Below are 112,921 nucleotides of genomic sequence, written 5' to 3' on the forward strand. Positions count from 1 at the left end.
TATTATGGAAACAGCATTTTAGACAGAGCTTGTAACACATTTGTCATACTGCAGACACAAAGTTATAAATACTAACATAACATTCAGTGGGAAAGGACCAGGACAACTCTAGAAGCACAGTTACTGAAAATTTTCAATGTTATGCAAGACATCTCCTAGCACAAGGAGAAATTATTTGACCACGCTTCTTTTACAAAGAGATGTGCTAGGAGGTGTTCCCAGAGAACAGAAACGTTCGCTGCTGGAGGGGGCAACGGCTCCTGAAACAGCAGCAGAGGAGCAGCGGTCAAAAGGTTTTTCAAAAGAAGTAAGTTTGCAATGAAAGATTCAATTTCATTCAAATGGGAATCTTTTGGAAAGGTGCTGGATTTCTTAGAGAGACTCCAGGTTTTTTTCCTTGGAATTAATTCATAAAAATTTCCACCTGAAAATTAATTTTCCGCATGAGACCTCAATGCAAAACTGGACTGTATCAGAGTCTGAATTAGCATATAAAAGAAGTAACCAGAAAGGTGTGACCTTTCAGTGGAAACCGATTAGTTTTTCACTTTTCTGGCTTTTTTTTTTTCAATTTATTCTGCACACTCTGTACTTTTTCTGTCTGTGCCCTTTGCTTCTTCTGTGGCTTTAGGGAACTCACCAACAACCTTTGGTTCCTGCACATGTTCTCTAGTGTAACGCTATCAGGATGAAGTGCTTGTGAAAAAGAAAAGTCAGTCAGAGCACTTTCATCCTTCAATGAACTTACCTTCAAAAAAATGTGCAATTTAAAAGATTTGTAGATATAAAATAAGATCAACACAATGTTACATATGTGCTTACCTGGAAGCACTGCATGCCATTCAACACAGCAGCTTCCTCACAGGAGAGTAAAGGCACTTGCTTTTCGACATTTTCACTAAACGAAGCGCTGTACTTTGTCAAAAGTCTTCAGATCTTCACAAACATCTTCAGGCATACATATTAGGGCACAGAGATAGTCTCCCATTATAAAAGTGAAAGTCAGGCTGCATCAGAGCAGCAAAGGGAGCGAGCATCGAGTTCAGAAGATCCTCTGGAGAACACTTAGCGTGAATGCATTAATTGTAAGAAATATTGATCGAAGTCACTCAGCCAACCTCAGCTGCTGAACTGAGGGAGCCAGTCTCTCACCAGTGGGCCAGAACACAGGTGGCATTAGTTAGAGCCTCTCATTCACAGCCCCAGGTGAACTGTTTTCTGTGATTGGAGCATTTCCTAGAGCAGCTGCTTGTTGCTTAAAACTTTAACGATGACTATCTGTCCCCAGTTTTCAGGAGTAGGAAAGGAGATAAAATGACTCTAGGAAAGTCACAGAGGTACACAGGGTGAGATGAATCTGCTTCACACCCTATCGGGTGGTTTCCGTCAGCAAGAATTAGTCACACATTTTTACCCTTCTGCTATGAGTGCCTTGCAGTCTTCTGTCTTTGCATGAACTACTACGTGGTGATCTGTCTCAAGGATGTTTTAAGCACTGCAGAGTACAACTACCCCACGGGGGCTATCTCTCGGGTTAGGCAGATGGTGCCAATAGCACTTTGCACCTCACACCATGCTTGTTCCAATATTTCTGAATACCTCCACGAGCCTACTAGCACAACTCCATTCAATACAGGACTGCACATGACTGCAGTCTGTATTTTCACGAGGCTCATCGCCTGTGACAGCTGTAGACACATGATCAGGGCTGCAGAACACAGCCAATATTTACCCATCTCTCACATTAAAATCTTGAATTGGTTTAAAGACCACAGCCAAAGTGCCAAAAAGACACCAGGGGTACAGAGAAGAGAATGGGTTCTCTTTTTCTCCATTTACCCCAGCTTAAGTAAACTGCCTCAGCTTCCACTTTCACACTGAAGAGCTTAAAATTAACAGCAGAGATGAAATATGTTTTCCAGGGGCATCCCAGTGCCCCAGCCTAAGAGTACTGGTGTGAATGCTGTAAGTACCAACATCACAACGGAATCAAGAACTTCCCTTCCACCCCACCACCCCAGCTGTTCCTTCCCCACTTCTCTCTGCTCTTCAGCCTCCATATATTTTTCAATAAGTTAATTTAGACAGTTTCACCTTAAACTTTCAATCCTCTCTTCTCCTGTAGAGGCTCCAGAGCCAGGATGCAAGTCTGAAGCAGTGCACTTTTTTGAGGACACTTTCATATTGACATGGGCAGATGACAAGAAAAGCCAGGGCAGAAAACAAGTGGCAATGGGATGGTTATAATTCCCAACACTAATTTCCCCTCCTTTTCCTGTGCTATTATGCCCTGCTACACAGATATCGTTATTAAAAAAACAAACAAACAAAAAACCAAAACCCCACAAACTTCTGGACAATTTTTTTTTTTTAAATGTTTATGATCACTTCAGCACAGATTAAAATATGGCAGGGAAAACTTTAATTTTTTGTATATGGATTACCTAATTAAAGTTTAATTAGCATTGTTTATTCAATTATGGATTCTAATACCTACTACTCCTATTTAGAAAAGTCACAATAAATAAAAAAAAATAACAAACGTAGAACAGCATATATCAGAGGCTGTGCTGTATATGCTCTGCCTAATAAGTTGTTGCAGCATGCTAGGAAGATTTCTGCTGAGGAAGTAATAGGTACATCCGTAGCAGACAAATTCACTCTTTAAACTCCATTTGTTTTACAGTTTTTCTTTGTTTTATATAATCATTGGTTACACTGTTATTTTTCCTTAATGTCTGAACCTTCATTTTCTTTTAAGGTATAAGAATTGCTAGTTACTGTAGTTACAGTCGAATTTTTATTTTTATAACTAGAACCGATTTTAATGCTATATTCCCAAAACAATTTCTCCGCTCCAGACGGTCCTCATTCACCTGCAATATCCTCCTGTGCATCCTTCCATTGCAAAGTAAACTCCTTGCTAGCCAGGGTCCCCCATGCACCAATGCTTTTCACACACCCATAAAATTTTACTGTTCCTTGGTACTGCTGTTCCCTCCCAGGGCGCTGTATCGCAGCCCATCAGCTTTACAGCAAAAGAAGAAAGTGAAAAAGATGCCGTCAGAGCTATTTAAGCATATTCATCATATTATTCAGTGTTGCACAGAGCTGATAAATGTAAGTGTATAATCTTCCACTCTATGATACTTAAGATGAAAAGGAGGCCAGTGGTTGTGGTTTGCAGTTTTTCGTTGGTGGGGGTTTTTTTAATATATTATTACAAAGCAGATTGTGGGTCTTCAGAGGTTAATTTACAAAGATACCAATACATTTGTTTTGGATAGTAAGTTTCATTTGGCAAACTTGCTTCCCAGAGCAAGATGGACTTTGATAAACCAAAGCAGCTCCAGTGGAAAGTCCCAAGATGACTACAGGATTGCAGCACACGGCATGCAAGAAGATGTCAAGGGAAGTGTTCAGTCTTGAGAAGCCAAACAGGAGAATCTTACTGCTGTCCTCAACTATCTAATATGACAGTACAAGAGAAAACAGAGACAGCATTCCTGAAGATGCACAGAGAAAGAACAAGAGGCAAGAGACACAAGCTCCACGTGGGAAATTCTAATTACATATTAGAAAAAAATTTGCAATCATAGTAGTCAAACATTAGAATAGGGGCCAGAGAGGTGAGATCTCCATCCTTGAACAAGGCCCTCAGCCACTCCTGCCTTGAGCACAGGAGCTGGGCTAAGTAACCTCTCCAGAGGTCCCTCCCAACCTGTTTTCTGTAATGGAATACAAAACCTTCCTGTAAAGACCCGCTGGAAATAAGGTATTTTTAATTATAATAACCCAAATATATACACAATAATGTGTCTTTTACATATACCAAGAAAAAAAAACATACTGCATTTCAAAATTCATTTACTGCAATAACAGAGGCAAATACTCAGTAGTAAGGTTAAGTCACTAATATTAAGAAAAGCCACAATTTGCATGTAAGTTGAAGCCAGAGGAAAGCTACAGAAGCTCAGTATTCAGAGGCATAAATTCAAAGGATTTCATACTACCCAACTCATCTCAACTTCATTACATGAAAATGGAGTCTGGATCGTAGGTCTGGACCTAGTTTCTTCTCTAGTACTCATAAGCTTCAGATTCCTCTATTTACATTGACTGTTTTGAGATACTAAACTGCAAGGTCAAGGTTAAGTATTTCAGTTCTCAGCTGCAGCCTAGTTTCACTAAAGTAACCTTAATTACCAGACCAACATGTTATTATAAATTGTTCTTCATTTCAGGAGATGTGAACACTGAACTAGCTGTAACAAACTTCTAACATTTTCAAAGTCAAAGGTTCATTTTTACTTAAAAAAAACCACAATAAAACTCTTAACAGAGGCTTAAAAACGTCTTTATAAAATAATCTCCATCACACTTACAATAGTAAGAAAACGATTCTGATTGCTAGTTTTTAGTATATATGAACTCTTTTGTGTAATCTGTATTAAAGATGGTTATAACTACAGTTCACATTTTATTTTTAAAAGGTGGACCAACAAACATGTCAAGAAAAGCAGATTATTGCTGTTTCTCAACAAGTCCTTTTTAATAAGGACATGCTGCCTTGATGGGCAAAGCATGTTTGACAGCGAGCTGAGACAGGATAGCTGAAGGAGAGAAGTAATGATTTGCATGCCAAAAAAACCCTTCTTCGACGATCACTTTATACTTGGCAACTGTACAATTAAACTGATTTAAGATCAAAACTGTGTCATTCCATCCATCTCTTGAATGACAGTGCTGATCATCTCAAAATTTAAGTTTGCTTGAAGTGACACAAGAAGGTAGAATCTGAGCAAGTTCTGGACCAGCAGAAAAAAAGTCTGACGCTTATCCTGTCATCTGTAACTATGAAAATACTAGGTGTTCTTCAAAGCGTTTTTCACCAGGTCTGTCGGAGCAACAGGTATGGCTGTGCAGAGAAAACAGAACATGTACATATGGGAAATATGAAATATATCAAGTTTCCTATTCCTGTAGTAGTACTAATAAAATTAAATATGCCAACATTCAATTTCAAGAGGACTCAAAAAGATCTAAAAATCCATACACATTTTTTTATCATTTTTTTAATACAATAAGCTCCTGAAATATACTTCTTGTGGACACAAATTGGCAATTACAATTACAAGCAGAAAGAGCCCACAACTGCTCATAGGATGTCATTCACTATACATTTTAATTAGCTACTAGATTCTTTAACTTATGGTAATAAATTATCCTACTCTAAATAGAGACAGAAATAAAGATGCAACAGTTTATACATCCAAGCTTTAATATGCTGGTGCATTCTCCTCCCTCACTACAGCCCCCTAAAAAGAGCTGTAAAAATAAAAATAATGTATAGACAGTCTATAGCGACTTGAACAAATCTTCTAGCCAACACAGTGAAATATACTCCTGTGAATCTAATAAAAAGATCAAGATGCTAGTGGTGGCTATGCTTTACTAAAGAAGGACAAAATTCTCATTTGCAAGAGTCATTTAAAAACATCTTAGTGTTTTCAGTTTCCTTTCAACCAAGTTACCAAAATAGATAGAGGAAATGAAATTTCCAATTTATGTGTTAAAGTTGTCCCAAGCACTTCTTTACATTGTTTACATGAAACCCTGTATTACTGTTTCACAAAGAACAGCTTTAAGATGATCTAGAAGAGCTAAATCAAGTCAGTCATACCAAATAAAAGTAGAACTCAAGAGGTTTTAATACCATTTGTACTATTTTATCAGTGAGTAGAAGCAAACAGATATTGGTAGCTAGTCACCAATTTTAAGTGCAATGAATTCCCCTCATATGTAATTTTAGCTAAGATAGTTAACGCTGCTGACTTGACTTAGTTAAGAGTAAGTTACCAGCAGATGTCAAGAAAAACCTCCGAAGACAGAACACTACACAGCTATGCTATGCATTAGATGCTGTGCATCAATGACCCTCCTTGCTGTCAGAATTTATCCTCCATATGATGAAGCACAGTGGCCACCTTAGCCCTCTTCTACTTTTAAGAACATTGTTTGACCAACTCCTTCCATCTCTCCGAAAGAAAACAATCAGCTAATTCAGACCAGAGATAAAACCAAACATCCAGCTCCTCCCTTAGCTTGCCTCTGCTAAATTTTATCTGCTCCAAAATTACCAGTGTCTCCAAGAAGTTAAAGGGACCTGTACTGGCCAACAGCACCATAAACATCAACATTCCTGAGGAAAGGCAAGCAGGCTAGTAGATCTGTCTCTTTCCCCCTGCTGACAGCAGACACCATGAAATTAAACTGGACAGCAAGAGGTAGCTCTGCGCATCAAAGCAGGGAAGCGGTCAGGTCTCAGCGTTCAAATCAATTAACATGAAAAATATGAAGAGAGAGCCCAGAGCTACCTTTGGCATTTACTCTTTCCCTTGAGCAGCCCACAAAGAGAGAGGCTGTTTCTTCAGATAATCTACTTCTAGATAGGTAAATGGATGTTGCTGTCATAGGCACTGCTGGATAATCCATTACTTTCACACTGCCACCCTTCACATTTGAAGGTCTTAAAAGAAAAAAAACAAAAAGAAAAAACATGCCAACCCTATCTGACTACTGTCTAACACTGGGGGAGAATTTGCCTTTTCCCTACTGCAAGACTTATGCGATATTATTTTAGACAGCATATGTAGACATATTTCTTCTCATGTAAAAAAGATCCTGGTCTTCTAGTGTGCAGCCTTCCCAAGATACTACATGTCATTAACTGCATCCCAGTGGGCCCTAACTGACCTCCCATTTAAGCCTCCAGGATTTGAATCCCCATCTCAAGCACTATTCAGTCAAGCAAGTGGTGAGAGAACTTCTGAGCAATTCCCGATGGTATTACAATCACACAGATTTCCTTAACTATGCTTTGTTGCATGACATCCTGCTAAACGGTCCTCCAACTGTGTAGTTCTCAATGAAAAATACAATTATACCAGTGTATGCCAAAGCTAAGCAACAAACCCACTAGCTTTGTGGTGATAAATTACCACATCCCACCCCCAACCCCCCACAATGAGACTGAAAGTTATTTCTGTAGCAATAAGCTTCATGTGATTTCAGCCTAAGCAGTCATAAAGAAATGAAAGCAGAGAAAAAATTCTGCAACTGTGACTTGAGACTCCACATAAGCCATTGTGATAACTAATACACCACTGTCAGAGCTGTGCAGCCAAACAGTGCCTTTTTCCTATTATTTGGCCATGCTTTAAAAAAATGCATTTGATCAGCTATGACATTTCATTTTAAAAAAAGATGCTATCAACTGACCATCAGAAGCATTCTGTTACAAAAGACTACTAAAACTGTATGGCACCAGGTAAAGATATCTAGAATATTCTCTGAAATGTCAAGTATTTCTCTTCATACTGGGTATTTATGTACCTTGACATTATCAGTTTTTCTGAAAAAATTGAGAAATACATTCAGAAACTATCTTGTCATATGATTCCAAAAAGGTAAGGTGCATATTTCTTCCTCCTTGCCTCTCAAAAGAGAACATAGTCTATTCTACAACACCCAGTGATGCAAACTGATAAAATACAGATCCTCAGTTAGGAAACACACATCTTAAAATAAAAACACCTGCAAGTGTATTTCAGATCTAAGATACTTAATTATATTGTGTATTTAATTTCTTTTCAAAGTGAACCAACTTCTATGCTATATCATTTCACTTGTACTTAAATTCTTAAGCTATACAAAGATAATAAAATACTGGCATATAGAGAGGTCTCATTCAGTAATTTATCAATATTAATGTTTAACACCTTCTTAGGAGACAAGCAACTTCTTCCCTGGCATACATGTGCACAATTGGTCAACCAATACAACAATATGGACATTGCAACAGTGGAACACTGCTGCTCTTCTTTGATCTACTGCACTGTAAATGAAGTTTCATCATATCCAATATCACCAAGTTTTCCTATACTTGAACATTCACTGAACAACTGAACTGGGGGAGAAACATGATAAAGAGAGATCATATTTTTTGACATATTTGTACTGGCAATTATTATCCCATACCAGAAACTCTAACATCAGATATCTTTGGGGAGCGAAGGGGGGAAGAACTTCAAGACTTTCCCTGCATTTAAGTCTGGAAATTGGTTTTGCAATCAAAATGACACTTTGCAGCTGCCCGCTTCATAATTTAAACTTCAGAGGAAAAGAGAACGTAAAGACATCTAAGTTGCAGCTGAATTTCATATGAGTACATAAGTTATATTAAAACAAACTTACAAATTCATGTTTCCACACATCAGTGCTGTGGCTGCTCAGGATTGATATTCATAGTCCTGTATATTTCTTTGAGAAACAACAAGGCAGTGTCTTCAGATCCCCTATGAAGAATGTAAATGCATTATTTTAGTACGGTCCATGTTCTAATTCTTGTAAACCACACTTCATCCCATTCTAGCTCTTTAAAAAGTTTGCACAACTATTGCCCTAGCACTTACCTTTCGGGAACATGATGCTACCTCTACCAACTTCCTTCAAGCTACAGTTCTTCAACAGTTTTGCCTTATTTCTGCTATCAGCCCTAGCCTACGCATTTACCTTTTTCTACTGCGTTTTCCCCCATTCTGTCCCCTCTAACTTACTATGCTGCAACTCAAAATGCCCTTCTCTATCCACTTCTTTGATGTTACTCATTTGGCTTAAATATCCTCAAATAATCTATCACTTTTTGTCTGCAATGGGCTCCTGAATATACTCCACCAAGAATACATTCTAGTTGTCAAGGCTTTCTTCCTTTACTTGCTCCACTGCATGTATTAGCCCAATGTCAAAACTCTGCCTTGCCAGTTCTATCAGCAATATTCTAATTCTTCTCTCCTAACTGGCTGGCACTTTCTTGTAAATAGACTATGTGAAATACCCATAGTCTTCCTCTCTTCCTTACTGCTAAAAAGTAAGGAAGTTCTCAAATAATTTAAAGATTAATATAATTCAAGTGCCATGTTTCCAAGTTGCTATTTTCCCTCCTCTTTTAAAAATCAAAGCTTCAGGCTATCTGTATTTAAATTTAACAGGGACAGACTTAAATCTTCTTACTCATCTATAAAATGTTATTTAAACACACATAAAAAATACCAATATAAAAGAGTAAGAATTGCTGTAAAAAAAATAACAAAGTTAAACAGGCATATTTTAACAAAGTTCCAAAGCTGCAGGAGTTGTTAGATAAGGGTAGCTTCCTGTGCTTTTTAAAAGAAATGACACAGGGAGACAGTAAAGAAGATTTAGACAGTCCAACTGTTATTTACGGAACACCAGTACAGAGCTAAATGTGCAAGCTAAGGGACTACAGATATTTTCCACAACTGAGTACAGAGATAGTAACCACATTTCTTGATGGTCTCTGTTATTAAATGAGCAAGCAAACAAGAAAGCAGAAGGATCAACACAGAAGCTCTGTTCTCTCTAACGCACAGAGCATTTCATTTAAGGCTTTCCCCACCACCCCCCTCAAAAAAAAAAAAAAAAAAAAACAAATAACCAAAAAAAACCCCACCACCACCACCACACTCTCATATTTGGGTCAGTAATCATCGTGCTTAACTTCCTTACTTGAATAACAAAAAAACCTATGGGTAGCAAGTTTTTAAAAACCTGGCAATGATCAGCTGCCGCCTTGTAGAAAAGAACTCCCCGTTCCTTCAACTCTACTCACGAAACAGCACTGCCACCACTGGGTCACCAACTGCTTGGGAGCCCTGCCAGAGCTCAATGCTCAACAGTGCTGGCACATATCAGCACTGCAGCCTTGATAATCCCTTCTCTGGCAGGTACTGATCTTTGACAATGTCAGTGGTACTGACTTTAATAAGATCCTTCAGGTAATGCTTTCAATTCTGTATTTTAACCCCTGGAAAAATGCCTGCTTCTAAAAATTATTAGCTATTGAAAATCAAAACCTTCAAAAATAGTGTTGAGCACTGCTTGTCCGGCACCTGCTAAACTCAAACCAAGAGGCGAGTCACTCCTCCCTCACCAATAGCATTTTGCACAGCTCAGCAACTGACATCCAAGCTTGTCTATTACATATAAAGGTGTGTTGTCATGTCGCCAAACACAGTTTACGCATCCCTTGCTCTACTATTCCACACCTTGTGTATATTCATGCGTGCTTAATTTTATGACAATAATAAAATGTATACAATAACACACCAAAAAAAGAGAACAACTCGTAAGGGCAAATGCAACAGGTCAGTGGTTACTGCTATTCCTTGTGAGAGACTGAAAGAGTTAATGTCTCAAACATTGTGGTGGGGCAAGTTCTGCATAACAACAAACACTGCATAACAACTAGCCCCAGGGGAACCGAAGCCGATCAGCACAGGTCAGCAGAGGACATCAGCAACAGAACTGGGAAGGCCTGTGGGAGCTCTGTGTTCAGATGTGCTGAGCAGGGCAGCTCACCATGCACGGCCAAAGATCAAACGATGGTCATGCCTGCAGGGAAGAAGTTACTCCCAAGCAACCCACACAAACCCCACAAGACACCTAATTAGCCCAATGAGTTCCAGTGTCCACCCAAAGGAGGGGCAAGGAGATAATAAAAGGACACAAACTGAAGCCCCAGGCACATGTACCCACCAGAACTGGACTCCTTGGCTGACTAGAGCAACGCTGGACCCAGGAACGGTGAAATTTTTCTCTTTTCTTTTCCTCTTCCTCTCTCCGTCTCGCTTTCTCTTTCTCTCTCCTTTTTCATACTCCCTACTCCTCATCCCTTTGGACACAAAACCGTTGACCAAGTCTGGGACTAGGAATGGATCCAGCCACCCCTGGGCTCCTCTCTGAGGAGTCTAGAAAGCAAGGGGGTCTGCTCTGAACCTCCTGACCCAACAGGAGGGATCTCCTTCTTCCCTGAATTGATGTATATGGTTACCCCAGGTTACATGGTTTACTGAGGTAATTTCATGCCAGTTCCTGTTGTGAGAGACCCCACCACCTACTGTTACACCTCCCAGTTCAGGCTGCTTCTGCCATGAATAAAACGTTCAACTGATCATTTGGTGTCGTTTCACCTTAATTTAGCCCAAGGGAATTCCAAACTCACCACTACCCCTGCCTGGTCTGTCCAGCCCCGGTCATGACATTCCTATAAATGGAGTTATATCTTTCTCCATTTGATACACGTAAGCACTTACAAAAATTGAAACCAAATCCAGATAAGGCAATGGAGTACTGCAGCTCTGACTACACGATGACATCAGACTCTGCTTCTTGTTCTATAAATTGTTCTGTATACAAGCAACCACTGTACACAAGTGGTAAATCATAACCATCCAAATTTTCCTGTAAATTCCACTATACCTTTTTTCTTCCTTTTTTTTTTTGTTAATACCCAGCAATTTCATTCCAACATGAAGAGGTAATAAAAGTTTTACTACATATTGTAGTCTAGTACAATTCCTTCATGAATAGTTTTATTTGAAAAACTACAGCTGTCAAAATGCTCATAGAGCTTTCCTTGTTTTGAAAATGATTGTAGCGAAAGGTGTGCATTTTGAATGTCAAAGTTCATAAGAACAGTATGCAATGTCTTTATTGTAAATAGGATAATAGATTTGTTTACTTTGTGCTAACGCAGAGTTTTATTTTGAAATGAGATTAGCTAAGGGTGACATCTAGGTGCAACACCTTGAGACTGACATTCCTGGAGAGTCATATATACTGTTTACTTAATACTCAAACTGTCTCAATTATATAACACTTGAGCATCCAGAGTATAACAAATTTATCTTTACAGTATGCCTGTGTGGGAAGGCAGTATCTTTCCAAACAAGAGGCCATTTCAGAATTAAGTGATGAGGACCTCATATCCAACTTGGCAGTCATCTTTTCCAAACATTTCAAAGATTACAAAGACCCAGAAAACTCAGGTCTCTTAAGTCACATGCATACACATCGACCACTGGAACCACTCCTATTCTGGTAGCTTTATAATTGGTCAGTCCTTTTGCAACGTTTTAACTTCTCAAATCAGCAGTAGCCTGAAAAATAGATCTGTGTATATAAACCCAGTTATTTTTGTCAAACTGTACTTGAAGTGGAACACTAGGGCATGATTTTTGACAGACATCACCTGAGTTTTCATTATAAAATGCTCAAGACAGGAAACATGGCTCTAGCCATTGTCATAGGTAAATAACAGACAATAGGAGTAAGATAAATGGTAGGCAAGTCATTACCAACATTTAAAGATACACGGTTATATCAGAAAAGCAGCATCTATAGAATCATAAATATTTCCTCTTACCAGTAGCACAAATGACTCTGTAAAGCAAAAAGGTATTCGTTGAAGCTTTCTATTGGTTTTTCTTGTAGAACATAATCAATACGACGTCCTCCGTTTAGCATTCCAACCTTCACTAAAAAATCTTCATCTTTTGGAGGTTCTGGACTTTCAGTGATCTTTTCAGCTAAAATTAAAGAGTTTAAGATTTAAACTATTTTCAAGCACAGCCTGCTTGACTATAATCAAGAAATATCACCTATTTTCCCTGCTATAATTTCCAAGTGCTTGCGATAAGACAATAATAACAGCCTCAACTGACTAGCACGCCACTGCAGAATTCGGAAAGGTTACTGGAACTATAGGCTTATTTCTTTCATAACAGTTTAAACAGAGTTTGTTTGAAGAACAGCTCACAAAGTAGCAGCTAAGCAATTTGAAAAACAAACCCCACTGTTTATACATAGACAGATCCAGTCACTCCACAAGCAAATAACATGAAATAATATATTTTTACATCCCCCTTGCATAGAGTCAATCACTATCCTCAATTTAAACCAGGAGGAATGTTTCGTCTTTGTAAGGATAGACATAGCCAGCATTACTAAATACTGACGGATAATTCACAACCGGGAAGCCTGCCCTTGGTATCACTGGGGTAGTATTTATATCCAATAAGTTTATTTTCCTCAACAGCATTTTATTCAGTTAAGAGTACATACTTAAATGCTTCTTAGCTCATCCCAAAAACTCAGCAGAACACTGATGAAGAGAATAAATCTCACAAATATTTATTTGTATTAATTTGCCCTGACAGGAAAGAAAACACAACGGATTTAAAAACCTGCCCTTCCAACAGAAAGTTGAAAGGTTATACAAACTCAAGCCTAAAATATCCTTCAGTAAAAGCTCTTACCTTTTCCTTTCCTAAAAGGCAAAAAAATTCAGCAGTAGATCTTACATTTAACATTAATACTCCTGTATTGGGCTTGTGTGGCAAGGTTTTGGTAGTGGGGGGGCTACAGGGGTGGCTGCTGTGGGAAGCTGCTGGAAGCTTCCCCTATGTCCATATGTCCGACAGAGCCAATGCCAGCCGGCTCCGAGACGGACCCGCCGCTGGCCAAGGCCGAGCCCATCAGTGATGGAGGTAGTGCCTCTGAGAGAACAGATTTAGGAAGGGGGTGGCAGGGGGGAACAACTGCACAGCAGCAACTGCAGCCAGAGAGAGGAGTGAGAACATGTGAGAGAAACAGCCCTGCAGACACCAAGGTCAGTGCAGAAGGAGGGGGAGGAGATGCTCCAGGCGCCGGAGCAGAGATTCCCCTGCAGCCCGTGGGGAAGACCACGGTGAGGCAGGCTGTCCGCCTGCAGCTCATGGAGGTCCACGGGGGAGCAGATCTCCACCTGCAGCCCGGGGAGGACCCCACGCCGGAGCAGGGGGTTGCCCAAAGGAGGCTGTGACCCCGTGGGAAGCCTGTGCTGGAGCAGGCTCCTGGCAGGACCTGCGGCCCCGTGGAGAGAGGAGCCCACGCTGGAGCAGGTTTGCTGGCAGGACTTGTGACCCTGCGGGGGACCCACACTGGAGCAGGCTGTGCCTGAAGGACTGCGGAAGGGACCCACGCTGGAGCAGTTTATGAAGAACTGCAGCCCATGGGAAGGACCCATGTTGGAGAAGTTCATGGACGACTGTCTCCCATGGGAGGGATCCCACGCTGGAGCAGGGGAGGAGTGTGAGGAGTCCTCCCCATGAGGAGGGAGTGGCAGAGACAATGTGTGATGAACTAACTGCAACCCCCATTCCCCATCCCCCTGCATCGCTGGACAGAAGGAGGTAGAGAATTCGGGAGTAAAGTTAAGCACAGGAAGAAGGGAGGGGTGCGGTGAAGGCGTTTTAAGATTTGGTTTTTATTTTCTCATTATCCTACTCTGATTTGATTGGTAATAAAATTAAAATAATTTTCCCCAAGTTGAGTCTGTTTTGCCCATGACGGTAATTGCCAAGTGATCTCTTCCTGTCCTTATCTCAACCCATGGGCCTTTCATTATATTTTCTCTCCCCTGTCCAGCTGAGGGGGGGAATGACAGAGTGGCTTTGGTGGGCACCTGGCATCTAGCACAGAGGCCTCTTTAATAGGGTCAAGAAAATCAATAGCAAGCAATCACTAGGATACTCAAGTTTCTACTAACTTGAGATCAATAAGTTATAAGAAAAACAATAATGTGTCCACATACCTTCTACCACTTGCTTTTCTTCTTCCTCTTTAATCTGGTTAGCTACTTTCTCCAGTTCTGCTTGTAGCTGAGTTGAAGATGTGTGAGCACGTGCAAATTCATTAAGGGTCTGCCATGCACTCTTCAAAGAGCTAATAAAACCCTGTTTCAGATCAGATCCCATACGAGAGAGAGAGTCTTTCAACTCTAAGAAAAAGTAAAAGTAAAAAAGAAAAAGAAAAAAAATCACCACAGTAGAAGGAATTAAAATTATAAACTAAAACCAGAATGATGAAACCCTGTTCAACAAACATCCCAACTGTTAGGAGAAACAGGCTTGCTACGTCACGCATGTGTGTTTCTTGCTTCTCTATTCCATTCAAAAAGATTAGGTGAAATGCAATTAATACACAATTGGTTTCTCTGAATGGGTCAATGAGTTAAAACCTACTAGCACAGGAAACACTCAACATCCTCCAAATCCAGAAGGGTCCACAAAAATAGCTACACCAGCCAATCCGTCAACACCAACACCGTCCACAACCACTCCTAACATCCTACACTAAAGGAAAAGTAGAGAGACTAGTTTCAAACTCCAGCACAGCAGAAGAGACCAGAAGAGCTGCCAATGTCTCTTGCAGTAGTAGTGAATTTGGAGAAGCACTCCTGGACAACTCTAGCCTGTAATTCTGCTATAGTTTAGTAACTGTGTCACCAGTAACCAAGCTGCCATTCAATACTGGTGGGAAACTGAATGAAGGAGAGCTCTTCACAATAACTGGTTAGAATCACAGCGGTCTGTTAGGTCAGGGCTCACAACTGTTCCATGGAACATTCACCTACATCAAAGAAAAAACAGTGACGAGCAACAGACCATATTTTTCTCCTTTACTATATACACTTTTTGAGAGTTGTAACCTAAACATTCCTTAACAAGTACCTTGTCTAGTCTAGAAAAGCAGACCCCTTCTCTAATGTACCCTTCTAAAGTATAGATGCTGCAGAATTTCTCCATCCAAGTGCCTGTAGACAGGCTTTCAGGAGGGCTCTCTGAACTTGTACAACAGTAATATTGTCAACATTACAGCAAAACCGACTTTCCTTATTAGGTATACAAAATTTAAGTATAGCACCTCGATTTGATGTGTACTTGTGAGCAACAAAATCCAGTCCCTGCCCATCAATGGCTATGGAACCACCTTTTTACACAATGTTTCCAATACTGAACAAACACTGGTTAAACAGTTCATGGTGGTCATTAGGGACAAGGTACAAAAAAAACCCCAGTAAATTTAGTTTCTGTTTCACATCGTCTTAGAAATTAAGGTGAACAAGCAATGTACAGCGATTTTAAAATGGAACTTTGGTAATCAGAAGCTCAAATCTGGAGGAATTACTATTATTACATCTGAATGCAATTGTGAATGCCCAACTTATGGGGCTGGGAGGAATCCCCTCTGATGTTTAGGAAAAACATGGAGTCAGACATCCAGGAACATTCATTAGTCTCTTGAAATTTTACAATATTCTAATGCATCAAATGAGTAAATTAGGCATGAGAACCATATATGAAGTAAGTTTTCTTTTTACCCAGGTGAAGCCTTTTTCTGCCTTTATGATGTGGAATGAGAACTGGTTTTAAATCCACGTCTTCAGTGATCATTGGTTCTAACCTGTAAGCTACTGGATCAAGCTGTTAAGAAACAACACGTTGACATTTAGTTATCATAGAAATTATTCTCATTATCATATTTCAGTAAAAAAAAAAATACCTATTTACGATTAATAGAGAACCACTTTTGAATTCTGTTCTATTTCACTTTATAGAAACTCAGTTCATGACCATTTACTAATTAAGTCTTGTTCCCCTACAGACAGAGATCCTAAAGAGGAAACACAACACTGAAAGAGCAGCAAAATTTTCTTGCACTCTGATGATCTCTACCAACACGTCACTGTTTAATTGTTAAGCAAGATGGGACAGAAGAGGACAAATGTACTGCATGTGCTGCAAAACCTCTAAGGACTTCTAAATTTCCCAGAATCTAAACTGGAAACTCAGAGAAGTCCTGTAAACGGCTCAAATACAAACACTTTATAAAAATCTACAAGAGTGGCTTGAAATTAATGGAAAAAAAAAAAATCCTTTAAGCTCTGAAAATGAACAGAACAAATATTATTAAGCCAACCCATACCTAGAATGCTAGGTATGGAATCTATAGCCAGCTCTACTTCACTTTTGCAGTAAAGACCACAAATATTTGGAATATGTATTTCAGTTGGGTCATTTTTTAAAAAAGGGTGTTTTGCGAAATGTACGTAGGGGAACGAGAGGTGTAATGCTTAGAGGTTCAAACCTAGTATTCTGCATTGTTGTCATCTGCATCAACTAAAATCAAATCTCAAAAGTACTGCTTACTCACTGGATGATAGATATTGAAGAATCCCTTGCAGGTAGGAAGCCTGTAGTTTTCATCAATCTTCTCCACACCTCTCACAGTAAGGAACACACCAATAGGAGAACCGAGAGCAAAGAAAATATCTGGTTCAAAGTCCAATGCACTGTAAACCACAGAAACCTAACAGACAGAAATCAGATATAAAACCTCTTAGAACTGCCAGCTAGTTAATATAATGCTTAGCTAGGAATGAAAAACAAGTTCTGTATTAAATCAACCACACGCTCACAATACTTCCAGGAAGCTTCAGCTACATTGCCCTCTTCCATACTAATACCATAGTACTAGTACATATTAATAGTATAATATTTAAATGATTTTTAAAGAAAAAATTCAGAAGTATAAAAAAAAAATTTTAAAATATATTTAAAACAGGAAGTCTTCAAGGTTTGGTTTTTAAGTTAAGTTTGAGGTAAAACTTAAATATATCAGTATAAATGGATCAATTTAGGCTACCATGTTAACTGTAAAGCCACGGAACCATTCAATATCATGTCATTCACACAGTTCTGCTTCTGGAACAGAACCATGTTTACAGCTCACTTATTGCTGAAAGAAAAAATGAATTGTAGTAGCATCCTTGTTATAATAAGTTTTGCTTTTCCGTAATCTAACCCACTCTACCCTTTGGCAGTAGGGAGGGCTGGGAAAGTTCTATGTAAACATAACTTTTGTACAACAATCAAGGGGAGTAGCACAAAGTCACCAACATTAAAAGAAACAAAACCAAGCAAAAGGACAGCATTCTTCCAAATGAATCATTTAAATCTAGGTAGTCTCACCTGGCCAGTTCCAACTTCAAAATACTCATAGTCAATGTTCACAGATGAAACAGATGCACCAACAGGAAGCTTCCTCTTTGGGGGTAGCTGACCAGACTCTGAAGGGGAGACAGAAGCCTCTTTTGCTTTCTGGGCATCTTCTTGAGTTTGCAGTGTGGCAGCCAGCACTGCTTTCTTTTCTGCTACTGTTTTCTTTTGTTCCTTTTGAGAAAAGTTTCAAAATCAAGAAAAAGGTTTATTTCACAGTTGTCAAAATTCCTTTCATAAATCCATGATGTTAACAAGTGTTTTAAAGAATAGAAGTTACTCCACAGTAAGGAAGTTAGTTACATTTGCTTAACAACATTTTATTTCATTCCTGAAAAATGTATTTACCTGCTTGGCTGCTCTGTCTTTTACAAAATTAGCTATTTTCTTTCTTGGTCCAAGAGGTATCCCCATTTCCTTCAGGTCATCAATTGTACACATGAGCTTAAAAAACACACACACACACACACATCAAAGATATAAAGTATCTTTTCTAGTAACATATATAATTTCTTATTGGCAATGACTTATGAAATAGGTAAGACATTTTATAAAGCTACAGAAATTACAAAAAATTGAAGACATGATACAAAGCACCTTAACATAATTGGGGGGGATACACCACACCAAGAAAAATAGTCACATAACATTTAGTCTTCATGTCATGCATTAATTACCTTACCTTTGCAACTGCTTTCATGCCTCATGGTACACTAAACTCATAAAGAAAAAAAAGAGAAAAAAAAAAACAAACACACCCCCCCCCCCCCCCCCCCAAACATACCCTGGGCAATCCCCATAAATCAAGTGAACATTATTATACCAGAGACTCCATGTCAATTCGCTCTTTTTCAAATGTGCTTGCATAGTCTGATAAACTAAGCATTTCCAGAGTCTTCTGCAAAGTAGGAACATCATCATCTACTTCAGGCTCACAAAGGTCATCACCAGAAGTAGTAATTGAGGAGCCCAAGGAACTGGTATCTTCAGTCATCTTAACAAAACAGCACAGAAATGGAATCACATCATCTAACAGTGAAAAACCAATACGCAGCAAGTAGAAACAAGTTTAACTATTTTCTCATAAAAACATTATCACTTAAGCTTTGTAAATTTATACCCATTCTTAGTAAAGCAGGATAAAGATTTTACACTAATAATAGACCAGCGAAATACATACTTAAAAATTACTAAGAAAGGCAAAAGCTTTCCAACACTCAGAAATATTTCCTTTTACTTGTCAAACAACTGGTAACTGTTTCAAGCCTGAACACAGGTAGATTCTTTCCCTCTTATGCATCTCCCCCATCATTCAGATATTGTTAAGAGTCAAGTTACATGTCCACAAGGGTCAAAGCTAATGTTCATGATCAAATCCCATTACTGGCCTATTTGGAACTTGAGAGAGATGCGAATAGTTTGTCCTGAGAATGGACAATATTTACAAAACTGCATATTTCCAATAACATGTTAAAATGTACTATCAGAACCCACAACCATGTTTCAGCTAATAAATTTTGAAAACTTAAGAAAAAGTTGCTGAAAATATCATATCTATTTTCCTGGAAAGACTAGCATGCAAATTACCTGTTTATCATGAACAGCCACGTCCTTTACAGTCCCATTAACACCAGCGAATGGTCCAGTATTTACTGATGAAGCCAAGTCCTTCTGGTTAGACAGTATGTCAAACAGAATTAAGGAACCTGGAAACAGGAATTAAAGTTGCCTTGGGAAAAATGTCAGATTTTCCTATCCCTAAATCCCAAGCATGATTTATATGCAATAGTAATAGCAATGTACAGACTGATCAAAAAAGATGGGTGAATTAAAACTAAAATACCCACATATTAAATTGAACACGATCTTTCTCAGCAAAAAGCAAACCTTTCCCCCCAGCCTCCCCCCCCAGTTCATGCTTTACGTAGTTGCCATGATTAAACTATCTTTCCTTAACCATCTTAGACTGCTTGCCAAACTGGAGAAAAAGTTCCAGCCCAAACCAGTATGCCATATGTCGTTATAACACTTATTCTATGTTCCAAAAAATTATCTTACTTTTACTAAGTGGGGGTTCTGAGACACAGAATTTACCCACCTAACAAGACACCAGATAACCTGTCAACTTTTAAACACAAATTAGACACTAAGTCTTCATGAAGGAAACTAAAGTGGGGGCAGGGTGGGGCAGGGAAATGTACGCATCCATGAAGTACTAATCTTCTCTCAAAGCTTTATAAACTTAGTTATTGAGAGGTGTTTGACTTTTAGTCAGCCATATTCTGAAAGACAACCATGCCCTATCAGCTAATTTTAGCCTCACGCTTAATGAAGGTTCCATTTTCCTTAGTGTAGGAATGCTGGTTTTATCCCAAATCAGTTCCTTGGATAAGTACCTAAACTGTGCCCAGCCACAGAGACTCCTCCTTTGAAGTCTGGGTTGCGACTCATGAAAAGTGCATACAAACGATTCATTTCCATCCCTACTTTATCCACGATCGTCTGACAGTAGGTGGGGCTGTTGTAAAACAGTATGTCAAGGAGTGTTTCATTGGTGAAGTGGCGCAGGCGTCCAATGCTCGGCAAAGTGATTTTTTTTATGTTCCTAGTAACACAAAATCATTAGAAGCATGAATGCCTTTGAAGAAACGCAGATAAGAACTTTGATAAGTTTTGAAACGACAGGTAGTAGAACTGCAATGTAAACACTACAGATATGGTTTCTACAAACATTAAAAAAAAAAAAATACAGCCTTCTGACCTCATTGCATATTCATACGTTAGTGCTATCTGCTGATTGTACATATTTGAGAAAGACACAGCTCCCCTTTTTCTCTCCAGGCTGAAGAGATGTCTGAAATAATCTCTTCTTTGTTCCAACACTGCTCTCATATAGTAACAGGGAAGTTTTGTGAGCAGATTGGTCAAAGTGGAAGAGAAAAAGAACTCGCATATAAAAATTGAAGGTGAAATTCAAGTAACAGGCAACATAATACTCTTTTTGAAGAAGAAACTTCGCATCACCATCTGCCTGCCTGGAGTTAAGACAGCTGCAATGGAATTGCTAGAGAACTGAGACTGCCTTAGTTAGTGTTGCCTGGTTTGATTAACAGAATAAGGATCCTTCCTCGTGATAATGCAGTGTTCAAGTGTGAATAAAAGACTAAGACTCTAGGAAAGCAATATGACTTGACTGAGCTAGAACAGTCGGGAGAACACCAGCCTGCGCTCTAAACGGTACAGGTTGCTACCCTCGCAATTTCTATTTCCCTATCTCTGAGCGAGAGAAAACAGCTTGAAATGTCAAGCAATAGCAAAGGGATAGGCACCAAGAAGTAATTTTAAAATAGATTTTAAAATGATGTAACACTCCTACCCAAACATAGACGCTTTGTTTAAAAAAAAATAAAAAATAAAAAAAATCTTAGCTCAACTGCCTAATGATAATTCAGGTACTACTTTAGAACTGGACAGAGGGCTCAATGCCTTCCTCAGAAGGAGGACACTGACATCTAGGGTGAGACTCAATCAGACTGCAGGAAGGTACAGGTGAGAAAACTCCCCACTCTAAATTGTACACAGCTGTTGCTGGGCAATACATCATGCTCACCACCTCATACTTACGATCACTATCTCTACACACTCACTCATTGTCATGTATCAACGCATTAGCCACTTTCATGAAAATGCAGTACTGAAAAACTGTGTGTGTATGCGTATCCTGTCACTCAATGTCATGAAAATAAACAAGAAAAAAATACTCCACATGCCTTTCCAGCTTTCCTTATACTCCTCATCAAAATGTTAATTAACAAAAACCACGATTCTCTTTTGTAACAGTCACATATTTGTTCATCTAGCTTAAAGAGCATATTAACTTCTCTTTTTATCCACTTTACAAAAACTCTAAGATGCAGCTTGTACGAAGTTCTCAACATTATACTCACCTGTCTACACCTGTTGCATCTCCGTGCAGAGAACTATGCCAGTGAACTGGGAGAAATTCCACCCTGCTCACTTTATGTTCCTCTAAAGATTTCCTAAAGTGAGTCTGCAACAACTTCAGAGAAACAGTCCTAAAATCATCAACTGTAGAGAAGAAGAGTAATGAAAATCTGACAGTAGCAGTACTCATGTAGCACACAATTACAAATATTCTTTTTTTGCCCTCCAACTTCAGACACAGTCAATTATAAATGAAGGAAACTGTGAAGTGGAAAAATCTTCTCAAGTATTACTCCTCTAACTATAAGAAAATGTATTTTTTTTTTTTAAAAAGTAGATTTTCTAGCAAGGTTCTATTCATCTCGCAATGAATGCATTTTTACTCCATGACCAGACATGGCCACCCTAATTTCCTCAGTTGTACTAGAGTGTATTAAAAAAAAAAAAAACAAAATATACAACCAAAAAAACACCCACACAAACACCACCACAAACACAAGCCACACAAAGCAAACATATACATCCACACCACAAAAAAAAACCCCACATCCCACACACCCCGAAACCCAAATCATTCTGCAAGTCTAATATTGAGGTCTAATATTAAGACCAGTTAAAGCCATAAGTCTGACAAAACACGGATTCTGCTTTTGGAAAATAACCAGGAGAAAATTCTACCAGAAATTGAACTTCTTAACATTAGAGACTTTTTTTTTTAAAAGGCATGTTTATCTGAATGAGAGATATAGAGACCCACAATTAAACAGTTAAGAATACAACTGCTCATTAAACAAGCAAAAACTTACCACACTCAACAATGCTTCTAAATCTCAAGTCGCATACAGGACCTATGCCATGAACCATAAATACTAGATGGTCAATTTGGGACATTTCTCCTGTAGAAAAAGAAAATAAAAAAAATCAGAGTACCAATATGTACTGCAGTGGTGATATTTAGAGTCAAGCAACTTTAAGATGCACTTGCTTTATAAAGCCTATTACATAACACAGTTCAGGACATAACATAGCCTACAGCACTCCTTTGATTAAAAAAAAACCCAAACCAGATAACCTCTTTCAAGCAGCTTAAATTAAGGAGTAACTTTAATCTTTAGATTCTAGGCACGAACAGTGCATTGCCACTTCAGCCACTATTGTCCAACTTTTGCACAGAACCGAACCAACTGCTCAAGCTGCAGACCCACATACAGTAATCACATACCATCAGGAATTTCATCATGGTCATCATCAATTCCACGTTTTACTACCCTGGGTCTTGCCTGACCATCTTGAGTGGTGCCCCATTCATCTGGAGTGGCAGAAGGTTGGAACTGAACTATGACCTGAAAAAAATACATTGTCCAATTACAAACACAAAACCTTATGATTCATATTGTTAGTCTGAAAGCATCACATGGTTTAACACACTTTTTGTTTGATTGCTTTACCTTGCATCTGAGACTTGACTGTTTTCTTCAGTTAGCACATATGCAAAAAAAAGCCTTAGAAAACCCTAGGGCTATTCCCTGTAGCAGTGACAGCTTCACTAGAACTAGATTCTAAACTAACACAGGTAATTCTCATTAGTGTGAAAAGCAACCAGATGGCTTAAACAAAAGTAACCACTAGTTGAAGAAGCTGGCCTGCTCAGTGATTCTCAACAATTTTAACTCCTTAGACAAGCATTATTCAAGCTCCTCTTTCCTAGACCCCAGTATCCACTCTTCCTTAGCAGATAACTGTTTATGTGAGGAAACTGAACACTACCCCTATTTACAATTACTCTATCATGGGGGGGAGGGGGGGGGGGGGGGGGGGGAAGAAGAAAAAAGAAAGGAAAAAGTGCAGTGCTTTTCAGGGAAGGACAACAACATTGAAAGTAGCCCAGAAACCCTAGAAAGTGAGGAATTCAGTAGTACAGCTGTTTATAAGACTTACACTGACTCAGTACAGTCTGAACTCATAGTTACGACACCAAGTGGTTTAAGCACTCCTTCTCCGGGTTTTTACTGGACAGAACTCCTTAACCAGCATTAATAAGTGCTTAAAGTAGGAGCAACCGTGATCCTTTCTGGCCCTTAGATTATTTTACTTATTTATTAATTACTGCATGTGTGATAAGTGAACAGTCAACAGCATTGGTCAATAAGGCTAAAGTCCATGTTTTAATCACATGAAACTGTTAGCAGAGTATTTGGAAGAACTTTTATAGCTTTTTTTGCTATACATTCTCATAGCCTAAAAACAGTTGCAGTGGAAGAGTTCTCATGGCTTAGATACACAAACTAATTACCTTATAGTTAGATTAATGCTCTTCTCCACATGAAAGCTCTTAGTTTAAATTGCTTTCCATTCAGTACAGACTGTCTGAGGTTAAACTAATTCAAATTGCCTCCCGTTTGCAGCCAGTTATGCTTAGTTGAAATATTTACTATGCAAACCCTTATTCTTCTTATGTTTCAGAAAGCATTGTCTTTTAATCATGTGACAGCATATTGAAGGAAGGAGCAGTTCAGTGTTCTATAAACTTTATCATCTTTAATACACGTGTATCCAAAACAATCAAGCAAGACTAAGACTGCGTTCAATTTATGCTTCCATCCGTCTGCTCATTCACCCCTAATGAATTCTGTGAGAACCAATTGCCAAAGTCTATTACCTTGGGATTATGCATAACAATTGTCTCCCCATTTGGGAATTCAAGCCGCCGATGCCATTGATTTGTCGTTACAGCCCTTTTATATTCTGCCTGAAACAGTAAACAAGTTACACAAAATCAGTATGCCTTCTCAGACGAACTATTTTTTGGCCTTGTGCATCATCTGTAATGTTAAAGTTATAATTTACATAACTTTATTTATACAAAAGCGTCACGTGAAGCACTACACAAGTTGATTTTAGGTCACAACGGTGCAGGACCTATGCATGAGCAACATGGCCTTCTAGCCACTCCCCTTTCCAGGATTTGCTTACTTACATTCTAGAAAGCGCATTCTGGAAATCATTTTCATGAAACACAAAGTAGTATTTCTAAGGTCATAAATATAAAGAACTATCAAGTTCTTCGTGAAGTTTATATAAAGGTAATACTAACCTCTAGCTTATCACTAAAATCCTCAGTGTAAGGAATAAACCGGCTATCCTTGTCTCCCTTATAAAACCACATGCATCGTCTCACTTCAGAAGGCTCTTCTTCCCAGTAAACAGCTTTCCTCATTCTGTCATACAGGTACACATCATAGCGTCCCCCGTCAGTGCTCAGAACCACACTCTCAGGATCAGGCTGGACTATGACACAAAGTCACACTTGGTTACAATACTAACACATACAATCTTTTTTCTCTCTCGCCCCAGCCCCAATCACTTCTGTGATGAATTAAGGCCACTAAGACAGATAGCTGTACCTTGGAAGAGAAGCTTCGTAATATCAGGCAACCATTGTGTTGCTCCTAAAACACTTCTATATGCTCTGTACACCACAAAAAAAAAAAAGCTTTGAGCAACTCCCAAATATGAATACTTATTCCAGAGCTGACAGAGTTTAACAAAAAGGCAAACCAAGACATGGGTAACTAAGAATTCTATGTGAAAATGCAATATCCACTAGGGATGTACATCTTAACACTGACAGCATGAAGCAACAGATAACGTAAGTGAATAAATCAAGTAGCACAAAATACATCTTTGAGATGTGTATTAACATTACTTATTACTGTCATATCACTCTCTCACACCTGAGTGGCATTACTCTAATATCTTCCTTCTAGTCCTTCTGTTCACCTCTGAGTAAGATATGACTTACCGGAATTATAGACTTCCTCTAGTTTTGCAGAATCCAGAATGCTGAATGGCATCCATATTTGCTTGTCCTCCACCTCCTTACAGTAGAACCAGTGTGGCTGAACAGGCTCATATTGGTTCTGCAGCAAAACAGGAGGTGCCTGGACCAGTGGACCTGCAGGCCTGGGAGCTCGGAGCTGTGACTGAGACTGTGGAAACTGAAAATACATATGGGCTCATCACCTCAATCTCACATAGTTTTTACAGAACTGATCTATAATTTACTATACAGAGAACATTCTGAGCCTTTATTTCTAACATTTTTTCCTCCCCAAGAACATTATCTTTCATTATAAAAATGTTATAGTCAAGTTGTCCGCTTTATCATGTTTTTGAAAACTTACACCTTTTCAAATTGAGAAAGGATGTGAATTTCATTCCCACAAATAGTGTTAAAAACTGTTATGGTCTAGCACCTTGATTACCTAAAACCAGTAAGACTTAAAACATTCTCTTAAATTTTCAAAACTCAGGCTGAGCTTATTTCTTACAGCCACCAAATCTGACATGAAAATTAAAATGCACTCTTCTCATTATTCATTTATACATAATCACATTTTTGCATAAAGATTTGTCAATTTTAACAAGTGGCTGCTTCAGTAATAGCTCTCTTCCTGCAAAGTGATCAGGACAGGCAGATTTCAAACTCAAATGCAGCCTCAGTGATGCAAGAAAAGTAACTGATTTTGAAAGGGACTATAGCCTACATAAAGCTGATTTCATACAAATTGTACAAAGCTCCCAGTTAGCACAACTAAAAGCAAGTGATGTCAGCAGTAGCAACTGCTTTGGTTGATACACTTAAAAGAAAAAAAAACCTAATAAATTGTACAATATATAAAATCAAGCAAACAGAAGTTTTGAAATTCTTCAATCTAAAACTCCAGATTGTTTAGGTTGTACCGCCTTTGCTATGTTTTTTGTCACTATATAATCTTTCTATTCTTTATTCACAATAGCAGCAATATAGGAATAGCTCAGGCAAAATAAAAACAATTTTTGTTGTTTTTAAGGAAAACTAGTCAGGTTATTACTAACCCATTCATGTTATTTTAATAAGGCTTTTGTGAAGGTAAAAGAAGAATGGAGATTAATGCTTTATATCTCATAAAATCCTCAACCGATGTGTTTCAAAGGGTTTGCTCACAATTTACGTGACTTAGATCATAATTTCAAAAAGTGCTGGCTTCACCAGCAAAACCAGCTTGAAAAGAGTTTTTTAGCCCGTATCTTGCAAATGGCTGAATGACCTGATTTACAGCAGAGGCACAAACAATGTAGCAACACAGCTGAAATGGCAGCAAACTCAGACAGAAAAGAGCAACAGAACTTAACAACCTGGCTTTGTTTCTCACACCAGGGACTCAGGTAGCTACAGCCTCAGGGTACACTCACTTCAAAGATCAGGAAGTTTTCCTAAAGCAACAGTTGCAGTCTAGTTCTAGTGAAAAGATTTTGCTATCAGAAATAGTTCAAAACTTTTTCTGGAGTTTTTCTGGGGGAGGAAAGAAAAATCTTCAGAAGATAAAACATGCAGTTCAAAGAGGACAGTGACTTAAATTGTTTTGTTCTGGTACCAGGACATCAGGAATGAATTATATACCTGTGTCAATGACCCTGGAGGTGTCTGATACATCTGGACAGGTGGTACAGAGGATGGTGGGTGAGCAGGTGCGTGAGTCTGTTGAAGCTGCGGCGGAGTAAGGTACGGGTTGGCTCTGCTGCTCAGGGTGGTGTGCCGATAAGGGTTATATCCCTGCTGAGATGTTCCCTGGGGAAGAGTAGGCGCATTTGCAGGCGGGGGACAGCTCTGCTGAGGAGTCTGATAAGCTGTGATTCCCACCTGTGAAGCAGGTGGTGCACTGTAAGAGGACTGTGACTTAGGAATATGCGGTGAAAAGGCATTTTGCCCATCCTGTGACCCAGGCACAAGTGGAAGTGAAGTTGGAGGCCTGGAGAAGGCTGGTGCTCCAACAGGTGGTGCAACAGTTGTTAAGGGTGGCTGCCCAATACTTCCAAATGGATCACTGCTACTAGGTACTTGAGAGAAATAGTTGAAAGTCTGTGGAGGATTGGGGCTGGCAGAAGTCTGACCCAAGAAGCTGTCCTCTTCACCAACATCTGCAGAATCATCTGCAAAAACAAAAAGATCACTAGAGATATTGCGAGAGGTTCAAACCAGTTAGTTACCAAAACTCTGTTGGCCCCCATAAAGCCAAAAAGATTACAAAGCTTACACATCCTTGACGACTAAACACATCATAAAATGAAACAAAAGATACCATGTCTTCAAGAACATTTAAATGGACCATAAAAGTTACTTGGTGTACACAGAGAAAGCAACAAAAATTAAAAATCTGAAATAAGAGACCAAAGTATGACTGAAGTCAGGACCTTCCCAAGACAACTAGGCAAAGATCCCTGCTTCCAGGGCACTAAAATCCCTTCCAATTTCCCTTATGCCTACCAAATGCAAGAGCAGCCTTGGTTCATTTCCTTTCACCATGAAAACAGTTACTAAGCATAGGACTTTACGGTCTGATTTTTAGACTTCCAAAATCAAATTCAAAAGTAGAGCTTAAGGACGTTCTCAAATAGGCCAAACCGATTGGTTAACCAATGCATTCTTGCCTGCTCCTTCAGCAGAGCCCCCGCAAGGTTTCTCATTTCACTTGCAAGGTGGCCATAAGTCATTGCTCCAAGTCATTTGATGAGCAGGACTTAGTCCAGTTCTCTCTAAAAATCCTACTCTAGACTGGCACAAGAGCTAAATCTCTGGTGCAGAAAAGTAAGTCCCCATTCTGCATAATTGCAGGATAGGGCTTAAAAAGGTGCAAGACAATGACTGCCCTTTCGCAGTGAGAAAATACATAAACCAGGTTCTGGTCAATCACAGTTTTCTGCTTTGCAGCAACCTACTAACAAGTGGAAAAAAAGGTGGCTTGATGTTATCACAGGTCTCACAGTAAGCTCAGTTAAACCTGTGATGGTCTGAGCATTACTGCCTGCCTCCTGAAGGAACAGCACCTTGCAAGCAGCCAATGCAATTTGCCGAAGTCATAAGAGTGTTGTCATCTGCTCTGGCAATCAAATAATCCCCAGGCTATGGGGAAGAAACCACAGAGCTATCATTGCTTCTCTGCTACTCAGTCCCTAGCCAAAGAGAGAGACCAAGCATCTCTGCAGCTACAAGCAGCCAATAATAAATGTCTTTATCCACAGCCAACATAACTGTAATATAGAGTATCAAGGGAGCACAGGGGAATCCACAGAGAAGCCTCCCTAGGAAGCTGCTGTTCTAATTAATTAATCATAAAAGAAGCAGCTGCCTCGACTAAACCGGACTATTTTAACCGTCTTTTATTAGTAATCTTTTCAGATCATGTCAGTTTGAGGCATCACCTGCATTTATCAATTTCTCTTACTTTCACCTATAGCATTTTATCCCACTTTGAGGAACAAAACACAAAATCTACATGTGTGAACCACCATGTGGAGAATACTAAAACCATTTATAAGCAATGACCACTATGAAGTCAGGCCTATGGATTATCTCCAAACTACAAGCAGACTAGCCATTTATATTAAATAAGAGGTCTCAACTTCTAAACAATAAAATTCTTCTTCCTTTCACATTTCATAACCATTGTGGAATAGAGAGGACCACACTGTACACCACACTGTTAATTCTCAGCTTTCCAAGTAACTGGTAGCAGAGGCAATTCACCTCACCGCGTCAGATCACGATAAATATGTAGCAATGGGCTGAAGAGTTTTCAAGGCCTTTACCAAATGCCCGTTCACAAAACAGCTACTCTTCTCCAATTTCAACTAGGTTTCAGAGATTTAGTCTAACTGTACCTTTCCTTGCAAAATGAGGTTGAAAAAGTTCTGCCAAAACAAAAATTATACTTATATGTGTGTGTATATATATACACACACAGAGTTTTCCAACACAATACATTACTTTCTACTTTGCCTTTTTCTAATTCTGCAAAAACTATGTTGGAACATAAACCCAGACTGGCAGAAAAACAAGCACTTCATACAAATTTAAAAATTTCCTGTGAGTGTACAGCTTTGACATACAAGGGCAGTATTCTTCCCATATACAAAACAGTCTTTCTTCAACCGTGACTATGTGACAACCTCCTGTATATCCCTCCATATATAACGTGGAACCTTGCCATTCACAGATTGTCACCTGACAACCACAAGTGACATTAGTCCACTTCCTTATTAGGAACACTCCTCTCTGTCTATAGTAAGTATATTGGTTACTTCACCCACACCTGAGCCAGAGAATGTATCTTCTATCATCAAACTGCAAAGCACAAAACACTTATTACTTACTCTTGGAAATACAAGAATTTTATGACTGCACACAGCTTCCTAATGTTGGCTGTCAGATGTCAAACAATTCCTGAGATCAATTCTTATTACAGTTTACACAATTTAAAATACAAACTCAAGAGCTTGTTCTTTCCTGCTTCAAACTATGATTCAAGATGCAAACTGCTCTACACAGCCAGATCCCTGTGACACCTGGCTGGACAAACAGTGAGCGCAATGGACCACTGAAATAGAACATTTAACAGGACGTGGGCCTCATCGGATGGACACAGATTGTGGCACAACCTCCAGCACTGAAATTCACTCCAGCTGCAAAACTATGAATCTTCATCCCATCAAATTTTAAGTCAGATGGAGAGCATATGATTCACTGCATTAATGAAATCCCATCAGATTTTCTCCTTGGCTAGCTTCAAAATCTTCAGGAAATTGCCACATAACAGTCGTCTGTGCAGAACTACTGGCCAGACTAGCACTTAAAAACTACTTTTTTTAAGAAATGAAAAACAATGTATATTTGCAAGAAAGAAAAACTATAAAGATTGCACTATGGAAGTAGTAAATATATCGGCTACCTAGATACCTCAAGTAAGTACGAATAATATTCTAATGCTTCTAACCCTCCCACCCAAAAAAATGTAGTTGATATAAAAAAATGTTTCAAAGCCATACTCGGCAAACATTTTCTTAAATCTACAGAGATGTACTCCACTGATTTCCAGGTATATTAACACTTATTTTAGCTAAGATACAACAGCATCGAAATCAAGTCTTGGATTTTGGACTCAACATGTGCTGATGCAGTAAAATTTAAAATAATCCGATTTCTAGTTGTATTTCTAATACTTAGAGCTTTAATCTCAGACTGAACACGCTTCCAGAAAAATCCGTTCCTTTATCTGAAACTATTTGAGCGCCAGATTTTAAGTTGCAGATGCATGTGTTTGGAACACCACTAAGGCTTTAGAAGGAAAGGGTGTTAAAACTACAGCTAAGTTAACAAGGCCATTTAAGGTGCCTGCTTAACATGCTATTTTCACACAGGGAAAAGAGAAGATAACATGGCAGAGGAGCTTAAAGAGAGCGAAAATACTAAGTGCATCCCTGAATGGAAGTACTGACAGCTGGGAATTGCTGAAACAAATATACTAATCAATGAACTGAAAACATGATAATCCTCCTCTCTCCTTAGACACAGAACTAAAGCCCAAACACTTAAGCACAGGCAGGAAAGCGTAACGCACACATCTCGAGCAGCTTGTCTTTCCTGAAGCACCAACGCCCGGCAGCTAGCAGTGACAGCCAGCTCAGAGCGCCCTACGGACCGATTAGGGTCCAACCGACGCGTAGCGGGCCCAGGCCCGCGGCGCCCCTTGGCAGGCCCCGGCTCGGTTCCTCGGGTCTCCCGCCGAGCCCACAGCCCGTTATCCAGCGGCGCGGAGGGCAGAGTCCCGCCGGGCTCCCGCGCAACCCCGCCGCGCCCTCCCGCTTCCCTCACAGCGGCCCCTCAGCACTACCCCCCCCCCCCGGCCGGCCTCCCTACCGGCTGCCAGGAGAGCGGGGCCCGGCGGTATAGCCGGAGCCTGGCTGACCGGGATGAAGGGCACGGTGAAGTTGAACTCGGTAGCGGAGGAAGAGAAGAGCAAGTTGGTGCCGCCACCGCCGGTAGCCCCAGGCTTCGCCGCCGCCATGGCTGCACCCCGGCCACGTCCCTTCCCCCGCGGCGGCCCGGCCCTTTCCGCCCTCACCGCTTTGCCCGCTTCTAAGATGGCGGCGGTGACGCGCCCTGACGGCTTCTCCGCGTACGGGTGAGGAGGAGAAGGCGGGCTCGGCCCTGGCGGTGCCGCCATTGCCGCAGGAAGAGGAAGAGGAAGAGGAAGAGGAGGAGGAGGGCGGAAGCGGGGAGCCCCCCGTGCGAGGCTTGCGAGCGGGACTTGGCGGCTGCAGGGTGCCCTCGTCCCCCGCCGCGGCGAGGCTCGCCCCCGCCATGCCGTGCGTGGCCGACTGGCTCAACAACCCCTTCAGCATCGTGCAGGGCATCTTCGGTGAGCGCGGGCCGGGCGGGGCCGGGATCCTCTCAGCAGCCACCCGGCCGCCGGGAGGGCGGCGGGACGGGGGCTTCCCCTCACGGGGTGGCGGCGGGGCGAGGCCGGGAAGGCCCGGGGGAAGCGGGAAGAGCAGCGAGGGCGGGCGGCCGCTTGCTCCTTCCCCGGCGGGAGCGGGCGGGAGACGCGTTGCCGAGGCCTCCGAGGGGGTGCGCGGCCCTCGCCGGCGCCTGGGGGTCCTGTCCCGGAGCTGTGCCCGGGCAGCGAGGTCTACCTCGGTTTGGCAGGCCGGTTGGGGGAAAAAAAAGTGAAAACAATACGTATTGGGGGTTTCAGGAAGAAGGCGTGCTGGCTGCGTGTGTTACCGATCAGTGGTAGTATTACCAGGGCTGTCAGCTGAAGCTGCTTCTGTGCTAGGCTCGATTTGAACTGAAAGCGTGCTGAAATAAAAATTTCCGCGGTGAACATAAAGCAGAAAGCGGTACCTCGCCTCCTCCACTTTCTAGCTGGGTGTATTGCAGCGTTTCAGAGCTTTTCCTCACTTCTAAGGGTGGCTGTGTTCATCTTGGTTTGCCTGGAAGCGTATAAGGGGGGAAGTCAGTGCAATTATAAGGGCATAAAGTAGTCTAAAATGCAGTCATTTGCCCAGAATAGAAGTAAATGTTGAAATTGCTTACTGCGTTAGGAGAATGCTGAATAGAAGCCTGTTACGTGAGGCTAATACGCCTGTAAATGTGTTTTGTTTTGTAGCCCAAAATGTTCCAAACTCTGATTGGGAAAAGAAGGTAACCGAATACTTCAAGGAGAAATTAAAAGAAAATAATGCTACTAACTGGGTGAGATTGTTTTATTCTTTTAGAGTTATGCTTTTCTTAAGTTTCATTCTTTTATTTATTGCAGTGACATGCTTTTGAGAAGTTCTTCCTTTTCGTGTTAAGTACACCTCCAAATTTTAGGCCTAGACTTTATGATACATTATTTACATCTCAGTTGCTTTAATCTGTGTGTAAAGCAAAAATGTAATATCCTGACCGAAACCAGAGAAGCCAATCCACTCGTCTTCAGTGTACTGTTTTGCCCTGGGCCGCAACTGCTGAATGCTGCCTATTTGTAGTACAATCCAGTAGATGGCAGGAGTTGACAAATACTGTCATTTTTTAAAGTGCTAATGCCTGCCCTGTCTACTCTGAGTCTGCAGCAAATGTTTGTACACCACAAGTTTCTGAACTGCTTCTCTCATGATCTTTAATGCGATGCTGCAAACTTTGTGTGGGTTGAATAAATAGCTGCTTGGGCTTCCAGGTTTTAGTAAAAAATACTTTCTGCTAAAACTGTGCCTTACTGGGCTGGATCAGGCCTGGTTTTTGCGGTTTAGCAAGGAAGCTATGCTTTAGACGTAAACATGAAGCATGCACACTTGAGTTCAAAAGCTGATATATTTCTAAAAGGCTGTGGCGAAAATGGCATCGTGGAACACTGCTAAGTGAATTAGAAACTTTCAAATCTGTTCTACTTATTGCTAAAAAACAAGTGAAAATTATTGGGTTTCTTTTTTTCTTCCTCTGTCAGTGAGAGTATTCTGTAATTAATATTTCAATGACAGTTTAAATCGAGGTGTAAATGGCAAAATTGTGTTAAATTTACAACATTAGAAGGAATTGAAAGCACATTTTCTTACTCAAGAGAAACATGAGGGAATATATGTTTGTTTGTTAAAATGCCATTTCCTATAGGGCCACGTCTGGTTTTTGTTGCATTTTAATATTGGATGTGTGTTTTTTTCCAACAAAGAGGTTATCTGCAAAACCAGAAAACTCTATTCTTATTGCAAGTCTCATTATTTCAAGTTATACCACATGCCTGGGCGTTGATTTTTTCCTTCTGTTTTTCCATTGTCATGTAAACATATGTGAAAAAGACTCTCCCAATGTGGACTTGCAAATTAACATACAGCTTTTCCATGGCCTTTTGTTATAAGAAATTGTGCATGCAATTGCTGTAGTACCACTGGTACATAATACATGGTAAAAGTGCTGTTAAATAGGAATAAGATAAGTAATAAATTCTATTTAATACCTCAGCTGCAATAATTCCCAGTTTAAGAATTACTTTCAAATGATGTACAGGTTTTCATACGGTTTCAATGACTGAAATGCATTTCTTTTATAGTCAAGTATCGGGATTAAGAAATGAACAGGACTGGTGGCTTAGGAACTGGAAGAATTTGGGAACTGTTACGTGTCTGATAATCGTAACTATTATCTGTAACAGCTATTGCAGAAACTTCTGGTGTTGAGGTATACACACTTTGTTACTGCTTGGATTAGGGCAGGAGATGTACTCAGAAAATATTAAGTATGTTACCTGATGAGGCACTGAATTGTCAGAGGCAATTAATCATATCAACAGCAACAATATGGGGTTTGAGGCAAGTAACTGAACAGTAGGACATACTGGATGATCAGAGAATAAGTTGGTGACAGCTTTTGTGGTGGTGTTGGCTTACTTCAGAGCATTTCCTAATATATACCAGTTGTTTAGAATAAGGTCTTTTTTTATAGGTTCCATCACTGAATGATGTTCCCGTACATTACCTAAAACCCAACAGTTTAGTGAAATTTCGCTGCATGGTTCAAGATATGTTTGATCCTGAGTTCTACATGGGAGTATATGAAACAGTTGACCCAAACACAAATGCACGTGTAAGTGAAATACTGATTTATTATTTTAGTAAATGTTTATAATTTTGTCCATTCTAGTCCTCATATTTCTCTAGTTTCTGAGTTAAACCATGGAGTCTGGGCACTATTTAATAGTAACTGTATGGCTCAAATGGCATCAGTAATACATCACTTCTTACATTTCTGTTGAGGAGTAAAAATCACTAAAATAATGAAAGCTTCGGCAGTATGCCTTTGAGGGACTTTCGGCTGCAGTGATTTTGGTACGAGTAATTCATATTCAGGATGCTGTCAGAAACAGAATGATTGCATTGCCTTTTCCTTCTTGACAGGTTTTGCATTTTGGTAAATACAGAGATGTGGCAGAATGTGGGGTAAGTTATACAAGTTATATGAATTTTGAGATGAAACATTAGACAGAAAGATGCAGCTTTTAAGCACAGTATAGCTTATTTGGTACTCGCCAATGGATTCCTGGAGACTAATTTTGCATTTTAAGAGCAATCTCAGGTTTGGAAAGCAGAGTATTCTTAACTGCTCACCGGCATTCTAAGTAAGCAGGCTTCAAGCTGTTTCTGTTGTATTTAAAATTTATTTTGCTTGGGGGGCGGGGGGAGCAGAGAACTGCTCTTGATCTTGAAAAATCCTGCTATGGAAAACAATTTACTTTTGGTAGTGCAGTGCAATTAGAATCAAAGCATTATAGATACAGACTAAGTATAGACACTTATAGATACAGTAAGTGAATCCTTACTGGATTCACTGTTTCATGAGTATTAAGTCTTGTATTAAGTATCAAATTAAGTATGTAGTCTTGCATGTTTGTTGTAACTTCTGGCTGAGTAACTGAATCTGTGGGATTAATTTCAAAAATGAAAACAAACTCTAATCAGATTTTTAAAACAAAAACAAAATTTCTTTTGGTATTCTAGCCTCAGCAGGAAATTGATTTGAACTCCTCACAAACAGTCACCTCGGAGAGACAGACTTTCTACTGTGTTCCAGTGCCTGGCGAATCAGCATGGGTGAAAGAAATATCTTTTTTGACTGAGCTAGTGCTCTGTTATAAAAACAGTGATCACCAACTAATTCATTAGATTTAAGGAGACAAGTTTATTTAAAGATTCTTTTCTTTTGAGTGAATCAGGAGAGGTGGTAGGTATAGAAAAAGTAATAGGGAAAAATTGGTGGTGTGCTATATGCACAAAGAGGATGCAAATGAATTTAGGAGCATTGCTTTTTGATTTAGTAGGGATTTGGACTAGATTTTCTTGTTTGCTTGGGAGGGTCTTGAAAATTTCTGTTAATTTCTATTTGCAAATGCTTAGAAAAAGAGAAATTTCAATTGACCCATGGACATTCCATTGGCATTTTCTGATTAAACCAGGACACTGTTATGTAGTGAGTGTCTCCTACAAGAACCTGTAAAAACACCTGTAGCTGAGCATGTTAAGACAATAATTCCTGGAAAATTGAAGTATTGTGGTTTTAATAGTTTGACCACAGTATGTCATTTTCTCAGTTAGTACAGGAAACATTTTGGGGAGAAACAAATTATCTTTAGTTTCTCCTAGTAAATGGAAGTTGAATTATCTGAGTGGAATGGATACAGGATGCTTATTAGGAATTTTATATTCTTTTCTCCTCCAAGGGATTGGGGGAGAGGTCTAGAAAACCTAAGATATGTTGCATTTTGTAAAAAGATAAGAATTTTATGGTAAATCTATAATTATTTGATATTTCATATTTTGAGTTCAGAATTTAAGAAAACTGCTACTTGTCATTGGCACAGAATGCCAGTGCAATTTTTAAATTAAGCTAACACAATTTTTGCAATAAAATGATTGATAGGAGTTAGTCTTTGAATGAAACTTGCAGCAATGTAAATTTAAAGTGAGACGGACTATTATGAAAATAGCGAACACGATTTCAGTCTTTGCCCGTCATGCTAAGAAAAGGAAAAGTGTATTAGCTTTTTCAAAATTCATTTACAAGTGTAGTATTGCTAGTATCTTACAAGTATGTGAACATTTTCTGTGTGTTTAAAGTAATAATAGTAATTATATCAGCAAGTCTTTAAATACTGTTACAATGTCTGTTCTTTAGGGTTGAGATATGGGAGAGAAAAAATTCTTGAGATTGAGTTGTACCTGACCATAAGCATGTTCTCTGGGCAGAAAAAAAACCACCTTTTTTAGAGATTGATAGTGGAATAGCACTCAGTGTTTTTTAGTTTCTATTTTCAACAAAGCCAATGACTGCTGTATACTACTTAAGCAGGTAATTTATGTATCTAAAGAGATGACGTCTAGATAACAATTTGAATCATTATTTTAATGTTTTGCTCAAAATAGGATAATAGCATTTTGTTTTTAAAAAAACAAACAACTTGCTTTGCTTGAATTTTCTCAGCTGAGTCTGTGGTTGTCCTTAATCTGCAATTTTACGCATATATTAGTGCAAGCCAAGCTCGAGTTAGTCCTTCAACATCCTATACACCAAGTCGCCACAAGAGGAGCTATGAGGAAGATGAAGATATGGATCTACATCCATCTAAACAGAAAGAGCAACATATGGGTAATAGTCGTTATTGATGAATAGTTATTATATCTTTCTGGAATTTGCAAAAATTTCATTTTTAAAAACTGAAATATTTGCAATTGTTTGAATCGGTCATGTTGTTGCAGCCTTCATAACTAATCCAGTGGCTTTGTTGAAGTCATCAGTGGTTTAAATTGAAGTAGTGTGGGAGAGCCTACACATGACTTGTTGGTATTACTTTCTAGAGTTAATTCCTAAAATTATTATTTTGTACAGCAGCACTTCTGTATTGTCTTTTTATGTAACAGCACACAAACAATTTATAGCTGCAGGCTGAAATTTAGGAGTTCTTGTTTAAATTCCCACTCTATTGCAGATTTCACGGTAATCTGGAGAAAATCATGTAATCATGTCTGTCTCATACTCTGTGTGTGGATCTTACTGTCTAATTTGAAGCCAAACTACCTGTCAATTAGGTGTCACTTTGCTCAAACAGTAGTATACATCTAAAATACATCTTCCAGCCTTACCTTTTTTCTAATATAATTTACTAATCCAACTTCATAAAGGAACCAGATTAGTACCAGACACTTGTAGCATCCTGAAGAAAGCTATTAAACCTTTTAAGAGGATGGTATTTCAAACACTAGCAGTGTTCAGATGGCGTACAGTTCTTACTTATGTTGTAATCGCTCCGTTAACTACTTGTTTTGATGCTCATCTGTGGAGATGCCACTTAAACTGGCATGGGGGTTTTCTTGGAGATTTTGGCAAGTTTTCTTTTGAACAAGAGAAAGTGGTTAGCTTAAAATTGTCGGTCCTGTTAAAGAAAAAAAAACTGTAGAAGCTATTGCTTGCTTTTGTTCGGTGTTCTATGTCTATCGCGTTCATTAGCTGAATTCAGGTTTTTCCTTTTTTATTCTTATCAGTTTGCAAGATAGTTTAGACTGTTTTGTCCTCATACTCAGACCAATCAATTGTAGAAAAGATTTTTATAGCTGCTTTACTGCTGAAAATCTACAGAGATTTTTAATGTAAACTGTTTGTTGATGCGTACTCACACCTTTAAGAACTATCTAGTTTCTTAAAATGAGATGCGGAAAAATATTACCTCTGCATTCCTGTGGAATTTAGAAAAAAATTTTAAGCATTACATTTTGAAAATCAGATTTCTGGCCATGTTTGGGTTTCTAAGACACACAGATCTTTACCGTTACTCTCACTCACACTTAACTTGATAATATAAAATAGGCATTTGTGAGATTTTTCTATTCTGTTTAAGAGTATCTTCTGTCAAATACATTGCATTATTAAGTATTTTTGTTTTGTTAAATTAGTTTAATTCTGTGTTGCTCACTGAAGAAAGTTGTTCACTTTTGCATTTCTGTTTAAAGAGCCTATGAATCCTGTATTTTTCAGGTAGTGGAGGTGATATCCATGGATGTGTGGAGCCAAAGAGATTAGAAACAGAAGCTTCTGCAGGTCATCATCTCATTTCTCCCAACTGCTCCCCTCCACTTGACTTAAATTTTCCATTGCCAGGAGAGAAGGGACCAGCATGTCTTGTAAAGGTAACAAAAGTGGAGAGATGATGAGCATGGCTGTGGTCTCAGTGAGGCAGTCAGAATCTGAAGTTAGAATGTAAGTAGTTAGTCTTGCATGGTTTATAGGCACAGCAATTGTCTCTCAGGCCCAGAATTTTGTTTCTACAGATAATTACATTGTTTCTCTTCATGAGTGCTGTATTTGAATTGCTGAAATCCTTCAATAGCATTTATTAGAGCTTGCACCTTCTCACTACACTTAAAAAAACTCCATTACTAGGTGCTTGAGCGTGTAGCTGGTATTGGCTCCTGGTATTTTGCTTTTAGGGTTTGTCCTCTAAAGGAAAAAAGTTGTGATGGAACAAGCCAACGTTTTTGTATTGTATTTGAAATAGTCTTTGATTCACTGGTATGCTATATTGACTATGAAACTTCCAACACAAAATTTCTATGCTGTTACTGTGTTGAATGCTCTCTTATTCAGCAAATCTTGAAATCAGATTAGAGTACAATTCTTTACATTTCTGTATCAAAAGAATGCCAATAGGAAAAAGCATGCAATCATAGAAACTGATTTCTCCAATCTAAGCTTACTGACACTGAGGACTAGGAGAGACCTCTTCACACAAACTGTTCTCAGTCTACAGTTGAGTCTCCTGAGATTTTTTTCCTTTTGTCTGTGTGCAGTCCTGGATCTGGCCCATCTGCCTCCGTATTTTATTATTTTCTCTTTGTGGCAGGTCTATGAGAGCTGGGATAGCTTCAAAGTCAATGACGTTCTGGAGGTATATGGGATTTTGTCTGTGGATCCGGTGCTGAGCATAGTAAACAATGAAGAGAGGTAAGGCTCCCTCGATGTGTGGTCCTGCAATGAAGGAAATTTTTATTTCAATGAGCAAAATATTTTGGCTGTCCCCTTAATACAGACAGGGAAATATGTAAATACATAACAATTAAGCTTAAGAGGTGAATTTTGTTGCTTAAAAAAAGCTTGATATGGAAAGCGTTAGATCTACCATCCTGTAAACTGAAGTCTGTTGTACTCTGGTACGTCCATACCCTTGGATACACAATGCATCTGGGTTCAGGTCGTTGAACAGTCGATAAAGCAGAAAGTGCTTCTATAGCTAAATGTTTTGTACTCTTTCATGCCTATTAAACTTTCAATGAATGAGTCAATAGTGCACAAAGCTTTCAAATAAGCTTTAAAATTATAAAATGTCCTTTTGAAATAATTTCTAAGTCCATGAAAGTTGTTACCATAAACAGTTCTGAAGAATATAAAAAAAAAACTTTGCATGTCTGCGTGGAGAGTGAAGGTGACCAAAATGAGTGAAAATAGGGTTGATTTTTTTCATTAAAGTGTATCATCACATTATACCACTGATAGAAACTTCCCATTTCACTTGCTGTTCTGCAGTTAGTTGCTTGACAAAATACAAACTGATTTAGAAGGACACAAGAAGTCAATTTTTAAAATAAAACTGTTGACCAATCTAACATATGTACTACTGATGTCTTGAACCATTGCGCTTTACATTATTTGTTGGCGATTTTGTTTATCTTTCTGATAAATACAATATCAAGAGTGCAGTGCGAATCCTTTATAGTGCCAGCTTCTCAGAAGTTAACTCAGCCTGGTCAGCTGCTTTTGGTTATCATCTGTCTGACAGCTAATCCCAGAGTGACAGCTCAGTTGGTCAGTCATAGGTTGTTGGGTTTTTTCCTGCACGTCATTCTATCGCAAATAGATAAAATGGTGGCATTTAGCAATGTTTTGAATGCAAACAAAAGAAATTTCTTTTAATGGAAAGAGTGGATAGTCTGTTGGTGGACTGCTTTCAGCTTTTAAAACTGGTACAAGTTGATTAAATTTGTACTAAACTTTATTATCATTTGATATAGTCACTTAAGGGATTTTAGTTTCTATTTCATTACACAACAAATTAAAACCACCTGGAAGGAATTTTGTAAGGCATCATCAGGGAGAGCAAAGCTTGTGTATCTGAACTCTTAAATTTAGAGGTAATACCTTCAAGTTTGAGCTGAGGTACCTTAGGATTTATTTGCTAATAATTTTTTTTACTCAGCCAGTGATATAGCTGTTATGTGACTGTTTAGACAATCTTGTTGTTAGGCTCAGGAACCTGGTGGAATATGAAAATCCCACATGTGCATACACAGACAAATGTAATAAATCATTACCTTATTTTCTTAAAAGTTACTGTTTAGACTTCATTCAGTACATGCTGGACAGAACAGTGTGTAACATTTTATTTGAAGCTACATCTTATTAAATGGTGCAGCAAATAATAAATGTGGTTTTGTGGTTTTGGGGTGTTTGGGTTTTGGTTTGGGGGGGTGTGGGGCTCTTTTTCTTTTTTTTTTTCTTTCTTTTTCTTTTTTTTTTTCTTTTTTTTTTTTTTCTTTTTTTTTTTTTTTTTTTTTTTTTTTTCCAGAAAAGTAAGATAGAATGTATTATTTTCAGAAAATAATAAAAATTTTTTGGTCAAGCATGCTTTGGCATTTTGATATCATTATATAATTGTGATTCAGTATTTATGGTGTTTATAAAAATCACAAGAAGGTAGTTTGAATATGGGAGGAGTTACCATGAGCTGGAAGCGGATGTTGTTTGTTCTGATGTGCTCTTTTCTTGGCCTGGTTTCATCTGCTCTTAGTCAGATGGAGAGAAATTTGTGTGGAATGTTTCTAAGTCCAGTTGTGCTGTGCACTTTCCTAGGGACAGCTCAGCCCTTGATCCTATGGAGTGTATGGACACGGCAGAAGAACAGAGAGTACACAGTCCTCCAGCCTCATTAGTCCCCAGAATCCATGTGATTTTGGCACAGAAATTACACAACACATTAACCCATTACTGCCTGCCTGCCTTAATGAAGAGGAGAGTAAAACCTGTGAGTATCTGAACTTGGCACCTCTCTGTGTAAGCTGTAAATGTGCGGTTTCCTAGTATATCTGAACAAATAGTTCTTTGCTCAGAGGCAAATGCATCGATGGCAGGGCTTGAATTTAAATCTTGTTAAGTGGAGGAACCATTCAACACTACAGAACTGGACAAGATACAAGTGTTTGTGTTTATGTGATGCTTAACATCTTTATTTTTCCCAAATAAATGTGATTTATATGAAACTTGATTTTGCATTCTACGTGCCCAAGGATTTTACCAAGTTTTTCAGCCAAAAGATTTTATTTGTTTTCAAATGGAGTAGCGAATTGCTGGAAAATTAGATTTCCATTTTAGTATAACAGTGAAAATAAGAAACATACCGACAACATAACGAATCATAATACTGTGAAGAAAATAAGGCAATTCTGGTTTTAAGCAACTATGCTATTCCTTGTGGCCTATTTGACTGTTATTTTTTTTGTCATTGAATTATTGCATGCAAACCTCTAATTGGTATTTATCACCTTCTTCCTTGTGTGCCTTCTGTTGGTTGTCCTGAGCTGTGCTATGTGTAAAGGGTTTTTTTCTGCCTTTAATATAGTATGGATAGGCTATCAGTTTTAGAAATTTAGCTCCAAACTTTACAGCTTTCTGCAAATGCATTACACAATATCTAATTAAAAAAAAGAAAGCATTTCCAAGGAAATGTTTAGTGACTCAGGTTATCCAAAGCCAGTAATTGCTCAGCTGGAAAACCAATGAATGTTTATTTTTCCTAGACTGCTGTGGAGTAACCATTTTTCTTCATCAAACTGTAATGGAAAGTAAAATTTATATAGGGGGAAGAGGGTGAGGAACAGCACATTTTCTGACATTTGTTGTCTTCTGCTCTTTTATCAGTTGTTTCTAATTTCATGTCTGAGCTGTCACCAGTGAGAGCAGAGTTGCTTGGGTTCCTCACCCACGCGCTCTTGGGAGACAGTTTGGCTGCTGAATACCTTATATTGCATCTCATCTCTACAGTGTAAGTATTTAGATGTTTGCTGAGAATTTATATATTTACCTTTTAAAAGAAATCTCCTTTTCTGGAGTTCTGCACCACTCTGCAAATAAATGGCAGAAATAGCTTAAGTACTTATTCCAGTAGTACTTTGTCCAGCTAGAGTTGTCCTGTCATAATAGACACAGTAAACAGATTTCATTGTGAAATAACAGTAAGTTTTGTTAAAAGGCCGGTTTTGTGGCAGTGTATCCTCAGTGTTCTTTGAGAGCTGGACAAAATCTCCAGGATACACTTTTAAACAGAGGTATGAAAACATGTTTTTAGCTTCTTTTATTGAATAGGACATGCAGTTGACTTCTTAAAGATGGCATTTACGAACTGCAGTAATTATTCTTTAGGTATTAAAAGATACTGAAAGGTACATTCTGGGAATTTGTTTAATTAAATGTAGACATATGTTTAATGGTAAGTTCAAGTGACTCCCATTTAGCACGTGATAGAAATATACACCTGAGCTGATGCTGTAGCTGAATGTGCATCCATTGTGATCTGTCATTGTGGCTGATTAAAGTGGATTTGCTTAATGTTCTCTTACGTTGGTTTAAACTGTCACTGAATGAAAGAGCAGCATCCTTTGACTCATTAAAATTTCAGGTGTGAAACTTCAGACTATGTTTTGATTAGATTAAGTATAGTTGTCAGGCTCAAATTTAATTTTACTCTTTAAAATGAAAATTGATTCCATTTTCTTAAAAAAAAAAAAAAGTAATCATTTCTTGGTAAATAAACTACTTGTTTTATGGTTTTCAAAAATTCCATTCTGCTACAAAGTGAGTAGTACAGCACATGTTGTTAAACAGAAGTGTTTACAGAGCTGTAATTGGATTCAGCATGTTACCTTTCTCATACCTGCAACTGATGTGTAAAAAGCCATAAGAGATTTCTCAGCCTCAGCGAGAGAGGTGGTATCAAGATAGATCCAACCATAATGCCATGGCAGCATAATTATGAGCTGAAAAGATTTATGGTGGGTTTATGTTTACAGTCTGCCCTGAACCCTTGTCTTCATATAAATATAAGTACTTCAATATCAGTATGCGTTGGTTTTTTTTTTTATTCTGTGCACACTTCGTTCTTTCTAGTGGGACTGTGAATGCTCTAACACTTAGACTAGAATGTGTTTTCTCTCTTAGCTGATATCACAAAAAAGTTGAAATTTGTCAAGAATGGGGAGAAGATATACAGTAAGAAGAGGGAGAGGAAAGCTGAGGGCAGGTAAAGGAAATGAACAAGCATGATAAGCAGGGAAATTGAGATTGGGCAACAAGAAAGGAAAAGGATGAAGTGTGTTTACTGAGTAACAATAGAGCACAAGGAGAACGGAACGCCTGGAAGGCACATTGCAGGATCTCAAGCACTATAAATGTACTGCTTTTGTGCAATCCTGCAAAGCCTTCCAAAGCAACCTTCAGCCTAACTTAGCTCCTTGGACACTGGAGAAGGAAAAAAAGGTGGCTATTATTTCTGTATGTATTAGTATTAAAATCCTGCTAGCTATCACAGATACTGCACAACACTCAAACTGATTGATACCTGTATTCACCATGTTAATCAGACGCTTGCCTAACCTGTGTTATTTTTGGTTTAGTTATGCAAGACGAGATGTGCTTCCTCTGGGAAAATTCACAGTCAACTTGAGCGGATGTCCAAGAAATAGCATCTTCACAGAGCACATATACCGCATTATCCAGCAGCTTGTTCCAGCAGTAAGAATAATGGCATTATAGTGCTTTAATGTTTCTGATGGTAGATGTTGGACTAATTGTTCCAACCACATAAAGAATATTTTAGTTCAAGGCAGGCTTCTTAAACAGAGGCTCCTGCTATCCATGTAGAGGGCAGATAAAAATGGAGATATGGCTTGCCTGTGAGTTGAAGTCTTTATTTACCTAGTCATCTAGGATGAATATGGAATAAAATCATATCCTCATAGGTATTAAACTGACAGACGGATGCTGCATACTTTTTGTCTTTCTGGATTGATACATTTAAACATTTAGGTCATTTAATTATCATGTCGTTGCTGTTTATCCCCAAGTTTGTGGATACTGTTCTGCAGAACATTCATAGTCATTCAGTTTGGGGTCATAATAGTTGTATTGCTGCAATAAATCATTTATTGTTGTTTTGCTCATCCTAGATGTGCAGAACAGGTGTTATGGGTTCTTAACGGCGTTACTTTCCTTTGGGAAATTTTTTTTTTTTTTTTTAAAGTATTTAGCATTTGGACATTTGGGTTAAAGTGTATTCTATATTGTGGTAACAAGTTTTGTTTTACTTACTATGGAGGTTCACGGTTATAGCTCTTGCTAAAGGAAGCAGTAGTTACTAGGGAAGCTGGAGGCGAGGAAATACGCTGATGAGTTTCTTTTCTTGTTGCAGTCCTATCGCCTACAAATGACCATTGAAAACATGAACCATTCACGATTTATCCCACATAAAGACTACGCAGCTAATCGCTTAGTCAGTGGAGTATTGCAGCTTGCCAGCAACACTTCCCTTGTAGTAGATGAGACTCAGCTTGAACAAGGACAGCTTGACACAACAGGTAGACGTTTTTGGTTTTTTGGTTTGTTCTTTTTTTTTTAAATCTCATCAGGAAGGTTAAAAGTTGATATATATTTTAAGACAGTGATGCTAATTGTGTCCCAGTGATAATTTTCTATTACAAAACTGTTTGTGGTTTCCATATCCTATTTCATTGCTTGAACTAGCTTCCTGCTAGTCTGCAGCTTTCTCTGATGTCTTCAGGCTTGATCTCTTGGGGTTTTTTTCCCCTATTTTACTTTCTGGAAGTTCTGGTATTTTGCTCAGAAATGCTTGTGTTGAGTCAAAATCTCTATCCCAGACCACATATGACCAATGATGAAACAAGGTGGTTCCTTGTTTAGTATAGCTTTGTTGCGTTGTAGAGAACTCTGGACAGTGTCTGTGTCACTCAGTGGAGAAGGCCACTAATTTGAATAATTCTTTAGACCACAATACCTCTGATTCATTGGAATGGCCTTTCAGTTTCCTGTGATAATGAATGAAGAAGTGGGGGAAGCATATGCTGCTGCCTTATGCTTTATACTTTTCCTGTATATATGGAAACCATCCCTGAAAACCCAACTGAAAACTGGAGATAAAAAAAGGCTATTACTGTAGGGAACATAGAATGATGATTCTGTCTTGTAAGCTGATGTAGCGCTGTGTAGTATGCTTTCCACAGCTTTAGACAATTAATTTAATTATAACCTACATAAAACAGGTGAGTTGCAGTACCTATTAAAAGTTCAGTAACTGGAGAATGCATAGTACGGATATCTGTGGTGATTTCAAGGAAAGAATAGGAAATCACTGGAAGTGACTTTATTTTAAAATAAAAGTGCTATCTTGAGAAACCTGGTAGACTGTGTGATGCTATAAGCCTATTGGCTCTCCCTAATGAGTATCAGTATTCTGTCCCATTCAAGCATTTAGTCTGGCAGAGCTAGTGAGGTTCAGATTTCAGGTTGATTCTATTTAGAAACATAATCTGTTTGGGTTTTTTTTTTTTTTTAATTACTGCTGTGAAAAGTTGTTCATTGAAATTATTCTCTTGAGTCTTCCGTATTTTTTTTCTTGCTCTGCTTTAGAAAAGTTACAAAAGTTCACTAAAGAAAACAGTAAAACTAGTAGAAATCTTTGCCTTGTCTGTTTCAAAAAAAAAAAAAGTCCAAACATGAAAATCCAATTTACAGAAAAATCTTGCTGTGCTAGTTTATAGGTTTTCTAAAATGTTTGTCCTTAATGTCTAAAAAAACTTCAACGTTTAATGAAAAGTAATATTTTAAGTATTAAAAGTTGCAGATAAAAAAGGATTGTTAATTTTATTTCGTTTCTGTTGGTGCGAAGTTGTTCTCTACTGAATTTAGAGTAAAAAAGTAAGAATTTTTAATTTCTCGTAACAATGTTGGGAACAAACTTATTCTTCTCTAGGATTAAATTATCTTCAGATCTAGTAGTTGGTTTGGAATTCTTGGAAGTTACAGCTTAGAGATTTCAAACGGGTAAATGTCCCAGAAGTAAACCATAGTATTAAATTTGCCTTTATTTACTAACTTCGCCTTTATTTAAAGTGTAGTAAATTAATACTAATTCATTAAAGGCAAAAAAATAACAGTAGATGTGTCATTTGATGCAGTAACACTGCTGAAGAGAAATTCAAATTGTTGGGTACATGTTGGTATTTCAAAGGGAGAATTCCAAGATTTAACCAGTTAATTCGTCAGTCTTAACTTTCTAGATTTTAAATAACTTAGTTCCAGGTAAGGCAAGTGACTTCTATAAAAATTTGGCAAAATAATACTGTTATTCAGCAGTTTTCGTCTTGCTAGCCTAGCTAATGTGTTCTCTATCCAGCAAGACTTCCCCCCCCCACCCCCTCCTTAAACGGTTAAGGAGGGAAATTACACTTTCTGCCAGATAATTGGCAGTGTTTTGTTATCTTTTGAGGAGAGATTTATTTCCTCTGTAAATAGTTATTCGGCTTTGTAGGACCAATGAAAACGTTAGTTATTAACACGTACACTAGGCCAGATAAAATTTAGGCTTGAAATCCTTCGAGAATTCTTAATTTTGGTCTTAAGAAATGCTTGTGTCTATCTGGAAGACATTGCAGACACAAGAAGCAACAGGATGCTTGCAATAATTTTTCTATCAGGTGCTCATGAAAAACAAATTGGAAAAAAAAAAATTAGGTCTGACATTTGTTTAGGTCCAGTTGTCAGAGAATTTGTTCTTGCTTTTCTAGGTGTACATAATGTGACAGCACTGGGTAATCTGATAACTTGGCAGAAGGTGGATTATGACTTCAATTACCACCAGATGGAATTCCCATGCAATATTAATGTTCTTATCACTTCAGAGGGCCGATCACTCCTACCGGTATGGCAAGGTCTTCCTGAATTTGGGGAGTAACTAGAGTTGGTAGCTACTTACTTACTTAGAGCATGCCATTCCAGAGACGAGTGGAGACAGGAAGACTGTCTTGTGACCAGGGGTGGGTATGATACTAGCATTAGTTACTGCCTTCTCACTCGTGGCTGCAGCCAAGCCAAAAACCTGTTCATAGGAAAACCAAGAGCTTGACCTTCCCTCCTCCTTGGCTGAATAGATTGCAATGGCAAGGCAGTGACTGAAGTTATTAACGGAGACCCTAGTAATGGGCAAAGCCTGCAGATAGATACGCCGCTGCTCTCAAAGCCTTTTTCTAGTACAGTAGGTTCTGGGGGGGTGGGCATGGGAAAAAAGAGCAACAGATCTGGCATTAACCTGAGAAACTGAGTAGCCTAAGCTTACAAATATGTGATCTCTTGCATTCCAGCTTCCCATGAACTGAGCGTTTGCTCTCTTGCTTCCAAGTGAAACTGGCTCCTGCTTGAATAAGGACTTCATGCTGGTTTTCAAAAAGGGAACTGTTAAATATTTAAAGAATGAATTGTCTTTCTTACTTAGTTCTGGGGAATAGTGACTTCTGTTGCTTTAGAGATGAAATTAGTCTTGGAATAGAAAAAAACAGAATGTGGAAAGAGATGATATGTAATTTTATTTTTCAGTCAGATTGCCAAGTCCACTTACAACCACAGATAATTCCACCAAACATGGAAGAGTATATGAACAGCCTCCTAACAGCAGTGCTCCCTTCTGTGTTGAACAAATTCCGAATTTATCTAAGTTTATTGAGGCTGCTGGACTATAGTATATCTGATGAAGTGACCAAGGTATGGAAGACTTCACTAATGTGTTTTCAACTGTATGTTCAGATAGAAAGCACCTTAACAGAAAGCTGCTGTACTTTCCCATTGCTCTGTCAGTGATTCTCCTTGAAGTTTTCTAAAAACCAAACAAAAGCATTTTCTTGTCCTGAAAGTGCCTTCAAGGATTTGTACTCAAGTATTTCAGTATATACTTTGCATGTACCCTGCTTTCTAAAACTCATTTTGAAAACTAATTTTTTCAAAGATGAGGAGAAGTAGCCTATTTTTACTCAAGCTTGCTTCCTGACAGCAATGATTTGAAAGGTTTCTCCTGTAATCTAAGGGTAGTTATGGTGCTTAGCTCCTTAAAAGCTTATCTCATAGCGAAGATTCTTTTTTACCGCTTAATTACATGCCATATTGTGTACAGGCAGTAGAAGAAGACTTTGTAGAAATGCGCAAGAATGACCCTGAGAGCATAACAGCTGATGATCTGCACAGAACTCTGCTTGTAGCAAGGTGGGTAGCACCATTTGTCACACCTGAAGCCTTCCTGGCACTCCGGTAACAAAATAAGTCAATGCTCGTAGCCTGCAGTCTGGCTGTAGTCGCATGAGGCTGGCTAGCAATCACAAGATGGAGTCTCCTCTTCCCTTGTTCCTTTTGTCACAGATTCTTAGTTGGGCAAAGTATTTCCTCCTTCCTTTCTTCCCATGCTTTCTAGTTCATAGGATACTGCAAAAAAACTGCTTTTGTACTGTATTAGCTTATCATCAAACCTGAACGAGCTCTTGTTCAATTGCTTTTTCTGTTCATCCAGGTTCCTGTCTCTCAGCGCGGGGCAGACAACGCTGTCAAGAGAGAGGTGGCTGAGAGCAAAACAGCTGGAGGCATTACGTAAAGCCAGACTTCAGCAGCAAAAATGTGTTAATGGGAATGAACTTTAATATTTTGTGGATGTCGCTATGAAAATTTGTCTAATCCTAGATGGAACCCATACTAAGATTGGAATATTGTTTATACCAGTTTTTGTAGATAATTTATACCAAAAAGTTATGGATATTTACCCTTGCAGTCTGAACACACTTAACTCTGTTCAGCCAGTTAAACATATTTTATGAAATTTTTTTGGAGCCTGTTTTGTAATTGAAAATTGGTAACAATGAGCAAATTGTTTGATATTAAACTTTAATACTGAAGTTGTGTAAACTTATTTCCTTTAATAATATGAAAATGTAACCCAGAGCCCTTCATACACAGCAGTGGTAGGCTCTATTCTGGAATAAGTTTGTGCTGTCGTTCTTGAATGGCTGAACTCTGAGGACTAGAGCTTTCAGCTAGGCTGCAGCTGCAAGCAGCATTGACTTCAGTATCTAGAACTGTGTACTGTTGTTCCCATGAGCTAAGGCGTGTTGTACTCATAGCAGCAGCACAACAGTGATTACAGTGTGGTATAAAGAAGTGATTTGATCTTGGCCATGACAGGGTTCCAGTATGAAACACATCCTTATTGTACTTAGTCATGGTCTTCTCTAACTTCTCAAATGTCTCTGAGCTTTAATCTGGCACAACTTTTTGGGGGAGAAAAAAAAAAAAAAAGCAGCATTAACTGGAGAATTGGTGATACTCACGTACTTATCCAAAACATCTTACCTTCTACATTATCAGTACTGCAGTGTGTTGAAATTGTTTGAATAATATCAATTAAGCATTAAGAATGGTCTCTATATATCTTATTCATACTGTACAGTTTGAGCTTGTTTTCAGGGGACATACTGCCCCTAGTATGACTCACAGAACTTGTTTAAACCACCCTTGTTAAGCAGAGTGTAAAACATTAAACCAGTTGGAGTAATCCAGAAAGACTATATAGAAGTAGGGCTGTCCTTGTGGAACCAGCATGCAAGAGTCAGTGATGGAGCCAATTCTAGATTTTGCTTCAATTAATCCTTTCCTGACCCCCAAAAAAGGCTTCTGCCAAATTTACGTTAAGCTGATAACCACCTTTACTTAGTGCTTTCCCATAATTGAGAGTGTGTGAACAGGAACCCCCTTTTTTACTGGATTTTTCCTGTTCTAAGCATGTCAGTCATTGTTTTTTGCTGCAACAGCAGATCTGAAACTGCCCTTTTCATCTCTGCACACTAATAATAATTTGAATGTTTTTATGATAAACAGTTTTCCTGTATCTTAAACTTGAGCCAAGTGTGACACCCTTTCAAATCACTTATAGTTTATTTCTATTTTTGAACACTAAAGTGAATATTCATGGTTTCGTCTGACTTGTGCTACATTAATAGGAAGTGAAGCAACTGAACAAATAGAGGAAGGAAATGAAGTCTCTCTTCAAAAGGCAGCCTGGCTGGAAAGGATAGTTGGTTTGCAAGATTGTCTTTCAGTGCTGCTTAGAGGATGGCTTTATGCATATTGCTGTGGATTATTTGAGACTATCTGTCTCCACTATTTCATAGATATTGGAGAACTAGCCCCAGGTGGCCCTGCTTGAGCAGGGGGGGGTGGACTAGATGACCTGCAGCAGTCCCTTCCGACTTCAACCATTCTGTGACTCTTAAACCAAAGAAAGTCAAGACACCCCACCCATCTTTGAAACTTAAAACCCCACAGCCCTGGAGTACCCTGTCCCTTAACATCACATGCCAAAAACAGTCTTTTGATTCCACTTTTTTTATTAAAATATCTCATGTATATTGCTCACATTAAAATACAGTAGTAGTTTAATTTTAAATATAGCCACAAGTATAGACACTCAAAAAACCCAAACCCACATCACTTTAATAAAACAAATAAATAAATGAAAATTTGTTTATCAAAGTTTCAGACCATCAGGGTAGATGACAATCATTTATTTCAGACACACTGGAAGTCCTAAGACACCGTACTACCCTACCCATATGACACTATTTTCTTGGAACACCACGTGCAGCCTACCTACAGTACACGGACTAGAACACAGAGGCACTGGGTCTATAATGGTGGTTATAGTTACAAACCACAGCATAGTAAGATCCTGCTTTACAGTAGCTTTTGGATATGTCCTACACTAGAATGGCATGGCAAGGCATTTCTGGGAAGAGTAATTTAGATAGATTTAATCTTTTGACACACATAGCTAAGCGGGGTATGTTATCCAATGCTTAGCCTTATCCTGCGAGTATGCAAAGCTCGAGTTGGTAATGAATTTGGTTTTGATTAGATACTGACAACAATGCTCTAATGCAACACTGATTTTATGAAACAGTACACTCACCTTCTGTTTTAGAAGTTATTTGCATCTGGACAGTTAGAATATAGTTTAAAAAAAGTCATAGCACAGAGGGACACAATGCCTGAAGGTCAGGTATCTGGCTTGTCTTGCTTTACACAGAGACAAAAAAAAATTAGAGCAAATTGCCAGTGTGTGGAATTCAGAAAAAAGGAAGTAGCTTTAACATGGGCAAGACAATTAGAGGACATTCGCTCCATTTCCCCTCACCTCAAAACAAGTGAGAAAAAAAAAATAATCTACAAACTAAATTTGCACTGCAGGATCGTGGGTATTTCAGATTGGATCTATATGCTTTATCTTTACTGAAAGTGTCCCAGGGTGTGTGGAAAGAAAAGGACAGCAAAAAGAAATCTTACTTTCTGGTTAACATAATGAAATTCAACAAAACCGCATCAATTCCCATTGTAGAGGCACGATTCATAGAAAGCTGCATCTAAAACTTCAATGGAAACAAGTAAAAACACCAGTCCAAAAATAAATAAAATGTAATTTACTGGTAAGTTATTTTGCTGGTGCAGTGCAAGGTAAGTAATGTCATAGAAGTACAGTATCACCTTTTTAGTATAAATACTTTCTACATAAGTCAGAAGAGCTACAAAATTAGTCTCCAAAAATAACTGTGCAACACATTTAAGATAGACAGCATGCTTATTAAATCCCAGTGTCTAAGCTACCTGTTTAAATACAGTTTACCATTCTTTTGTCTCAGCTGCCTGAGGGAATTCTGAAGCTTGGTCAGAACCAAATTCATTTGCATCTCTTACTTCCTGTAAACAAGTTATCTATATTATTGATCCCAGTATTCAGTAGCAGTTCATGCCACAATGAGTCCTGACATCATTTTTTTAGTATTGTATTAAAAGCCACAACTAGAAGAACACTTCCTCAATTAGCAACTAGATTTGAATTATTCGTGTCTGGCATTGTGTAAACATTTCTTTCAGTTCTTTTTGTTTGATTTCATTTATAGCTTCTGGTTCTGCAGGGCTCTTCTGGACCTTTGCCACAGCAAAATTAATCCCTTGAGTCAATCCTGCTTGTGTGATGTTAGCAACCTGGACCATGGAACTGCGAATTTTAGCAAAAGGAGATACAGCTCTGCTGCTGCTACTGTCAGCTGGAGAAGGAGTCATGTGGAGTCCAGTCTCAAGGTTACCAGATACAGATCCTGGGCTTTTATGAGATTTAGTGAAGTCAGTCCCACCAACAGCTAAGAGCTGAGGATTTGGCTCAGAAGACTGTACATCCAACTTCGATGGCCTGGAAGGAATGTCTCTGATGGCTTCACCCTTGGTTTCTGCCACCTTAGATGTATTATTGCTGGTTTGGTTTATTATGTGATGGGGCTCTTGAGAACCAGCCTCAGCCTCCAAAACCTCTGACATCTTATTCTGAGCATCATGCACAAACCTCTGGCAATACACATCAATAGGTTTAGCAAATTCCAACTCCACGCTGTCAGCCGAAGGCATGGGTACATCTTCACAGTCAGACCGGCTAGCCTGAGAGACATGGATCTCGGACGGAACATGAATGCTAATGTTCATGTCAGTGCTGCTTATAGACTGGGACCGACTGCCCAGCCGTGGAGCTGAGGCAATGATACCACAGCTAGGCAGCACGTAGTCTGTCTGCCCTATGTTCTCTAGAGAGTCAGTTAGCTGGGTGTCCTCATCGGATTTAGAATTGGTCAGGAAGTCATCGGAGTGGAATGAATCATTATCTGATACTTCTGTATCAGATTCAGTATGGACTTTAGTATCTACCACTGGATTCTCTAAAGTTTCAAGGCTACTATCTGATTTCCAGAGATTCACTTTCAAATTTGGTTTTAAAAAATTGACTTTCACTTCAGGTTTGGTAAAGCTGCCTAACTTCCGAAGATTGCTAATGTTTACATTGGACTTGGTTTGTTTCACTTTTTGATTGAGAGATGAGAACTTGCTCAGTAAGTAATTCTTGCCTTGGGCCAGGGACCCTCTGTTCTGAGACCGAATGCCAATGATGTCTTCATGAGGTTTACTGCTCTTTCTGGAAGAAAAAAGAAAAAATCTCTAGTGTACAATCAATGCAGTCTCATTTATAAACAGCAAGCAGTTACCAGCTTCCGGTCTACTTCCATAACAGAGATGGACATTTTTGTTACTAAGTTATCCTTTCCTTATGTAATTGTACCCATATAAGCTAACCAAATTCAAAACAACAAAAACAAAGGAAGGTTGATACAGAATGGTAGCCAAACAAGGGGAAAAGTAAGCTTCTGCAGGCATTTTTAGTTTTAGCTGAAACTGGCTTTGAATTCTCTATATTTGGTAACCCTGCCTTTGTGTATGCTGTACTCTAGCCAGATTTAGCAAATATTCAGTCTTCATAATCTGTAAAGAGCAAGATTTTCTTGCTACGCTTTCTACTCAGCTGGGAAAAGAAGCTGAAATAGTAGCCCAATAGTCAAATGCAGAAGAAAGTTTTTAAAATACATGCCCTAATAGTTTTCGTTTGACAGTTTAAAATTGTGCTACACATGTTTTCTAGTAGTTCATACAGTCTGAGTTGGAAGGATCCAAAATAATGCAATAGATCACACTTGAACTGGTAAAGCATGCTAAACTTCAGCTAGCCATCCTCTCTTATTTCTACTCCATTGTCTTTTGTAAATGATTTCCTCACTGTTAACACCTCACCAATATTTGTAGATAAAGGTTACTTCTGTTTAATTATAGACAATTGACTTACTAGAATTTTTTAGATAGTTTTCTCTAGTAAGTACTTTTAATTCTCAACTATGCTTTCACATGCCTTCTCTTAATGGGCTTGCAAAACAACAATTTCTGTGCCATTCTGACTAACACATAGGAGTTCAGAAGTTTAACTTCAGCCATTTCTTCACACAAGACCTGTAACGTTATCTGGATTTGTTAAACACCCAACTGCAGTGGAATCCAAACCAGATTTACACTCCACAGGTTGCCCTCCTACTACAGAAGCAGGCATTAAGTTCAGATAGGAAAAATTAAATTTGACAAACTAATCACGAACCATCTGATCTGCAGTACATTATTTACATTTGGTAGTGTAAATTGCCTATAAGCACACATGTATAAAATAGTATTCTTGCTTATACTTTTAGGTAAGCACCTGCAGACAGTTATTACTGGAAGCAGCATACAAACAAATTAACTCCTATCACAGTAGCTAGATACAGACATTTCTTCTAGGCATTGTGTGCATGACTGTTACCATGTACTCTTAGCCACTGAGAAGAGAGCAAAAATAGGACACAGAAGGTTCACATCGTTTAAGTACTCACCTCTCTAGCTTTTTCTCAATAATGGGCACATCTAATCCCATTGCTTGCTTTGTGATTCTCAGCATTTCTGCAATGCACTGAAGCGTGTCTGAAATCCAAGTAGCAGCCTGTCAGACCCTTAAAAAAAACCCCTTAGAATCCCATATTCCAAAATCTACAGAGAAATCAGTCTAATTTTAACATAATTAAGTTTGTTTAGTTTTGTTGGTTGTTTTTTTCTTTCATGCTACAGAATAGTTGCACCCTAACAAGTTGCAATTCTGATTTAAAGCTTACAAAGTAAACGTCACAAACAGACTCTCCTTAAGCCCTAAATAGTGGGTGTAAGTGAATGACTGCCACAATTCATCATTTGTGGAAGGAAGAGAAGCAATTATATTTATTTTAATCCTTGCTGACAAAACTCAGTGCTCCAGGTAAGAAGTGATATTTTTCCCTTATTAGTGTTCATTTAATTTAGTTAAACAACAAGCAAGAACATTTCTAGGCATTGATTTCACTAAATAAATCAATTTCTTCTGCTCTTTAGGAGCTAATTTCAGGTTTGTTTTATCCTGTTTTGGAGCGGTAAAGATCTGGACATGGAAATGTCTCAATTCTAGGGAGACACGTTGCTTTAAAGCCATATCCGAAACTTATTCTTCTTGCATTAAAACTGTAACATCCTAGTGTTCATGCAGGAAGCCACATACAGGGTTCTTTTGTTGGTTCCCCACCCCACACACCTAGATTATATTAAAATTTATCCTCCTTCAGAAGTTATTCTAAAAGCAATGGAAAAAGTGTTTCCTAGAGACACACTGGTATACTGAAGACACTTTTACGTATAAAACTTTTACATATGAAACAAACCTTTTCCATCTTCTTCTGGGTTGCGTACCACAGCTCTAAGAGTGTGAAAATATCCACTCATTTCCTTGTATTTGTAATGCAGCCTCATGCAAGAGAACTTGGGTTTGCCAAAGAGAGTAGGCTCCGGCCCTGAGAAATAAGCCAGGAGGTTAGAAAACTTCTTCAAAGAAACACTGAAAGAGATATTGCAGAGACTGTACCTAAACATATGTAAGGGTTGACAATCTTTTTCAGCATAAAAAGCTTCACGTTTTCTTTAAAGTAGGATAGACATTTTAAATGACAAGTTTTTCACAATAACTAAACAATCGATTATTTACAAAAAGCAATTAGACTCCCTATATATGTCTAGTATAACCCAGCCTAATTGTTTATTACAGATCACCCTTTCAAATAGAAGAAAAAAAATTCTACAGCTATTACATCCTGTGTTTCAGGGTATGCTCCTGCAAGGATTAAAGGGAAAGCTAATATATTTTTACCAAGTGGAAGCAATGTAAGTTTCAAGATTTAGACCAAGTACTTCAACTCCTCAATGCACTGCATCATATCTGTATCATTAAACAGGGTGGGGGTTTTTGTTTTTATAAAGTATTTGGTCAAGATGTTTCAACTATATTCTGTACATCAGGATGTATTACAGATCTCCACAATACACAAGTGAGAGAGACCTTTCCACTGAACTCTTAGAAATTGCACAGACATAGTGAAAGTTACAGTAAGGAGATAATGAAATCACTGTGTTGTGTAATGGATGATTAAACTCTATCGGGGGGGGGGGGGGGATGGTACACACTGGGGACCACAAAATTTCCCTCCCTTCTCTCCAACCAGAAGACTTCTCATCTGTAAAGTCAGAGATATCACATCTTTAATACTTTCAGCAGAAAATGCTGGATTTAGCCTGCAGATGTTACATTTTTTAGTCAATAAAATCAGCATAACAAGGTGATTTCATAATAGCATGTTTCTTATCAGACCTTGAGAAGAGTTTTAAAAAGCTATGAAACAGATCTAAAGTACAATTCAGAACCAGCTGATGGTATTTGGATCAAAGAAAGTGCATCAAATGCACAAACCTGTGATTTATGATAGAAGTTGATCAAATTGTTACTGCCATTGGATAAATAAATGACATTTGTTTTGATGAATCCATGGGTTTAAGACTTTTAAAGAGAGAAAATTTTAGAACCCTACCAGTGATCAAAGTTTCCATTTCAAGCAGTAGCAAAAAACAGGACTGTGAGAGAACAGACTCAACTCACATCCATTCATCAGCCAGAGAGTACGTTTCTACCTATGGTGGGCTACGCAGGATATATGCAATACATTGAGGCTTGCCATTTCAATGTGTTTGTAGGATGCTTTGATAAGTGCTCAAGCTATCGTTAAGAGCATTCAAGATCCATGGTGACTACATTCTTACCTATTTCTATTTTTTCCAGAGCTTCAAGACTTAACCTTTGGTACTGATTGACCTTGTCGATTTCATCATCATAACTAGAAAAAAAGAATCAGAATTTAATGCTTCCTACTGATCTAAAACAAAGCTTCTAGAAATAAACTACACATAGTAAGAGAAAGTGGTAACTTACTAGGCCACGTAGTAGGCAGAATTAGAAAGTAACAGCAGAACATCCACATCCTTATGAGTGGCATCAATGAGACTAAGGAAGAGGAAGAAGAAGAATGAATACAGGGGAGAAGGTTTTATTTGCACAGCTGTAACCCATCCCCAGTGTATTTTAGGAACACTCTTCTACAGCTGAAGGCACATTACAACAGGAAGTTTCAGTTATGGTATGTTATGTGATGCTGCTACCTCTTCACAGCCACTGAAAAAACAGGTTAGGCGAGACACTTCACAAGCCAAAACACAATGTGTCATTAGACTTACCATACAATAAGTGGATCCATGTAAGCAACATTGTCTCTCTCAAACCTGGAGTTACCTGATAGCTCAAATAGGGCAGCAGCAGGTCCAAAAAATAAATAGAAAACCCACAAGCTATTCAAAATGCTAAGAAATGGAAAAATATCTCAGACTCAGTTAAGGTGATGAGTTGGTGCTTTAAATAGCTATCATAACATCCTGCTTTGCTATTTTTAGATGCTGAAGTTTAAACTGCAGAAGATCTAACCACTATTTTTCTTTTACAAGTTAGTGAACTCTGAACTTGATAAGGAGTCTTATCAGTAAAGTTGGAATTTATGCTCACTACTTTCATGAAGAGAAATCTAGGCTTTCCTACTATTGGCTCATTATACAAGAATTTAATCTGATCAGATATGGCTTTGAAGTCAAATTACACTTTCCCTATAAAGCAATAAGGAACAACAGTTCCTCAAACAGCCCCTTCTAGAACTAAGGGTGGTTAGAAGTTCTCTTCATGGCACCTAGCACATTTTGGCAATATTAACTGAATGCATGCAATTCCAGGTGATGTCTCAAAGGTAACTCCAGCATGCACCATTTTTATGGAACTTTGGGAAAAGCACATGTTTAGAGGACCTTTTCTTTTACAATTACAAGTGTTCAATCCCTTCAGGGACTCTTGTCATTCTACAAAACTGCCCACTTGTATTCTGTTAACACATTAACTATCAAAATCATTTAACATCAGTAGTAATTAACAGAGGTGTCATAGTAGCAGCTGATCAATTATGACTTTATTCAGCAAACCTTGGGTCACAGTCAATAAGTGCCCATCCTCCATGGAATTTTTCATCATCTGGTAAGAGCAGTTTCATGTAGCTCTGCAACAGCTGGCTGATCAATTCCTGATGGCTCCTCAGGTTCTCCTTGTGCAGAGCTTCGTGCTCTTTCTCTTTTGTAAATATGGAGTAAAGATCCTCTGTTACAGGGATACCCTGCATCAAATCTAAATAAAAATCCACAAAACACCAAACAAGAAACCAACAGTTAAAAGTGATATACAGCAATAGTCTGTTGATTACTTTGTAAATTCCTTCCAAAAGTTTTGTATTTGAATATACTCTTGAAAAACTTTCTGGATAGAACATTGCCTGAAACTGAAAACTCAGTAGGTATAACACTATTTTCTCTCAGTGAAAAGCAAGAGTTAACTCACCATTTTAAGAAACACTTGCTACACAAATTTAACTTTGTCTAAAAAAAGAGATCTTACAAGACAGTTAATGCTGAAATGAAGTTAGAAGCAAATTCTACAATTAGTTACACTGCATGTAATCCTTCTGAATTGAGTGTTGTTTAGTTTCCAAATGGAGAATGACTGTTGCACATGGTGTCCACTACATATACATGAACATTATATGCACTCAAGGTCCTTTTAGGCCTCAGGAAAAAAAAAAAAATCCATCAGAAGGATAAAGCCAAGATGATTTTAATATACTTTTCTAAATACCATAGTTCAGCTTAGTTGAACCTGTATTCTTACCTATGACTGCTTGCCTATAAGCATCCCTGAAACGGTTCAAGTAGTATCTGTTTGCAGAATTAACTCCATCCTTCATTACCCCTGCCAACTTTCTTTCACCAGTCCTTGTGAAGTCACCCTGTTACAAAGAACATGTGAATCACGCACATATGCAACTTTGACATAGCAATCTCAGCTCAAAAGCTTTGGCATTCTGAAATTTAGAACTGAATAGATGACAACTCAGAAATTATGTTCAAGTAACTATTTCATATAGAAGTTGAAAATATTGATTTTCAAAAAGCATCTACTTCTCATGGCATTGTTTAACTCTGCAGGGAATCTTATGCTTTTGACAGACATGACTGTATATGAAGTCCTAATGGAAAGCAGTAATCTGGACATACATGCCAGCTAACAAAGCAGAAATTTCAAGACATCAGTCACTGGGAGGCTTGAATACCTCAAAAAACCACCACCTTATTTTTTGGCCTTTAATGTAAAAGGAATGCTACTGGAACAATGGGGAAGACTGGAGCTTACTGAAAAATGGTTTTCATCTTCTCTGCTTCTGCTACCAAAACAAGACAAGCATAACATACTGAAAGAAAATAGTATATATCCTCACAAGCTCAGAAACAAAAGAAAGTTTCTAGGCCACAAAAGGCTTAGAATTTGAATAAAAAGCAGTTTTGGTAGTTACACTTCATTAGAGGACTCTATTTTCAGAGACTCTCTGAGCATTGGCACAGAGCAGTTGTAAAAGCCACACCAACTACTATGAAGAACACTTAATTTGAAAGTGAAACACACTTGAAGTATCAAACAAAATAAATTTAATCCATGAACCTCAATTGTGAGTACAGAAATCTTGAAGCAGAATGGCTGAAAATTTAGATCTATAAATTGAGTTCTGTGCTTCAGATTTAAAGTTAAATATTCGCAATCAAGACAAGTGTGTCAGGCTCGGTCTTATAATTTTTTTAAAAATATTAATGTAATAGACTAATCAAAGTTCAGTAGAGAGACTTAGAAAGAGATTTAAGTGTTAAGCATTTCCACTGTAAAGGTTTTTCCAATGCCAAATACCAGGAATACAAAAAATTGTTCCGCCAGTGACTATACACACAGAAAATAGCTCAAATTCTATGACTTTTCAAAGCAGCAGGAGTGAACAGTAAGGAGTTTCATGCCTGATTTCTGATCTTGGTAGACAGACTGCATTACAACTAATTAATATCACCCTGCTACCTACATATCCTGATCTTCAGTCCTTCAGAGTATTTTTTTTGAAGTACTGTAACTGTACTATAGCCATGTTTAAATTGAATTAAAAGTAATGCTTAATATAGATCTTAAACTCTTAGGTCAGCTATGCTTTGTATCTAGACATGAAACTAACAGAATTAAGTTAAAATACAGCCAGCACTGCCACAGGACACCTGGACACTCAAGTCTTCTCCAATTCACACTAAGTGTGATACAAAATATTCTTCTATTGAAAGGCCTCATACCTCTTCAAGACAAAAACATGCAGAATATTAGGCTAACTTTGTTACATATACAAGAGTTCTCCATTGGACATAAAACATACTAATCATCACAACAGGTAACTCTCTTCACCCTTTACCTTTAAGGCTGCTGTGCCAGCATACTGCCGGCTTATGGCATCTCCGTTGTTTGCCCATATTATCTGGTAGATTCTATTGCATTTTACTGGCAAAGGCTGTTCTGGTGGCATCACACCTAGTTTTTTGAGCTGAAATTTGACATACACATTAATATAAGGTTCAAAATTTAAAAAAAATTTTAAAAAATCATTCTCAATAACAGAGCTTGATAAAGAAAATGGGAACACTTGCCAAGCATTTAATTGTTGCATTTTATATGATCTGAAAAAGGAACCAATTCTGCTAATTTGTCAGATTAAATTAATTGTTAGCAATTAATCACTAATTCATTGTAAAACACCATATACAGGACACAGCAGTAATATATTAGTTATGGATGTAGGAGTCAATCTTCAAAAAAATTAGCTGAAGGAAGACAAGTTACTCTAGATTACTCAAGATATGGGAAATAGTTCTCTATAGAAAATAGAAACATCAGAAGAACAGACATCACAGAACTTTAACATGGATAAACAAGTTAATGTCTTCTATTGCAAAGGCATTCGTGACCTCAAAGGTCTGAAAATAAATGGAATCTCTTTCCAGTTACAAGAAAAAGCACACCAGATTCTTAATCTTCTGCTTCTAGACACTAAAGCAAGCGTATTGACTCCATCTTCAACTTTAATCCTCCCCCAAAATAAAACCTTAAAACGACTTCATATTTTGTGTTTATTTTTAATGCTTGTGCATTTTGGACAGTTACTGTTTAACACTGATACTGAATATAAGATATCTTACTCTTCAGAACAACCAGTACTTAAGTTTTCCCAAGATAAGTCTGAGGTACAATACAAACTTTAGTCTTTACACACACTAAATTGGTAAAGCCAGACATAACATAACTGCAGTGTAGTCACTGAATGTTAGGCCAACTGCAGGAATAACTTGGACTAAGTCATAGGCAAACCTCAATTTAAAACCAATAAAAAAATGCTCAAGCACTCTTTGCAAGTTAGATGAAAATGGATACAAGCCTGTTCATTGACTTTGAAAGCCCTATCAAGTTTCCAGCCAAGAGAAACAAGTCCTATGGTTCTAAGGAAGTACAAAGGTAAGGCACCTGTAACTCTCAGTCTTCCACTTTATGTCAGTCACCTTCCAATGCTTAGGGCATTTCTCAGTTACGAATTGATTCCAAAGTACTTCAGCTATAATACAATAATGATGTAGCACATCACAAGCTAATACTATAGCAATGATTACTGAAGTCCTTCACAACAAATCTATGTATGTAACTCTTGATTTTGAAAGGCTGCCTTTGGACCCAGATTTAACATATACAGAAATCCTATTCTAAAATAACACCTGTGGGATTGCTGGTGCCAACCCTCATCCCTAGTACTTTTTTCTATGTTGGGAGTTCATAAAAGCAGATGACAGACAGGAACTGCCAGATACAACGATTAGAGCCATTCATTTTTCACCCTAATGAAGGGCCCACTTCATCCTTACCCTTCACTCTAAGCATAGTCAGGTTTGTTCATTTTTGGCTGGGCGGTAACTGAGGCTTCAAAGTTTCAGTTACAGTACTATTAAGCCTTCACAAGGGAAGACAATCATCACTGAGCTTCTATATCAAAAAGCAAATGGGGTGCAGGGCAAAGAGGAGGAAGACTAAAGGAAAGACTCTCAGCCTGCTTAGAAATGCCTTCTCTATGCAGGGAGAACTATTCCAGAGCACAGTAGTCAGCCATCTGGGGTATTTACATCATGAATTAGTTATTCCTCTACATACAGAAGAGACAACTAATCTCCCTACCTGCTGCACCACCATATTTCACTTCAAAGTGGCTAAAATAGCATCCAACTTCTAGTTAGATTTTAGTCCTTTAACATCTCATATGGGGAAGGGATTTATTGGGGGGGGGGGGGGGGCGCAGGGAAGGGTTGTTTTTAAAATTTGTATTACTGCATAACTTAAAATGGCCAAATCAAAACAAGAGAATCCTCTCTACGATGTGGACACAGTCACTTTTTCCCTGACAGAGGACACTAGGCATCCCTCTTTTAGAATTATTTCAAGTTATTTTAGTTGTACATATTACTTTCAGCTTCATAACTCTCCAAGTAGTTTGCAAAGATCCTTTTCAGTAGAGATTAGTTTAGTATTTTTCAAACACACAGGTTTCCCTGTGAATAACAAGTTCTGAGGTACTCAGCACTTGAAAAAGTACATTAGTTATACATGCCTGCTGTTCCATGACCACCCTTGCAATAGCAGCCTGCACAACATTGGTACGATCCAGACAGTCCATGCAGTTAACTCGAAAAATTCCTTCCTGTTTACAAATCACACCAGCTTGGTCAACCCTTTCAACAGAAAAATAGAGCAAAAGCATACTGAGACACTTAAAATCCAGTGTAGTTTATCAGCTTCTACAAACAGTAGAAAACTTTACAGGTGGAGTACTATTTATAGTTACACTCATCACCCAGCCACACCCCACTCAGAATTAATTACTCTTGTTCCCACCTATTCACCTCTTTAGGTTAGATATCCAACATACATCCTATTGGGGCCATAAACTTGATAGGTAATCAGATGTTGAATTTAATTCATACATATATAATACAAGCTTTCAAGAGAAAAGGCATTTAATTTCAAAAAACATAGAAGCCAACAACGACAGCAACACCTCACTCACAAAATGCATTGAACAATATACAATAATTGAAGACTGCAGCCATACTCATTACCAAAATGCATGAACCTTAATCAGTAAAAACTAAAGCTCAAACATGCCTACTGTTTTCAATTGTAAGGTTGGCATTCTACGGTTTGCGTGTCAAATACAAAGTGTTTCACGTTAAATACAAGAAACCCTAAAAGTGTTAAATACAGTAAGCCTCAGGCAGAAAAACAGCGTCTGAGAATTTTTGCTGTTATGCATGTAGAACACCAATACTTCAGAACAAAAAACTGACACACAAGCTGCGTACCACGAGAGGAATATAAAATATACCAGTTATGACAAAATCAAGGCCTCTGAATATGCACTGCTTTATTTTTTTTCTACAAATACTTCATACTAGTCTAAAACTGTTAAGTACCTACCAGCACCACTTCATGTCAAGAATAATATCATGAATGGCATCAGTCAGTGTTTGAACATTTTCAAACTTCATTCCTCGGCTAAAATACAGAATTTCACAGAAGTTAGTTTGAACTAGAGTAGTGACATTTCTTTACTTAATTATTTTATATTATTTGTAATGTTAACAAAAACAGCATTTTTGGTTAAGTGGGAGAGACAAACATTCTCTCTTGCAATAAACTTAAAATAGTTCCGAACATTGTCTGCTATTTAAAAGTACAGTTCAATATCTAAATCCAAGCCAAGAGCTTCAGATCTTTAAATTCTCAAGAATTTGCATTCTTGAATGCTGCTTCCATAAGGAAGAACAAGTGAGCAGCTATTCAGGCATGTTCAATATCCCGTCCTCGTTTTAGGCAGTCTCAACAAAAGTAACCACTATAGATTTGAAATTGGGATGGCCTTCCCTGCTTTACCAGTGATTCTACAGAAAAAACAGCTACAGACACATCATCCCCTCCTCCTCCTCCCACCCCGCCAGGTTGTTTTCAGCATTGTTCCCTGTTCACTCACAGTGCAAAAATAAACAGTCCTGGTCACTACAGCAGTTCTCAGGAGAAAAGCAAACAAACAAAAATGAAAGCTCATTTAAAAGAGTAAGTATCAGATCAATTCAGGATATCAACAGTCCTACAGAAAAGAAGTCTCAAATGCAATTACTATTTTGAGGGTGTTTTCCCTTTTCCCTTCCCCTCTCAGACAATATCTACTAATGACATACTTATTCAGTCAGTAATGCTTTCCCAGGCCAGATGTAATCCCTAGATTAAGTTAGGAAATGAAGATTAAAACAGTTTTTAGACCCCATATTCATACACAAATACAGTCTGCTTGAGGGAAACATGAGAAATGCATGCCTGTGACAGATCACATGCTTGGGCATGTGAACACTGCACTAGACCAAGCTAACATCAGAGTGGAGTCATGAAAACACAAACTATTTATACCGGATTAAAATAAAATCCAGTGTACTTTATAATGGAAAAACAGCATTAGGGTCCTGAAAGAACCCATCGTGTGTTTATAGAAACAACCAAGAGAAACAAGAATAGCTTGTAGTAAAAGATTAAGAGCAGAATGTTACATAGTTTGAAAAGCAGGTCAGCCACAGCTTTACATTCATAGCATGTTTAAGGAAACTCTCTTGCTTAAAATGCTAACAACTTCTAAGCTTTGCCTAATAAATAACTGCATGTTTAACTGGTCAGGGACACAAGATCAACAAACAGCAGTGTTTGGTTACTCAAATTTGAACTTTTATAGTGCTTCAGTTTACAAAATGTATTATAGAATCATAAAATCATAGAATCATTTAGGTTGGAAAGGACCTTTAAGATCATCAAGTCCAACCATCAACCATGCCCAATAAACCATGTCCTGAAGTGCCTTGTCTACATGCATTTTGAATACCTCCAGGGATGGTGACTCCACCACTTCCCTGGGCAGCCTGTTCCAATGCCTGACAACCCTTTCAGTAAAGAAATTTTCCCTAATATCCAATCTAAACCTCCCCTGCTGCAACTTGAGGCCATTTCCTCTCGTCCTGTTCTTCCTATTTAAAAGGAAAGTGTTTCATGCAGAAGTAGAAATAATAATGGCTTTTCTCCTCCCTTCTAGTCTCCTTTCATGCTAATAAAAAAAGATGCAAAGTGCCATTTTTAAAATGTTTCTTACCAGTGCTCATGGAAGTCAAATGAAACATAAGTCAGATTTGCGTTGTTGTATAGAAGAACTTGTTTAAGGTAAGCATCTCCAATAATCTTCTCTCTGCCTGTCTGATCCACCAAATTAATAATAACCTGTTCAAAAGTGTAATTATTTAACACTTGTCATCTGCCACACAACTTGCTTAGTTGCTTAGCATGGAATAATAAATAGTCCAAGAGTTAAAAAATTTGTAGGCAATCTTGAAGTTACAGTCTTTGCTACATTGTACCCAAGATCAAATAAGCACCAACAGTTACCTGCCTACCTGAATTTTTGTACAGAGAAGCTATGAATTCACAGGACAGGTACACAAAAGTGGGGCTTACACATTTCTGTAAGTTATTGCTGTTTTTTAGAGGTGACTTACAAGGATACTTGAAAAGCTTAGTAAAATTCTATCTATGTACCACCCTTCCAATTGTCTACGAGCTTCTAAAAAAAAAAATCACAATCCATATCACCAAGAAAAATCTAAAAACATTAACTTCCATCCCCTGCATTTTCAGAAGATGACTATTTTATCATGTAGCACTCACCTGCTTTTTGTAATTTTTCAGCTGTTCTTCAAAATGTGCACGAAAACAGGACACCGTTTCATTTTCACCTACAAGGCAGAGCAGTGTTAGACAGAAACAGCCTGTTCAGCAACAAGTCCTGTCTGAAGTATTAAATCACACCCAAATCTATACTCTAAGAAACCAAGATAGCTTTGCTTAAAGTACTTAAACGCACAACATAACACATTCTACAGAATTACTTGTAGAGGTCTTCCATCAACTTGCTCAACTTCAACATTGTTGTTCTACTACTATAGTATATAGGAAACACCATTCTTAAATTTTGCTTTATTTTGCTTTTTGTGCAGAGCAGATTGGACAAAAATTTAACTTCTAATAATCCTGTTTAATCCTTCCACATATGCACCATACACCCACATAAACATCTCTTCCAAAAAGAAGAGTGCTTATATTTGTTTTGCATCTTTTGAAAAAGCAAACTGAAGTACAAAAAAGGTTTGCAAATTGCAAAGGGGCACATGCAGGACAGGGGATAATACTGAAAGTGTTACCCAGTTGTCCTAGAGGACAATACTACTTGCAACTAAAAACCAAAAATGCTATCCAGTTGATTCAAGTCATTACTGATTCCTTGAAGTCTCAATTCCTACCCGTAAGTCTATCAGATTAAATGCAATTCCTCAATTTTTTTTTTTTAAATAATCCTACTAAAAAATAAAAAAAGAAGAAAATAAGATGTGAAAAAAAAAAAGAACTGCTCAGCTTTATAAACAGATGTCACAGCACAAGCTTATCGGGGGGGGGGGGGGATTAGGAGATGTTTTATTTTTATTTTCCTCACTTTCTGAATTTATTTAAATTTTCATTTCCATGATGTGGCAACAAGTCATCCCTCTCCAGTAATCTCCAGGTTATTTGGTATAAAATCACAAGAAACCCAAATCTGTTGATGCATCTTCCTTAAGTTTGCAATGATCATAACTGCTTGTCAACTTAAAATTATGTGCTTTGCCCAAGTTCCTAAGCAAGCTCAAAGGCCCATTTTACTAGGTCTTACTCAAGACACAGAAAAGCAGTCCCTTAACTTTCCAACATCACAGCCCCCTCTGAAAGGGCAGGGTTTTTTTATTTTCAGCCCTAAAAATTGTCTTCAATAGCAGAAGACCAGACCTGCTAATACTAGAGGAGAATGTGAATCCAACACACAAGTTGGACTCATAGAAGTACATAGCTATGATCTAGGATGCCAGTCAACCCAATCCAGTGGCAGTCTGATTATACAAGATCACAAGCATACTAGCTTCCTTCCAAGAAGAGTTTCTCTTTTACAATGCTAAACCTTGAGAAGATAAAGTTGACCTGAAGAAAGTTCAGGCTATGAATACGTAGTTCATACAAGCATCCGGATTTGCCAGAGTCTCATAAATAGTCTTACATGTTTTGGGTTTTGCATTATCTTTCATTGGAAAAGGAAGCAATTTAGATCTGACAAAGCCCGCTAGATAGGACTTAATTTCAGGGAAGACAAAAGCACACTATAAAACTGTTTTCCCACACTGAAATAGCAGTTCTTATTGCAGACGGAACCCCAGTGTAAGTTAAATTTGTGGACAAAGGTATTTGTAAGACATCAATGTCTAAGCAGGTTCTCAAAAGAGAAAACCAAATTGTCTCCCTTCCCAACTCAGAAAACACTGCAACAAATAAGACTAGACATAAAACGGGTACTTCATTAAATACTGAAATTCAAGGCCTGTTGGAATTTACAATGGACAAGAAGTTAGAGCTCTGCGTAGTTGCAATTAGAGTAGAAGTTAAGTGGAGTCAAGTCACTACTGTTATTCCTGGCTTCTAGAAAGTGCCACTGAAAGACTAGTAGCAAAGCAACAATCCAATGAACCTATTTCTAAGGGAACTCTCATCTTTAGGTATTCCACTCAAATACTTACTCTTGTCCAGTCGGGGCCGTGGGTTATATCTATATCCAACTTGGCTCCAGAAAACAGGCACAGAGCCTCTTGTTTGTATAAATGAAAGAGTATGATTATGAACATGAATCAGTTGCTCTGTCTCAACATAATTCGCCACATTTCCATTTTTATCAACACCTCTTCTCTTATACCGCATTCCTAGGAGGAACGAGAATGATCAATTCAGTTTTAAGTATTAGTCTTAAACATTAATAAACTTCTGTTACTGTTTTTGACACAGTAACACAGAAGAGTTCTAGCCAAAATCCATGATCAATGGTAAAGGTCACTCCTATACTACTCTAAGCCCTGAAAGTTATGTTGACTATATGGATAAAGTTTATTTACTGATACACAACGAGCAGCGGAAAGTAAGTTGACAGGGCAAGGCAGTCTACTGGCACTGTAAGTCACAGATCTTTCTAGTCCACCCTAAAGGATACATTACTTCCTGTTCTGTCAAGTTTAGCAGAAAGTTTTACTTTAGTGTTCAGTATTTTCCATGAACCTAAAGGCCAATTTTACTGACAGATGCTCCTCTTCTCACAATGAGATCCCACAAGCAGCCCGAGAAGATTCGCACGTTCCACAAAACAGAAGACTTCCCCTGCCTTGTTTTAACCCGTATAATTAATTCTGCATTTTAAGAATGGATACTGCTCTTCTGACTACAGTTTCTTTGATTAGCCATCTCTGACTGATCATTAAACAGAACAGATAAGTATTTGCATATGGAGGTTTGCCTAGCTTTTACTCAAAGGAGAATATATGACTATTTCAGAATGGATGCAGGTGGTAGCAAGGGATGGGGAAGGAATAAGTAAAAAGGGTTGGAAAAAGATTCAAGACCACGGTTTATAGCATGGAAATTCAGTTCCACAGAATTGGAACAACTCTATTCCAAGTCCTGAAGTAGCACTGGACCAAACTTTTGAACTGAACCTCAACAGCACTAGCTAAGGACTGTGGGAGAGAAGGGAAGAGGTTAGAAATAGGGAAGTGAAAGGAATGTAAAATACCTATCATAGGGACCTTTATACAGTCACAAAATATCAGACCAGTATAACAGCCTTTAATCAGACAGGGGCTTTTAGACTAAAGCATCAGACATCCGATACTTACATCCTGCCACCAGTAGTGGCTCTTACACCAAAACCCAAACTAAATCTTTGCACAGGAAACTTCAGCTCCCTTACTTTTGATATCTCAACTTTTGCAGACACTAGGCTTTTACTCTCTTAAGCTTAGGAGCAGCTGTCTTCCTTTATCTCACAATACCTCTCCTTAAGGTCTTGGGCATGTTGGTAATTCAGTGTGGTGGTGGTTTTGTTTTTTGTTTTTTTTTTAAATCACAAACAATCTGCCTGAAAGAATGAGTGTATTTAGCATAGAAGTATATTAGGCTTTCAAATCAGTGTTTCCTCTGGGGTTTGTTGGGGGGTTAGGTTTTGGGGTTTTTTTTAACTACAATATTTCAGAAATGCACTCTTTGAACTCTTGGCTAAAATTACATATTACAGAATGAATTAAACACAATCCTATAATTATTCTTCAAAACATTGCATCAATTTACTGAAACAATCTTCTTGTGTCACAGGAGAAAGTTCAACACAGTTTATGCTCTGGACTAGCAATCAGAAGAGCATAGTATCATTAATAGTAAGAGGGAATCAATAAGAAATTTGCCCTCTGCAATTCAATTTCCATATCTGCAAAACAATTTAGTATAAATAAGGCATACTGCAAACCAGATACTACCCTGAACCCTCAAGTATTTATTCTGAGTTGGTCTGACAAATAATTTTCTTGGGAACTGAATTAAATGCATTGAAGTGAGCTGCAGTACAAACGTCAGTCCCATATCAGGGTAGGCTTACCAGTTTGGGGGGTTTTTTTGTTTGTTTTAGTTTGACATGTTAAAATCCTATGTAGGAAAGGAGTTAGACATGGTGGAGAATATCTTAAAAAAATCTCATAGACTGAAAAGGCTTAGAGTTGAACAGGACCTACTAAAGTATAAAGTGATTCAATCTTTCCTTCTGTGCTCCTAAGGACAGGGAATATTTTTTGTTTACCTCGCTACTATTAGAATAAGTCAAATAAGGTGCAAGACCAAAGCATGATTCTTATTTCACACCTTGGTCCTGCATAAACGTCTCCTGGGACACAGGCATGCAGACACACCTGCCTTTTCAAGTCTCTATTCATCTGCTGTCAAAGCCCTCAAAGGAAGACTTTCAAAAATTTAACTGCAACTCAGGCCTACCAAAACATATCAGGACAGAGCTGTACACAAGGTCCTAATCAAGGTGTTCTTTGCAAAGACAGAACTTTATCTCAGAACTGCAACCTCCAAAGATGCATTCAGTGCTCAAGAGGAGACTAGAGAAGCTCACTTAGTAACCGCCCTAAGTAACAGCTGTGTAACGCTGTATGCACTACAGCCTTTTGTTTTCCTCCTATAAGTGGGAAAGGCTGTAGCACATACTTTGACAAAAGCTGACCATCTGCTGAGCAGCACAGCACTCTTTCAAGTTTTATCTTCTGCGTCCCCTTCCAGTGTTCAGGAACAATCCCAATACCTTGAACTCTGTTTGCCTACCAGCTCTGTGCCGACTCCGGCGTGAAATAAGTGCCACCAGAAATGTCGGATGAATGTCATCTACACAAGTTGATTCCTGAGGAGGAGTTTCAGGACTGCTCTTATCATCATCAGAAGATTCACTATAGTTTACTACAAGTTCTTCAATTTGCACAAATCCTTGTATGATGGGTATAATCCAGAAGTCCACTTCAGCATTCTGAAGGTTACAAAAAACATTTACATTCCTGTTGGTTCTACATTACCTAAAATGATATCTGCCATCTCATGTTTATAAACAGTTGCTTCACATGCTTTTCACGTTCTAAGAAGTCTTTGCCATATCCTTGTCTTATTTTTGTAAGAGGTACCATCATTTTTCCTACATTACTCATAGGACTTTTAAATCAAGAGGAAGAAAGAAAGCTACTTAAGATTTTTTTTTCTGTGGAGATTAAGCAAGCTGCATCAAGGCAAGGCAAAAAGCCCTCCTCTACTCCCAGCTATCTAGGGACAGAAGGAAACCCTACAATATCTAAAAGCTTCTTTTCCAGTTTCCCCAAAGGGACTTTTCAATACAATATTACATCTGATGTTTAAGCACATTAAAAGCTTATAGCAGTAACTTCCCATGTCAAAAACAAGGATAGCGAGTTCAGATGCAGCAGGAAATAAGGCAGTTTTACAGCCTCTATATGGACATATAGTATATTACATTTATGTAGGTAGATAAAAATTTAAAAGTGTAATGTAGTTAGCCTGTTTTCAGCAAAACATATTAGCATAAGCTTTATATGGGCCAACTTAGTACCCAAGCCAACTGGTTCAGTGCTCTGCACATTAGTGCTTTGTCACCCTAAAACATCAATTTCTTAAACAGAATTGAGATCCAAATTCCCTGCTAATTCAAGGTTATCCATTTATATCTTATAACGTGAAAAATACAACTAGTTAAACTCCTATGTTATACGCAACTTCTCACAGAGCATCTAGGTTTACCCTGCTCTGACTCCATAACCAATAGAGTATGTAAAATTATTAATGAAAGAGATGCAGGGCATAAGGTAAGATGTCCACTGTCATCTTTAAAAGAACCTAAGTCTTGGTCTAAACTGGCATATAGTAGTTAGTAACTCAGTCCTTTATCTACAATGTTCATTTAAAACGAAGTGAGATGATATATTGAAGAAAGAGCAGTGGTTCTATGTTTCTTTGTGTGCTCATTAGCCAGGAAAATGCTTTATCTACTCTGAACAGCTGTTCCGAATAACTTGTTCTACACTACTGTTACATTGATCAGCTACTCTGTTGAAGGAGAAAAACAGTATTCTCTACTTAGGAGGACAAAAATCTTGCCTCAAGAAAACTTTGGAATTCAGAGTTTTTTTCTGGCTCCTCCTTCTTATCAAGTTCAGCTCTGTCCAAGGATAATCCATTTCACAGATGAATACATCTTAAGTTTACCTTTGAAATCAGCACAAACATATCACATTGAGTTATTCTGCATTGCCTTATTGTAATAAAATTTCAAATTTGGTTGATGTTCATTCATTAGCAATGATCACAGGCTAACTAGAAGGCTGCCGGAAGGCTGGCTGGGGGAAGAAGGTAATGCCAGCTGCTCAGCTTCAGAAGGCACAGCCCTGATACCGACCCATCTGCCAAGCAGGTTTTTAAGTAAACTTCTACAAGGCCTTAAGTAAACATTCCAACTAAAACTAAAGAACAGTTCTCATAATACATGTTATTGTTAGAAGCAAGACTCACATCAATGCTGATGAGATCTTCAATCATATGCTTGTTCCAAAAGAATCTGTCATCAACCTGTTTATAACAAAAAGGGCAGTTTTGCATTATTTTACTTAAGGTTTGGCAATATATTTGGTAAAGACACCAGTGTTATTCACTACAACTGTACATACAAGTCTAGTGTTCATTGCTTTTGACTATAACAGCTCAGTTCAAGACATGACACTGGAGACTGTTTCATTTCCTTGCACTGAAGCTGGTTACAGGGCAAGATCTTCGGTTGCTGTAGGTTATACCCGCAGAGAATGTGACCAGTTAAGTTTGGACCACATACATTATTGAACAGCACATGTCCCAAAAGAAAAAACAAACAAACAAAACAACTTACTTTTCGCCACAGTGGTAAATTAGTTTTCTCACATGCACTCTGCCTCTGCACAGAATTTGTTAGGTCATAGGTCAGGCTGTAGTAAAAGGAGTCTGAATCCATGAACATTTTGAACAACTCCTCCAATAATCTCTTCTCCAGCTTCTCTTTCTCTTTACTTTCTTTAATCTGAACAGAAAGTAATAGCTTGCTTATGTCTTTCTTTTTGATCGAAAAAGACTCCAGCCATATTTGCTAAATGCCATTTCTAACCTTGCAGACAAACATTTTCCCACTGAGGAGCAGGATCTTAAAATTTCTAGCAGAGATAAACACATGGGACAGCATCTTCAGAAATATCATGCTATTACTTTTAGCAGTAAGAGCATTCAAAGCAGTCAGACTCTGAAACTTTTGGAGGTTACATTCAAGTAGTACTTTTCAATCTCAAGAGTTTCCATGAAATATTGCATCTACCTGTTCTAATTTTAATAAATATTATTTGGACTTTCTAATCCAAGCCATTATTGTGTTAAAAGCATTTTCATAAGATTATAGGATGTTCCCTGAGGAACTGTGCACCAAATTTTGCCTCCAATTGCATATTATAAGAGACATGCTTATGCAGAGCAATTTGTAGAAGTGTAGAATCCCACTAGAAGCTAATCCTGGTAAGAAGGCACACTATTAGTAATTCTGCCAAAATTATATAATTACAAAATGAAAAAAAAATCATAGAAGAGCCACAGTTAAATAATTGAAAATTAGATTGAACTTCAAGACAGTACTTGCACATTCTGCAGTTTTTCACTAGTTCTCTTTTTAGGTCTTAGTACTCCATTTGATAATCCACCACAACCTTTGAATTATCAACTAAACATTTTGGAAAAACAAGAAAACAGTAGAAAGCTTTACCTTCTTTTTATTTGGAGCAGACACATTTGATTTAATTTGAGTAAGAGTCTTCAACAGAAATTTTGTGTCATCTGGTGACTGTGTAATCTTCTCTGGCTTGTTTATTCCAAAATGGTGCTTTTTACAAAGCTAAATAATGATATTGAATTAAAGCAAATACTTAAATACTCTTTAAAAAGTTCAAGGAAATTTTAATTAAAGTCTACAAAAGCAAGACTGAAATGTCCACAAACCTAGGGGAGACACTCTGGAATAAATACAGGGGGAACATGCAGGTTTCCATCTATAGCAAAATTTGCCCTCTTTTATATAAAAGGCATTTCTGCTGTGATTGTGAGAATGTCTGCCTCAATTTGACATGACATGAGTATCCAGACCCACCTCAACTTCACACCCAAATTAGAGTGTAAATTAGTATTACTCACTTACATTGTTTTTCCTTTACCCATTCTCTTTTGGAAAAAAATTCTGCAACAATTAAAGAAGGGGTTTCCCTTGCAGCCAAGTTATAGAATTAAGATTCCAAACCAGGATGGAAGCAAGAGCATCCATTAAAAAAATACTCTCTCCCGATTCAGAGGGCAAAGATATGACAGCTTCTTCCCCAAAAAACACACACACGAAGCCCTATATTAGAGATATTTGGGGATAACCTCAGGAGTAAGAGTTGAAGTACTTGGGAGAAGGCACTGCAAATCTGAGTTCTTGTACAGCTTTCTAGGCACAGAGACACCTAGCTGATGCAGTATGTTTTTGCCTACATAATTAAGAACAGGAAGGTATTGCATCTAGGTTTGAAGTCACATTCTTGTATCCCAGACCCTGGGAGGTTCTAATGGCCAGACTCCAAAACAGTGCTTCTGCAGCTGTTCATGCTCCTAGAGTTCCACCAAAGCTTTGGAGATTCCATGTTACTCTTTCCCTCTTCAGGGAAGGATTCTCATGCTGTCATACAGGTACCATAGATACTATCACAAGTCATCCTGTACCCCTATCATTATCCCTCTCTGCCACACACACTCAAAAGAGAAGCCTGAAGCCAGACTTGTTCTCCCAACAGTCTACTAAACACAGTGAACATCATCTTAGAGTACTAGGATTTACTGGAAGTCTTACCATCCTAGTCATTACGAAGTAATCAGGAGAGCTTCTTTTTTAAGCAAAAAAACAAGGTTTCTATTCTAGTCTACAGCTTTGTCCCTTTAGACGATTCCAATGGATTCAGTTCTGTTCTCAAATGATCTGTTGCTCAATTACACTAATAAAATTCTGTTCCTGTGTGATATTTTCAAGGGTCTTTATGAAATTTGGCTTTAATATTATTGTAATTTCCATCCCCAGCAGAACTTGTGATATCTACTTAAAAAAATAAAAACTTTAAATCAAAAAACAGTATTTAAAAAGCACAAAATGTTCAATACATCCACATACACCAGGAAAAAGAGATAAGAGGCATATGTTTAACTATTATATTTCACATTTAAATTTCACTGAAGCACAAGCAGGAAAGTCAATTCACTGAAGATAGTCATACCTCTAATTCCAGATCCTGAGGTTCTGTTTCAGAAAGTGGAATCACTGCAATCTTTGTTATTTTGCAAACCTCATGGTCTCCTGGAAGTTTGCCAATCAATGCTTTCTGACGAATTAAAAGTAGCCACCATGGTAAATCTGGAAAAAGAGTAGTAGATGCTTTGGTTTGTCTGTCAGACATTTACTTTGATTAGTCTGCCAGAAGCTTCTCCGCAGTGTAAAACCCCTGCCAGGAACCATTTGACTAGAAGACTCCAGTGAATGATGATTTGCTATTGCTATGTTTTGTTATTATGCATTGCAAGTAAGAAAAAAAAAAAAACACCTCTAAAAAAACAATACTTATTCAGTCTCTAATATAACAAGGAGATCAACTATTTCATAGACTTACCCATTAGAGGTAAAGTTAGCACTGCATCTATAGCAATTAGGCAATCTCTAGGATGATGCCCATTCCCACCAATGTCACTAATGGCAGTACAATTTGAAAAGAATAGCTGGAGCTCAACAGACAGCAAGCTAAGATTTTCCCTTTGTACCTTCTGTTGTGTATAAAACAGCAAACAAGACAGACATGGGTAACATCTGATTACAAGATTTAGAAGTTAAGAAATCTGGTGAACAAACATGGACTGCATCATAAAGCAACTCATGTACATTTAAAGCTTCCCAACATCATTCCTGAAGTATGTGCGTCTTAGTGGTGTAGAAATTAATGAGCCAAAGATTAAGTTATTGGTAACAGGTGCATTCCATACACACATTCAGTCTACAAAATTTGCAATTATAGCTTCACCACTTTAAAGAGACAGGGAAACAGAACAAACATTCCCACTGACTACTGAATAGTGCCTGGACATTAGCGTCCTAAATTTTAATCCCTTGCTCAGATCACTAGCATGCTAGTAGTATGCTGGGCTTTTATGAGTCAAAAGTGAAAGTTCTGTTGAGAGATAGAAAAGGCACAGAAAGTCCTAGAGACACACATGTACACTCACAATTTCTCCCAACTGAGAAGCAACCAAGTTTAGCTGAATAGGTCATATACAGACATTGAAAGCCTGCTGTGGTAGACTTAAACACACTTCCACACTTGTGACAGTAGAGTGTGTCATATTTTATGCCTTTGAATACAATATACAGCCTTTGAAAAATCTATTTACAGGCTTTATAGCAAATACAAAGTCTGTTTTCCTTGCTCAGTAAATTCTAAACAGTATTTTATCCTCCAAGTGCTTAAGAAAAACCCAGGATAACAAGTTTAAAGTCACAGGACACCGAGAATTGTTCTCTTTCTCCGATTTTCCAATACACACTCAGCATAGAATTAAAGGTCTATCAAAATTCCCAATAACTGCAATTAAAAAAAAACCTTGAACACTTCAACCCAAATCTGACAATGTGTACAAGCAGCAGTTTCTTCTATCTAAAGAAACAGAATAATCATTGTAAATAGACTACTGTGCATTATGACACTCCACTCCTTATTTTACTTTTATATTACTATCTTTAGAAAAGAGATGTGCTTATGTTGGGTATTAAGAAGCCTTTAAAAGTTACAGATCCTCATAATTACAAATACACTGTGAGAACCAGAGGCTGCACCCCAAAAAGGGAGGAGGGGAAAGGGAATAAAGACATGCACCACTTATTTAATATATGTGATGTTCTAAAGCAAGTCCTGCACTAATTCCTGAACACAACATCAGAAACATAATCTCTATAGGATCACAGAGACAAGTCAGGTCGGAAGGGATCTCAGGATGTCACCCTGCTCAAGCAGGGTCAGCTCTGAGGTTGCATCAGGTTACTCAAAGCTGTGACATAAGCATCATCTCCTAAAAACTGGTCAAAGGATAACAAATAAGGGCAAGAGTGACAGCAAATGCCAGCAAGACAGTTATCCTCACTGACAGCAGGCACTGGAACAGCTTTTCTGTATAGGTACAGGCAACACGACTTGGAGAACACCTGCCTTTGCCTCCAACATTCCACCCAGCAACAATGGGGGTAAGGTGGAAATAAGAAAAGGGAAGCTGAGGAAAACAGGACAGATTCTATGCAACAGTGAGAAGACCAATAAGTAGGTAAGAAAATCCTTTTTAAAAGGCGAAATTGAAATGCTGCCCAAAACACCAGCAACAGATGAAGATGTCTACTGCTTCATCTAAAAAGGTCTACCATTTTCTATATTGCTTTCCAGTAGGCAAGAACAATACAGTCTCTGGAAGCCCAGGGCAATCCAAGCTTAACAGAAGGGTAGTACAATAGGACATCCAGGCAGATATTCCTGGTGGGCAGTGCTATAATCGCATCTATTCCCACCTACAGAAGGTTAGCCACACAACTTACTGACTGGTATGAGGAGATCACCAGTGTATGTCAACAAAACAGATACTCTTTTAAGAATGGATACCATCTAGAGCTCCAGTGAAATAATCAATATGATTCCATTAGAAAAAAGTATAATGTAAAAGCACTTCCAAGCAGATAGACCTTAGTGAAAACTGGGGAAAAAAAAATCTCTAGCTACTCTTCAGTTTACCTCATATTAACAAACCCTGGCAGCAGTAAACAAGAGCTTAATACAGCCAAGTGAGTTCTGTATCCCTTTATCATTTTTTAAAATGCACTCAAAGTCATCTTGGTGTACATTTCGAAACTCTATTTGTATTATAGCCAGAGCCACAGAACATTGAAAGAAAACAGGAATTCCCCAGCAGATCAAAAGAAAACAGTAAGGAAGTAATTATGCAGATAAAGTATGCCCTACAGTAAAAGCTTCATCAACAGCCAGAGAAGCAGCATATTATAATTGCCAGCAATATCTAAATAACTGAATCCCTAAATAGAGTATGTGCTTCTGCAGTTAAAAAAAGTAGCTCCACAGAATAGCTTTAAAAAAAAAATTAGTTATTGTCTACTCAATGTGGGAGGTACAGTGTGTACAAGAGAAGAACACTACAGCTATATGTCATTCCAGAAGACTGCATGTTTTAAATCATCTCTTAAGATCGAATGTTCACTTTTAGTGTTTTATGAACTATGGCGGAGCAGATGGCAACAACTAATTTAAAGTACTATATCTAAAGTAAGATACTACCTCCCATTCCTCACTAAAACAGGAATTTAGCTCTTTTGCTTCAACAGTGTCAGCACACCACTGCTGTTTATTTTCTCTAACACTTCCCAAACAATGTAGTATTTAGTTTCCACAAATGCTTTTGCAGTAACTTTTCTTAAACTGTGCATAACTTTACTATAAACACTGCTTTTTGCAAGTATTTTGATTTTAGCCAAGAAATTCCATGTTACCATTTCCTTATTTTTTTGTTACTTGAATAACTTAAAATTAGTTGCATGCAAAAAGAATGTTTTAGGTTGTTGATTGGATGAAGTTACAAATGGCAGCAGTTACATCTCATTGAAGATATTGCAGATGCTGAACCACTAATTGTTTCTATCAAGATTCAGAGGCATGCTAACAAAAAAAAAGCTTTCCTGTCCTGGGGATAGGAAAGGAGGAACTCCACTTCCCTTCTGTTTACCAAGTCTATGGAACTTTGCCAGCAGCATTTAATTTGGGTCTTAATTAACCAGCACTGGAAGAGGACACCAAATTGAAATGAGTACAGACATTAAACTGCATAGGAGTGTGCTTTGACCAAGAAACAGAAAAATGTGTGGTGGCAATTAAGTTAAGCAGGAGTTGCTGGAAGTGGCTAAGAAATCCAGGTTTGGTTATAGTTAGATACACAGTATTAACTGTGAGCATATTCTAGCACTACAATGTTTGATCAACTTGCTAAGTAGTCTTTGATCAAAAGTGATTCAATTTCAGGCTACCATTACCATTTTAGTGGATTAAAGTATCTACTTTTTATTTCAACAAAAAATAACACAACCTCTTCCTAGTTCTGTATTGGGATTTTGATGAAATTGAGTGGCTACACTTATATTTTGTATGTATGCACACTAACTGGACCACCAAAAAAAATTAATATTCTATAAAGGAGACACTGTTCATGCAAGAGACATGCTTGCCTCTATACAGGAAGATCATGCAGAGACAATTTTAATTGTGCATCTGTACCAAAAAAACGTGCAACATTGTTTCAAACTTATCTCCACAACATATTCTAAAATCATTTTCCTTCTATTCCCATTTTTACTCCACATTTTCTTATAAGTCATCTTGGAACAGGCCAGAAAAAGGTAAGAGACCATATCCTTGCATTCTGATATTCAGCTAAGGTTTTGTTGTTCGGGCTTCTGCCCCACCCCCCATTCCCCCAAAAGCATCTTAATGTTTAAGAAAACTCAGTATTGGGGAAGAACCAAGTGATACTTTAAGTAGACTTTCATCTCCAATGTGAGAGTACAGTTATGTCCAGATGTACAACTGGCCCTCTCATAGCAAAAATTCTTTAAAGAATTAAAAAATAAATCATGCAATATTGGCTAACTGGTTTCTATGAGACTGCTTCCCTGCCACAGAAGCTTTCCTACAAATTCTCCTGTACTAGGCCAGCAGTAGAACCAGCAAGATTAAGAATAAATTAAATCCCATCCCTAGTTACAACAATTTGGGAAGGGTATTTCAATGCTAAATTAAGGACAGCCCAAGACTGCCTACAGGGACATTTCAAGGTCATTTTAGGACTACACCAGTATTCTCATATTAAGCAAATCTTTCAAGAACTTATAAGCATCTATGCTCAAGACGTTAAAGTGCCTATAGACTTAGTTACAGCTTTAGAGTGCACTGGTAGCAACTTCAATACTTAAAAAGGTATTTAAAGTTTCCAGTATTAGCCAATATGTGCTAAGCATTTTTAAAACACACCAGTACTTCTCTCCAACAATAGCTAATAACAAGGTTCTGAGCTGGACAAGCCCATACAGGACTCTAGCTAGCCAGAGGAGCTTCAAATTAAGTTTTCTGATCTTTATAATCTGGGGGCAGGGGAGAAGAAATCAGAGCAACAAGTCTTCCTGTTCCAGATTAGCTCTGGGAGAAAAGCATTTCACCCAGCTTCTGCAGCACAGTACTCTTACTAAGTTTGGAGACAATGGTCCAGCAATGTTAAATATTTATACAACTTCTGCTGATAAAGTTTCCAGGTGACAAAGATTGATACAAGAATAAGTAATGAAGACAGGTTACTGTTACAGACTGCTAGATGATTCAGCTAGAAGATTACACAAAACTACACTTGAATATGATCAAGTGAGAGTTCATTGACAGTAATAGGTTTCCAGAGACCTACATAAGACATCTCAGTCAGCCCTCTCATTTGGGCTGCAGCCTGATGGAGGACACTCATCAGCAACTGTCAACAGATTCAAGGGAGCAGTAGCTCCCAGCAGAAAAGTAAGGATAAATAGCTGGAGATTGTATCCTTCTTCAGACACTTAAAGGTAGAAAACAAATGTCTGTTTACAGGACAGTTGCATCACTAAATATCAGAGTATCAACAGCAAGAAGGATAGTCTATGAATGGTTTGTGATGGTATCATCCGAACAAGGCAGAGAGGAAATAAAATACTTCCACTGGCCTAAGCAGCAACTGACCAGAGTGCCTGGATGAGAATCATTGATTGAGTAGCTCTATAGGGCACATGGAAAGACTCTTATAGGCTCTATAGGACACATGGAAACGTTTATTACCTGATAATCTTAATTTACTTGACAACAGCAAGCTGGCACCTGTTGAGTTGTCACATGCTGGGGAAAGTTTCAACTCAGCTTTCATAAGCAGAGGAAGTACTTCACAATAAGCACACATGCAAGGATATTCGGTTGCCATAACATTCTAGACCTTCCAGAAAATATTTGACAAGGTCTACCCCTTCAAAGGCTTTTATACTAGACTCCCTAGAGAGAGGGGGGAAGGCCTTTGTGTACCTAAGTGCTTGGTTTAAATAACAAAAAAAAAACCCACACAACACACACAAAAAACATGTTAAAAACAATCAATCATTGAGCATTTTCCCACAGCAGAAAGAGGTCATTACTGGAGTTTAGCCATCATTCAACATGAACAGCACATGCTGAACAGCACAGACAACCTGGATGAGAAGAGAAAGTGAGATGGCAGAGTCTGAACCACTTCACATCATCAGATCTGAAAAAGGATGGCTGAACAGATCTGTAGAATGAGCACAGACAAAAATATCAGGTGAAATTCAAAGAAGATGAAGCGATGCAACTGGAAAGAGGACATGACCATAAACTTCATGGAGAGACAGGCTCTGAACTATTAGTCTCAGAAGCAAGACCTAGAGGTTACAGTAGCTATGGAGCCAAGCATTTCCTAGAACTACATCTGTCATATGCTCATGCAGTGGTGTACCACTCCCCATTTTCCTTCTTCCCCTACTGCTAGTATGCCACTGCCATCTTGACTAATCTGTTTCTATTCAATGGACCACAAACATCTGATCCATTTCAGCACTTAATTCATCCTGCTATCCTGGAGCACGCTTGAAACTTTACCTGTATTGATCATATTGCCAGGCACTACTTTAAATGCAGAGTCTAAGCATTCACAAAAAGAACAGCACACAGTAAGTGAAGCAGAGCTTATGGCTAGCTTTCCTACCTGCCAGTAAAAAGATATCCAGAGCTCTACTGGCAGAAGAATCTTTCTAGACAAAGCTGGTATATATCAAAATAAATATTTATTATGGCTGTCTTACACTTAACTACAAATAAGTTTAAGTGTTCCTTTTACTTTCAAGTAGTCATCTACCCAGGTAGTAATTATTCTCCAGGTTTTCATATAGCATTGAGAATTCAAGACTTATATTTTTGTGAAAGCTGCCATCATTAGCTTTTGCACTGTATCATAGGAAAACAACAAAAAAGTTTGAAAGGATTATTCAAAAAGGTGCAACAATTTTACAGATCTCACATGGAGCCTCAGAACTTCAAACACAAATTTCTACTTTTTGTGAATGCAGTTCTCTATTTTTAGAGGACAGTGATGAACCAAAATACATACACTGGAAAGAAGGAATTTGCATCTGCAGCTATAATATAATCACTTTGACAAGTTCACATAGTTGGGGAGTACACCTCCATTACAAAAAACCACTACATAATTACATTTGAGCTACACAGTATTATTTGTAGTATCACTGACTTCAAAACAAAGTGCATTAGCAGTAAAACAAACAAAAAACCCAACAACCACATACCTGTGTGAAGCTGAACTTTACCAATGACTCCCTCTACCAGGCCCAGACAAATGGGATTCCAAGCCAAAAGAAGATCAGTGGCTGCAAAAAAGAAGAAAGCTCCTGTTTTTTTTAAAGTTAACTCAACAGGACAATTAATCCAGTGATGGTCATTCTCTCCACTTTCCCCACCTTGGAGGGTAGAAAATACACCACTATTCCTGCAATAAGAATAAGATACATATGCTGTCCAATTTTTGCTTGTTACCAGGCAGCTATGACCAAATTACTAAGTTTCCAATTTAAAGCCCTACCCCAGATATTTTAAAAAACACACATAATTGTTTTGGGCTACAGTAATTCAGTTCAATGGAAGCTTAGTCCTTCTAATGGATATTAGAATTTGTAACTTAGCTGATATTTTACATGGTACAGTGGAATTGAATACAGGTCATTGAGTTAATTACATAGCTTCAAAAACCTAGCAGATGTTAACTTTCAGCCCCAGCTCTCTCCCATACCTATCCAATTACTATTAGTTTGACATCCTCTTTCTATATACATGCACACACACACACACGCTTCCTCTTTTGTTGAAACACTCTCAACAGCTACACAGAATACTGAAGTACACAAAGTTAAGTTTCAGGTTTATAGTTCTTCTACTGTTAAGAAATTCCAGTGAACCACACAGGAAGAGAAAGCAGGAAGGCAACACTATCAACTTTCTAAGCTGTAAAGGGTACTCCTCTCAACATGTGTTCAAGCCATCACTTGATGCAAGTCAGTAAGACAGTATAAACACTAAGAGTATTCTGTGGTCACAGACACACATTGCTGATACTCAGAAAGAGTTTCTAATTTTGGTGTAGTACCTGTTCAAGAGCTCAAGACTGTGTGAATGAATAAATTTCATAAGGCAAATCTTTTAAGTGAAAACAAATCCTTAAAAGCAATTAATATCCATGTAGGAGAGAAGAAACTCACAAAGGCAAAGAAAAGAAGGTATTTCTATACCAAGAAGGACAAGAAGCTTGTTATTATCTACCAGTACTCACTTGTTCCAAGGTGGAAGAGTTTCTCCAGTCTTAACATCCAGACAAATTAAATATCTTAGCTTACACTTAGGTGTAAGGAGATGAACATTTGAAAGAACAAACTCACACAGTATCTTAAGATACATTAGGGTACAAATCATCCACCTACACACACTTTATTTATAAGACCTTAATTTATTCTTGGAAGTCAGAAATCTGCAGGTAACAACTGATACTCAGTCGATACTTTTTACATACCTGTTTTCAAACACTGTATCCTCCTTGAAACATTGTAATTAAGACTTTGCCATTCTAAGAACACACATTTAATCCTAGCTTCCAGCATAACATTTAAATGTAAACCAGACTCAGCTAACTTCATCATTAAATACAAGAATTTACATGAGATACAATAGAAATGGTTTAAGTCAGGATAGATCTAAGTTGAACTCATTTAAAGGGGATATATCACATGTGCTTGTATGCAGACAAGCAAGAACTAAGAGCAAATGGCAGCAGAACTTAAAGCTATGTTTGCAGAAGGCAGTACAGGGCTACAATTAATGTGTGTAACCAGGCTGTACCATTTAATGGACTGTATCTGCAGAGAAACTCCTGGTTCTTTGTGTTTCACTGTAAGAGTGCTACAGAAAGTTACTTGGTCTGTACAGAACCTAGTATGAATCATGCCATAATTAAATGAAGTTCTTAAGGAGACTAATACAGATAGACAAGCACCAGGAAATAAGCAACAGTGGCTATGAGTGTGAACAGTTTGATTTACCCTCAAACCTTGCTGAAGTACCTAAACTCATCTTGTATCTGTATGCCAAAGACTTGTGCTGATACAAAACAAGCTCTAGGACAGTCTGAGCTCAGAGTTTCGGTCCAAACAACATGCAGAAGCATCTGTATGCTGAGTGGAAGTGGAAAATCTGCACTATCAAACTTACAGGAAAGAGGAACACAGGCAGGTTTCCTCACTCCCAAGTCTTCCACCTTCTTTCCCAGTTCACCCACACAATCCCCAGAGTCTTGTCTTCACCTCTGAATTTTCCAGAGCTGTATTGTCTCAGACTTCATCTACTTTTTTGCTTCTTTGCAGCTGACTTCTGCATTCATATTCCACTGTGAGAGCTAGAAACCAGCTAGATACATCAAGCAGCCAAAAAAAGCTAGGCACAGGAAGAATTTAAAGAACCAAACCACTGAAGGCTTACCATAGCTACTACAAACCTAGTAATCTAGAATACCATCTAAGTCTTTTTAAACTACTGATTTCCTGCTATGACAACAGATATTACTAAGAAAGCTCTGGATAGTAAGTGATATGTTCTTCTAGCAGCTTACAATAGATTAAAAAATGAGAAAACAAGGTTTTGTTTTAATTAGATATAAAGAAACAATAGTTTAGACTTGCCTGCAAGAGGACATAAGGAAACTGGAATCAGTAACTGTAGGACAAGTGGGTCTTATGTAGCTGTTCTATTAGTTTTGTGGACATATGTAGCCCTAGGCATAATCATACAAAATGTGTCCAAGACTTCTACAGGAATACTTCTCCCTAGTAGTGCAGAGGCACAATGAGAACTGGCCCTAAACTCTGACTCCTATGTTCACTTAAAGTATAAATGAGCTTTAGAAAAAAAAAAAATAATGCATTTGGAGTTAAATGAACATTACAGTTTAAGAGTTTAAAGACACTATGTGGATCCACCAGCTGGACAGCACTGGCTCTTGAGATAAGTGTGGTTATCAAGCTACTAACAGTGAAGGCTGACTGTTTCAAGAAAATTTTCCATGGGGAAGGCAGGGCATAGGAAAAACACCATACATATTTAGCAACATCTGAGGAGATTAACATGGGGTGGAGGGGTTAGTGTCCAAGAAAACCTAGATGCAAAGAAGTCTTACAGGAGAAATGTCTGTAGGCTGTGAAAAAATACCAACTGTGGAATCACACTGCCTTTCTTTGGTGACAGTATCACAGGATTTTTTTTTCTTGCACTATTTCTAGAGAACTTTCTATAGGAAAATATGTGTGACAGCATAGAAGCAAGCAAGTTGTTTTAACAAAAAACCCACATCATCTGGTTCTGACCTTCTGATTAGAACTTCGTTACTGGTTATAGCTCAGTTTGCTGCATGACAGCCATATCTCGACTCAGAGCCAACACCCAATCATGCTGAATAAATATCACTACAGTAAATACCAATATGAACCTCTTGCTCTTGAAGAGTACACTCTGGAAATGTAAGATGGATGAATCAAATTAAAAGGTTTAACTGTCATTCCCCCACCCACCCCCAAAGAACACAGGCTTTCATGTTGAGTGCAGTCCTATTTACTCTGTTTTGGAAGAAGCTGTCTCCAACTTGTTCTAATACTGTAACCTTGTTCAAGGCTGTTCACTTGCAGTCATTTAGTCTGTTTGGCAATTCTGGCAGTGGCTATCTTCAGCTACTATCTTGTATCTTTGAAAATTATAACCACTTAATCTCTGCTTATGTAACGATTTTAATATACAGGGATCCAAAAAGTTAGCTGCAAGCCTATAGGAGATTAGTCTTTAACTGTAAAATACAGCAGAAATTAAGAGGCAGCATAAGTTGGTAGGCAGTGATACATGTTACAGAAGGTATTTACATCTTTTTAAAGTCAAGGCGGAAAGTAACCATACAAAAAAAAACCCTCAAAATTCTCAGTTAAAAGTTTTTGGACAGCATACGTATGAGATGTGGCCACATTTCTGACTGCTGAATGCTGAAACAACACATGGCAAGATTGAATTTTTTTTTTTTTTTTTTGAGAAATGCCTTATCAATAAGAATTAACTACCACAAGGCTCTATCACTGGACTTCTCTCTACACCCAAAACAGACCAAATGCTTTGAGATATAATGTGAAATACAATTTATCAATACAGTTACTCTTGCTTCCCCACACAAACTTATATTCCTATAGATGTCATGCTAGTCATCTAGTGAACTCTTGAAACTCAAACAGCCAGGAATAAAGACTTAACCTGAAACTGCAACACATTATTGTTGAAACAGACTTCTTACAGTATTGTGTTGGTTATAATGAGCACTGTCAAAACAGTCATTGTCCTTCAAAGCAGAAAGTAGGAAGCTCTGTACAGAAAAAGTCACTACAAGCAGCAAGCTGAGCCCTATGGAAGATCTTCAACTCAGGGAGTTCTCTGGTGTCCTCAGTATGTTTTAATTTGAGACAATTGCTAGGGTTTGATAGGCCTTAACATGTGCCCTTAATACTCTGATGTATGTCCTTGCTTACCAAGCTTCCATCCCAAAGTACAAAATTGCTCAATCTTTCCCTTATCCCACCAACTAAATTCAAGCTATTGAAATAAGCATTGCCTCTTTTTGCTGATTCCTGTCAGAGATTAACGATCACTGATGATACATTTACTATTCACAGCGATTGTATCAGCATTGTAGTTGCAGCACAATAGAACTTCCGTCACAAATTCAGAACAAAACCAGCTTTGATGTGATTACTTCCACCACCACCCCTCAGAGCTTACCAGCAGTGATGCAGGGCTATGCAATGCCAGATAAAGTTTCTTTAATTCTTCATGTTTACACAAACATAACCCTGAAAAAGTTGATACAAAAGCAACTTGGAAGAGCATCAAAAGCCAAAACTGCTTTCTAGCTCTTTCTCCAGTCTACCACCAGCAGAGTTGATCCTAGGTCAGGCACAAATTCTGATAAGAAAACAAACCACTACTTTCAGATAAGCCACTTGCTCAACTACAATGACTCTAGGCAAGTCTGAAGAGTTTAAGGAGGCAGGCTGTCAGCTTCCTTTGGGCAGAAGGCAAGAAGAAAAAAATTTCATTTGTAATCACTTGAGCCCTTACTACTGAGCCACTACCTGATTCAATCCATCAAATCGCTATAACTATTTATCTTCCAGTCTTGCTACAGTTCAGGGAGTATACTCCTCTTATCTTCCTCAAACTTTACTGGCTTTCAGGAATGGACTTTGGCTAGAAAGTGTTTCCTGTCAGTGTGCTCAGTACAGAAACACACAAAACATCACTGAACTTCAAAAGCTCAGTTTATGTGCAAGTGTACAAGCAGACATTAAGTGCATGCTATTTCTCAAAAATTCTTTCCATAGCCTGACAGAGTAGCAATTCTCACAATCATTCTCACCATTCAACACAAGCAATAGACATTTATATATATAAAGTAAAAGCCAAGTAACTCACTGTAAATAGCCAAAGTAAAACTTTCTGCTCTGCTAATGTAACTTCTGATACCAAGTGTTAACTTTCAGGAAAAAACTTCCACACTATTTTTAAATAGATTTGAGATTTTTTTTCTTTAAATTGCATCTGCTTTAGATCAAGGACAACCACAAGACTATTATTAGCACTATTGGACCCTCATGACCTCTTGTGGCTTTTGAAAAGAAAGTCTGCTTCCAAGTTCCAGTTCATCTTTGAATAGGGTTCTGAAATATTAGCCAGGATTAAGAGATTACAAATTACCTGGGAAGATTTAAGAGTATAAACTTGAACTTCTTTCTCTTGTAGGAAATGAAGTACTACTTATGCAAACAAAACTTAGGCTAATTAAGTTTTCCTTTCAGCACAGATTTCTAAGTTTATATTTAAACTACTATAATTACAGAAAGATGGAGGAGTATTGAGACTTTTAGTATTACAAGTACAAGCTCTTCATTGTCATGAAGTGTTAACTTCATTTACCTGCATATTCTCCCCCAAACTTTAAACAAGTTATCCCTTCAGCTAATCACCTGTTTTAATTATCTTTAATTTGTCATTTATGCAGCTTGCACTGTCTGTTAGTCTTGAGCACTCAATCCCTTAGAATTGAAATGCTTTGCTTTATAAGAGAGAAGCAAAATCACCACTACTCCCCAATATGCCCTCCCTCACACACACACACACACCCCCCTTAAGAATCCTACAGCTAGGCTACACTAGGAGGATTTCAAAAAAATCCCAGTTAGTCTTCTCATTGCTACTACACCTTACAGCCTTGCTAGAAGGCCTGCTTATCCTCCACTCTCCAATAATGAGAAGTATGTTTTCCAAACAGTAATTCAGTGCAAGTTTCTTAGAGTGCCTGCCTCAACTGTAGAAGCACAGCACACTACAAAGTACGCATCTACCCACTTGTGTCTAGGAAAATGAAACAGTGATTTAGTTTCTTTGGACGCTTTCCTTCAGTATTTCAAAGTTAGACTAGATGAACAGGAACAGTTCAAGCACAATTCAGGTTGTATAGTAACAGATTTAAAGCAATGGGGATGAGAGTATACAAGTTTGTACTATTGCTGCAAAAGCAGGATGCAAGTCCCAGAGAAAGTACCTAACAAAAATGAATCCTTAATACTCATTTTGATAAAGAACACTTCTTTTTATTCTCTTGCAGTCAAAATCCCCCGAGTCACCAGGCATTGCTCAGGAAACTTAAAAACATATGGAAAATGTTCAGTTGTCTGGAGAGTATCCAGTATTACAAGTAACTGCACAAGGAACTCCTGTACTAGAAGTGGTAACAAACTGCGGTTACCAGGTTTTTTTTAACAGGTGAAACATCTTCCCTGTAGACAGAATTTGACCATGTAGATAAGTGGTCTCCAAACTTTATCATATACCACATCAGTAAAAAAAATTTTAGCATACACCCCAAATATATGTACATTTATGAAGTTATACACATGTTCTACTGTACTAATATCACATACATTACAAAACATACACAAAAATAGAAGTTTTAAATGGATGAAATAAAATTCTAAAATAGTGTTTATTTTATCTTCATTAATGGTACAAAATATTTTCTTCCCACACCCCAATGGATTGTCTTGTGTACCCCAAGGTGTTTACACCACACTTTAGAGACCACTGCTGTAGGTGGCTAAATGTGTGCAATGTTAGATGCATTTCAACTTCTTAAAATTAGAATCACCTCCTCACCCCTTCCACAAACCTGTAAATACCATTCAGGTAAATGACCAGCAGTGACTCTTTTAAAATGCAAATAGGCACTAAGCCACTGAAGCTCAGTGTTTGTTTTTTTTTTTTTTTGTTTGGTTGGTTGGTTTTTTTTACTTTAGAATTTCCCTTTATTCTTCTTCTACACTGCTGAACTCTGCTTGTAAACACATACTTTCTCAGAAGTCATACAGGTAAGGAAATAACTTTTATCCTTCCAAAACTAACAACACCGGATTAGTTAATATTATTACAGACTAAAACACATTCCCATTTTCAGCTGATATTTCAACGAAGCTCAAGTTGTTTGTGGGTATATCCTTAAAGCTAGGAAAGCAGTAGGTTGTCTGCATTTTTTTTTAATCCTATTTACTTTGTAAGAGGGAAATTATCAGAAAGGCAGGAGAAAGATTTTACTCATACCTACTTACAAAACTGACAGTTTAAACATTGTGTTCATGCATTCTGAAGATAAGCTCTTTTAAAACGTTTGCTCTACAGCTATACTCAAAGAATGCAAGAAAGCTATCCCATCCTCAAAAGATTTAAACACAAACATTGAGCAGAAGGATTTCACAATTATGAAACATAGTTTTATTTATCACTGAACTGATTTATGTTAATGCTTCTTAAGAGCCATAAGAGAAATAGTGGTATAGCTGTGGTGAGCCAAGTCTAACCAAGGTAAAGTTTTCCCTCACTGTCACCTTTTCTTCTTACTCCATAATTAACTTTCTTCTCTGACTGCTCAACTAATCAAACTCAAAGCAGAAAACAAATTATGGATTGGTGTCATGGTTTAACCCCAGCCAGCAACTAAGCATCACACAGCCGCTCACTCACTTCCCCCGCACCCAGTGGGGTGGGGGAGACAATCAGAAAAAAAAAAAGTAAAACTCATGGGTTGAGATAAGAACGATTTAACAGAACAGAAAGGAAGAAACTAATAATGGTAACACTAATAACAATAGTAATAATAAAAGGATTGGAATATACAGAACAAGTGATGCACAATGCAGTTATTCACCACTCACTGACAGATGCCCAGCCAGTTCCCGAGCAGCGATCACCCCCAGGCCAACTCCCCCCATTTTATATACTGGCCATAACATCACATGGTATGGAATAGCCCTTTGGCCAGTTTGGGTCAGCTGTCCTGGCTGTGTCCCCTCCAGCCTTCTTGCCGGCTGGGCACAAGAAGCTGAAAAATCCTTGCCTTGGTCTAAATACTACTTAGCAACAACTGAAAACATCAGGGTGTTATCAACATTCTTCTCATACCCAACTCAAAAACAAAGCACTATACCAGCTACTAGGAAGACAATTAACTCTATCCCAGCTGAAGCCAGGACAATTGGGAACAACCATTTCAAACATTAAGGGAGTTACAGTCAAAAATTTGGCACATGTGTTTCAGGAACAGAAAGTAAAGGATCTCATGCCACATATACCACATATCCCCCACCCCCTTTTTTTTAAACTGTTGGGGACAAATTGACTATTTAATCAAATGTCAACAAGCAATATATCATTTAAACATTACTGGAAGACATGTCAGTATAGGGAAAAACTTAAGCATCAGCCATATGTGGGAAAGTTGCTGGTTTTTTCTAAACTGAGAAACAGACAAGGAGAAAACAAACCAGAAGTTAACAATTAATGACAGACCAGCACATTTGCCATTTACATTTTGCAACTACCTCTTGGGCAAGGTCATATACTTTTAAATTTGGCTCAGAATCCTGTTTCACACAACACTGGCTTCTTTTATGCCATCTACTTCAGCATCTCAGTACGATCTTGTCTACTATCCCTAACATTTTATCAGAGATAAAGACTTAGTACATTACTCAAAATAGAGCATAAGTTTTCAAGCTCAAAGTATGTTCAAGTGCCTTGGTTTCAGTTTTTCAAAGACACAATGTACACTGTTTCAGGGCTTCTATTCAAGTAAGACTTATTCCTTAAAAGGAAAACCTAAGTGTTCAAGTGGAATTCCATTCATTTTGGTTCAGCTTTTCAGGAAAAAAAATCCTCTCCCAGTTTCCATTGGGGGAGCAATTAAAGATGTTTGGAACAAGGATACACAACTGATCACTGAGTATTAATATTTCCATTTACTAAAGCAGAGCTTTCATAAAAAAGGTTTTTACACTATCTCCAAATTCCTCCTCTAGAAATCTGTCCAACAATTTCTTCTCTTCTTGATACTCCGATCCTATTACTTTGTTTCCTATGAGGACACGTGCAATGCAATTATTTTAACAAATAAGGATATAAGAACATGATCAGCTGATAGAACTGATGACCATCAGCTGGAAGTGTTACCACCATAGACAGGAACTAGAGCACTTCACAAAAGGTTTAAACAGATGGAGGGAGAAGAAAAACCCACACATACCCATAGGCACACCCCTCCTCAGTTGGCTCTGTTTTTGTATTCTATCTTACAAGTGTTATCTCCTCGTTAAGATTTTTGCAAATGATTCGTGCAAGAGCAAGTGATACAGCTAAATCGTGACTGAAGATAAACTGGGGAAAGTTTTTTGTTGATGTTTGTTTAAATAAAGAGTTAAGTCATCCTAGATCAAGTTAGATTACCATACAAGGATAGTGGGTTTTCAAGAAATACAGATGTAGTTATGCATGCAAATTTCTCAATTAGTATAACTATATGCTGTTTTGTAACAAATCCAGAACACTCAATGAACAGAACTACTTTTTTAAATCATAAGTTTATAGCAAGTTTAACACTTAATGAGAAGCACATTTTGCGTTCCCAAATTTGTATCTTATTCTCTAAAAACCTCTACGTAAATTAAGAAATCCATGCTCTTCATAACATTAAACATGAATCATGAAACCTCTAAACACTGACAAAAAAGCTTTTGTCAGTAGCCTCAAATCTTTGAGACATTTGAGGGAAAAAAAAAGCACAGTCTGCCAAACTCTGGGCCCTGAGTCTCAATACACAACCCTAACAGAGTGAGTTTGAAACGCACATTCAATATTTAATTAAGCTGTATTTGAGACCTGTTTGATATTGCACTGAAGAATTTGCTTCTAAAAGAAAATTTTAAACCACCACCTGAGAAGTGTCACAGTTCAAGGGAAGCATTTAGTGGAAGTTATTGCAGAGTCCCTTGACATCTCAAGGCTCCTGTTGCAGCTGCCACGCAGCACAGCAGTTTGGAAGAGAAGCAAGAGAAAGTGTTTTCTTGTTGACTGTCTCACTCTTTCATTACCAGCAAATGCCCCACTGCCCACCAAATCACTTCATGAAGTCATCCAAAACCTTCCAGGAAGTGTCTTAAAAAAACCTCTCAGATTAAGAAGCTACAGCACTAACAATTCTTTCTGGGGCATAACTTCAGCAACATAAGGTCTCTCCCATATGTTTAATAGTATCAACTGAAGACCATTAAAAAAAAAAGAAGTCACATTCCAATCTATAATAGTTGTCTTGAAAGAACATAAGGGGCATATCAAATAAATGCCTTTTACTACAGTTCAGAAAGTTTAAAACTGAAGTCACTTAGAGTTTTAATGTTTCCTTACACATACAGCTGAAATATCACCCACACTGTTAAACTGTAAAAGAACCTAGCAAAAACAACAGCATTCACACATCAAAAACCCACAAGCCTTTGATATAGATGCAGACCCTTTCGTAATTGAAAGGACTCTACCTGTCAGTGCCTTCTGTTCTAAAGATTTTAGTTGCAGTTAGTCTACAATTTCTTATTCACTATTTAGTTAATACTAACCCATCAGATCAAAGATGAGTTTAACCTCTGCTAGCAAAATACAAGCCACAAAAATCCACCTGAATTAGATTCATTTTAATTCGGGGCAGGGGAAGCTTTTTTTTTCCTTTACAAAGCAAGCAACCTTCAGATTACAAAAAAAAAAAAGCAACAGCATATCAAGCATAAGAGGTTTTTCATGTATTTATTTAAAAACTAAAGTCATTTCAGCATGGGCAGGAATTCTAAGACACCTATGCATCTGAGTTGGGACAAGTGTGGCATTTCCAGACCTCTTCATATATGGAAAAGGGGAAGAAAAAAAAAAAGACAGGAACACTCTTGTTATATCCAACTCGTCATCTGCTACTAAGACTCAAAAGGAAACTAAACAAGAAACATCTCACCTCAAGATTTATTTAATTCTCACCACATTAGGATGTAGCACACTATCAACCCATTTCAGTCTCAGGTTTAGGTTTGCTATGCTCTGTAAAAAGAATCATGGATGGAATTACAAAGTACACTTATTTAATGAATGTAGAAAATTTATCTCTGGTAAATACATTTGAAGATCTCGCCTCACAGTCAGAAGCTACAAAATTGACTAATGTATGTAATATTCAATCAGATGAAAGATATACAGCAGCCTATCCCTCTCCCCTAGTGCTCTCTGTTCTCTTTTGCAAGAGGGAGCAAGCAGCAACAGGGAGCTAACTGCTCAAGATTTTTTAAGCATACATCCTTACTGGGTTGCAGCTAATACAGATCAGTTCTGACATCTGGTTTGTCACATATACCACAAGTATGTTGTGCCGAGAACCAAGAAAGGGTATGGAAAAGAGGGAACAGAATGAGCAGGCAAGAGTGAGAAACAGTTCAGTAACCATTGCAGCTAAAAAGTGTCAAAAAACAGCTTGAGGTTCCTTATGAAGCAATTTGAAACATGGAGAGAATTTTTCTAAAGCTACAACTACCTCCTCTGGAATTCATTTTCCAGAATAGACAGGCAGTTTCTAAGACATACTACTGAAATTCAGGAAGTCAGTTTTGTATGAAATATTTAATTCTGTAGCACCCTTTAACACTCGGGCCATCATCCCTCAGAGCCAAGCTTAGGACTGTTCTATAGCCTTAAGCCTACTGATACATCTACTGGTATCAGTGGCATTGCTCCTTACACCATTCATTAGCTCAAGGCCTTCACTTAAGCATTTACGGGCATTAGACTTCAAACAAAGGAACTACTCTTCTCCTCCAGTCTACAATCATGAAGAACAGCTCAGGAATTCTGACAAGCAATTTCTACACAACTCCTGTAATGTCTTTGAGGAGTAAGGCAAGCACACATAACTAGAATATTAGATGGCCTTATGATTTGTGATTCAGAGAAGATTTCACACTATCAGACTAAGACACCTAACCTGAAATCTGTCCCCTGATACTCTGAAAATACTGTTTGGTAACATGTCTCTCATTAAAAGAAAGATATTTGAGAGGCATTGCTTCAGTTGCTGATTCACAACAATTTTCAACAGATGAAAATTAGTACTGTAACACTTATTTCATAAAGTGTTTAAAACAAACAAATGCTCATTTGCCTCCAGTTATAGGTCCAGAGGTAAGACACCTCTTAACACCACCTTACTCTTACAGGCAGAGGCAATGGAGTCTTTTGAAAATTAAGTCACCAAAAATTGTGTTAGAATAATTCCAATCTGTATATCACTCAAAATATCTCATAGTTTGGTTTTTTTTTTATTCCAGGGTGGTGGGAACCAGCACTACTACTAGTAATAGTTTTAGTAGCAATTATTCCCAATCTTAGTCTGGCATTACTGCCCAGAATATTATCAAGGCCAACGCAATGATAATAGAAGTTTTGACCCCATAAAATACTTCATTTCTTTTTCTGCTGCTAAGAAAATGGTGAAAAGAATTCAATGCCTTCAATACTTTTGCTCTTTTCTATATGTGCATATACATGCATATATAAATACAGAATTTATATTAACAATATCAATAAACCAATGTTCGTAATCTGTGCAGAACTACCAGTCAGGAGCAGCCAAGCAGAGCGTAATCAGAGTAAACCAAGAGTGAAATCCCAATCCAAGACCTGATGTAAGTTATTTAAAGCATGGTTGAACTACACATTTTTTCACTACACTGAAAAGAGTACAGTGTAGACAGCTAAATTCCTAACAAAATCTATGATACCCAAGTGATTCATGGATTTCCTGCAGGTGACTCATTAGTGCTTTCACTTCAGAGAAAAAAACCACAAGAAATATCTTGTAAACATAGGCAGACATCCTTCAGACTAGGGCCAACCTCAGGCTTTGCTTATAGCAAATATTTACCAAGTTTTTCTGCCTTTTTTTAATTAAAGCTATTCACAATTCAAAGAGGTCAGAAATACAGCTTTCAAAATTAGCAAATTTCTGAACATGCCTTTATCGTTGAGGGAGGAGAACATTATAAAGCTTAGCGTCAGCTCTTTAGATTCAGACCTATCATATAAAGCAATACTTTGCAAGGTTTGCCAGTATTATGTATTTCGATCCATGAATGTACAAAGATTAATTCAGAGCAGCCTCTGTGGGACAGAATAAAACTAAGACATCCAGAACCAAGTAAAGATACAGAGTTAGATTATAGCCTTTTGACGGACTATTAAACATGTCAATGAACACAAGTTATGACTTTGTTTATTTTAATATGGCAGTGACTCATCACACAGTAATCTATTTACTCATTTCCGGTCAGTGGCCTTGATTATAAATGGTCAAATGTAATAAAATCATAAACTTGAGGATATTCAGCTTTGTCTTAATACAAGCAAGAGCTATCGATCCAAGCAATACTTCTTGTGAGGGAACTGTTTCTTTCATGGGTTTACTTTCAACATCCTAAGGCATTTCATTTCACAGCCCTAGTGCCCACTTTCAATAAGATGATCCACAGACAGGGTTGGAAAAACTAAACTATCAACAGATTGAAATGGGAAAGCATGACTAACAATCAAAGAGTTTCAAGCAGACTAAGAGACTTCAATATCATATCACCTTTCATTAATCTATAGGTCACACACAACAGGGATCACATTTATACTGGCTGAAAATTTAAAGGTAGGCTAAGGACAAAATGCTGCTGAACACCACGCAGACAGACTGCTGGGCTCTGGCAAAGCCTCCATGAAGTTAAAGGACTTCAAGAAAAAAAATCACAGCAATGGCTGCCTGAAAACAAGTGATCAACACTGTTAAAGTTAAAGCTTTCAAACAACAATCTCCTAGAACTACTGTTCACTAGTTTGAGCTTTTATTACTCTGGGTCAAGTAAGAACTTTCGTGCCCATGCAGATGATTGTAACTAGCAAATCTAGAACAGGGCTGGGGGAGGTCCATGAAAACATGGATTTCATTGACTAGCAGTATTGTTTGCTAGCTTGACATCAAGTATTTTGTAAGATGATCTATATTATCAGAGTATTACTAGACTTTCAATGATAAGTGAAGCTGCTAGACAAGAATAAGTCATGTTAATTTGAGGCAGAGTGTTATTTTATCTAAGAGAAACAAACAAATTGCACTGACAAGACATGACTCAAGTATAAAAACAACACAAGACCAGTATGAAAAACAGTTCTTTGGATAAACACAGGTAACAATAGTATTTATGTTTACGTATAAAGTTTTTCCAGCCTTTTAGAAAAAGCTCATGAAATGTACCATACACAGATAGCAAATCCAGTCATATGCATGCTTAACTGGCTTTTTTGGTATAACATGGACCACAATTTTAGAAAGCTGTAAGATCTGTGCAACCCGCCACATGTTTGGTGAAACATCCAGCTCTTTGTTTTTAACTTACAGGCAGGTACACTATGGTCCTTTACATCTAAGCTACATATATTACTCAAAGCAATCTAATTCCTAAGGATGGCATTTCATTTTATAGACACCTTTACTGACTAGCCTCCCAGATAGGATATTATAATTACCATTGTTTCAAAATTTCCGTTAATGCAACTCACTCCACCTACAATTTTTGTTCCCACTACCTTCTCCGCAGCCCGATATTAAACCACGTAGCTCCCCTCTGTAATTGTCACTTATACTACCTATAGTCACCAAAAAAAAAAAAAATTCTGAGAGCAACTCGCAAGTGTAGGCACCTGTTCAATTTCTCCTAAAAAAGGAGAATACATTTTTTCGAAGACGCAATCACCATTTATCAGAAACGCTGGCGAGCATCACTTACATAAGGCTGGCACCAACACAAGATGGCCCTTTCTGACTTCGCGATGCTCCCGTAAGAGTGACCGGGTGCATTTCAACACCACGAACTATTCCGGTTAGGCACGGGGAGCTGCCAGGAGCAGCCCTACCTTACTTCGCGGAGAAAACAAAACACACGGTGCCAGAACCGCAGCCCCTCGGTCCGCAGACGGTGCGCGCCTCGCTGGGGGCCGCCAGGACACGCGTGACCTCCCGCACCGCCGCTGGCGGGCCGGCTGCCTCCCGCCGCGGCGGGGACGGCGGCGATGGCGGGAGGCGGTCACCCCCCCCCCCCCCCCCCCCCCGAGGAGGCCTCAGCCCCCACAGGGCCGGCCCGCGGCCCCTCCAGGGAGACCCTCGGCGTACGAGCCCCGCCGCCCCCGGCCCTCACCCAGGGGCTCGGCGCCGCCACCGGGCGCTCTGGGCGGCCGTCGGGGTGGTCCCCGCCACCGCCCTTCCCCTCAGCGACCCTCACTCAGCCGCCCCCCCCCTCCCCTAACCACTCCCGGTCAGGGCACCCCGGGCGGGTGGGTCCCGGCCCGCCCTTCCTCACACAGGAAACGGGCACGGAGGCGCGCCCCGGCCCCGCCGCGGCGGGGGCTCACCGGCTCTCAGCTGCAGGCTGCCGTCCCTCCGGCTGCACCACAGCGCCCGCTCCCCGCTCTGCAGGATGTAGTGGTCCTTGGCTTGGAACAGCTCCATCCTCGCACGCCGCCGCCGCCACCGCCGAACGACCGAACGACCGACGCCGCCGGGAGGGAGGGAGGGGCGCTCCCGCCGCTCCCGGGCGGAAAGGGGAGGGGAAGGAAGGGGACGGGGCGCGCGCTCCCGTGAGGCGAACGCGGGTGCTCGCGCTGCCGCAGGGAACCCGGCGGGTCCCGGCGAGAGAGCGCGTCCTCAGCCGGCCGGGCGCGAGCTCGGGCTCGGGTTCCGGCCCCGCTGCTGCTGCTGCTGCTCCTGCTGCTGCCGCCGCCGCACGTGACGCTGCCAATCAGCGCCTCGCCGCGCTCTTAAAGGTGCAGCGCGGCGCTGGGCGGGGCTTAGCGGAGAGCGAGGGGCGGGGCTCCGGTTACCCGCTCCCGCCCGCCGGTCTCTAGGCCGGTCTCCTCAGCCACCCGCCGGGGAGGGAGACGGTCCGAGGCCCGCAGAGACAGTGAGGAGCGGGGAGGGGACCGGGCTGAGGTGTCGCGGCGGGGAGGGTCGGTCTGTCGGCAGGCAGGCAGCGGGACGCCCTGCCCTCCGCGGCGGGGATAAGGGGCGATGACCCACCCCCCCCCGCCCCTCTCCCGGGGCCGGGTTGGGTCTGAGGGAGGGGCGCGCGCCCGCCCCTCAGCGCCGGCGCTGCCCGGCCTCGGCGCTCTCCCGCCGGGGATGAGGGCAGCCCGGCCTGGCTCCCGGGTGGCCTCGGCTCTCGCCGGCCCGCCGTCGCCGACTCTCGGTGCCTGGAGGGACGCCGGGCCCTCGCAGGGCCTGGAAGGCTTCAGCAGCACTAAGCCGCACAAGCCGCAGGAGGTTATGGCCAGCCACCAGAGACGAGGTGTGAACAACCCAGCCTGTGTCCCCCAAGGTTTTTCAGCTTTTCCCGAGAGGGAGCAACTTTAATAATTGGTGGAAACAGGCAGGAGTTGATACAGTGTATCAGCCAGTGGTGAAGGAAATAGCGCAGGACTCATGATGATTTTAAATATTTATACAGAAAGGAGCACCTCCTGGTATAAGAGTAATTATAGCCTCTCTCTCCTCTCCAGGCAGCGCTGGAAAACGTACTAGCACACTCCTCACTGCTGCAGACCCTTCCCAGCCTTACCGGCCACAGGTTTCCAGAGCTTTTGTTTGTTTACAGAAGCCAAAGTCCCACTCCCTATAAAACTGAAGCAGAAATGGACATAGACAAAAAGCATCCCATCGTGCATACAGCCATTTGGGAGCAGCTCGGTTTGTTGAAAGAACATCTTCAGTATATCTTGAAAATTAACGGTGCATGCAAGTAAGTAGTTTTACATAGTACTGGAAAACCAATTTTCTCATCTTTTTATTTCTTTCCATCTACGCTGCTTTATTAAAAGAATGATCTTGGTTTTTTAAAATGTCTCTAGACAGCCTTTATGTTATTTTGAATGCAGGTTAAGATTTTTCTTTCAAATATAAGGTCTGACCTCTGATGTTGCTTTTTTCTTTTAAGTACACTTAAATAGTACAGGAACAATGTGAATTGAACTGAACTCTATTTGGTTTGATAATAGATGCTAGTATCTCTTAACATTTTCCCCAGGGCAGCTATGCAAAAGGACGCACTATTCTTTCCTGGCTACAGATCCCAATTTTGAAAATGCTATGCCTTTTGAATGGCCTACAGCTTCCAGTATAGCACTGTCCTGCCTAATTCTTGTATGTAGCAGTCAATGCCATTGGCAGAATGCTAGTAATGCTAGTAATTCAGATCACTCCTGCAGGTACTGGGCAAGAGAAGGGTTTAAATGGTTTCTCAGCATTTTAATAAATGTATCTCTTTTGAATTATTTTCTCCTTGATTTTCCCATAAGCACAATGTCACATATTTTCAAAGGCATATCAAACATACACAGAAATGCAGTACAGGCATGGATTGGTCCGCAGCTTGTTTCCTAGCAGAACAACGTTGTGCTGTTTTCTCACTCATAAATGAAATACATTTATAGTGCCATAAAATGAAGCCGAGCCCAAGTAGAGAAGGCATTGTCAAATTTCAGGTAGAATGAATGGACAGCAGAGCTGTGATTGCAATAGGACACGTTTTGTGTCTCTGTTGAAAGCTCCTGATGTGCAAAGAAAGTTGTGTCTTTCTTTCAGTTTTAGCTGCCTAAAGGGAAGGGTGAGGATCAGTAAGAGCCTCAGGTTTTTCAAATGCTCAGCTCAGTAAAATCCTTGCTGCAGTTTCTCCTGGAGAGAGGTCACTCTGTGACCCTGCAAGAAAGCTGGCAATTGACAGCTAAAAGAGATTCTTGAGTTTTGCTCTCCTCTGTCTCTTCCCTGCCTTGCAGTAGGAGCAGGGCAGAGGGACAGTAGTTTAGTTAGATAATGCGTCACAAGCAGCAGGCATCTTAGTGGCAGTAGCTGCAGCATTCCTCTTTTCACAGAGAAATGTGTGAAGCCTTAAGGAAAAGAGAAATTTGAGAATTATTTGGGGCCGAGATTTGCTAAGATGGGAGGTGAGGCAGATTTTTGACAAGTTAACTCTCCTTAGGTCGAAGGATCTCTCTTAGCTTTCAGTTGTGCACACCTGCCTGCCTGAAATATTTTGTCATCATTTTCTGGACAGTGCAAATGAACACCTCAGGCAGTGCTACCATTCCTTCATTTCATTGTGTAAATGTAAGCGTTTGACTTTTATATAGACATTGACTTAATTATCTGAGAAACCCATAAAGATTTTAACTAAGATGATTAATATTGTCTTGTAAGAACAAATTATAATCAATATGAAAATGCCAGTAAGAAAGATGTCCTGCCCCCTGCTATAGACTCCACCCACTCAGTTAGAGTGGCTCCATGAACAATTGACTTGGCATTTGTCACACAACAGGAGAGTGAGAATCTCTAGCTGGGGTGTGGGAACTAGTAGCTGAGGTCAGAGATTTCCAGAATGGGTCTGTTCTGTCAGTGGCACATCCATTTTAGGAATTTCCCTCCCCTGCCAGAGGTTTCTGCTTCCCTTTGTCATGTCAAATCAAGAGTTCCTTTGGATGCACTCTAGCTGGGAGCACTGAAGCCTCTGCTGACAGAGAGGGATGGACTACTGGGGAGGTTAGTCCCTTCAACTCACAAATAAAAAGATTTACCAGTTATTATTAAACTACCTACCATTGAACAGCACTACTTTTGTATCAGCCTTGCGTGCAAGGTTTTGGTAGCGGAGGGGCTACAGGGGTGGCTTCTGTGAGAAGCTGCTAGAAGCTTCCCCCATGTCTGACAGAGCCAATGCCAGCCAGCTCCAAGACGGACCCACCACTAGCCAAGGCCAAGCCCATCAGCGACAGTGGTAGCGCCTCTGTGATAACAGATTTGAGAAGGGGGAAAAAAAGTTGTGGCGGCACAGAAATTGCAGCCAGAGAGAGGAGTGAGAACATGTGAGAGAAACAACTCTGCAGACCCCCAGGTCATTGAAGAAGGAGGGGGAGGAGGTGGTCCAGGCGCCGGAGCAGAGATTCCCCTGCAGCCTGTGAGGAAGACCATGGTGAGGCAGGCTGTCCCCCTGCAGCCCAGGGAGGTCCACGGGGGAGCAGATCTCCACCTGCAGCCCGGGGAGGACCCCACGCCGGAGCAGGGGGATGCCCGAAGGAGGCTGTGACCCCATGGGAAGCCCGCGCTGGAGCAGGCTCCTGGCAGGACCTGCGGCCCCGTGGAGAGAGGAGCCCACGCTGGAGCAGGTTTGCTGGCAGGACTTGTGACCCCACGGGGGACCCACGCTGGAACAGTCTGTGCCTGAAGGACTGCACACCATGGAAGGGACCCACACTGGAGCAGTTCGTGAAGAACTGCAGCCTGTGGGAAGGACTCACGTTGGAGAAGTTTGTGGAGGAATGTCTCCTGTGGGAGGGACCCCACGCTGGAGCAGGGTAAGAGTGAGGAGTCCTCCCCCTGAGGAGGAAGGAGTGGCAGAGACAACGTGTGATGAACTGACCACAACCCCCATTCCCCGTCCCCCTGTGCTGCTGGGGGAGAAGAGGTAGAGAAAACTGGGATTGAAGTTGAGCCTGGGAAGAAGGGAGGGGTGGGGGGAAGGTATTTTAAGATTTGATTTTATTTCTCATTATCCTACTCTGATTTGATTGGTAATAAAATTAAATTAATTTTCTCAAGTTCAGTCTGTTTTGCCCGTGACTGTAATTGGTGAGTGATCTCTCCCTGTCCTTATCTCGACCCACGAGGCTTTTGCTATATTTTCTCTCCCCTGTCCAGCTGAGGAGGGGAGTGATAGAGCACCTGTGGTGGGCACCTGGCATCCCAGGGATGGGCTACTGGGGACATTAGCCTCTTCAACTCACAAAAAAAAAGTTTTACCAATTATTATTAAACTACCTACCACTGAATAGCACTACTTTCAAACCATTCTTTGAAAAGATTGTTTTCTCTCTCATACAATGTTTCTCCATTAGTGTATTACTCATATGAGTTATGCTACAAAACATGTGACTAAAGGACTTCAAGAAATGAGAAATCTCCTTATTAAATGTTAACATTCAAGACACAGGCAAGAGCTTGATTTTGGAAGGTACTGAGCATCCAGTCTAGAAAAGCATTTAAGTGTATGCATGACTTTAGATGTGTAAATTGAATATGTTTCATCAGACATTAACATCTTTTGAGATGAGGATGGGTTTCAGAACTTTTCTGGTTTAAGACTAGGCAAGTGAACATATCAGTGGGTCAAAACATAAGCCTTTATTTTTGCTCCCATCTCTTTCCTCTATTTCTGGGCAGTCAGCACTATCATTTGCTAAATATTTATCACTGCCACTTGCAATATCATCTCTGTTCTGCATGCATTTCCCAAGTAGTTCAGTGTTGTAGTGCAATGCATAGGTTTGCCATTAAAATAATTCAGAGCTCCCTGCAGGGATTTCAAGGACAGACTTTGTTTTGCCCTTGTTCACACTTTGATCGGGGCTTTTTTTCCCTTGGGTAGTTTTCTGTTTACATTCAGTGTGTTTTCCATAGATTCACAGCAGGGCAGTGTTTTCATGAGCCTGTCAGCTTTAGTTAGCACAGAAAAAAAATAGGAAAAGTAATTTTGCTTTTTTGTAATTCATTGTCAATAGCTCATGGTAAGGAAATGTATAGGCTGACAATTAGTCATGCACTCTCAGTATTACCTGATTGCCCGCAGCTTGATTTCAAGTTTAAATGTTGATTAATGGGAAGTGGTATGATTTAGCAACACTCCATACTTGGAAGTACAATTGACTGGATAGATTGGACAAATACATAACTCTTCCTGGGATGAATGATACCAATTTTGGAAAGGACACTGTAGAGAGTGTGAGGATCTTTATTTCTAAATGTCTGTGAAGTAGTAGAATATTTGTTCGTTTGTTTGGCTTTCAGGCTCCTGGTAGCTTCCAGACACTCATCAGGAAAACCTTTGGCAGTGAATACTCCTACTACATATTTGAAGCACTCCTACTTGCCTGCATGACATCATTATAGTCAGCTCATTCCTCTTTTGCTATTAGAGATACCAGTTCATAGGTGCAGTTGGTGGAAACTTTACAGTATGGGCATTTGCTGCTTTGCTTTCAACTGACAGGTTGAGCCATCACTTATTTAGCTATCCAACAACAAGTGGAAATAAGCTTTTCTGCCTTATTATTTATTCAAGGTATATTCAATCTAGTTGTTCATGGGATTGTCAAGTGCTATGATAAAGATGATAAAAAGCAGTCTTGCAGTGACATCAGCCAGCTCCCTCAGCAGTTCTGGATGCATCCCATCGGGTCCCATGGACTTTTCGTATGTCAGCTGATTTAAGTAGTCCCTAACTCCTCCTTCTTCTACTGCTAGTAGGACTTCTGTACTCCAACTTTGCTGTTAGACACAGAGGCATGGGAGGCCTGAAAGCAGATCCTCCAGTAAAATCTGAGGCAAAAAAGGCATCGGCCTTTCCTACATCCTTCATCCCAGGGTTGCCCACCCCACTCAGCAGTGGGCTTAAGTTTTCTTTGGTCGTCTTTTTGATGCCAAATTAACTATAGAAGCCTTTCTTTAACTTACCTAATCCTTCATCACATATTTACTAACCTGATAGCTCCCCAACTGTGTGAGATGGTTAATAAACTATGATGCAAGAAGGGCTCTCAAGTAACCTTCCTCTTCTGAAATATTTTTTTGAAAAGGCTTTTGTGTGTTTTCTTTCTAGAGAGGTTGTATTATGCATTAAACAGACAGTCTGAAAAGCCTGCTTTGAGAAAGAACCTCCTCAGAACAAAAGTAACACAATAGACTCTTCTGATTGGTGATATGGCAGATAAAAAGACATTTGTTTGTGACAGCCAACAGTTCCCACCAAAACTCTTCTGAAGTACCTGTAAATGTACTTTCAATATTAAATACTCCGAAACAAATACTTGTATGTTGTGTTTTATAACAGAAAAATACAAAACCACTGGCATGAATATTAGCTTTTGGCAAGAAAATGAAAAATTTTCTTAAAAACAGGGAAAGCAGTTCAGCATAAGAATTTTTGCCTGAATTTATTTTTAGCTTGCTTTCCACTGAAATAACTTTTTCATATGGCAGCTGTAGTTGTTATCTCTCAAGGAAGAGGGACTCTGGTATTTCCTCCTTCCCCATGAAAACCTCTTACTTGCCAATGGGAATATTTCCATTGACTTCACCGAGCTTCACTGAGCACATAGGAAAACAATAACATTTTCCCTTCAAAGCAATGTGTATGTGGTTAACATCTGCAATATACTATATGGCTTATGGGTAATGTATTGATTTCCCTCTGTTGCACTTACTGTTAAGATCAAATCAATGAGACCATTTGCAAAAATAAATGAGAATGTTTTGACTGCCTACGATTCTTTTATTCTACAGCTACAAATTTCACTTTGTAGACTACCAAACTAGTGCAATCACACATGCAAAGATTCCTTACTGTGTTGTTGTTTTGCCTTCATCAGTTAAAATGCTATTTATAGTATACCAAGGCCACACTTAATCTGTAATTTCTCCAAGGTAAATGCCAGGCTGCTCTTTGTTGCTATTGTGATAAAATTCACAGCTAATTTAAAACAGATTCTACTTCCTTTTCCTCATCTGATCACCTAGGCATGCTGCTTTTCCAGTGGTTTTGCAAGTGTACAGAGTAGACCAGTTCAGACACAGAAAGTCCTTCACCGAGTAGATTGTAATTTTTGCTCCACAGCCCCATTTCAGTCTTTTCATTGATTAAAGGCTGATTAAGCATTAATCCCATTTGCCAGAAAGCATCAAGGAAATCTACACAACAGACTCATTTTTCCCAAGTGTGGGCTTTTGCATATTTGCCTTACAAGTAACTTTCCTTTCTAGACCTACGTTTGATCAAAGAAAGTTTCAGTGTAGGTGTTTCTAGAACAGGCTTCCTCACAACCATATGTCTCTTTATTAGGGCAGCATGAGGTCACAATTTGGGCTTCCTTGGAAATGTTTCAAAGACAACTTTGTCTTATTCGTGGTTCTAGCTACAAAACAGTATTTGACTCTGTGTCTTGGGAGTGGAGCGGAATAAATTTAATAAAAATTGGATGGAAATCCATTAGCAACTCATTGAAGATATATTCAGCAAAATAAGATTTTAAAACAGTCTGAGCAAGTTAATGGTTTTATTACCCTTTGGAAGAGCTTACCTCCCTTCCTTTACTTTTAATTTAGGTTGGTTTCTTTAAGAGCAAAATAGTTCACATTTCGAAAAAAAACCCAAGACTTTTGCTTTTAGAAAGGCTTAAAAATAAAATCTTAGGATCACTGGAATTTAATATGTCTTTTAGAAAAAAAAAATTGAAAAGTCTATTTTTTCTGATACCATTTAGCCAATTTGAATCAATTTTGTAAGTAGCTTTCTTGGAAGTTGCTTTATTTTCCCTGAGTGTTCTCTATTTTAATATTATAGAAACAAAAAACATCCAGTTATCTTTGTATCTATGTTATTAGGCTTCACTGAATCTAGCTTTTCCCTCAAGATTTATGATACTTTCTGTCTCTATTTATGAATATGACTTCTCAGTTTCTTAGTATTGCAGCAATTTGATAGTAAAATAGCAAAATAAATGTATTCCATTCTTTGCATAACTAACTTTATGTGCTGCGAATACTGTTGAGGCTGAGCATCAAATCACGCCTGAAGAACAGTAATGGTTGCCAAGTACTCAAGTGTTACACATTTCTTTTTGTCACTTTTCACCCTGGTTTTGGCTGTCCTATGAAAAAGAAATGTATTAGTTATTCAGTGCAAAATCTCTGCCAGTTGAATGTGATGGAAATAAATGCAGGAAAAGTCTAATCTTCCCTGGGTTTTTTTTAAATCACTTTCCTCTTGCTCTCCTTTCTCATGGCACTTATTATTTTATACAGTGTTTATTAATTGTTATGCATGATTTACATTACTGTCGTGCCTGGGAACTCTAGTTATGGATAAGGACCCCCACTGTGCTAGGTACTGTACAAAGCCGGAGCATAACGTCTCTTCAGATTCCAGAGATTTAGAACCATTACAAAAGACAAGGAACAATAACAGAATGAGATGTTTAAGGGAGAGAACATAAGATAATGAGACATTATTGATCAGCCTGGAAGCCAGTAGTCTCAGCACCCCAGGATTTAAGCATTACCAAGTTGTGATGGAAAACATACTTTAGTACTCCATTCGATTCTTACATTTTAATACAAAATATTTATATTCTATCACTCTAGTTTACTTCATTTTCTATAATGTGATTTACATGCTTTTAAAATAGCATATGTACTTGTATAGATGCAGCACAAGTCTATGCAATAAATTAATTTGGGGTCAAATTCTCCTTTCCTTACCCCAGAAGATGTTCCAGAGGGAAATTTTCAGAGTAAGGTTTGACATGCTGTGACACTCAGCAACAATACTGCTAAAGCCAGCTTAAATAATCATTTCCTCCTTCCCAGCTGTGTGTTTCTATTCCTGTACCATGCCTGCACTCTATAGCCACAAGCATTTGTGCACCATATTGTGAACTGAATTCAGAGAACTAATGCAGATGCAGAATAACCTACTAAAATATCATTTATGAAACTGGACTCCAAATAACAGTAACCAGAGTAACAGTACCTGGCCCTTATTGAACAGAAGCAGCCTAATTTTTTAGGGTCAGGCTTTACCTTAGTGTCACTCACTTGGCAATTCATTCTGAGTTGCCAAGCAATGCAGAATCAGATCATGTCTCTACTACAAATGCGCTAATGCCAACCATGCCTACATTAGCAAGTAGCGCAGTACAATAGGAAAGGATTTGGAGAGCAAAACAGCTGGTGCTGAGGATCCAGCTTCTGCACTATACACATTGCAGGAGCTTTATTTAAGATTAGATCTAGTTTTGTCCTACAGACCCCTTAACAACTGGAGCACATCAGATTGCAGTCCTGCAGTGCATCTTCTGGTTTTGTTTCAACTGTAAGGAATCCAATTCATGTGCTCATCCATACTTAGAGCAGCAGAGCCCTGTGATGAGGGACAGAGGGTGCCATCCAAAGGAGCTTTTCCAGTGACTGTTACATCACCTTCCCAAATAACATGAGCTGGAACAGTAAGAGTGATCTTCTGTAAGCCTTGCTGTATCTCAACCAGATTCGCCAGCACAGATACGCTGGCTGAAGAGGTGATTATTTTTAACACTGCTAGTGAAGTTACTCTAGCAGACATATAGAGCCATAATAAAACCTTGTTGACATACACACCCATCACTCTCTAATAGAACTCATGTTTACAGAACCTCAACCTCTACTTAAAGCTGCAGTTATACTTCAGATAAACACAGCAGTAAGAGAAGAGATGGGATGTATGAAGTTCTAAGAGTGACACTGAATCCTTTTCTCCCGAGAGCTGAATCTCTAGCTGCTAGGCGATAATTTATGTTAAAAAACACTATCAGCTTTTCCTTCATCTGTGGCATTTGGATAAAAAAGTCCTGTATAGAATTTGCAGTCCTCAAGCTCTTGATGCTCAGTTAAGTACTGTACCGGTAATTAGAATTCTTTTGACTCTCAAAGGGCTAAACCAGAAGATTAAAAGAACTTTATTTTCCTGTGAGATTGTATGTTCTATACTTGAATAACTAGGATAGATGATCATTGCTATATACAGGCTAAAAGTGTTTATTGCTGGCTTTGCATTTCTTGTGCAATGATATGTAGGTCATTGTAAAACCTAGGGAAAGAAGATAGACATGAGACTGAAAAAGAGGGCTCAAAATCAGAAAATCTGAATCCTTGTCCTATCTGCCTGGCCTTGGATAAATAACTTAAGCTCTCTGTACCTCGCTTTTACATATATGACTAAAGGTAGCATTTCCCTACTGTGCAGAGGTATTATAACCTGACTATATTGATATGTGTAAAATGTTTTAAACTGCTATGGTGAAAGAGTTTATGCTCATATTTATATGCGGATTAATAAAAGGAAGCTCTATATTTTATGGAAATAATAAGAAAAAAAATTACGTAAGACTATACCTCAGACAAATCAATTCTGTATTGTTGTTGGAGTCAGTCAGGTTTTGCATTTGTGAAGGGGAATGCCAGTGAGAAGCCAAGGTGGAATCAGAGACACGTGTAACACTTGGCAATTACTAACACGCTTTTCACTTTGTTTGACATTTTAATTATGCTACAACATATATATATATATATATATATATTTTTGAACAATATATATACTGCATATCTGTAATAGCTTTATACTCTAGATCTATGACTATGTGTGATAAATCAGAGAGCTATAACACTATGACTGATATGTAGCTACACAGATGACTCAGCTTTACCAGAAGATGTTTCTGAGAAAAGGTCAAAGCCATTCCTGAACAAAATTTTAAAATGTCCTAGACACTACTTATAAATAGTCAATTACCTCTTTGGGGGTGAGGCACACAAAGAATTGCAATGCACCATTTCTTTTATTAAGGCATCATAAGCCTGCCATATACACCATTACACCATATAGAATGTAGGAGGAAATAGATCTGAGTAATTACTGAGGGGAAAAATTACAAGCATGTGTTGTTGTTGCAGGAGTCTACACTATGTCATCGATCCAGTAGGACCAGGTGGAGACATGACAACATTGCAGAAGTAAGTACTGATCTTTGAAAACTAACAGGGGATGAGCAAGGCCCCAGAAAACAGGAGAAGTATTTGGGCTTCTAATTTACTGTTGTTTTCCAATGTCTGCAAAATCAAGGGGAGGTTATAGCTTATATATATTGATGAATCTGTGCCACCATCCTGAGCCTTAAAAAAGGGACGAAGGAAGACTCAGGGAATTTTAGACCAGTCAGACCCTTTTCTTAAATGAAGAAAGAATAGAAAAAAATTATCAAGTATGTACTTTCAAGTACCTGCAAGACAACAAAATGTTAGGAAACAGTTAACATAATAAATTTAAGATTGAATCAATGCCTTTTCTTCTTATGACAGTCTAGCAGCCTTGGGCAATAGTGTATATCTACACTTAATATGACCTTTGATCCTGTCTCTTGTGATTTTCCCATACCTATTTAAGGAAATATGGTCCAGTTATGACACCTTCACAGTCCCAAATAGTTGGGAAGTTTCTTCTATAGAGTGGTTACTAATGGTTAACTCATGAGTTTGGTACTATGCTATATCTTTACAGATGGCCTGAATAATGGAATAACAAGTGTACTTAGTAAATTATCAAGCTAGAAGGGCCTGAAAGCCTACTGAGTATCAGGATTCCATTATGATATTATTGTGGCAAGTTGAGTAAATTATCTGAAATGGATGAAATGACTGGTAAGAGAAAAATTTCTAAGAGGAATGATCATCTGTATAAATACAAGCTCAGGAACAGCTGGTTAATCAGGAGTTCTGGGGTAATCCTAGATCATAAATTGATCAACCAACCAGTAACAAAAAAAGTAAAAAAAAATCCAGTTTTACTAAAATGAATACACAGGAGCATTATGTGTGAGACCTATGTGGTAATCCTTTCACTCTACTATGAGTAAGACCTCAGTGGGAATACTATATTCAGTTTGATACAACCATTTCAAGAATTATCAACTGAAAACAGGCCAAAGGAAATCAAGGATAATCCAAAATTTAGAAGCTGTGATTTATGATTTGAAGAATTAGGATTCTTTAGACTAGTTTCTCATGGGAAACAGGAAAATAGTCTTGAAATACATAAAAATTGCTGGAAAGAGGACAAGAATAACTGGTTTCTTTGTCCACTGTCACTGAATCATAGAATGGTTGAGGTTGAAAGGTACCTGTGGTCTGACCCCTCTGCTCACAGCAAGGTCAGCTAGAGCAGGTTGCCCAGGACCATGTCCAGTGGGGTTTTGAGTATCTCCAAAGATGGTGACTCCACAGCCACTCTGGGCAACCTGTGCCAGTGTTTGACCACCCTCACAATGAAAAAGTTTTTTCTTACCTTTGAGTGGATGTATTGGTTTTGTTGGCAAGGTTTTGGTAGCGGGGGGGGGTTACAGGGGTGGCTTCTGTAAGAAGTTGCTGGAAGCTTCCCCTGTGTTCGAGAGAGAGAGCCAATACCAGCCGGCTCTAAGACGGACCCGCCGCTGGCCAAGGCCGAGCCAATCAGCGATAGCGGTAACGCCTCTGTGATAACATTTTTAAGAAGAAAAAAAAGTTGGGACAGGCAGATTCGGCAGCTGGAGAGAGGAGTGAGAACATGTAAGAGAAACAACTCTGCAGACACCAAGGTCAGTGAAGAAGGAGGGGGAGGAGATGCTCCAGGCGCCGGAGCAGAGATTCCCCTGCGGCCCGTGGTGAAGACCATGGTGAGGCAGGCTGTCCCCCTGCAGTCCATGGAGGTCCACGGGGGAGCAGATCTCCACCTGTAGCCCGTGGAGGACCCCACACCGGAGCAGGTGGGTGCCCGAAGAAGGCTGTGACCCCGTGGGAACCCTGCGCTGGAGCAGGTTCCTGGCAGGACCTGCGGATCTGTGGAGAGAGGAGCCCATGGAGCAGGTTTTCTGGCAGGACTTGTGACCCCGTGGGGGACCCACGCTGGAGCAGTGTGCTCCTGAAGGACTGCACACCGTGGAAAGGACCCATGCTGGAGCAGTTCGTGAAGAACTGCAGCCCGTGGGAAGGGCCCACGTTGGAGAAGTTCGTGGAGGACTGTCTCCCATGGGTGGGACCCCACGTTGGAGCAGGGAAGAGTGTGATGAGTCCTCCCCCTGAGGAGGATGAAGCGGCAGAAAACAACGTGTGATGAACTGACCGTAAACCCCATCCCCGTCCCCCTGTGCCGCTGGGGGGGTTGGTAGAGAAGCCGGGAGTGAAGTTGTGCCCGGGAAGAAGGGAGGGGTGGAGGGAAGGTGTTCTGAGATTTGGTTTTTTTCTCATTACCCTACTCTGGTTGATTTGTAATAAAGTGAGTTAATTTCCCCAAGTTGAGTCTGTTTTGCCCGTGACGGTAAGTGATGAGTGATATCTCTTCTGTCCTTATCTCGACCCACAAGCTCTTTGTTATATTTTCTCTGCCCTGTCCAGCTGAGGAGGGGGAGTGATAGAACGGCTTTGGTGGGCACCTGGCAACCAGCCAGGGTCAACCCATCACAGTGGAATTTCCTGTATTTCAGTTTGTGCCCATTTCCTCTTGTCTTGTCACTGGACACTACTGAGAAGAGTCTGGCCCCATCTTCTTTTCTTCCTCCCATCAGGCATTTATACACATTGATGAGATCCCCCCTGAGCCTTTTCTTTTAGAGGCTAAACAATCCCACGTCTTATCCCAGATAAGACAAGAAGTAGTGAGCATAATTGCAGGAGGAGTGAGTTAGACAGAAACAAAGAATTTGGATAAATAAGCATGGGAATAGGCTCCTCACTGAAATTAGCTGGGCAATATCCACCACTAGTGTTTTTAAGAACAGGTTGGGCAAGACAGGAATGAGGTAATGTGATCTCTTCCTATTCACAACCTATGACGATTTGTTGCAACCTTACTTTTTAATCTCAGTCTCTTTGCCCATCTCCACATTCCTTAACCTTCTTTTCATCCACCCCATTCTTTCTTCTTTCGTGCATATATATCTACCAAGTAGTAGCAGAAGTGCCTGTCAAGGCATAGCAACACCACAGAATTGCAAATACTTGCCAGCTAACCAGAAATTGCAACATTCATCCTACTTAACCCACTTCGCTTGCTGCTTTTCTTCCAGTTGGGTTCTGAGTGTTCAGAATGATGGTCTTAATGTCATGTCCTATGCTCAGGTTTTGTGAGGTTATTTAATTTAAACCTGCCTCATTATAAATAATGTGCAAATTGAACTTAAGCATCCAGATCCACCTGAGAAACGGTAGGCTTTTAAAATTTCAGGCCAACGGATTCTAGCACATCCTTAAGGCTGTAGATACTTCGTCAGAAAGTTTGGGCCATAGCCTCCCAATTTATTGTTTTAATTAAGAAAAAATGCCTCCTTCACAAGACTTTTTTTTTTGTGCTGTTTACTGATGCTTTTTTTCTAGGCATCTGTTGTCCAAACATACTTTAAAACTTGAGGGAGATTTTTTCAATGTTTTCCAAAAAGGCAATGAATAAGCAATGTAAAGAAAAAGGTTCACACAGACAAGAGGAAA

At 38.9% G+C, this 112,921-nt stretch overlaps 3 protein-coding genes across 6 annotated transcripts; 1 reads left to right on the forward strand and 2 right to left on the reverse strand.

Annotated features, from left to right (window-relative positions):
- Positions 1 to 3,549: 3,549 nt before the first annotated feature.
- On the reverse strand, positions 3,550 to 31,919 carry LOC115348189 (SEC23 interacting protein). Its single transcript, XM_030030488.2, is given in 23 exon segments — positions 3,550 to 4,918; positions 8,257 to 8,357; positions 12,287 to 12,449; positions 14,495 to 14,680; positions 16,064 to 16,166; positions 16,897 to 17,052; positions 17,715 to 17,915; positions 18,090 to 18,185; positions 18,565 to 18,735; positions 19,329 to 19,447; positions 20,138 to 20,346; positions 21,689 to 21,830; positions 22,493 to 22,582; positions 22,909 to 23,029; positions 24,346 to 24,435; positions 24,781 to 24,974; positions 25,489 to 25,684; positions 27,130 to 27,659; positions 31,423 to 31,597; positions 31,599 to 31,715; positions 31,717 to 31,782; positions 31,784 to 31,841; positions 31,843 to 31,919. Coding segments are annotated over 22 exon segments (3,342 nt in total). The 3' UTR covers positions 3,550 to 4,918; positions 8,257 to 8,275.
- A 9,514-nt stretch (positions 31,920 to 41,433) lies between these two features.
- LOC115348190 (minichromosome maintenance complex binding protein) lies at positions 41,434 to 49,580 on the forward strand. The gene is made up of 8 exons (XM_030030489.2): positions 41,434 to 41,605; positions 42,499 to 42,622; positions 44,250 to 44,367; positions 45,044 to 45,209; positions 47,436 to 47,569; positions 48,241 to 48,405; positions 48,812 to 48,900; positions 49,202 to 49,580. Exons 2-8 carry the CDS (start codon positions 42,513 to 42,515, stop codon positions 49,326 to 49,328), a joined length of 909 nt encoding a protein of 302 aa, XP_029886349.2. The 5' UTR covers positions 41,434 to 41,605; positions 42,499 to 42,512; the 3' UTR covers positions 49,329 to 49,580.
- Positions 49,581 to 51,525: 1,945 nt separating this feature from the next.
- On the reverse strand, positions 51,526 to 98,567 carry INPP5F (inositol polyphosphate-5-phosphatase F). Of its 4 annotated transcripts, none has more exons than XM_030030484.2 (20): positions 98,185 to 98,560; positions 82,536 to 82,616; positions 75,334 to 75,470; positions 73,800 to 73,928; positions 72,906 to 73,073; positions 72,536 to 72,592; positions 70,790 to 70,988; positions 68,167 to 68,346; positions 66,236 to 66,303; positions 65,667 to 65,791; positions 63,953 to 64,030; positions 63,087 to 63,207; positions 60,855 to 60,983; positions 59,246 to 59,363; positions 58,510 to 58,708; positions 57,422 to 57,493; positions 57,253 to 57,326; positions 55,827 to 55,955; positions 54,975 to 55,062; positions 51,526 to 53,698 (listed from the first exon to the last, which is right to left on the reverse strand). In XM_030030484.2, the coding sequence occupies exons 1-20, from the start codon at positions 98,279 to 98,281 to the stop codon at positions 52,564 to 52,566; spliced, it is 3,384 nt and encodes a 1,127-aa protein (XP_029886344.1). In that variant the 5' UTR covers positions 98,282 to 98,560; the 3' UTR covers positions 51,526 to 52,563. The 4 variants fall into 4 exon arrangements, 3 of the variants coding, with proteins under 3 accessions (XP_029886344.1, XP_029886345.1, XP_029886346.1); XM_030030485.2 differs by lacking the exon at positions 98,185 to 98,560 and adding an exon at positions 97,563 to 97,571; XM_030030486.2 differs by lacking the exons at positions 70,790 to 70,988; positions 73,800 to 73,928; positions 75,334 to 75,470; positions 82,536 to 82,616; positions 98,185 to 98,560 and having other exon boundaries at positions 72,906 to 73,061.
- Between the last annotated feature and the right edge of the window lie 14,354 nt (positions 98,568 to 112,921).

The sequence above is a fragment of the Aquila chrysaetos genome, chromosome 11, assembly GCF_900496995.4.
Source record: "Aquila chrysaetos chrysaetos chromosome 11, bAquChr1.4, whole genome shotgun sequence".
NCBI lineage: Eukaryota > Metazoa > Chordata > Aves > Accipitriformes > Accipitridae > Aquila > Aquila chrysaetos.

Coding starts and splice junctions, on each gene's coding strand:
- LOC115348190 (XM_030030489.2), top strand. CDS start 42,513: ATGTCTGAGCTGTCACCAGTGAGAGCAGAGTTGCTTGGGTTCCTCACC. Junction 45,210..47,435: donor AGGACAGCTTGACACAACAG/GTAGACGTTTTT, acceptor TTGCTTTTCTAG/GTGTACATAATGTGACAGCA. Junction 48,406..48,811: donor TATCTGATGAAGTGACCAAG/GTATGGAAGACT, acceptor TATTGTGTACAG/GCAGTAGAAGAAGACTTTGT.
- INPP5F (XM_030030484.2), bottom strand. CDS start 98,281: ATGGAGCTGTTCCAAGCCAAGGACCACTACATCCTGCAGAGCGGGGAG. Junction 57,494..58,509: donor CTTATTGACTGTGACCCAAG/GTTTGCTGAATA, acceptor CCTCTTCCTTAG/TCTCATTGATGCCACTCATA. Junction 57,327..57,421: donor TCTGCCTACTACGTGGCCTA/GTAAGTTACCAC, acceptor CTTTTTTTCTAG/TTATGATGATGAAATCGACA.